Raw genomic sequence first — 129,177 nt, forward strand, 5'->3', positions numbered from 1 at the left:
GAGTCACCTTCGGTAGCGTGGCCAGGTATTTCTGCTCACTTACAAGCTTGGAGCAACTAGGGGAAATTGTACTGTTAGGACTAACTATTTTTTTTTTTTAAATCTTTACCTGTTTTCAGAGTCTTGATACGCTTTTCATTGCATTAATGACACCTCTCAAAGTTGCATCATCAAAAATTTAAAAGCCTGTGCTTATGTCATGATCATTTATGAAAATATTAAAGATTGGTCCCAACACTTAGTTTGAAGAGCTCTCCTAATTGCTTCTCTCCAGCCTTGTAATGCTTTTTTTCAGTGGTGTCTGTATGCTATGAGCCAGATCCTTATACATACAGTTTTTCTGCAGAGCTCCAGCTAACAAATAACGTCGTCTGTGCTACTGTATCAACTGATGTAGTAAAATGCAAATAGACAGTATTTACCTTGTTCTCTCTGTGTGGGATATCACCTTGTCCAAGAAAGCTTAGGAGGACTTTGGTGTGATCTTTCCTGTCACATTTTAGTCCATTCCCTGTTTAGCACCCGGTCTTTCTTTTAAAAGACATAAGCTAATGTACTAGTACCTCTCTTGAAGTGGTTATACAACCAGGCTTTCTCTTTTGCCTGTTAGGCAGATTCCCGGAACTTTTGTTCTCTCAGACCTGTAGAAGCTCCAGGCCTCTTTCACATTTTAATGCCCGGACTCTGCAATCCATCTGACTTTACTAATCAATTCCATGAGTTTACCAAACTTTGCCCTTTTGAAATGCAAAACCTTATTAACAGACTCATTTATCTGTTCCGTTTAATTAGGAAGTGTCAGTCCCTGACTGCTTGAGCCAAGGTCTTTTTTTGCTGCAATCATCAGTTATGAAAACCAAGTCTCAATCAGCATCACTTTTTACTGGTTCTGTGAGAAATTTATTAAGAAATTTGCTGACTACTACATCCAGAAGTATCTGGATTCTATCATCATTAGTGGCATTTGTTCTTTGGTCTGTATTTGGGAAGGTAAAAATTTCCCTGCATGATACAAATCCAACAGAACTTGTCTCTCTAATGGCATTACTTCTGACTTTACCCATAAACAGAACCAAATCAGGGCGCTTGCACTTCCCCAGTACTCTCTTTTACCGGCTTTCCCCAAAGTGATTTTAACTGGAACGGATTCTGCTTTTCGCATGCTATCCCTTCTGCACATCCTTTGCAGTGTTTTGTATCATTAATGCACAGTTCTCTGCCACCACCTTCACCTTTATCTCTGCCTTTCTGAATAATGCATACGCTTTGAGACCAGTGTTCCAGCCGTGATCGCTATTCTGTTGTGTTACCAGTGCATACCTGTCCTGCCTAATGCCCTGCCAGCTTAGTTCACGCTCTTCCCTTTTTTGGTACATATATTGTTGTTAAATATTTCTGTACCCCATACCACAGCTTTGTTAAGACCTGCTCCTGACACTCACTGTATTGCCGACTTGGAAGCGGTTCTCATCACAGTTTGCACTTTCTTCTTATTCCCCGCCATTCTGATCACTGGAATGTCTTTATCCTTTGGCATACCCTCGTGTACGTAGGCTTTCTCCTCTGGTGTTCTACGGGCATGTGGAGATTATTCAAGTCTGTGACTCTGTACCCTTCATTTCTCAGTTCAAAGCTCTGCTTATCAGTTCTGCCAGACTTGCTTCCAGAAGGCTATTTCCACAGTTGCTCAGGCGGAGTCTGTCCTTCAAAAAGGGTCTTCTTTCAGTAAATACATCCCGATGGTCAAACATTGCCAGTCCTTTGGCTATCTGTTGATCTTCCTCAAAGCACCTTATTTTTTTTGGCCTAGTTTTTATTTCCTATAGCATCAGGAAATGCTAGACCTTAGTGCTCTTTTTAAATAAGCAATATTAAAAAAGGAGAATTAAAAAATAATAATGGCATTTGCCCCAAATCTCCAGTAAGACAGTTCTAAAAGCAAACTCCCTCATGCAAGCAGCCAGCCCAGAGACACAACTGAGATGCAGCCAGAACCAGCAGTGAATATTCTGTTCCCCCCCTCAGGATTTCTTGCCTACGCAGAGAGTTTTACCATCCTTGCTGTGTCAGTCAGAAGCATGAAAACAATTGCCTGAGGTAGACAGAACAATATCAGGGGAAAAAAAAAATAGTCTTTTTGCTGGTTTATTATTTTGTTCATCAAAATGGTTCCACTGAGGTGGCTCTGTTGGTATTATATTAGTGTAGCTCTGCTGGCAAGCCCTTTCATGTGTAGTGAACAAGGTCTAACGGAATAGCAGAGAGCAGGGACTACACCGTGTCCGTTCTGCTGTGGAGGGTGATTCAGTGGGGGTGGCTTTAGGACCACACCAGTTTTGGGTAGAAATGAATGTGATGTGAGAAAGGGCAGGAGCAGCCCACACGGAATTAAAGGCGGCTACAGTGGATGCCCTCGTGAATGTCCTCTGCTCACAGAACTTCCTCAGGAGTCAGCGTTTCTGAGCCGTGGGCTCAACACAAGCTCAGCAGCCACTTCTGGCAAACTAATATTTTGATCATGTTAAGCTGTAAAAAACTTCCTAGGATATGAGTGACTTCATAACAATGGCAAATATGTAAGAAAACAACAGGCTTAATTGTAAGTGAACCTGAAGAAGTATGGTAGTGACTTGACTTGGGCAAAGTTCCCTCCCTTCCCTCCCTCTCCTCCCCTCCTTTCCTTCCTTCCATCCTTCCACCCTTCCTTCCACCCTTCCCCCGCTCCCTCTCCTCTCCTCTCCTCTCCTCTCCTCTCCTCTCCTCTCCTCTCCTCTCCTCTCCTCTCCTCTCCTCTCCTCTCCTCTCCTCTCCTCTCCTCTCCTCTCCTCTCCTCTCCTCTCCTCTCCTCTCCTCTCCTCTCCTCTCCTCTCCTCTCCTCTCCTCTCCTCTCCTCTCCTCTCCTCTCTTCTCTTCCTTAAAAGGCTCATACTTCTGTGGAATATGAGATGACATGGCTGATCTACACTCACAGTAAAATTTGATCGGATGAAGTGCAAAAATGTATTGGCACTACAAACAGCTTTGTATTGTAATGAATTCAGAACTGATGTGTGAATTAGGAAAAAAACATGGTATTTTCTAGAAATGCCAGCCCATTTTTTTTAATGCAACAATTCTTGTTAGTTAAAATATCACTTATGGAGTCAAAACAACTTAATTTTGCAGATGATCACCATCATAAGCACGTACTATAAATATTGAATAAGGTTCTGTGAAGAAACAGTTCCCTTGGTGTATATATCTCTGGATTACGCCTCTAGATTTAACAGTAAATTAGGTGAAAGGAAGTGCTGGCTAGCCATTGAAAACAGAGGATTAGGAGCGTGCAGTTTCTACACCTGGTTCAGTTCCCGATTCACTCTGTGGACTTCAGGCAAGTGATTTCGCCTCTTTGTCTCATTTTCAGTATCTTTACAGATACGGAAATACGCTAACATTTATCTGTCCTTCTGGGTCCGCAGAGGGTTCCTTAACAAATCTGCAACACGCTGACGTAGGTGTAAAGCACAGTTGTTGAGTAACTATGATCAGCATAGGAGTGGACCTGGAAAGACTTGAAGAAGGCTGACCATTAACCACATTTTTGCCAACTGTCTATATGTACTCGGAGACCACCCTGCTTAAAGGTGTCTGAGGAGCATGTTTCAACCAGGGCACTGGCTCCCAGGGCTGCAGCTGGTGGGCTGTACGGTCAGCCAGGTGATGTGCTGGTCTTCTCTCCTCCTGCCTGCCTGAAGGGAGGCTCTGGGCAGCTGCAGTCTGCTTCCACCCTGTTTCCCCCCCTGCTTTCTGCTGCCCAACAACTGTATGGTTAGCTGGAGAGTGAACACCAAAAGTTCAAATCAGAGGCTGAGTCTCTCTTTCTTTAACTTAGGGTTAGACATGCCCCTGCAGCTTGATGGAGCCCATTTCCTAGCAGTGACCCCTAAAGTTTCCAGCTGTAGGATTTCCCTCTTCAGCATTTTTCCCTAGATGAAACATAAGCTCTTTGTTATTTCTACCTTTAAAGGCCAAGGGAGAGAATCCCGGAAGACAAAAATCCATCTAGCCATATTAAATACAAAGATACCACCTCTGGCTCAGCTTGTTCTCTAGCTGGTAATCACTAGAAGCTAGGAGGGTGTATCGGAGAACAACGGCTGCATTTTTTGGCTTTGTATTTTTCCCTAAACATCTGCTATTAGTCACCATCAGAGGCCAGAGTCTAGAGGGACGTTGGTATGATCCAGTATGACCATCCTTATATTTTGATACTATGTTCTGATAATTTGGCCTTACACAGCCTCAGGAAGCCAAGACATGGTAATGTCTGGGCAAAAGGGCATGGATCAAACATTGCTGTCAAAGCCCATTCACTCATATTTTGGAATAAGCACATAATAAAAATGATGAAGAATCCACCCTTCAGCTTGGCTGTTTGCAGCAAATATTATAAGGGTATTAAACTAAACAATGGCTTGTACTCATCTGGCTCTCCAGATGTTTTCTATGACTCTTATTTTCTATCAATCAGTTAACCACGGTTTTTGCTTTCCTTAGCAACGTATTTCCAAATCACAATCAAAGAAACTAACGGCAAATAATGAGGGCTAGATTGTATTTGATTGCTGCTAGTTGCTCATGGGAAAGGAAACTGCAAGAAGCACTGCCAATCCTTCACACTGGCAGACCGGCCAGGAACGCTTCCAGCTCCCCTGACTGCCCCCCCAGCGCGCTCCACGCCAAAGGGGCTCTGCAGCGGTCGCGTCTGACGGGGAGACCCTATGGCTAGGGATGGAGGGAGACATGCGGCTGATTGCTATACGGGACAGGAGATACAGAATGATTTCTTTCTCTTTCCACTCAGTCCTTTATTACAGCCTCCCCAGCTCGCTCATAGACACAGCAGGCTGCAGTCATTTAGAGTTTAGCAGTGGGTGTTTTTAGCCCGGCTCCATAAGGAAGCACAGCTCATATAATTGCAGTGTGCGTGTGCGCTTGTGCGCATGGTTGTCGAATAACTTTTGAACCCATTGGCCAGTTGTAGCTGAACCTGGCAGAAAGGTAGAGGTTTCAGAGATAATCGAGTGCGTAAGTTTTTGCGAAAATAGAAAGCTGAAGAGTTTTCCTGCTGACAGGAAGGCTGCAGCCCACGCTCGGTTCTTGTTTGACACGGAGAGAATCCACCTGGGAGAGAGACTGGATGTATGTGAAGGAAAGCTTCAGTCAGAGCTTATACCTTATTAGATATAAGGGAATCCACTCCGCAGCCAAGGCTTCTCTCCCCTATGGATTCTCCAGTGTCTGATAAGGGCAGAATTCACACCGCAGCAATAGTATAATTCATTTAAAATGTCAGTCAGCCATGAAACACTAACTCCATTGGAAACTAGGCTTCCGGAATAATTCTGGTATTCATGGAAATACTTGTTCCCTCACACACTGCAAAGCTCCAGGAGGAATTATGGGTATTTCTCCATTGCTTCCAGTCTCCAAGATAGCGCGCTCTGCTATCTCTGCCCAGCAGTACACTGGGTCTTTCTAGCGCCTGCTGCCTCTAGAGGTTTCAGAGAGGAAAGTTATATTTCACTTCTTTCCTCAGAGCCAGGCTCATCAGGCATAACTTGTCTGAAGAACCTGATTCACAAAAGAGCCCCCCATTCCCTTTTAGGCACTGGAAAAAAAAAAAAAGGCCAGCTTTCTCAATGGCTTACTGGCCAGAAAGAATTGCTGGCTGCCGAGCACTTGTGGAAAAATGCTCTATTGAGAAGTGTAAATGAGAATGGAATCTTTCTGAAAATCTGGATCCAACTGGGGACTATCGGCACTTGAAAATTTGGCCCTCATTGCTTTTGAAATACTTAGCTCTTAAATGAGCAAAATCAGAAGTGACTTTTCAAAAGCCTCCTGCCTTCATTCCCCCTTATTCCCAGGTAGCACTGAAAATACTTGTGGTATTGATGTCAAGCATTATGCTCAAACCAGGAAAAAAAAGAAAAGGACACATTTCAGTTGGCTGAATGCTCAGGTTTCCTCTAGATACTGTTTTACTAACAGACTCATTAGGAAATTCCCCAATTATTTGTATTGTCTTCCCATGTTAAAAGACAGAATGTTATTTCTTAATTTCAATATCATTATTGAATAGGGATAGCTATTCCCTGCAGAATGAACAGATTATTCCGGTCCACTCGGGGATCAGCATTATTTCTGGCTGCTACATTTCCCTGGGAATGAATGCTAATATCATGGCAGGTATTTGACAGCGGTATTAAAAACAAAAAAGAAGAGAGACATATCAAGTCATTCGATTAGTGATAAAGAGGGAGAGGGAGATCAGCACATGGAGACACATGCGAGTTCTCTCGTCAGAGAGAATCCCATGTAAAAGGGAACAATTCTGATGCCTGCTCTTGGCGGAATTTAAGTCGGTTCCGGATTTGCCACAGATCTGAATGGGAGCGGGGCCCCAGTGGCAAAGAAAGCAAAATTTATTTCCCATGTAGCGATGCAGTGTCGTTTGACTTCAATAGGTGTTGCAAATACATCCCGGGGGTTAGACTCTTGCTCTGTTAAAAGTCAGGGTTGCAGGAGATTGCACTGAGATTGTAGGCAGGACAGATCAGATATTACATGAGCAAGAAGGAAATACAAACCTCACAGAATTAACATATATTGTCACATTCTATTAAGGTTTTCTGTAGGGCTAGATCAGATTAAATGCATTGAATCCCAGTCATCTTACAGCATATGAAAATATTGTCATGGATAGAATTTTTCATTAGTGAATAAAATGCAGAATAATGAACAGTAGACAAAAAAGAGAGAAGATGTAAAGCCAATCAAAGGAAGGGCAGATGTTTAAAAAGTCTTTTGCTATTCAGGATTGTGATCCAACAAAAGCAATTATGTTTCTGCTTTCTCAATTTCAAAACAGCAGAAAAGAGCTTTGAGGTTTTTCCAGTGCTTATGGCCTATCTCCACACCGTTAACTGAACAGAAGGTAACATAATACCAAACATAGCCAAAGGCAACTGATTCCATGCAAAGCTTGTAATTTGGGACATCCAGTGAGTTAAAGGGGATCGTAATCAAGAAGGAGGAAAAAAAAATATATATTCAAAAATTGCCAAAGAAATCTATAAGAAGCCTAATTAAATTCTCTTATAAATCTGGAAGAGGACTCATAAAAAGAAAACTAAATCAGTGCCTACAGGTGGAAATTACACTTGTTAACTGCCCTCTGAACCCGTAAAAAAGATAATGTGTGGAATTTTGTCAAGGAACGGCTGGCATGTGGCTGCAGAAAAACAATGGTCTCTCTTGGCAAAGTGCTGAATATTGTTTTTGCTTAAAAATTTATTGTGTTATTTTTGAATGGATAAATATCAGAGATGTAATTATAAATACAGTCCACCACACTCCTCCCCCAGTATCCCTAGCCATGCACCTAAACAAAAGTCAGTGAGGCTGAATATGGGAACATTCAGTGAATGCAGCATATGTATGGCCCAAAATGCGGTAGAATGGAGAGGAACGTGACAGAACAGAGAGGGAAAAGATGCCAGTCATTCCACATTGTGCGAGAAACACTTTCTTAATAATGCAATACTCTTCCTGTACCACCTGACACACAAGGCCTGACGTCAAGAGATGCTGCCTGCTACTCAGAGTGCATGTGCTGCGCCATAATAGAAATGGAGAAGGTCGCATTCTGCCCTTTGTAGTAGTCACACAACTTATTAACACTGTGCCATTGAAAGGGGTCTGTGGTCGGACACAAGGACACGCAGCCATAGAATAGAAAGCTATTGAAGTCGGTGGAATTTTTGCCAGGGAATTCAGTGGGGCTGAGATTTTGCCCACACAGTTTGCCTTCTCTGCCTCTGGCCCTTGTTCTGCTGTGCTATTCAGACAACAGGGAGCAGGAAGCATAAAGTCTCATTTTTGCAGGTAAGCAGGCAGAATTTCTTCAAGGCACTATGAGCTGAACGTAGGCATGATCCCAAACTGTCTTTTATGTGCCTAAAATGCTACTTAGGCAGAATGTAGGTGCATTCTGAGGGTCACACAGAAAATACTGCCAATCTTGATTAGGTGTGTCCCTAACCCATATGTTGCTGAGTGCCCAGTACAGTCCTACTGTATGTGTCCAGCCACTCCTACCCACAGTCAGCTCAAGTAAAAAGGAGTGTAGCTTTCCTACGGGGGGAGGAGCTGGGGCTTGTTTTCCCCTGCAGCAGAGAGTGCTAAGGTACAGCGACATCTAGGACAGAGTGGGGCAGGACAGGAGGGTTCAGGAGAACAAGGCTCTTGGTCCTGCCAGGGAAATAAAGAAGTAGAGGGACCAATTACTGCCCCAAGACTCAGACTTTTGCCTCGTTTTCCTGGGCTCTGGCTGAAGCAAAGTAGTGCTACTGCTTTTTTGTTTGTTTGGTTTGGTTTGGTTTGGTTTTGGGTTTTTTTCTGCAACAGGAGGCAGAAAAAGCAACAGCCTGCTTGTCTTACATCTTGAACTGGCCCTGCTACAGGGCTACATCGCTGAACCATTCCTATTTCCTTTCACAAGCTGGGCCCTCCCTACCTCATACACTATTGGGTCAGAACCAACGAGGTTTGCCCAGAAGGTGCACAGGATCAGAACATAGGACTACTCTGGATTTTTACAGCAATTGAGAGCCCCCCTGCTTGTTTTCTGGGGCACATGGTGCTAACTAGAAGCTTTTGAACCTGAAGCTGTGTAGTGGCATTAGCTCAGGATCAGCTTACAGTAAAGCAGTTGCCAGCTGGCTTGGAAAAAGGACAAAACAGGCTCACCTCCGTCTGCAAAAGACCATGTCAGCATAGTCTCATACGCTATTGGTTTCAGCGTTCTCAGCCACTTCCTTTCAAACGCGACAACTGCTCTCTACCTCTTATGCAATTGCCTGGCAGCTGGAACACTTTGGGAAATAAAAGTTTTCAGTTCTTTTTAGCCTAAGGTATGGGTTTGAATGTCTCTTAAGGAGACTTTCATCGAGAGAGAAGAGGTAGCAGGGGAGAGGACCACATCATACTTCACACTGAAGTGAGCCATGGTGCAGCCGAGAAGTCAGGAGTTATGGAGCTAAACAGAGCAAAGGCAAGGTACTGCCTTTGCATTGCGTGTAGACAGGCACAGACCAAAAACCAGGGTTCAGAGCTTCGCATTCTCAGTGGGAATACTCATTACCTGTGCCACTCGTGGCACTCCTTCCTACTGGCTCTGGCTCTATGAGCTGTGCCTTCTGGGCTGCATAGTGACCCAGCTAATACATAGAAACCAGAAGCACTGTCTCATCACTATTCCCACTCTCACCTAAATAATTCTGATGAGACCTCCTTCCCTACATTATTGTAGAGTCTGCTGAGATAGGTCTGGAGTCCTACTTCTGGGGCACATATTCAACAGGCTACTAGGTAAAAGCAGTATCACCACAAGCCCCATCCCAAAGAAGAACAGAGATGAGCCACTTGTCTCCAAATGTGTGAGTAAGGTAGCTAAACACAGGACAGCCCAGTTCAGAAGCTGACATTCAAAGACACACTGAACTGCAACTCTGACAGGGAGCAAAACTCCCCTCACTGGGATTTCCTATTAGCTTCAGTGGCACGCTTAGCTTGCTGTGCCCATTCTTAGGGTATGTTTACATTAGTGGGTATGCACATCTGGTCCATCCATTATCCAGGCCCAATGGATATATGGCTTTCTGGTCCAGGAGATAAGGCTTGTGAGCTTAGGTCCAGTGCTGTAGTTGCATGGGTACACAGCTATGGAACCGGAGCTGAGTCACCGTGTATGACAGGAGCAGGCATATGTCTCGCTTTACCCATCTACACATGGTTACTTTCTAAGTGTCAGCTTTCCTCAGTCGATGCCTAGGGAATTTAAGCTTTACCTACCTGCATGTTGCCAATACCTTAGCCCAAGCTCGTGAACTAACTCAGGAATTTACTTGCTGTTTATCTCGAAAGCCAGAATGCGCACACTCTCTAGCCTGGATCTTCAAACTGCTGAGTCAGTGGAGAGGCAGTCTGTGTGGACACATTCAAGCTCTATCGAGGGCCAGCTGTTAGCACACGCAAAGTGAGAGTGGTGGCTTAGACTGACCTTTGCCCAGGTTATAATGGACTATTATAATAGCCATTTAACTGGTTTCCTGTGTCCTTGAAAGCCAGGCTGTCTGATGACACGAAGTGAGAGGTCAGAGTATGCGTCAGGGAACCTGCTGCTCCTCCCAGGATCAGCAGTCATTCCCTCAGTTACCCAGTGACAGCAGCGTCCAAGTATGACTCTCCGACACATTTCACTGCTTCCCCCCCCCTCTTACAGCTGGAGTAGCCCTGGGGACCCGCTGTGCTTTCTCTCCCTTGGGGCAACAAAGCTGGATTCTGGGACGCTGTAAGGCACCTCTCAGTCTGTCCCATGCACAGTGTGGTACGCTGTCACACTCTGAATGTGCCAGTCGCACAGAAGCTCGGGCTGAGAGACAGAAGCAAATATCTGAATGGTGGTGTTAAAAAAAAACAATATAAAGAAACAGCATGTCAAGGCTCTCCCTCAGCACGTAGTCGCCACCACATTGCTGAGATAGGTTGACTCTGTGGATTCTCTGTCCCTGCTTCACTCCAGGGGAGCGTGAACCCCACTTCCCTGCCAGCCTGCCTGACCGCACGCTGAGAAGGAGGGGACGTGCTCCTACTGTCAGGTGGCAGTGTAACAAGCGGCACCAGTTGAGAAGTGGTTTAAAAAGCCATCCCTTACTACCTCTCAGCTAATAGTTGGTGCTTTCCAGTGGAGATGATACATGCCTGAGTACGTGCCATTTTGATCACGGCACCAGGGGGGTCACAAAGCTCATCAGGACAAATCCATAGGCAAACATCCAGTGTACACAGAGCTTTACGTGTCTTACTCAGCACTGTGAATTTTGATTCAAGAGCTAAGCACCCCCTTCCAGGTATCACATAGCTGGCGTGACAGCACTGAGGGCTGCTATTAGACGAGCTCTTCTGGCTTCTGCTGATCAGGGTTAAGATGTGGAATGCACGCAGCGCTGTCCAGAAGTTTGTCCTCTTTCTCCCTTTCCCCAGAGGTTACTGCCCGATCAGTTTTGCAGTTTAACTCTTTGTCTGATTGCTCCTTGACAACGGCTTCCATAAAGTGATTCAGGTTAAAAGAGAAGAGCCTTTGGAGCTGGCATCTTCTGCACAGCTTCTTGGACTATCCCAGCCAATTTGCAAAAGGAGCACAAGGTGCAGCTCTGAGGGACATGAAGAGCTGCAAGGGAGCCCGTTGTAGCTTTCTGTTTCTGGGATTCATGCTGCACTTTAACAGGTTAGCTATTGCCCCCATGAGGGTCTTGGAAAGGAAGAGGGAAAATGTAGAAATACCTCAATTGCACCCCTACTCTGCCCCCACTAGGCTCCTCTAAATGGGTTCTGCGGGAACAGATGGCATAGGAATTGGCTCTGTCAGCTTTGTAAGAGCTAGGAACTCCCTCGTGCCAAGGGAATCCTTGAATGGGGAGATTCGGCAGCTCTCCAGCTCTTCCGAAGTGGGTCAAAATGTTTTAAGAATCTGGCCCGTTGCAGTCTCATTTCCTCTGTAAATGGGCTCAAATAGAGGGGATGATGGAGTGGTGAGAAGGCAGAGAATAAAATTTCAAAGAGGATCAAAATATGCCATTTTAGCTTTTGTATGTATAAACATGCATAATATGACATTTTGTTTAGACAGTTATTTAAAAAGAAACTTACAATCTTTTTAATTAAAATGAATGCAAAGGAATAGGCTATAAATATGAACACAGGAAGGTAGGAGTTGACAGCACGCAGCCTTCCAGACAATCTTTTTTCAGTTGTTATGGAGTATAATAAAATTTTGTTTTCCTCTGCAATTTTTCCATAATGTTTATGTTTGTTTTAGGTAACAGATTAACTGTAGGTGACATTTTTTTTTCATATATCGTGTCATGTGTCGGAAGCCCTCATTTTACAGTTAGCGTGGGAACAGTGAATGAGATTATAGGGGGAAAGAGAAAGAGAAAGCGAGATGGCCATGTGGGAAGAACGTACCTGAATTGTGGATGTGATACTGTCTACACTTATACTGCTGTTATTATTAAAACACCACTGGCTCCAAGTCTCATTACCTTACCTTACCTCTTCCATTCCCCCGCTGCCTACTTCACTTTACCTCTGCTGTCTGTCCACCTAACTTGTGAAATGCTAAACAAGTTTTGATATTTACCTGTTTATGATTAAATTGCAAAATGATCTTCTCAGTTCTGTTCTAAATTAAGGTCTGCATTAAATGTCATAGCATTTATCTTTCATAAAATGAGACAGCAAGGACACTAATTTCCCAGGTACTCAATCACTGCCCCGTACCACTGGAGAGCGGCTCAGGGAGGAGCGTGCCCACTGTTCACAGCTCGCTGACAGCGCTGAGGCGGAATCATAAAAGTCAATTAATCATTAAAAGCTGTTACCAGCCCGTATTGAACCGCTCTGGCGCAAAATGTTAATCAGCCCCACATCGATACCATAAATTCCTGCAAATTGGAGCGGTCGATAGCGCTGAGGCCCGGTGGATCGATGGGAGGGCGCGAGGCCTCTCCGCCGGGCCCCGCCAACATGGCTGCCGGGCAGCCACCACGCCCCTCCCAGCAGGCCCCGCGCCCCGCTGTTGCCATGGCGACCGCATGTCGCCCCCGGCCCGGCCTGCTGGGGCCGAGACAGGCGCTGATGCATCACCGCCTTTGATGGGTCTGTCAATAACACTTAGCAGGGGAGGGAGGCCCTCCCTGGCGCATTGGGGCGATTTAGTCGCTCAAGGCACCGTGTGCCGCCGCATACGTGCAGGGCTAAGCAGGGCCAGGGGCAGCTGCTGTCCGGGGACAGTTCGGGGCGGCCGGCGCTGTGTGCCATTAACCCGGGTGTTGCTGTGGGAGGAGTAACTCGGAGCTCCACGGGTTAGGAAACTGTTCTCTGCTGAGTTGTAATACGTTACTCATGAATGGCTGTGGAGTTGTTCATTAAACCCCCCGGGCCCCGGGATGGTGTTTTCCTGCGGCCCATGGTGCGCTGCTGCCAGGCACCCATAAAATGGCGCCGTTGCGCCTGGGGCATGTGGAAGTGTGGGGAGAGGGGAAGGTCGCTTCTACTTTGGCACCTGCCTAACGCTTTTTCCTATGTAACTGTTGCTGCCGTGAGAGTATAAGCAGTACAAGCGAGCTGCCCCTGCAAAAGAGACACTTTTCGGCCTTTCTTTTTCAAAGCATCCATACATGTTTGGGTATTGGTTGTGGCGAGGCACCAGGTTATATCCTTGCCGCCCTCATTCCCGGGGCCAGGGTGCACTCTCAGCCTTCCCACCCAGATGTGCTGGCCAGACTGGGACGAGCGGAACAGCCTCCGGCAGAGAAATGAGTGCAACGGGAAGGACTGCGTCCCCAGCGGGAAGAAGGACTCGGTCCCCTGAGGCCATCCCTGCAGTGCCCCTGCTGCCTTCTGCTGCCGCTTCTCCCAGGAGGGCAGAGATCCCTGCCTCCCATCCACAGGGCTGACGATGGCTCAGCTGAGCCCAATCCATTTATCTCCTGTTACTGTTATTAAATCTGACCTGCAGTGGGGGAAAAATAGCATTTTTAGGATTGCAGGATATTAAGAAGCCTCTTTAGAGATGAAAGAAATGCTGGATACTGTTACTCTAGGGAAAGATTGTGTTCCACCAGTTTCATTGTCATTTAACGTAGAACATAAAGGTTAATGCTGAATAAAATAATACCCATGTTGATTATTTTAATAGTCTCCAAGTATAACTTTTTCCCTGGACTGCAGTTATTTAATCCATGTGCTGTACATGCACCGGCAGTATTTTGTACTTTTCCCCAGCGCTGATATGATGGTTCCATTAAGTTCAGTGCTGAGAAGCTATTGTGTGTATCTCTCGTACAATCGTTCCATACTCTACAGAAAATGGAAAATATACGGATCCACAGACATGCTAATTCCCAAGATTTGTACATTTTTAAAGATTAATAAAAAAGTCCATCGTATTATTATCTGAGTTATAGGAAACATCAAAATAAATTAGGAATCCTACTGCAAAGAAATCCCCTATTCAACATATTGAGACAGGATGATGTTATGAGTGTTCAGACAAAGGTAATACAGTGCCTCTATTTAATTGCCCTGACACCTTGCTCAGTTCCTCCAGCTATACTCTGAGAGCTAAAAAAACTCCTCTCATTGTTATTAATTGTATTCCTTTTTAAATGTAATGTCATATCGCTGCGGGCTGAGCTAATGAAACATACCCATATTACCAAAATAGGCATATTTCTTTTTGTACAACACATTCTATCAAAACTGTCTGCTAAAGACATTGTGTTAAAGACCTTTCATAGAGCAATATAAAGAATATCTCAGCTACTCCAACATTTCTATTACATGATTATTAAAATGCCCAGGAGGACTAAACAATATAGTGTGGATCCAGTTATCATATAAGACTTTAGAAATATTGTTAATTCCTGCCACTGATTTATGTTAATACTAATGCTAGATTACATGCTATGGCTACTAAACAGCCACTGCATACCAATTCACACAAAGACAGTCTCCCTCCTCTCTATGGGAGCTGCACTCTTCTGTTATAATGAGAATCTGAATTATTTATCTCTCTTTATCCTACAGTAGTTCACTTGACCACAATCACTTTTTTTTCTCCTGTTTCTACTGCACATCAATGCATGTAAACATGACACAATAACAACTACTAGCTTTACCTATTTTAGCCACTTTAAATCACATGAGATGAGTCAGAGGATGGAAGCACAAGTATTGCGCAGTGCTGAGCAGGAGAGGGGTATGAGGTTGCCTAAATGCTGAAATGACACCCCTGCCCAAGCTGACTTCAGTATATTTTAACTACAGGTCCAGTGTAAATCACAAACTGAGCAATACAGAAGACTTCCTTGCTGATGGTTTCTGCTGATGGCAGATTGTCTCAGGTGCCCGCTGCCTTTCGCAGCTCTAGCTGGGTGCGAACAGCTCCTCCGCAGTGTGTGCACAGACTCTGCTACCTCTGAATGGGACTCCAGGCAAAAACAGCAGCATGGGTAGGACCAACTACTGGTCCATTTTGGATGTTCATGTAAGAAAGCAGTGTTCAGTTCCATCTTCTTCCTAATGAAGGGCAGGGATGTGGCCAAAGCTCTTCTACGTGAGAGGTGAGTACTGTATACACAAAGTTATAGAGCAGTCTGTGGCATGTCTGTGGAGTATTTTTAACCTGTCTGTCATTAGTGCTGGGTTTATGCATTATTTGTCAGAATGCATTTGGTCCCCTTCATACGTGGCACACATATTTTTCAGTTGAATTCCCCATGTGGTATTTGTACACTGCAGCCCCACTGCCTATCTCACTGTGCACTTTGGCTGGCCTTGGCTCATCAGAAGGGTAGGAATCCAGCCCTGCTGAATTAGTTTTGAGGATCCTTCTGGAGAGCTCCTTGGGGAGGGCTGGTTCTCCTATTTGCAAAATAAAGAAGCTCACACTACATCTAGGACGCTATTTCAGCAGTAGGATACCAGTGTATCTCACCGCTGCTTCCATGCCTTTTGCAAGCAGCAGCAAAAAGTAGGATGCTCTTGGTCATGGCAGTGGTCCTACAAGTGTCAATTTGGAGGCATGCAGGTTCCCACTGCGTACTGCCCTGTGACCTAGCCTCCAGGCAGAGTTAGAATTCGCAACTGTACATGTTGCTTGCCATAAGGAGTTGCAGACTGCCATTTTACCTGGTGGCAGGACTGGTACGGACCTGATCTGGGCTGCTAAGGACCCATGACGGCAACAGAGGAGTATGCTGTAAATGAAGGATGATCAGCTATGGAAAGAAGAAGAAAGATAGCATTTGTGGAAATCTGAGTCACGTCTCAGCTGGTGAGGAAGATGACTACCATGGTTCTCAGGAAGTGCTGAGGAAATGGTTGTAAAGGTTATTTGGAAACTGACAGACCAAATTACATTTGATAGACAATTTGAAGTTCAAATGATGAAAAACAGAAAGACTGCTTACAAGGTGGCATCTGCCGTTTGGAAGACTCTTGTGCTGTGCTACCTGTAGGTATTGGATGCACAAAGCTTGGACTCTGTCAGGGCCATTAGAAGATCTATACCACCATTTTCTGTATTCTTGACCTCTCAGTTACACGTCAGTTGAAAGGCATATATCCATTGTGCTTTTAGCTGTTGCTGTTCACTGCATTGTTTCACTGCCATTGCCACCAGGCAATAGGATATATATGACCCTATTGACCCTAGGATATATAGTGACTCTTCATTGCCAACTTCAGCCACCATCTAGAGCACTTCAGTTTTCACCTGACAAACCGTGGAGTGCAAATAGAAAGGTGTGGGGGGGTGTTCAGGTTTTGTTTTCTTCATTTTTTTCTAAGAGAAAGATGGTGGACTTTCTCTGTCAGGCTTGAGACCGCATTCTCTATAATGCCAGCAAGACCAAGGGGGAGTAGACGGGAGAAGTTTGGAGGAGGAGACCAAGGTGGAGTCACACACTGTGAAATCACATTCATTTACCTATCAGAGCCAAATGAGTCAAATTGTGATGAATGTTCTGCCCACCTGTTCTGTGCAAAGGCCCTGACCACAGCTGGAGGTGCTGTGGTGCTGTATGCTTGTTGCTTTGAAAGTCGTAAACCCTCATTGTATGCAAGTCTTGTCCCAGTGTCTACTTTCTTCAGCTTGTCCTTGCCCTTGCTGGCTCCTCCTCACCTGCACCTGCAATGCGCAGCCATCACTACGCTATTATCCTAGAATGGCAATGGGAGAAGAAATGCTGAAGAGAGAAAAGTGTGGGGCTTTGTTGTGAGAAATGACCAGTGAAAAAAGAGAAAGGGAAGGGAAGGGAAGGGAAGGGAAGGGAAGGGAAGGGAAGGGAAGGCAAGGCAAGGCAAGGCAAGGCAAGGCAAGGCAAGGCAAGGCAAGGCAAGGCAACGCAATGCAACGCAGGGCAACGCAACGCAACACAAGGCAAGGAAGAGCAGGGCAAGGCAGAGCAGGGCAAGGCAAGGCAAGAATCCATTTAAAGGGATTGATTAGGCAGAATGGTTTGTAAGTGCAACTGTGTGGAGGTTTGAAACCACAGAGGTGGGTATATGTATGTCATTAAAAGCAGGGTCATTGTAAGGACTTGAATCTCAACAGGAACTCTCATGGTGACCTCTAAATGCTTCCTTCACTGGAAGGAACAAATGTGTGCAAGGCCTTTGCTGCTGGGCAACAGCAGAGAGGACCTCAGAGTCTAACTGTAGAATCTGAAGCTGGAGACACTGTTGGACTCTGCTGCTCACCTGCACTAACTCTATCTTCACTTCTTCCTGCATCTGGTTTGCTTTGCACACATTTTCTTGGCAAGCTAGGGATGTCTCTGGCTGATGACATGCAGACTTGTGAGGCTGGAAGGGAGGGGAGCGGGACACCTCTGACAGGGGTGGGGAAACGAGCAAGGAGGGAGGAGCAGAAGTGGCCCAGAAACAGTGCAGGTGCCCCAGGGCCTGTGTGCTCGGGGGGACCTTGGAAGTGATGCTGACCATGTGCTCTGACCACCTCTGGTCTGAGGAGGTGATCACATTGAATGGTGTGACACTGATCCATCACACTTGGCCAACAAAAACTCTTTCACTCAACCAAGGAAGCCTAGCCCTGCACTATTCAGTGATGTTATTGATATGGTGCCTCAGAGGTGGACATTCTGAATTCCAATTAGTTGTAATAATTAGTCAAGTTCAGTAAAATACCCCAAAGATGGTATTTTAATTCAGGAAAACAGAAGGTCAGATTTTATGTGGCATAAATTAACCTAACTCCAAGCCCTTCAGTATTGCTGTATTAATTTCTATTATCTGACGTACTGGTTTTGGTTACAGTGGTTACCATGGCAAATCATTTTTCTTTAGGGGAGTAGAAGTCTAGAGACAGACTTTAACCTTCATTATGCCAGTCTAAACCTAGAGCAATTCTACTGAGTTTGAGGGAGTTACACCAGATTTACAGTGTAAGAAATGAGGTCAGAATCGAGTCGTAAAGCAAGATGCCATTTAGCATCTATCAGAGTTGATGAAGGCTAACTTTGTAATATTTAAAACCACTGGTATTTTAGTCAGATAGGGAAATTCACTCTGAGAGTCCAATTTAACGAAGTCTAATTTCCAAAACTGAAGCCCAGTTCTCCTAATCTGAGTGACTTTAGATATATATAGGAATATCGAAACATGATTGCCCTGAAACTCAATCTTCTTCTTTTTAATTAAAGAAAGAATCCTATCTTAGTCACCTGAGAATCTGAAAGATACTCTAAGTATTTAACACTCAGAAGAACTTTTAACAGATAAATGATGAGAACAAGAGACAAAAGCTACCATCGATACTAAAAGCAAATTTAAAATAAAAATAAAGATGCTCTAATAATTCAGAAAAAAAGAGCTAATCAATCCTGATCTGCAAATCCTTCCTTCAAGCCAAAAATAAACCTATTGCAGGAATTAATTTAAGTTATAAAAAGTCATGACTAGATCTTCAACTGACGTAAATCAGCAAAGCTCCACTGATTTCAGTGGAGCTCTACTAAGATAGGTTAGATGAGAATCTGACCCTCAATTGCTTTGTAATTTTTTTCCCTAATCAACAAACAAAATATAATTTTTAAGTTAACATAGAATCATAGAATAGAATCATAGAATGGTTTGGGTTGGAAGGGACCTCTAAAGGTCATCTAGTCCAACCCCCCTGCTATGGGCAGGGACATCTTCAACTAGATCAGGTTGCTCAGAGCCCCGTCCAACCTGGCCTTGAATGTTTCCAGGGATGGGGCATCCACCACCTCTCTGGGCAACCTCTGCCAGTGCTTCACCACCCTCAGCGTAAAAAATTTCTTCCTTATATCTAGTCTGAAGCTACCCTCCTTTAGTTTAAAACCATTACCCCTTGTCCTATTGCTACATGCCCTACTAAAAATTCTGTCCCCATCTTTCTTTTAATCCCCCTTTAAGTATTGAAAGGCCTCAATAAGGTCTCCCTGGAGCCTTCTCTTCAACCTGTCCTCATAGGAGAGGTGTTCCAGCCCTCTGATCATTTTTGTGGCCCTCCTCTGGACCCGCTCCAACAGGCCCATATATTTCTTGTACTGAGGACCCCAGAGCTGGACGCAGTCCTCCAGGTGGGGTCTCACCAGAGCAGAGTAGAGGGGCAGAATCACCTCCCTTGACCTGCTGGCCACACTTCTTTTGATACAGCCCAGGATACGATTGGCCTTCTGGGCTCCGAGTGCACATTGCCGGCTCATGTCCAGCTTTTCATCCACCAAACATCTGTCATTAGCCCTTGCCATTCCTCAGTCATAACCTGATGTTTTGTTTGTAAGAGATCTCCCAATTTCTCCATTTTAACAATTTTCGGAGTAAGACAAATCTTTAAGAAATCACTTTTTTTAATCTAGTTGTGCAACCTTGATAAAGTATATGTCTTACACTATACACAGCACCACCTCCTCCTGACTTTGAAGGAAGAACTGGACAATGCTAAAGGATTAATCTCCTTCTGGCATAATTTCTCTGGTGTCATTCAGACTAACACACATAGGAGTGCATGTGCAGTCACATGCCCTGTATTGCTTGACAGGCTTTTGTTGGAAAAGTTTTACTGGGCACATCCTCCTTTTCCATTTTTAAGGTGTGCTCATCCCCAAGAACGTTGTATTGAAAAAGTAGAAGTGGAATACAGCTGAGCTAAATAGATCACGCTGATAAAACTCCTCCCAATCCCTGCAGGCAAAAGCTGAAAAAGCAGTGCAAACTCTGGGCTGTTGCTGTGAGTGCTCTGCAGAGACTCGCGCTTCCACAGGGCGATGACTGGTGCCGGTCGTGGTTCCTCAAGTGGTCCTTCAGTGCCAGGGCTGGTGTCCTGGGCAGTGCTGGCACAACTGCCTGCACGGCCAAACAGTGAACAAGGTAGGGGAAGCAAGATCTGCTTTTCCCACCAGATCAATTCCCTGAGCTGCTGTACTTCATGGCCACATAAACACCTGGCAATGACGTGGAGCTGGAAATGAGTAGCCGAGGGGCTGGAGGGTCAAGAGCTGCCTAAGGCCATCTAAATAACACCAAATTTGTCACCAAATACGAAGCCACACAATCTGCTACACAAGCTGCCATACCATACCACACTAAACTTTCAAGAGCAGCTCTACAGCCTGAATTACAGACCAGAAGCAAACAGGAAGCGTAGACAAATGGTGGAGCTCTGGTATCCTGTGCCAAACCAATTAAGCAGTCAGGCCCATCGGTAAAATTGTCTGGAAAGAAAACAGCTTTGTGCCCTTCCTGAGTACAGCACAAAGAGAACTGGGAATACTGCGGGGCTGGAAGGAGACCCAAGCCAACCAGCAAATTGCAGTGTGCTGGCTACACTGATTTCTGTCCCCTTGGTCCCCTTGGTTTTACAGCTGTAGAGGTCCCCGAATCACTTCCTAATAACTTTCTACTGAATGCTATGAAAATGAAACCCGTGTATTTTTCTCTTGTTGATAGTGAAGCTTTTAAAACTTGGGCATCCAGCAATACAGTTCTATTTTGTGCTGTATTCTTTTCTGCTTGCAAGTGTGGTTTATGATCGTAGCAATGGTAGGAGAAGGATAGAATGTCCCTTATCTGTTAACCATCAGGCTGCCATTATGAACATTAAATGGCTTCCCGACTGCTTCCAAATAAAAAGTGCCAGCAAATATTTAATGCTATAGAATCATTAGAAAAGTCTAGAATTGTCTCTTATTCGTTAACCTTAATCATATCAACCTGTTTGCATACATTAGTGTATCAAATGCCAAAAGCCTGCTGGGAACCCATCCCTTTGCCAGCGGGTATGTACTGTACTTGACCAGGACTCCTTTTTATATGGGAAGCAATGAAAGATCATCCACAGAAGTTTGACAAAAACCATGGAAACCAGCAAACACATCTGGAAGTTTCTGAGAACAAGCACACACCCTGCGTGTTCATTTATTTTCCCACAAACAGGGAGATGATAGACAAGAGGATGTAGCCTGTGAAAGCCATGCTTATCTAGGACAATATCATTGGGGCATCATATTATATTACTGCAAAGAAAGCACATGTACTTCCAGTTTTCACCAGAGAGAGCAGCTAACTGTTAGTCTGAGTACACGGAGTGAGCCACATAGATTGACAAGGAATTTTGTTACCAAATGTTCACCACCCTTTGAAGAAGTTATGTGCTTTGCTGCACAGTGGTATCATTTTTTTTCCATGGAAAGTGGAAAGAAATTCAGTATAGTGGAGGAGCAGAACAGCAAGCAAGGGGCCCAGAGTTATGCCCACAGATGGCCTCTGCAGCCCCTGAGGGGGGGAGAGGGAAAGGCGGCATGTTATTGCTGCCTGGCTCCGTACACGTGCCCCGAGCCAGACGGGTGCAGTCAGTCACCCTGTTGCGTGCCTTTCCTTCCCTCAGCTAAATCGCTTTGTGACTGAAAATGGAGTAAACTCTACACTAGAAACTTTCTCATAAGACAGAACATTGGCGAAAGACAAGTGGGATGCCGCATAATATTATTAGTGCATTTTAGTCTAAGGTTAAGCTTAAATACATGTGCTTAAATTTTCTTATTCTCACCCTTCTGGTCTTGCCTCTTTTAGCCTTGCCCGCTGGTTTTTGTTTTTGACCAATATGCCAGCAGCTATTTCCCTCCTATTGCTGCTTTTTCCCTGAAGCGAGGTCTCTCTTAGAGCTGAATTCTGCACTAAATAAAACTCTGTCTTTTTAATAATGAATCCTGCACATTGTCTCAGGGGCCACGCACACAATTAAGAACAATATGAAAATTAATTAACACAGGATAATAATAAGGATATGAATTGTCACAGTGAACTCTGAGTGAATACAGACCCCCACAGTAAATGGTTTGGGAACTGGAGTGAAAGCCAGCTGCTAACACTCAGGTCCCAGACACCCAAGTGGCATTTCACCACCTGACCTCAAGCATCAGGGTACTGGAAGGGAAGAAAAGATGACTGCCAAGTAATTAGGACCCAAAGGCTACAGATCTTTATAGGATAATGCTAAAACGGGTAGTTATACCCGTAGGTGGTGATGGAGGGAGTGGAGCCTGGGCGCTGAGCGCTCTGAATGCCTGCAGCCTGCCCGTGGCATCACACACGCTTAAACGAGAGTGCTCTCGTGTGGGGCACCACAGGTCACGTCCAAGGGATGTTGCTCAAAGGGTGCTCCCGTGCTAGTCACTATGACGGTCACAGGCATGTCCTTTAAACCGCAAAATTCACTGCTGGTCACATAAGCTGTTGCCTATCTCGCCAGTCTATCCTATGTATGTCTATGTCCAGAGTGTACCCTGCAGTGTACCCGAAGCACCCGCAGACATTGTTTGGGAACCCCGAAGAGTACACATTAAGTAGCACCACAAGTACAATTTGTATTATCAAAGCAAAAAGGCTACTACAAAATAAAAAACTAGTGGAGCACAGAAAGGAGAGAAACGACTGACTGTAGCCTGTGTTTCCATTAGGGGAAAACACTCACTTGCTAAGATTTAGATAAATCTTCATTACAAAATCCAAGTACAAAGGTAGACGTCTGAAGTGTGGTTAAAGTATTTCCATCCCCTTGCTTCTCCTGCCTTTTCCCCTCTCCCCGAGGAGCCAACACAGCTCTGGCAGTTCACACTGGCTGAGAAATGGGCTTCTATTCCTTAGACTGCAGTCATGTGCGTGCGTCTTCTCATTTAAGCTCTTCCATTCTGTTTCTCTCAGAGGCTGAGAAATCTGCTTTGGGGGAGAAAAAAAAAGAAGTGGGGAAGCTCATTAGCAATTTGTTTAGAATTTGAATGTCAGCGTAGTCACTTACGTCTAAGTGACTGAAAAATGTATGTGAGTCCTCTGACTTTCAGCAAGAGATCCAGTGTTCTAACATCAGAATAAACAATATAATTACTGTGTGTATGAAGACATATTGGTCTCCGTATAATGAGATATTCAAATCTGCTCTACTTGAATCAGATCACAGAGATATATTAAACACACATGGCAAAAGAATTCAGTGTAAGGGTAACCATGTGTTCTGCCAAGTCTTTCTATGCATGAACGGGCTGCCAGGGCACCATAGGCTACAGACAAAGTACAGGAGAGCTGTGTTCAGAGGTAGGGAAATGAGGTCACAAAGGTATTTCCTCTTCATTCCCTCGAACATGCGAGTGTCTCCCATTTCTCTTCCTCTCTCACAGGCTGGTGCACCTCAGAAGCAATTCCACCAGAATTTACTGTAACATTACTGTATCATGGTTTCTTGGTACGGTTTATTACTGTGTATTTATAGCACCCAAGAGTGAGCTGGCTGCCTGAGAGGGGTAGTGATTGCGAAGGCTATTCTCAGTTTCAGTTGCAGAATTGTTTTCACAAGTTCGCAACATTCTGGAAAACATAGCTCCTTTTCCAGCATTGCTGCAGCTATTTTCAAGCGGAGGTGCTTGAACTTGCTGGCTAGCGGCAGCGTGTGTGTGCCTGATAGGTGCTGAGGATTGATTGACACATCAGAAAGCTGAGGCTTGGGCCCCTTGCTGTGACTGAGATCATGTATTACTGTGTACGATCAGGAGCAACCATTGTCAAAGCATGAGATGTCAATTTTTTGGCAGTGTTATTTCAACATCCAGATACTATGAAAAACATGGTAAGATGAAAACAGTAGCTGTTTTGCTTACTCGTAGAATTGTCTGAGCGTGGATACCATAGCAGATTGAGTTACGCCCAGCTGCCAAAACAGACACGGAGAATGTTTCTGTGGGTCATGGCAAAGACTGAGGGCCAAAGCATGCCGTTCCTTGCGTGGCTGAGCTGCTGCAGAGACCTCGGTGTGACACATCAGGAAAAGCAAACGCATCAAGGCCATGATTTCAGTCTTTATCACTCACAGGTGAGCGTGCGGTTATATGGACAAGGTTCTCTGCTGAGAGCGCTGACAGTGATTCTAAAGGAAATTTTGTCTTGCTTTTTGTTCCCAGGGCACGTGTGACACATATGATGTATTGAACATGCTTTTCTGTGGGTACAGCTGCTCATATGCCTGTTGGGTACATGGGCATTTTCAGAGGATACTTCTCTTTTCCATGTGCTGACGGAGCCAGAATTTCAGGGTGGCAGGAGCAAGCTGCGAAGGCAGGAGGAGTCCAGTCCTTGCTCCTCTCTTGGCAGCCACCGCAGCTGCGTTTTGCAGAGCTCGTACCAAGGTGAGGATGGCAATTCACATGGAAGATAGGTTCTGGGGAGGAAAACACCGCTTCATGTGGCTGCCAGTGATACAAAGCTGGGAAGAGATTTATCAGGAGAAGCCTGGCCGTTTTCAGGAAGTGAGAACTCACTATTTCAAAGCAGAAAAGAGAGTGAGACCTAGCTGTCTCTCCAGGGAACCACAGCTGCCAGAGGGAAAGGTGTCAGATAGATGTGGTTACCAAACCCAATTTTTTAGAGGCTTCAGTGGTAACTAGGGAAGGAGAGAAGGGGCGGGAAAGATTTAATGGGAATTGCATACGCACAACATCTCTTAGAATAAAGTTCAGGCTTTGTATTCTATTTCACTTAGAGATGAACTGTAGAGTTTATGTTTGCAGAATCACTGAGGGAAACCTGCAGTTTTATGAAAACCAAACAATGGATGGTTCCTATCCTCTTTTGTTTCATACAACTCTTTTAAGTCTATGTGAGGTTTCAAATACTAAGCCAGGATTCAGATGCCAAGCTCAGTTTTTAATTCATGTTTAAATTAATAGCTCAAACATGTAGAGCTAGACTACTGCAAGAACCTTTTTTACAGCAATATTCTAATATTGAGATCAGCTATAACCCCATACTGCAACTTCAGTGGAAGGAAAACCTACACCGTGTTTTAGTCTGAAAAAAGACATGTTCTGGCTTTTTAAAAGCAAATGTAGTAACATTTAGTTAGCACAATGGTAGATTTCTTCTTTCCAGGGCATGAGGTTGCCTTTCAGTTTCACCAAATCTATCACTGAAGGGTGTGGAAAATCAAAAAGAGACGAATAAGCAGATAGTTAAGCTGGATAGATGTATTGACTTCATCAGACAATGTTTGTCTGGCTAAAAAGTCCCTTTCATCATTATGAGAGTCAGTTCATATCCTCACCCTGTGGAAGTGGTTAGCTTTTAATTCATTCAAGAGATGCCATCAAAAAAGAGGGAGGTATTTTTTACGATCCCAAACCCAAAATAATACTGCTAAACAATACATAATTCGTATCTCTTCAGAATTCTGAATGTGGTCAGAAATAAATAGCAGCACAGGCATTTAAGAGCTATTCTCATTGAAAAATGTAATTAATTGGTGTTATCCACAAAATATTTCTTTGAGGGGGGGAGCAGCGTTGCTTTAATTACAAGTAATTGTTCTCAAAATCACGCAGCTCATAAGTTTTGCAGGCTAGACAGTGATTATGCATCAATACATTAATCTATCACCTTCATTATTTCAGTCATCTGGGTGTGATCATCAAACTTTGGAGTGTAACCCAGACAAGAAACCAGACATATCTCATGCTTCTATTCTTTCCAAATTGGTTTGTTTTAAAAGAAAAAATTTGCACTGGTGATGCAAATGTCAATGCTTTTGTTTCAAATGAAGACAGTAAATTAAATTAAATTCCACTTTGTACGTTATTAGATGATGCCAATGGAAAGGATGTTCTTGTGACTGCACGATGGCCTGGGGGGCTCAGGACCCCCCAATATTTCTGCATCCTGCCATGGACTGTCTTTGTGGACGGGTGTTTTCACTTCTTGCGGTCTGTTCAGACTGCCTAGTGAGCGTACTGGGAACCAGCTGCTGAAGACCAAGCAGGCTGACCAGCTGATTGCTCTCTTCATCTTAGGCACCATAGTGGTGTGATGCTCACACCGGCCATCTTTAGGTGCTCTGCCACCGCAGAAGAACGACCAAACCTCCTCCCAGCTTGGGAATGCAGGGAACCTTAAACCATTAGTGTTTGTACAGATTAATACTTGATCTATTGAAATGAAAGTAGCTACCTAACCACAATTTATTGCCGTTACTATTATTGTTATTATTATTACTAGATGACTGCAGAGCTGATTTTCTTATTAATTGAGGCACTGCTCATCCCAGTCTTTAGTCATCCCTACCCGCGATACCACATAAGCACCCATGTACATCAAAGTTAAGCGGAGGATTAAGTGCTGTCCTGCATAAAGGTGGCTTAAGTACATGTTTCCCAAATCAGGGCATAAGCTGTTATTTTACTACTGTCTCTGCAGTACTGCTTTTTCTACCTCATTAGAATGAGAGGATGCTTGCATAAATTCCTCATATTGACACGCAAAACTATGCCTGTCTCCCTGAGAATTTGGAGATTTCTTTCCTTTTCCCCCAAATTAATAAGTGCTGTCACCTGCATCGCTAAACACCAATTTGCTGCTTACCGCTAACAAGACCTCCACGTAATGTAGCTAACAGTAGTATTTCAAAAATAGAGCTCTCCTGTTCCCAGCATGTCTGACAAGAATACATTAGAGGCACCTGTCCCTGGCACCAATATTTTGTTTTCTCTTCTTTTACGTGGGAGGAAGAAATCTAAAGCACTGAAATTTTCCTCGAAAGCAAAGCAAATACGAATACAGGAATCTCTTTCCCATCCTGCATCCCCTCTTTCAATCCTCTCCAGCCGTAGGGAAATTTTCAAAAGTAAGTAAACATTAGAAACTTATCCATTTGGGTAAAAAACTAAAATTAGCTCTTTCTTAATGATTTTCATTTAAAAACCATCAGGTAGAAGGAAATTTTTTAATTACGTTTGAAACTATGAGACTGGCTCTGTGCTTACCAGGTAAAAGACATAAATACGGCAATATACTGCAAATATACTGCAAATATCAGCAATCTTAAGACAAGTCCATCTGTCCGGGTCAAGACCGGTAACAATGGTACAGTAGAAACTCAGGACTGGTAAGATCTAGGTGTTCCCCACCTCAAAGGATGTGAAGCAGCGCAATATGCTTCTGTATCCCTTGTTTGAATTGCAAGAGTAGTTCCGGAGACTGTGGGATGGGCTCCTTCAGTCCTCAGCTTCAGACGTTTGTCCTGTATACCCTGACACCCGAGGCAGATTCCTTGGGTGCCTTCAGCGTCAATAGAGGGAAATAGGTGTTTTGAAGTCTCAGTTCATCTGGTCAAATGTAGGTGTCAGCCCTAGGAGGTAACGAATAGGTACCTCCTAGAAATGCCTATTTCTCTGTATTGACTTCAAAAGGAGCCTTAAGTGATGTAAACATCTCGGATGGAAACATCTGTGTTTAGTTAGACGAATCCCAGGATGCTGGCTGCTCAGATGCATCCTCAGACTTCACATGTCTGCTCAGCTTCTTCTACTAGGCTCTACCTCCACTGGCACTGGTTTTATTTGGATGTCTCCTATTAGAAAACAACTGATTTGTGCTTTCATGCCTGTGACAATGATAGTGTAAGCTGACAAAGTCCTTTCATGCCACGAACGTCTCTCCTGTTTAGGGCAGTTTGTGTATTCTTTTCAGTTTTCCCTAGCACTTGAGCAGCAGATTTGAATAATCTTAGACATGGATTTAATGCTAGATCAGACTCAGTGCAGTTCCCATTAAAACTGTCTAAAAAATGTCCATTGACCAACAAGGAAACTGGGTTGACTCTCTTAAGTGTGCTATCATGAAGCCAGCCAAGGCAGCACTGTAAATCAGTGATACTAATTTCAGTGAAATCCATTGATGGTAGTTGAGAATATAGATGTAAAATTGTTCTTTTCTTATTCACCTGAGAAATTAAACATGCTATAGGAAAGAAGGGAATACCCAAACAGCACATTTGTGGTTTTTTTTTCCCCTGGAATTTTTTGGTGTTGCTCTCATGTGAAGAAACAGATAATATTGCCTCATTCTCCTTACGATTTATATGGGATTTCAAGTAGGATCTCTTGTCTTGTTCAATGTTCGATCTCAGCCCAACCCTATGTTCAAATAATGACAGACCCGTTTATAAAAAGAAGCAGCAAAATATACCGAATAATCAAACCTTCCAAAAAGATTGTTTAACACTTGCTGCAATTGCCTACCCAGATTTGATTCTATTTCTTTATACATGTCTCTGCTCAGCTTTTTAGTAGGATTTCCATATACCTGGCTTTCAAGCACTCCTAAGACACTGCACAAACCTCACAGAAGTGGCTCAGATAAATCTTTATAAGGTAAATGTGTAACAGAGTGACGTCAGTCTGAAGTTTCTGTCTTGCCTGTTTTCTTAAGAATCTAAATGCTGTTTGAAAAAGCTGCCCCTTTTTAATGAGGAGTTCGCTTTATAAATAATAAGGTTGTATCCATTTTCTTTTACCAAGTTAGTCATCTTTTGACTATTCCATCTGCTTCTAGATCATGTAGTAATAAGGAATAAAGGCACTTTATGGACCTGATTTTCCAAACACTTACCTCACTGTACACCAGAAGTAACTCCCCTGTAGTCGTTAGGTCTGATTTCTCTCATACTTCATTCTTGCCTGGCTTCCAAAAAACGGGAGTGTGGGGAGGGGGGGACCTGGGCTGGGCAGCTCTTCTCTCTTTCTCAGGCTGCTTTAAGCTGTGGCTGTCCCAGGAGCTCTCAGTGGGGCACACTGGCACTGAAGCACGGCTGGGGCGCATGGACCACTGGTGGCCATCCCTCCTTTCTCCCCCAGCCCACCAAGACGTCTTCCAGAAGACAGCTTGGAAAAGGGGCTGGCAGGCGGTGGTGGCACCATTTTTACACGGGGCAGGCACCCAGGTGAGAGGGGTGTTGGGGTCGGTCTGTGCCCCTTGCAATGCCACTTCCCAGCCCCACAGCATTGCCATCTTCTGGGATCACACCGGTGGAAAACAGCACCAAGCGTAAGGAGCCCCAAGCCCTTTTTTAACTCGTGTACACGTTTTATGGTTACATTAAGCCTCATTGTGAAGAAATAAACTGCGCATTGAAATTGGCACTATTTCGGTCCGTGATCTTTTGTGTTCACAGTTGCTAAAGAAAGCAGGTTGAGTCTTCACAAAGATGTTAGTTTGCTGGGGAAAAAAAAGCTGCAGTGAAGTGACACTTTGATTATAATTAAAAACTTTTCAGTTGATTTAACAGTTCACTTTAGGCATTTTTGACTGTGGAAATAGCAGTGCTTTTAAGATAATGAACATTGTATGATTGCTAATGAAATCCACACATGCACACATATATATACACACACACGCGCGCATATACATATATATGTGGTCTTTATGCTATGCATTTATCCATCTACATACGTATATGCTCCTCTTAAGGTTTACTTAAAAAGAAATCAAACGGGAGGGAAAGCACATTTTTCAAATGTGGCTCTAATTGTCTTTTGTGCATGTTCTATAGATCATTACTGACTGTTTACAAACCTTGCTTGGAATGGCTTTGCAGCAATAGAGAGGGTAACATATCTTCATTGTTTATAAAATGACAGCTCCTAATGGACCATATTAGCTTTAACACAAACTATTAAATCCTTTTCATTAAATTATTCTGCGCTCTATTTTGGAATCCTGTTAGCTCTGGGAAGTAGGTGCAAACTCCTAAGGAAACATGAGCACACATTGAGACTATTATAGATAATGTTTATTAAATAAGCCTCTGAGGATGTTTTTCTTGGGTTGCTCTCAAGCATTTTGAAGGAGTCATGTTCCATGTTTGAGGTCCCATGTTTCTTCCTCTTAAACTATGAGCAGCTGTAGCACATGACCTACTTCTGTAGAACCCTGTAATGATTTCCTTCCTTCAGTGGCTTCAGGAGTCCCTCTTCTGCCCTGTGAAAAAAGGGACAAATATTTTAATCCAAGCAAAATGCTAAAGCAGGTTTTGTTGGTTTCAGGGAAGAAACTCAATACAGCTACATCACCGAGCGTAGGCCTCAAAGTGGAACCATCTGGCCCGCAGAAGCACCATGAGATCTTTGGGGAAGGCATGGATAGTTTTGCCTTGGGCTGTAACTCATACACCTGCAGAACGGGTAGACATGTTGGCAGACAAGCTGGACTCGTACAGCAATACAAGCCTCCTCTCACAGCGCCGTAGCAGTGCCGGAGTTTGGAAATTACCCTGACATGTTTAATAAATGCAATCACTGTACTGCATGCTCTCTGGATAGCAAATGTTCAGCTGCACTCGCCGTTAAGTTAATTCAGAAAGGTCTGCGCTCCAAGGCCCGTGTCTTTTTGCCCCTCTCGCATAGACAGCCCCTTTGAAGGCAAAATAAGGACAAGGGAAGGAAGACGATAAGCACAAAAACAGGCGTTACATCTTAAGGCTGCCTCTTGCAGGAGGTAGCCTCATGTGATATTCATGCGAATTGGATTAGATTCAGAAGAGATTCTCGTTGGCAAATATTACAGCTCTTTGGGAACACAGAAAGGTAAAAGAATGCAGGTGTCACTGCGATCTAAAATAATCCGTCCACCTCGGTGGGGAGTTTGTAAAATCTTTAGGCTGGATGCAGAAAGAAAGAGAAGCCACATGCAGATTCTGAAGGTCACGGCTCGAGAAACTGTCAGAAAGAGGCGGTGTCCGAGCCCAGCCAGAAAATCAAAATGCACATCACAGAAGCAGAAGGACATATATCCTTTGACTGGAACGTTATTAAACAATTAGGATCACAGGTTTTCCCGGAGCTCTGCGCAGCGCCCGGCTTTCTGCCTGCAGCCTGGCGGATGGCAGAGCAAAAGACCAGAACGTGACATTTGCACCTTTGTGATCTGTAGTGGCAAATGCTATTTTGCACCTGCAAATTTGTGCCCTGACCCTACGGGCACTCTTCAGACAAAACTCCCAGCGGTCCCTCGGGGCTAAAAGGTTAAGGCCCGCATAGTTGGACATCAATACCGTGTTATTCTCCTTTGAGCGATATAACGTACGCGGCATCCTAGGCAGAATTTCTGATGCCGGCTTAGAAAGCGTCGCTGCTCCCATCATGCAGCAGATACGCTGGAGGGGAACGGGTTTTCCCCAGCCTTCCCCCTCTGCCTAGAAATCGCACTGACTGTATCAGTCTTTCCATTGGGAAAGTTTACACCCTGAATCTCAATCTGTACTTTCCCATACTCCCGAAGAAGTCCAAAGAGAACGTTTTGGCCCAACTCTGCTTTCAGTGTACTCTATATTGCTAGCATCTGGAGTCATGTACGTGGCCTATCCCAGCCCGGAGCCAGGGAATAAAATAGACAGAATGTGCGCAAGATCCCAGTCTAGTCCTGTGAGATGCAGTATCCTGCGCACTGCTGGCTCCTGTTGTCTTCTCTTTAGGAGGCGCTGAAGTGTTTTCAGAGCCAGATCCTCAAGGCGACTTTCTAATTGTTTCACGGAGAGCTAGACTGGGGCAGGGATAAAGGAAGACTACGTACAGTGTGTAAAAAATCAAATGCAAAGTCGCTAGCTCTCCTCTCCTGCACCCCTCTGTAAATGAGAAGCAGCTCTACAGAAGCCGACAGAACAGGGCCAGGGTAAAACGGATGATGGAGGGAGCAAAAGCAAAATATTTTTTTCTGAGATCTACAGAGACATTATGGAGATTTTGTGGACAGTCAATTAAATGTAACAGGAATAAAGGTGGAGCTATCTCAAAGGATAGCGCTCTGAAACGGGCTCCTTAGTTCCCATCTCAGTCCTGTCTGATTTTGGGAAGGAAATCTGATGTTAGGTACACACGTGAGAACGATGGGATATAGTGTGTGTTGCCGGAGACAAACTTCCTTCGGCAATCGTATTTGATTTGCTTTTGCTTTTCACCATCATCTTGGTTCACCTCGCCTCGCAGCAACTCCTCACTGCTGCCCACGCAGCCGAGGTAGCTTTGCCTAATACACAGCTCCAACAGTTTCGAGCGCTGTTTCAGCAACAAGATGAGAGTTAATGAGGCTCAACACACTTCCTACCAAACTTTATGGGGAAAACCCCTTGAGTGAGAGCAGGAAATCCACCTTGTAAGAATTACAATGTGGTCTCAGTTCCTCAACTAGAAACTGAAGAGAATATTGATATTTTTCAAAATATCAAATATTAAATGTGGGGGTTCCCCAGCCAAATTTCCCTTTGGTTCAACGGGGCAATTTTTCATTTCAGTGTCGTTTAGATTTCTGAAATAATTTATTATATACTTCAAGAATATTGAAAATTTCCTGAAGCCAGATTCTGCTACCTCTATTTATGCAGGCTGGGCATAGGCAATCCCACTGCTGCCAGGAAGAAAATGCTATGAGGAAGGGTGGGCAGAATCAGACCCTTCCTAAAAGCCTCCTGAAAGACGGGGAAACGCAAAAGGGCCCAGGTTTCAACAAGTGCGTTTGACAAATAACTAAATTACCTTGTGATCCCAACTGGCAAACCAGGGAGGCTTACCACAGCCTTGCCGAATGCCTTTAAGAAACAGAAATTCCCCCATCACATTCTGGGAATAACAACAACAACAACAACAACAACAACAACAACAAAAAGAAATCTTTATGAGGGGAAAGCAAATGCAGCTGTGAACCTGGGAGGCCAGGTAAAAGGATATGCAAGCACATAAAGAGAAAAGTACTTTCCCTTAGCAAGTTTTTTCAGTCATCTGGCTCTTCCCGCTCTCCCCGCCCCAGTCCCGGGGGTGATGGTCCTCGCAGCACACTTTTCCAGACACACACCAAACCTGACACATGGGCTGCAGCCGCAAGCCAAATGTCTGCTTCCAGATGTGCCTGCCGGCCCCAGCGGAGCTGCTCCCCCGTCCCACAGCCCGCGACCCCAGGTTGGCAGCTAAACTTTCCTGGGGTACCCAGCAAATAAGTGACTGCCCAAATCCTGATCCTTCCTTAGCTCTGCCCCTGCTCTGGTTTCTAACAGACACCGGAGGGACGTTCCCTGCCTACATCACCTTTCACAGCCCTGGCCGTCCCCTCCCTGTCCAGACACAGGTGTTTTCTCCCCGTGGAAACCACGGTATGGGACAGGAGAAGGACATTTTAGACACAGGCCCCATCCCTGCACATGGCCAGGAGGTGGCCGGAATGTGCATCCGAATCCAGAAGCCGGTGAGCACTCTGGGGCCCCATGATTTAGATGTCGTTCAAGTGCCGCTAGAGGAGTCATGCATATGCAGTTTACAGAAACGGAGCTTTTTTATGAGATACTTTTCCCTTTCCATCAGTAAAGGCAAAAGAGAGCTCTTTCTCCTCCAGAGCTTCAGGACATGGAGTTCATTTTGAAATGCGCGCAGTCTTTCGAGATTGACGGAGTTCCAGCTATTGATTTTCTCGACTTGTTCGTAAGTTAATATTTACCATAAACATCTCGATGAGAGAATTAAAAAAAAAAAAGACAGACATTTTCAAAACAGCAGAAGCTGGGGAGATAATGAACCAGACACAACTTTAAACAAGATATTTTAAAAAGCATTAAACCTTCCTTCCCTTTTTTTAATTAGTGGCAAAAAGAAAATATGAAAAAACCCAACACCAAAAACCAGAAGGGTGATAAGCAGCTTTTATTGTTGAGTTCATTACTGTGATTATTTTGGGAGAGAAGACATTTTTCTCTTAATTCATGAGCCAGAAACGAGCTCTTTGGAGGCTGTAGTAAAAAGACGACTGCGAAAAGATGACTTTGCTAGAAAATTCCAGCTGGTTCAGCCATATCCAGATGCCTGAGAAGCCTGATTATGGCTCGACTAACTCTTGGCTGCCCTCATCAAAGCACGGCCAAGACCGGGAGCTCCCAGGAGCTAGCGTCCCACCAGCGGCGGCACGGCAAGCGGAGGATGCAATGGGCTGGGGTGCCATGAGCCAAGGCAGGGGGTTTGGCTGTGACAGAGGGCTGCGTCGCGGCAGCCCGACCGGTTGTTAACACGGGGGGGACCGGCTCGCTCCCCTCCGGCCTGCGGAAACTGGGGCGCAGCTTGCAGCCCCAACGTGGGCTTCGCTAGTCTGCCGGACGGGGGTCCTGCGCTCCTTTGTCACTGCGCTGCCCTGGAAACGGCAGCAAACGTAACTCTCCCCCTTCCCCTCTCCCCAGCACCGTGCCGACAAGTTCACCGACAGTGAGGGCAACGCATGAAAGAAAACACACAGCCGACAGAAAAACGAAATGCATATGGAGGGGAATAATATTTCATTTGTGCGGTAGCGGCCCTGCCCGAGCCGTGTAAATAAAGCAGGTTACTGAGACGTGAATATACCACTGTTTATAAATACTAGCCCTTCTGCCCAGAGGCGTGCGTGAGGAGAGCTGGACACTCGTGAGGTCACCCCGCCACGTTTTATGATTTACATAAATCATGTCAACACCGCTAGCAGGAGCGGCGGGCGAAAGGGGCCGCATGAAGCGAGCCATTCAGCCTCCTGTCACAGGTCTTAAAACAGGTAGAAGCTGTTAACGGGCCCACCAAATCTCTTAAAATGCAGAGGGGATGAGGGATAATCCAGCTGGGGAAGCAAGGCATGCACCCACCCCGCGCGCCTCAGCCGACAGAGGCCTTCCCAGGCTCTGAGGAGCAGAAAGCCAGCCAAAAAGCGGGAGCTGGCGAAGCCAAGGACCTAAAATTGTTATTAATGTTCACCTTCACAGAGGGCAGTGTGTCCCACTAAGCAACGGCTCCTATGAAGAAAATGCCTGAGCCGCCTGGTGAAGGCGAAGAAAACGCCCCATGGTTGCTGCGTGCGGGACCCTTCCTCCCCTTATTTACCAAGCGCACGGAAAAATTTATTTTTTTGCCAGAGGAATCAACATTCCGGGACTAAACGGAAGCCCCTCGGTAGGTTTGCCTTGCATCCGAGTGCCTGTGGTTCGGGGGCCGGAGAGGAAGGCAGGGTGGGGACAGACGCAGGAGAGCGGTGCGCAGCTTCCCACGAATTTCCTTTCGACTCCCTGGGAGTCTAGAGTCTAGATCCCCGTCTAACCGGGATCACGCGATACAAGGCCAAAGCTGCGGCTAAGGATAAAAGTTGCAGAGACAGTTTTCCTTTTCCTTGCCACTTCGCAGCCGTGTATCACTATGGGGTTGTCCTGATTTCGGAGGACAGTAGTCCCTTTTGGTCCAATTCGCCCAGCTCTGGAGACAGATGATGCCATCAGGGTGGGTGCCTGAAACATTGAGGATCTGGCTCGCAGTCTTTAACTCTGCCCAAATTTGAGCTCTAATAACATGTAATTATGTAAAATAATTGTAAAAATTACAATTACACATGAATCGTGTATAATTATGCAAAAGAAATGTAAAAAATATAAAAGCAGTACAAAATCCTCATGATACATTGCTGGTATGCGGACATGTACTATTCACTGCTCTTAAATGCAAGTTGATTTAGAAATACTACTTTGACCATAAATCAGCCGTGTTCTGTGTGATTCCTGTTGATCTACAGCTGTGACACGGTCTCAGAGAAGAACAGATGTAAATATTAGAGAAAATTGGGAAGTGTTCTGGGAAATGTTTTTCACTTGGAAAATGTGGATTTGTCAAAATCGAAGTCTTAGGGAGGAGAGGGGATTTTTTTTTATGAATATCCCATATTCAAATACAATGGGAAAATGTTTTTAAAAATGATCAAGACAACCTCTTCCTATACTTTCAAAAGAAAAGATGTAATTTTTAGACTGAAAGTAAGCTTCTGTTTTGAAATCTAAGTAAATTTACACCAAAACCATCGAAAAAAAATACTTAAGTCTAAACACTTCAAAGCCTACCAAAGACCAACATTTCAGAACTAACTTCTTTTTGATCCGATCTAAATTTTTGTATTTTATTCTTTATATTCTTTTTTTTTTTTCAAGATTTGCACCTTTGGGGCAGGTCTGAGACAGGAAAAGTTCTTGCAGTTATGCAAAATACGATAAGAGCAGAAAACCATTTTCTTTCAGCTCTGCTGATTTGTAAAAATGTGTTTTCAGCAGAGCACAGACAGACCACGCAAGCTCTAGTATCTCCTCCAGAGGAGCTTCACCAAGTCAGAAGCTGGGGGGGGGGGGGGCAGATCTCAGTCCTTCAGCCCCAGCCCCCTCCACCCCTGGGGGCCAGCAGATAATCCCTGCTCTGCTTCCCCAGTCTCATTCTGGACCCCAGGGAAAGCTTTTTACCCAAAGGAGAAATGCAGAGGTGCCCTGCAGCTGGTGCCTTCCCCCTCTACATGGAGGTGGCACCGCGGTGGGGTCCCTCCCTTGCACAGGGTGTGACCTCTGTGTCCTTGTCTGGCCAAGGTCACAGCTTGGAGAAGCAGGTACCTGCTACTTGAAACGAAGCCCTGACTAAAAAACAAAAGATTTGGGTTTTGATACTGCGCCTTCCTGATGGTGACTTCTTTTCAGGGGCAATTAAATGCTAAGCATGGGTCTGTTAAATTTAGTGGCAATTTCAGTTGTAGGCGGCATCAAGTCAAGGACAATTTCAATTTCGGGGCAGCTTTTCTTTCATGTTTTGAAACTGAGTGTGCTTTATATTCAAGAGCAGCTTTTGTTTGAAATAATATAGTCTAGCCCGTTTCTCCGTGGCCCTGATCCTGCATCCCAGAAAGGACCTCGCTCACAGCCAGAATCCTACTGAAAATCGGGTGCTTTCAGCAGGGAGACTGAAGTGCCCTAAGCACAGGCTGGGATTTTCTGTGCGTGCCTCTCTCAATGTGGGGAGGGTTATTAGGATCCAAGGGTTTTCTCCCTGAAAGCCCCACAACCCAGACCCATTGGCAAGACCCTTCGGGAGAAGAGTCATCTGCAGGATTTGACTTTGGATGCAGACCCGGATCAGAGCTCTGGCTGTTTGCAAAGGTATTTTGTTCAGGCATGTCATTCGGTTCCCTGCGGGAGTCGGTGCGCGTACCCACTCGTACGCGCCTGCATAGCTGTACTTCATCTCTCTACAGGCAAGAGCTTCCCTGAGCTGCCTTCCTTAAGACTCAGGTTTTATATTACCAGGTAAATTTCCTTTCAGCTTTATTTGCATGGAGCAAGAGTGACATTCTGTGGCCAGTTAGATTTATGGCAGCGTTCCCTCACTCTCTTTTTTCCCCTCCCATAAATACCTCAGGGTATAAACCATCCTCTGATAGTCTTTTGTTTTGTTTGTTGCTTCTATCACGCTTTGTGAGAAATAAAAATAGAGGCATCCTCAAACATTTCTGTGGCATAAAATCCTTAGGGACTGCTTTACCACAAATTCCTGACAAATTCAGATGTCTATGTACTGATTATTATTTTATGAGAGCAATGCCTGATCGTAATGTAAGTAACCAGAAGCATGAAGAGACTACGACACGTTCCTCGGGCTCCGCTCTAGCTGGCTCAGCCCGTTGTACTTGGAAGGGATGAGGAAGCCATGTTCCAAAACCCCATAAAAAAATAAAGCGGAGCTCTGTTTAAAACAAAGCAGTGGGCTTTTTAGGCACTTATGTGCTCCAGCTAATACACCAATGACACTAAATTGAACTCATTTAGCTGTAAACATGATATTACATTTGACAGTTTCCAGTGGTAAAACACCAGACAGTCCATGCTGAGGAGAAAAGAAACAATACGCAAGGAGCAAAGCTCATCACAAGAGTAGCCACAAAAGGGCCAACGGGGGAAAAAATACCCAACAAAACCCCAGCATTTTTCAGTGGTTTGGAGTCATAAACTCAGCTCAGACACATGTGGTACTAAAAGCAACCTGCCTGGTTTAGACAGCGGAGAGCAGGCGCTGGAGTTTATGTTGTTCCCCTGTTTATTAAAAACGGATGGGAGCACTTGACAGAAAAATCAAACTTCTGGTCATGGCTCATTAATCTCTGTTGTATCTGTCAGATATGTGTGTCTAGAGTTTCAACAAGGCTCTAGAATCGAGATTACTACTGAGCTCTGTTGTTTTCTCTAATTTTGAACGAGGGGAAATGCTGCCAATCACCCTAGGTGAGAGGGGAGCACGGGGCCATTGCCGCAGCCCTTTGCAACGGGCATCTCCCTGCCCCACGGTTTGGATCTGATTTCAGAGGCGGCGACACCTCTCTCCTCTCCTCACCACAACCTGAGTTTTGGCTGGCTGCCTCCCCTTCCTCTCCCCTGAAAATCAGACTCATCGCTCGCCACCAAAGCGCATCCCCGTCGGTGTTAAGGTGATGACGAAGGCAATCTGCGGCGGCGGTGGATGCCTCTTCGTCCCTGGATTCTGCTCTCGCACACAAAAGTGTTAATCGCATTAATCCGCTGAAGACAGTGGAGCTCCTCCAGTGTAAAACCAGGGTAAGTGATGGGCTCAGCAGGCCTAGAGTGGGCTCAGCAGGACTGAGACGAATATGGTATGAAACAATTAGCTGCAGATGGTATAGGAATCTCGTTTTCTGGAAATACAGATTTTGCCTGGAGATCTTTCTATATATATTGGATTTGTCAAACTGATAATGACTTGAACATTTGGAGAGAGAGGATAACCCACCGCAGGGCCAGATGCAGCTGTGATGGGGAGGATGGAGGATGTATATTAGCCCCGAAACGTGTCTGTCTCCCCATCATGTTGCCACGCCAATCCATGGCGGTGGGAGGATGGATGAGGCCCTGAGCAGAGCAGGGCAGGGGAGCTCACCCGCTGCCACCCCTTATGCCATTACTTTCCTTATTTGCTTTGGACATTGCTCATTTCACTCGCTCGTTCTTTTCTTCCCCCTTTTCTTCCTTTTTTAATTATCAGTGATGCCGTTTCCAGAGCTAGCAAAACTGCCAGGCACTTTGAGGATGAGGCACAAGATTTAGCTGCTGCTTCACTTGAGTGCAAAACAGAGGCAGTTGCGACTGGAGGTTTCCAGCTCCGTGAGCTGGAGGACAGGCTGGGGACTCCTTTCAATCCTGATACCGCTAGCAAGGGTTCTTCTTCAGGCACGAACAGTGGATTCACGCGGCACAAATACAGACCAGATTTATAAAAAAGATCTGATGTTTTACAACTGCAGGTACACAGGCAGGCAGTCTGACCCTCACTGCTCACAAACTGTAAATGGCAATAGCGGGACCGTGTAAAAGGCGTGTTTGCCAGCTCCCTTCTCAATGAAACACATGGAGTTTCCCTCGAGGGGATGCCTCTCCTGCCTGCCAGAGTCTGTCCTCAAGATCAGCCTTTCCCGCTGCGCCAACTGCAGGCTTGCAGGCATGGCTGCTGCGTGGCGCTTCAGATCACATGGAAAGCCATATTCCCGGGGATGCCGGGGCGTGCCAGAGAGCCTGCCCGCGCGGCAGTCAGCTGGACTGCGGGCGGGCAGTAGGCAAATGGCAAAAAGCAGAGCTTACCCTCCTCTGTGCTGCAGCTCGCCGTTTCCGCGAAGCGCAGCCATAGCCCTGCCTTTCAACCGCAGCAGAGCTTGCCCACGCAGAACACTTCCCAAGACCATTTTGAAGACCAGATTTATAAAGTTTGACCTCTTAAGAAACAGAATGTCCTATTAGATCTTAATGGACAGGGTGAATCCAGCTGCCCGCTAATCTACCTGCAATGTGGTGGACTCTTCTAATCCCAAGAGTAAATTCCCATTGTCATAATGTTAGCTCCTATCACTTAGAATATTTTTCCAGTGGGGTTTTAGGAATCTGGATTATCGGGCCTCTTGATCTGTTTGTACTTGCAGACATGTGAGCAGCTATACTAGCTGGCATAACCTGCTGTTGCTCAGAGAAGCCTGTGCAGCTATATATATATTTGCAGCATTTCTGAAGCTTCTCTGTATTTAACACTTAATTTTTTTCAATAAAGCGTAAGTGACGTAGGAGCCATTTTCAACAGTCACATCAGCACTTAAGCCCAGATCCTTTAAGCTATTCAAGTACTTAGATATATATATACCTTAGTGGAAGCGTTTCAGACACCTCGGCGGGTTAGATGAGTAGCTTCCACTGAAATCTGCGCTCAGTTCCAGCTTCCCCTCAGTTGCTTAAGTTGTTCCTTTGGGATTTAGATACTGAGGTGACAGGTACCTAAGATACACAATAGCTGGATGACATGCATAAGGTAAAGATGGGTGTTTGAACACTGTGGGATGCAGGATCATCCTCAGCTGAGTGACAGCTCAGCAAAAGGCCATGTGGCCCTCCTAGGCATCTCCTGGCCAACCATAGTAAAATCGTCAGGCGGCAAGGGCTGACAGGGGCCCTTGAGGGTGTGAAATTTCTTATGCTGATACAGAAGGCATGGCACAGGGAAAATCTCCACGCCAGTCAGCTTTCTGGGAGCCGAGTTGTAGCAGTGAGCCCCTCAACTCTCTGGAGCACTGCGGGTCAGCCTGGACATAACTGGGAGCACAGAAAGGACCCACACAGCAACCTGACAGAAATACAGGTTTGTTTCATTGAAATAGAGAGTGGGAGCATTTTTAATGGCAACCTGCGAGGGAGCTGGACTCTATCCTCCAAAAAGCTGATGCAACTGCTGCCAGGCAGGCAATAGCTGAGCATCCTTGTTGGGCTGTATCACTTCCTAACTGTGCATCGGTCAAAGCCACAAACTACAAACCCAGGATTTGGGTTCCATCCTTTTGGGTGCTAGCTTTTTTCCAGGAGACATAGAGAAACCTGAGGTTACAGACCTGCTCCAACTCTACTCCTGTCTCCAGGACACAGAAGATACATGAGACCTTGGTGTCCCTTACTGCATGGTGCGGCAGCAGCACTCCTTTTCTTCTCAAAAAGACTTTATGTCTCCCTGGAGAGAATTACAGAATCATAGAGTAGTTTGGGTTGGAAGGGACCTTTAAAGGTCATCTAGTCCGACCCCCCTGCAATGAGAAGCCAGGAAGTTCCCTTGGGTGATGTCATTTGTGCTGCCGTGTACCATGAATACCATTTTTAAGCAGCCACCATGTCCTTTGCCTTCATGGTTTGTTTTCTGCTCTCTATTGCTGGTAATTTTTTTGCACGCATCTGCTACTTGAACAAAATAAAATGTTGTTTTCAAGTGTGTAAATATACAAAAATAAGTTACTGGTAGTTTGCTGGGCAGGTTAGTGGAAAGCAATTACAAATGTTTTTATGCTTAGCAAAATATGGCTGAAGATGTTATCTGCTTTGAACTGCAAAACCAGAAAGTACTACAAACCCTTTTGTTATATGAGACAATGCGTCACTGAATAAAGAATCTTTTTATGAAGGGAAAGCTAAAAAAACCCAATGATATTATATTCAGTTACACTGAAACTGCAACCTTTCCCTCTGCATCTCTGCTTCTACCATCAGCCATACAAAGCCCTTCTTCTTACCACAGAATATATCAACTGCAGGTCTCCAGTTAACTCATGTGTGAAATGTGCTTGATACCAAATGAATGGATGATCATAAAAACAGCGTTCCTTTTTCATGGAAACAAAAACCAGTGGTGATATGTATTGCTTCTGTTTTCAGCCAGAGACTATAGTACCAGATGGCTAACACAACCACAACAGCTAGCTGCATCTGGATTAAAAAGTTTGGATGGTGTGAGCTAATCTTTAAAAAATGCCAGATAACTTTTATCTCTTTAAATCATGTTACTGCTCAGTGTATTTCCTGCTCACGCCATCCTAGCACTGCTCAAACATGCCTTAGACATGTTCATTAAGCATCATTAAACTGAACGAAAGACTAGTAACTATCTTTGTCAAGTCAGAGGTCAGATTTTGGGATATGATCCAAGATCCACTGAAGGCAAGGGAAAATGTCTCACTGATTTCTGTGGCCTTTGAACTAGGAGCCTAGTGGTTATTTCCCCTTGTCTGCATCTATTACGGCTGCAGATGAAACTTACACTGGTTAAAGAAAAGAACAGAGAAGACAACTTGTCTCTTTTGATAAAATGACCTGGCTTTTCATACTTAAATGTACTTTTTCCCATTAAGCCAAGATGTTTGGGTAACAATGTTTGGCTAGCTATATAACCTGAATACTGAACAGACGGAGAAGAAATACATCTTTTCGCTCTATATGATTATGAGATACCCGAAACAATAATTTTGTGGTGGGTTGACCCTGGCTGGATGCCAGATGCCCACCAAAGCTGCTCTATCACTCCCCTCCTCAGCTGGACAGGGGAGAGAAAATATAACAAAAGGCTTGAGATAAGGACAGGGAGATCACTCACCAATTACCATCACGGGCAAAACAGACTCGACTTGGGGAAATTAGATTGATTTATTGCCAATCAAATCAGAGTAGGGTAATGAGAAATAAAAACTAAATCTTAAAACACCTTCCCCCCACCCCTCCCTTCTTCCGAGGCTTAACTTTACTACCGAATTCTCTACCTCCTCCCCTCGAGTGGCACAGGGGGGCGGGGAATGGGGGTTGCGGTCAGTTCATCACACGTTGTCTCTGCCGCTCCTTCCTCCTCAGGGGGAGGACTCCTCACATTCTTCCCCTGCTCCAGCGTGGGGCCCCTCCTGAGGGAGACAGTTCTCCATGAACTTCTCCAACATGAGTCCTTCCCACAGGCTGCAGTTCTTCTCGAACTGCTCCAGCGTGGGTCCCTTCCATGGGGTGCAGTCCTTCAGGAACGGACTGCTCCAGCGTGGGTCCCCCACGGGGTCACAAGTCCTGACAGCAAACCTGCTCCAGCATGGTCTCCTCTCTCCACGGGTCCACAGGTCCTGCCAAGAGCCTGCTCCAGCACGGGCTCTCCACGGGGTCACAGCCTCCTTTGGACATACACCTGCTCCAGTGTGGGGTCCTCCACGGGCTGCAGGTGGATATCTGCTCCACCGTTAACCTCCATGGGCTGCAGGGGACAGCCTGCCTCACCATGGTCTTCACCACAGGCTGCAGGGGAATCTCTGCTCTGGTGCCTAGAGCACCTCCTCTCCCTCCTTCTTCACTGACCTTGCTGTCTGCAGGGTTGTTGCTCTCACATATTCTCACTCCTCTCTCCGGCTGAAGTTGCTGTTGCGCAGCAACTTTTTCCCCTTCTTAAATATGTTATCCCAGAGGCACTACCACCGTCGCTGATGGGCTTGGCCTTGGACAGCGGAGGGTCCGCTTTGGAGCTGGCTGGCATTGGCTCCATCGGACATAGAGGAAGCTTCTAGCAGCTTCTCACAGAAGCCACCCCTGTAGCCCCCCCCGCTACCAAAACCTTGCCATGCAAACCCAATACAAATTTGTAGGGAGGCCCTGGGCTTAGCTACAGATGCTTGCATTGCAAGAGTCAGATACTGTTTCAAATGACTTTTAATTCAGTATCTTTCAGAATCAGCTAGAAATGAAATTCGTACACTGTTGGATGGAAGAGTTGTTGGCAAGGGCTTAGATGAAGAAAGCATTTTTATTTTGTGAACAGCAAGACCAAAATCTGTGGGTGATGGACTAGGTACAGAGGACACTTATTTCTCTCCAGAGACTGTGCCAGGCTACCAAACAAGATTCTGGGTGCTAGCTCTTGGGTTGGCTTTGCTTTTCTTTCCCCTCCCATTTTCTTTCCTGTAATGGTAGCAGCATAGCTTAAAAAGTCCACAATTTCCCACCCTAATCTTTGCCACAGTGTCTCAGACACTCGATGGGAAGAGTCTCACGATTACTCAGTGTTTCATGCTGTAAAAACGTCACAAGCTTTCAAGTATTTTTGATGCGGGAACATCTACAAAACTGCAGGACTCACTCAACCAGGACAGAAAAGAGAACAGCCTTGCAATGCCTTACGCCGTTTCTTGAACGTTGGCTATCTTAATGGGGTCAGTGGTGACATTTGTCTTGAAAGCCATCCAGTAAGTAGGGAAGTTCTCACACAGCCTTCCTCACAGATGGTGAGACCTGCCAGCAGTTTTACGGCTCGGCAGTGAATGGCTCTGCAGCTGTACGGGCATACCTGCTGGAAGGCTGCCCGAGTGATACAGCCAACACGTGCGTCAAAAAACCCTGGCGCCGCTGGTGTGTTCCTTTGTTTAATCTTCCTCCAGCAAACAAAAAGTGACTTGGCTTCAAAACAATGGGAGGGATGGAGAAAAATAAGGGGAGAGGGTGCTACTGAAAGATTTAGTTAAAGTCTATTCTTCTCTGGTATTTCTCAGAGTAGGGGTCAATGGTTTAAGTACAACAGGCTTGATTCACTGCCTGGATGAAGCAGATGGGGCAGACTGCCAGGCAGCGGCTTCCAAATAAAAGCTGCGGAGCGCAGCTTTAACTTCTCTCGCAAACCAAAGGGCCATTATAATAGCGAGAAAGTGGGACCTGACCCTACTCAGCCTTCACTTCCATCTGCTCCGGAGAATCCTTCGTACAGCAGTATGGGTCAGAAGGGCCACCTGAACCAGCCCTCCCCTCCTCCGCCAGCGGCCTAGAGATCCAGTACAGGCATTGGCAGACAGTCTTCCCGCACAGGGGAGTACAGCGATTGCCTAAGACCATCCAGCCCCGGCGTGTTGTCTTATACTCTCACCTGGAGCCCACATTATACTGCAAGATGAGGTGCTGCACCAGCAAATCACAAAAGATGTTCTTGCTTAAAAGAGGAGACAGTCTAAGCATGAAACTAGAGACATCAGTGGGAACACGGACATTGATAGGGAAACACAAAGAAAGAGTGAGCTGACGTTCAGCGTCGTGGTCAGGAGCCAGTTGCCTGATTGTTATTGCGTGTGTTGCAGGCATCATGATGCTTTCAGAGCAGGGAATGAGGTAAGATTACAGACATCTGCTGGGAGTTCCTCCCAAGAGAAAGCTTGAGTGAAAGGGTGAAAGTGCTTATTTGGAAGTGTGGTAAGTGGGCAGTAACTGTGGTTTCATGGGACAGTTAGATGCAAGAGTCAAAATAATGGCAGTGCTGATAGGTCAAGTAGGAATAGATAGTGAAGATCCAGGAAAATGGAAACAAGCAGTTCATATCGCTTGCAATACAGGAACCAAGATGGGAACCAGAAGAGAGAATCAAAAAGGTACAGTCAAGCTACAGCCTAAAAGAATTATTTTTTCAGTAGAAGTCAAAATGTATTTCAGTGGCACTCAGCTTTCCGTGATTTGACTGTGATGCTTGCACAACTGTTATCCAAGACTCCTTTCCCTTCTCAAACCTGGAACAGACCCTAAGAAATCCCTCAGTGACCTGATAGAGGAGTACCTGGAATTAACACACAAAGACAGCTACTTCTTATTGAAGTTTTTAGCATTAGTGGTCTCTAAGCATGACCGTTAGTCTACAGAGGAGTCTACGTTGTGTACCCTTTCTAGATTTTCAGAGACCCTGACTCTGAGCTACTAGCACCCGTGTTGTTTCCCAAGCTTTTCCACAGCTTGAGTTATGAGTATGCATAGCCATAACAACATGCAGATCTGATGAAAGGGTATTGTACAGATTCCTGTCCCATGTATGAAAAAATGTGAATACATTTTTCCATGTCTCTTTGGGCACATATATTATTAGACAGATAGACTGACAAATAGATAAAAATAAATCATTCCACATATTGTATGTCCAGAATATTCCACTGTTGGTAAGTTATCTGTATTCCCATAATAACATTTGTTTTTTTATTCGCTGACTCATAACTTTTCCAGTTCTTTCACACCACCATCTTTGTTTCTCGAGTCTCTGAACAAGCACAGCGTAACTGCCTTTCCTATGTCCAACACCTACCACTGCCTTTGCTGTCAGCCATGAAGCTTCCTAGACACCAAAACAAAGCATTCTTCTGCACATGCTCGAGAGCTTTGCTCTCATACATCACAAGGTAGGCAGTTAGTTCCCACAAAGTTCAGTGCTTTACTAATCCAGAAGAAAACTACACCTGCCCAAGTCCAAAGGGATTCTAATTTGGGACTCCTTTTTTCCATGGGAGTTATGTATGGACCAGACTATAGACATTCAGCCACAATGTAGAAAAAAGTGCAACCAACATATACAGGGCCAGGAGAAGAGAACAATGATGGAGGAGTCTGATTCTGTGGCCCAGGGACACGAGGGATCCCATGACCGGGTAAAGGCATTGTTTGTCTTCTGCCCTGCCCCTGAACCTTATCATCAGTGTGCAATTCTTCAATTATCCCTGGATGGCTGTGATGAAACCTTGACTATTTGGACTTCAACGGACTTTGAAAAACTGTGTCAGAATGCATGTGTGACAGATAATAAGCCGTAACTATAAAAGCAATAAAAAACACAGAAGGCGCTAGTTGTGCAATATAGTCCCGTTAACATATTACACCAGAAATCTTAATTTTGGAATTTCCTGAGGTAATTTTAACCATACAGTCTTCACATTACATTAAAAGTCCTCTTTGTGTAACACCCAGGGTGGGGTCAGCAAGTGTAGCAGGAATTGAAACGTGGGCTTCTAGGCTTAGTGACTTTAACCTTTGCTGCCTGACCTTACTGATGCCAGTCAGGAGAGACACAGAGTGCCAGCGTGGATTACGATAGCATAGCCTTTCATTGTCTGCTACTCACACCCTTATTTTCACAGCAGAAAAGGAAGATCAACAGGCCTGAAGGAAATTGGATGTAAGTTCCTGGACTCAAAATAAAATAACACGACTTATTTTGAGTATTAAGACGTATATGCATACATGGGGGTTGGGAGCGAGGAAAAGAGAAATACTCAGCATGGGTGTTAAGGAGAGAAAAACAGTGTCTGCTTTGACGGTTAGTATTTGGTGCCCTCTTCTGCACCCATCCATATTTTTAAAGTTCTTTAGAATCAGGAGAAGAGCATCTGTCTGTTGTCCATTTCTACATCGCAGTGCTTTGCTGCTAGGGGCAAGGGGTCATCCTAGCAGATGTCAGCCATCGTGGTGATGGGAAAAGTAGAATCTTTTTTTAGGTGAGAGGAATGAGTTTGTTAATAGAGAATAAAAGGCTGTGAATAGAAATTAAAAAATATTTAACTGAGATTTCATTTATGACATCTAAATTATTATATTAATAAAAGTAGATTGTATTTTGATTGCGACTGAATAAGAAACATACCATGTATATAAGGTATATAATCAGTTTAATCACATGCTGATCCCAGGACAATCTCATCCCAACATTTTATGAAATTACAAATAACATATAGCGCACACAATTCTTCATAGTAATTTAAATGTCACTTTGCTAAATGAACTTGAAGACAGATTTGCACTTCTTGAATGCAGAATCATTCCAATATTAATTTCTATTTTTTCCATTACTGGAAGATAATTTTATGCTAGAATTTCAAATACTTAAATCCAAGAGGTTCACTAATTCTGCTCTCAGCTTTTGAGTTTCAGCAGTACCAAATTAAATTGGAAAGCTTGCTAACTACCTTTATCTTTCTACCTTGAACTTCACTTTATCCGGAGATGCACAAAGCATTGCAAACGTATTACAGCAGTTCTCTACCAGTCTGCCACAGCCTGGGCAGTTCTTGTTTCCTGCAGGATTATTCATTTATTTTGAAGAAGGATGATATAGAGGTTATCATTGTGCCAGCTCACAGCTCCTTCACTGAGAACCAGAGAGCAATATCTAAATCATAGATGTTGTTATGAACATGACAAGCCTCAGGTTCCTGTACAGCAGGCCACCTGAGCCCCTGACCCAGGGCAGGGCTGCTCAGAAACATCATCTGAGCAAGGAGCAGAAGACTGAGGTCTGGTTTTACCCTCCCAGGTATGTCTCTGTTCCTGTTTCTTGCTGGTTGACTTCATGAGAAGAAATCCATCTGACATTTTAAGATTCACTTTCTTGGATACATAGGTTTGAGCAGCTGCTGCTAACCTCCCCTACAGTTTTGAAGCCAGTTTGTTTTCAGTCAAGCTAAACCTTAGAGCCAAAACTGTCAAACTTGGGTGACTACATTCCACATAGAGACATGAAAGCAATTGGCCAGATTTTTGAGGATGAAAAACATTCAGAGATTGCATCAACTCAGCACCTCCAAAACTCAGGCCATGCATTTAAGTGAGCAAATATGCATTTAGATTCCTAAACACAGATTCCTGTTTGGAAAGGCTGGCTAGTATTTTTTATTTCCTTCAGCAATGAACTGCCATGCTTACTAATCTGTCCTGCAAACTGTTACCTTCCTTCCTTGTTTTTAACTTTGGGGGAGGGAAAACACATCTTTAATGTAATTACTAAATTTAATACATATGTCAGAGGATAGGTAGAATGGGGCATGTCATAGAAGGAGGCTCAGGAAAATATGCAGACTGCCACTCTGAGCAGACACCTGACCTCAAAAGCACGCGCAGACACGGTGCACCCAGGCGAGCTCATCCCGAATCTGACATATTATTGTCACTAAGCAGATCTGAGCAGTACAAGGAGTCTTGCTATACTAGAAGATCTGCATCTTATTGTGCAGGAGTGCAAATCCCAACTGCAGGAGCATCTCTGCAAAGCTAATTTTAGCTTAAATGTTGCCCAAGTTTAACTCGTACATAGGATCCTAACTTCAGCGTGGTGAAGCCTGTAGCGCTAACTGGCTGGCCCACTAATGGCTGCAGTTGAACAACTGATCTCCCTGTAGCAGGGACATATGTTTGCTCCATGGGAAAACTTCAAGGATATACAGTCCTTCAGTGCCTTCTGCTCATCTAAAGAGGTCAGCCTTTTCTTATAAACAATTAACTGGGGATGTTTTGTTTTGTTTTGTTTTGTTTTGCAGCTTACTCCAGTAAAGAAATCCATAGGATGCCCACCCGCAACTCATACAAGCATAGCGTGGACAAAACAAACTCAAGTGTTATTTTACAGTGTGGTTGCTTTCATGCAAACAGAGCTAATAGAAACAGAGTAATTCAAGCACGGATAATTCACGTTAACTCTTCACTGAAGACACATCCATCAGTGGTGCACAGGAAGTGATTTTACCCTTGCTTTGTTTTCACTTAGGTCGCTAATTAAGACAAGTTAATCTAAACAAGTTTGAACTGGATTCAAAGTGTCAGCCTCAGAGGTTTTTTTCTAGTTTACATAGATCAAATAAAATTAATTGATGTAAACTTTTGGAACTTTTCTAGTGAGGATAAGATCAAGTGGAGAAGCAAATACGAGCACAGACTGCAAAAACAAGATTCCAGAGCTTACAGCACCTCTTTTTGTGATATCTTATACTTTTATATCATATGACCATCTGTAGCTAAGTGGAGCTGGCCATCCAACAAAAGGACCAGTCAGGTCACTGAAATACGGAGTTGCCCTTTGCTTGTATTTGGATAACTCTGATGGATAAAACATTGCTCAACATTATTCAGGAATGACATCAAGTGTTTTGCCTCCATACACAAAAAATTGCAATGTAGACTGAGAGGAGGGTTTCAGCATCCTTGGTTTTTTCTCAATACTGAAAAAAACCCTCTCTGAATTCATTATTAAATGAAGGCACTTAAAAATACTAAACCAAAGCTGCACTTTAAACTCAAACAAGGATGAAGTACCAGTGGAAAGAGGAAGGACGTTTTCCTCCTTTTACTGCCGTACCTACAGTTTTTGAAGGTGATTAACTGTTGTATGCTCTAATATTAAAAGGATTTTTAAAAGGCATTTTATTGGGAGGATTCCTGATTTAAAGAGGTGCTTCAGGAAGTAATCAGCTGTTTTACTATCCTGTTGAGATAGCTATTTCTCTGCCACTGTAAGCTCAAGTAATATTCATACCCGTATAAGCAATGTTACGGCGTACAATCTCAGAAGAAACTGTGTGGAAAGTGGCTTCTAACATTGCATCATCTACATAGTAAAAACATATGCCGTTAATAGAATGTACTTACAAAGACAACAAACAAATATCATGGGTAGGCTCCCTAGGAGAAACAGGCTTTATCACTATGCCATCATCATATTCCTCTAACCTAATATAACGAAAGTAACTCTGATGAGTCGGTTAAGAACATGATTTCAGAATAAAAACACTTGGGTCTTCTTTTTCAGTGTGACAGTCTATGAACATCGGATCAACTGCCTCAGCCTTTAAACCGCTTGCCTTGTGTCACGCTGCATCAACCGAAATGAGCAGAGAGACTTGCGCTAGAAGTCTCTTCTTTAAAAAGGAGTCGTCTGGCAGGGGATGAATTTCAGAGTCGTCTCCCCGAGTTTGGAAAGCATTCCCTGTACCAATTGTTTTATCCAGGCTTTTTTTGTTTGAGTCTGTCCTTACAGATTTCAGAAGCTAGTTGTTCCACCAGGCCTGACAAGGCTCTGAAAAAGCCCTTTTTAAACTCTAAACATCACCTAATACATCTAGAAGCTAAAAACTCTAGGAATGTCCTCAGTCCAAAGGTCATGAAGAAACCACTCTGACCTGCTACCTAACCTGGCCCAGCATTGATCAAAACACCATTGGTTCCTGATGAGAAACAACTTAATTCATCTCATTCTAAATCTACAGTGTTCTACTTAAATATACCGACGAAAGGATTAAGCCCAAGAGCCAAAGTGTCTAGCAGCCATATCCTGAGAAAATAAGTCAGATCTCATTTGAACAGGATGAGCTCTGGAAGTGTGTGCTGCCACCCAGCTCCCCATGGATCAGGGCAAATGTAACCTCACCTAGCGTTAACTACCTCTGCACCTCAAGGGGGACAGTCATGCCCTTCGAAGCCCAGGCCGCCCAGCCTCCAGCATGAGGAGAACATCCCCCAGCAGAGGCAATACCTGTGCAAAGGGACCCCAGTGTCATCATGAAAGGGAATCTTAAAGACAGTAGAGATTTTCTCCTAAATGTGCCCGAAGCCAGGGCATAGAAGACCACACTCCTTGGCCTATGTCTACTTCAGCAGAGGGCAGCAGATATGCAGGCAGAAGGTAAGGAAGGTCTGGACTGGGATGGAGAAGAAAGGAGAGTGCCCGAGGGAACTAGAGAAGGAAGCACTGCTCTCTGCCATGCAGACCACAGGACCGCACTTGGTGGGTTTGGTTCTGCCAGTACTCATCCTCTAGCAGAACAGCGGGCTTCTTAAACCTCTGCTGCATCTTGGGGCTGAAGCAATGTCAGGTTATGCCGTGGTACCTTGCAACACTGCATGCAGTCCTGACAGAAGGGTTCACCCGAGACCTGCTACGCCATTCTGGAAGCTGCTACTGGCTTCAATGATGCAAGTGATTCTTGGGACACTGTTATTGAGCCAGTTCCTATGAATATATACGAATAAATTAAACAGAGTCAGGGAAAGTTCCTGGGCAGGGGAAGTCCATCAGCTATACTGTAAAACTACACTGTTAGAATAGTTCCTGGCATAGCTTTGGTCTGTGCCAAATAGGACTTTGCCAAGCATTGTTCAAGAATTAGTGCAGCCCTGGCACCGCTTCCAGCAGGTGGTTTGGATGTGGCTGCCCTTTGCTGAAGGGTAAGAGCTTTATTAATATAGTCGCAAGCCACTTTGTGACAGTCAGCCTTAGTGCCAGAACAGGGCCCCTGGATGGTTCACCTATCACGAAACGTAGCCTAAGCGCCTGCCAACTGAAGACATACTCGGCCTCTGCAGAAATTCAGGACCAGATGTGAGATGTAGTTCCCCAAAGGTGTGGAGACACTGAGAGGGTGGATGATGAGCCAGACGACTTCACTCCCGCTCAGAACGCCAGGGCACTCTCTGACATACCTCTGGAGAGCAACACCTTGCCCGCGTGTGCTGCTGTTAGCCTGAGTTACATTTGTTGATGAAAGTGAGGTAAGTATTGCTTTTGGTGGCTACTAGAAATGGAAGCATCACGGAGCATGGGATTGTTGCTGTTACAGGCAATATGAAAATGAAAAGGATTATACATCTTCCCACTTGGGTGTTCATTTCCATAGTTGTAATTTTCAGATGAGAGGTTGTCTGAGAGAGATGTCCTGCTGCAGTCTTAACTTCCAGTAAACACAGATATGGTTGCTAATAAATATATCCTGTAGCCCACAGAAAGTACAAGTCACGTGCCGTACCACTATGTAATAAACCTCCTGGATTCCTTTTATTTAATTAATCAATGCACAGGGAGATTTTTATTTTAACATCAAGTCACTCCTTAACTATTAGAGCTCACTCCCTGGAGAGAAATATCCCCAATTATCATAATTATCATATAGTTCAGCTTCTGCAAATTTTATATTATGCATTTAACTTTTGGCATCATAAAATGTGAAGTGCAAAGTACACAACTTAACAGTAGCATTACCTACTTCATAGCTTTGCACACTTTTTGTACTTCTGACATGGAATTATGCAAACTCTAGCCATTCTTCTCTGTTAGCAAAGTAAGAGAAAGCATTTGTTTGCTTCGAAGACACTTGCTATAAACCATTCCTCCATTATGGTAACCATTCAAAAACTGTATATTCAATTTTTAGAAAAATTCCCAATGAAATTCCTGAAATCATCATAACAGATTAGTTTATGAACTCTTCTTTCAGGGCTGACCTGTATAAAAACTTCTCAAACAAAAGCTTTCTGTCTATAGATACATTCATTCAACTTGTCTGACTTTCTTCTCATTTATTTTTAAGAGGTAGGAGTTATCTCTGTTACAGTGGCACTGACATACCAGGACTGCTCCCAGTGATGATAATGTATTAGATGCTTTCCAAGAAAGAATGGTTCCTCTGCAGCTTCTAAGTGGTAGCCTACTTGGCAAATGAGTTATTCAAGAAATTCACTTTCTGAATATACTTATTCTCCTGGGTTTTCTTCAGAAGTTTTTCTAGATACTTACTTGAGGAAAGATCAGAATAGACCATCGTTGGAAATCTAAAGATAATCTTGCCACTTGAAACATTGGATTGCATTTTTTAGTTAAATATAATTAATCTGTATTTTGTAGTTTTGATACTACATGCTTTGAAGCTCCTGTGCATTTATGAACAAGAGCTTTTATTCTCAGTCTTGTTTATTTAGGTGTTTTGGACACACACTATAGCTTCCTTTCTGCCATATGCTTCTGTCTCACCATCATCTGTTTATTTTTACTCCTAAATGTATATTTGGAATTGTCGCTTAAGAGAAAGCCTATTTTGTCAACGTCCTTCTCTGTTCTACTTCATTCAGATCTGTTTCTTTTATTTCTGTATCTTCACCTTCATTTCTTTAAATATTGACTTAGAAATTCTTTAAATCTTAACTAAGAAAAAAGACAGACATCTTTATTGGTTTGTGTTAGAATTACTCATAACGTACTATATATACCATTGCAATAAAAGAAATTTAAAAAACAGATTTTGATCTAAATCAAGAAAATCTACCATAAATAGGCCATAACAGCTTGTTAGCAGAGAGTGAGAATATTGCTGTGGCACAAAGGTTTCCAGATCTTTCCAAAGACAAGTAAAACAATGAGATAGTGGTATTAAAAGGAAGAATCTTCAGACATGGAATATGGAGGAAGGTTCAAGAATGTGGATTCACTTGGAGCTCCCCAAAATATTATCATATTCCAACAGTAAAGTTTTTATAGATTAAAATCATAAGTATAACTGGCAGTCTAAGGAGAAGCTATTTAGAGAAGATGAACCATCTTCTTATAAAATTGGTTTTGATTCTTTGAAAACATTTAGCTTCCGCCTGCTACAAATTATAAAACAAGCACAGAATAGGTACAAAAGAGAGAATATTAATTACTCATTTTTATTCTTGCCTTTGATTTATGGATATGATCTTATTTGTGTTAACATAAACTAACACTATATATGTTGATGTAAACAGCATATTTTTAAGTAGAAAGAAGATACTTCCCTGCCCACTCCCTTTTATGGCTTCTCTTTCGGGTCAGCTTGTTCAGACATCTTTAGTCTGTTCAGACATCAAAGAGGCTTCAAGTTGCCTATACGTAACTTCAAAGTGTAAATCAACTATTTATTGGCAAGCAGCCACAAAAGGTAGCCAGGACTTAACATTTAAGCATTAGTGTGCTCGCCACCCTGACAAAGCACCTGATGACTCTCTGCTGGCCAGGCAGTCATCAGTCGCAGGGGGAAAGGCTGACCTCCAGGGCTCCTGAGGATGGTCCCTCAGCATGGTAGAACTGCCGTCCTCCATCGCAAGCTGAAAGTCCCTGGCCTGAAAAAATTCCATTAATTGATCCTGGAAATGGATCAATTAGGACTCGGTTTTGAAATCCCTTCTTGGGGTGAATGGCATTTAATAGTGTGCCATTAAGGGTAACAGCTTTGTTCACCAGGTAAGAAGTTCTTTAAATGAATATGGCAGCAGAATCTTGGCTTTGGCTCAGTTCTAAAAAGAATTTCAAGAGAACAGAAACCCTCCATTTTTGCAAATATATGCAATGACTCTCTGCCTTCATTGACGACATCTGTTTTTCCCAGAGGAGATAACTGTTCTTCAGTTTCTGTTTGCAATTCAGACTCTTCAGGTTCAAAAAATGCAGTGCTATTTACGTTCAATTTTGTTATAATCTTCCACTCTACATTTCCGTTAATTTGCTTCATTGACCTTAAACTTGACTTCAGAAGATTCCTACATTTTTCATTTTTCTGAATACCATATTCCCTACCAGTAACTGCAGTGCAATTACTCAGTGATAGTGACAAGCTGTTCTGTGTATTCTAACAGCTAAAACACATACATTACCATCATCTAGAATTAAATCTCAGCTGAGAGATTTACTGAATATTGCAAAGAAGGTTTGAGAATCTGTGAGGGTCCTCTAATATTTGAAAAGAGAAGATTCACTCAGATATGTTGATTCATTTTGCCAGATTTGTTCTACTACTGGAGTAAAGAGCAAAATATTTATCATCTGATTTCCAGCATGAAGATGAGAAGACGAAAATTTGCTCTCACAAATTTCAAAAAATTCCAATTTTGTACATCAAATATTTGCGTTAATCTGAGAAAAAATCTGAAGACCAACGTGGTTTGCAAACATTCTCAAAATAATTAGAAGGTGCTTGACTATCATATGCTGGCAGAGTGTAAAAACCTATTTCAATAAACTTAAATAAACAGTTTAAAGTAACAATTAAACTACACATTTGCAGAAAATTTAAAACAGAAGAAGGCAAAACAAATTTTGTTTCCCCAAGCCTGGTCCTCATTGTGAGGCCAACTGTTTGCAGGCTCCAATAAGGTGTTTAAAAATTGACCTGAGCACTACCCTGAGTGTACTTTACAAATAATTCCATATTTAATTCCCTGTTCTTCAGTGTATTGTCCAGTGGATGAAATGGCACTGGGACAAACCCCTCACCAGAAAGGTTTCTTATTTATAAGTAAAGTACACATCTGTATTTCTTAAAACACTCTATCAGCCTGAGTAAGAGATATCATTATAAGGTCAAGATGAAGGAATAGCCTGACAAGATAGGAGGGAACATGTCCATATCAAGACAAGAATAATAGCCCTATCAAGAAAAGTGGTGGGAAAAGGATAGATCCAGGCATGTAGGGAATATCTCTGCCAGCTATATCTCTCAATCCTTTACTTACTCAGATATCAAGAGAAAGAACTTCTAATACGGGAATGATAACCAAACGCCTAACCATGAAAGAACTCTTTGAATATTATCCACAGGAGTAAAGTTACTCATTTGTTTGAGCATTTTCAGAATCAGACCTTTCATGACAAATGCATCAAAAAGTAACATTTTTCCCTTGAAGAGCGACAACACTGGCAGTTTGTCAGGAAAGCACTTTTAAAAACCAAGTAACCTTTCTTAATTATTCTACTGTTTAGTCCTCACACACACAATGACATTTGACTGTAGTGGGACTGAAATCCTGCTCTTAATGGTTGCTGGTCCCAGAACTGCTAAACACGTGGTCATCTTCTGTCCTCCTATTTTAGCAGAATGAAAATCCAAGGAAAATAAGCATATAAAAGCCATCTAGGCAGGATCTGATCCAGCAGTCATAAGATCAATGTCATACCTTTGGTAGACTCAGGCAAATCAGATCAGTAAGGTCAAGCCTGTACAGGCAGGATCAGTAAGGTATGGAGCTGTCCCTGAAATATGTGAAAGAATGAAATACCAAATGATGTCATCTATTGTGGACAAGTAAGTTAGACTTGCCTTCGAGTTCTGGTTCAGTGCTAGATTTATTGGAACGTAGAGGAAAGAGTGCTGATAGAAGAATCACATAGAAATATAGAAGACAGCCAAAGAGAAAAAATGTCTATCCTATTGATCCCACAAGAGAGTTACATGTAATTGACTCCTCTCCCCTTTTATTTTTAGTGTTTGAAAGTGTAGTTTTTTATTTTGAATAGTATCACATTTTCCCTGACAACTCCACTCTAAAAAAGATTTTTTTCTGAAGGTTCCTTGCATAAAAAAAATGTATATTTCTTTCCATATTTGCTCAGAACCTCTATATTCCAACAGAAACTCTTAATGAAACTCCTGTTTGATTCTCTTTTTTTAATGTATCCAGAAGAGTGGAAAACTAGCAATCACACCCCAGGGGACAGTGAAGTCCACTCCCAAGAGATATTTAGCAAGCTTTTTCATTTTGTTTTGCTTTTATTTAAGTAAACGGAAATAATTTAATGTGATCTGTTTTAATCATATTGTAGATCTAAATACAGATTGACCTTTCCATGTAACTTTATAAATGACTGGGAAGGCTTGGCCAAAGAGACAAACTGTCTGGCATCCTTTAAAATAAGATGGAGCCTACTTACCTCCACAAGGTTCAGGATAATTTGCTGCCAGCCAACCATGTTCAGCTGGATTGTTGCAGCACATTATAAATGACACGACTTGTATCATCAATAAGTAAGTAAATCAGTCAGTTTCTGACTATGCTCACAGAAGCTGGAGATTCCTTCTTTCTTTCCCCTCAAAACCTGCAAACTTTTTCTCCCCTGTTTTGCTCCCATTTTGAAAGAGAACTACCACAATCTGAGAAATACAGTTGCTTGCTGCAGATGTTCAGATTTAGGCTGACATGCAGTATTGGATTCTCACATGTAAGGAGGTGATGATTCAGGCAGTTTCTACTGATACTTATAATAATCTTAATTATGCGTGCTATTTCATGAGTTAGCTTCAGACTGCACCATTTGCCCTTTTAAGTGCTTCTTTGATGGCTGAAGGTGGCAGAGCAAGAGATGTCAAAACAGAGACTGCTTTTCTACCTGCAGGTCACATGGCTGAGAAGAGAAAGCATTCAATAGTGCTTCCTACTCTTCTCCTCACAATTATTTTCTGTAGTCGGAACTTGGCCCAAAGTGGTCAATGACTGACAGGTTCTCAAGGCTAGCATAAAACGCCTGGAGGCAAAACTATTATCCAGGCACCAGGCTAGCTCTCGGAGAGCAGAGTACTACTCTGCATTCAGGTTAGCTCTTGCACAGATGTTTGAATGCTAAAGAAGCTTACCGCGCTTACCTCTCCCTCCGAACATACCCCCACAGGATTATTGTGGACTAAGCTCTTCTTCTGGTGCAGCAGAATGACAGGAAGGGATCTTTTCCAAATGTCGCGCTGAGTGGCTCTTCAGGTACTGGCACCCACAGGGTAGACCGTAGGTAGTGCCTCGTTGCTGCAATAAGAGAGAAGCCAAAAAGAACGATCAGTTCTTTTCTCAGAACGTCTGGGGAAGACATCTGTATTATGTTAGATAATTGGTTTTGCTGGACACTTTATAGCCTTGACATCCTAACATAAAGTACCTAAAGCATTACAGCAGGTACAAAACCATTACTTATTCTCTTAGTTGTCTTAGCATAAAGGAAGGCAAATTCTCCCAAAGTTTTTTAAATAGATTCAATACAGGCACATGAATAGCTTGTTTCTGTAAAAAGTTCTACAGCAGAAAACTGCAGATTATTTTCTTTATTATTTGAATATAATGGTCAGAAAGGAACAGCAGTACTTGGTGGTTTTTTTCTTAATCCAGATCCAATTTGTCATTCTCTTTCCTTGTTATTTCTGTGAAAGATGCATCGTATGTATTTCTTTAGACTTTCTGTGGAAGCCCTGATGACTCAGAAGCTTCTGCTGCTACGGCTGTTTTAAAACCTGAAATCTTTAAGTCATACTTTCTTGTGCTTCGTTACTTCAGAGACTCGTCCAAAGCCCGTTAAAATAAATTTTCAGCTCTGAACTGGCTGGTATTTTGGTCATCGTTTTCATTTTGAGGTGAGAAGAAATTTAATTCTAAATAACCACTTTGTCCTCTGTAGAGCATCTCCAGGAAGCATGGAAGAGTGTTAGGTGGTGGATCTGCCATTTCCTGAGCTCCAAAGACACCGAGAGGACCACTTTTATTCTGTTACTTTTCAGCTCCCATCCAGTTTTCATCAGGTGAATGCAGTCTCCTGCCAGATTAGTTTGTGGCCAAGCTGACCACGTCCTCAACAACCTGGTCTCCTTGTCGGGAGTAACTTAGTGTCCGGGACCACAGCACTCTGTGGGATAGTGCTTGGTCACTGACCGTCATGCACCCTGCATGAATTTTAATCAAGCAGGAAAGACATGAGGCCACAGGAAGGCACATCCCAGCCTTAAAACCAAAATGGAGCTTGCGGTCTGACAAAGATACAGATGGAGTTCACAACCTCCAACAGCATCCATAAACTGTACATTGGCAAATCCCTCACGTTGGCCCAGGGGGGCACGCTCTGAGATGTATTTTCTGGTTATCTGGTGAGGTACACAGTGTCTACTCCCTATCTATAAATGAATCTTGGGAAGCATATACAATTTGAAAAACTACTGTTTTCTTCTATTTATTCTGAATATATGTATGTCTCCAGTACTTAGAAAAATCAATAATGAAAAGTTTATAAATCTGAACAGGTTCAGTAATGGGAATAGCAATAAATTTCCTTCTGTGTGATGAAGAGATAAAACTACTACTGCTCTGTGTCTACGGATGGGGGAGATTATTTGTGTTTCTGGTTCTATTTTGGGCTGTTCCAAGCAGCTCCACTGTACAGGGAAGGTGGCTCTAATCGGCGCTGATGTGACTCAATCAAGTTCACTTCATCTCTAGGCCAGTCCTTAGGCCTCTTTTATTTAGCAGTATAGGCACAGCTTCTGGATCTAATGTCAGCTCTGACTCAAAGTTGCTGCTGGGATCAGTAATGACATTAGTCTAATTATACAGAGACAAAAAACTCTGATGCAAACCCTAGTCTAAAGAACAGCTCCAAATGATTCTATTAATGAAATACTGAATCAGCAATAGCAACAGTGATAAACATATGGAGGCAAAGCATATGGTAGACAAATGACAAAGACACATTACATAGTCTAAAAGCACTTGCCAACTAAAAATAGGCCCAGACACTGCATTTGGATCTCTTTGGGCTGACTCTGGCATCCATGTGGAATAAAACTATCTTCAGATGCCTCCAAATTACATCCATACAAGTTTTCTTTCTTTTTGAGAACTGTTTGTAATTTCAATGGGGGCTACTCAAGCACATAAATTATGGCAGAGCTGGAACATAATACTGCAGAAAAGAATGCTCCCCAAAATGCCTTGCAGTGCTCAGCGATACCCATAAGCTGTGGAAAAAAAACCCCAACGAACAACCCTCGGACTGTGAAAAGACAAAACAGATGCGGGGCTGTGATCCAAAGTGAGGTGAAGATTTGGGTAACACCTTCTTTCATGGAGAAGGAAAGCTGTAGGAAGGAACAAAACAGGGGGCACTGCTTTACAAGCAAAGATCTCTGCCTATTTTTGATTCACCTTTACTGATTCTGTGCTCAAACCAAACCACTTTCACTATAAAATGAAATATGATCCCTCTCTATTTGGTGTTGTCATGTAAATTTGTTTTATTTTTATATTTGACAAATACTGTTGGAATAATGATTCTTCTCACAACAGACTTGATGGACAGCTCCCTAAGTGCTGCGCCTTTTATAGCGTAACATAATTGACAACCCTTAGGTAGCTAACGTATGCAGGCTATGAAATGGAGTGTGCTCGCTCCACATTTGGAGAAAAGTAGGTGCAATGAAATAGTTGTTATTATTAGCTTTTTAAAATAAAATTTATGTGTTTGCATTTAAGAAAGCGTGACTTCTGGATATATCAGCCTCAAGCCTTTCAATAGTGATGAAAAAGATCAATGCAAAACAATTTTGATGTCAAAAAGCACACACATGCCATAAAATATCTAGAAATTACTTAACTGGAACAGAGTTAAAATACTGCTGAATTCTCTGCATTTTTAACACGCATTTTGGTTTTTTCAAACACATACTGATCAGCTTCTGAAACACAAAGCTTTCTGCCAAGCCACCCTTCTCCAGTGCTCTCCCTAGCCAAAAACTCAAGTTTTTTGTTGAACACTGGACCTGGGTGTTCCTAAACTTCCCTGGGTCTAAAGAGAATCCAGAAAATGCCCCTGGCTAGGCTCTGAGGAATATTCTTGGCATGCAGATGATCTGTCTAGCATCCTCAGACTCTGCCACCCAAACGCTCAGTCCCTGGACGAGCCGTGGTGATTGCTGTCCCTTTTGGCATAGGTGCCCCAGAACATCAGCCAAAATACTTACAGCCTAAGGAAGAAAGGCACAGGGGAAATAAAACAGAAAATAGTTTATAAGAAGAATAACTTTAGTTCAGAATTGAAAACCAAATCTACTCTTTTATTTCTGTTTAGGGAAAACCCTAAAAAACTCAGGCATCTCTTCAAAAGTGGATTTAGATTATGGCATCCTGAGAAGTTTTAACTCTCCTACAACTATTTGCTTTGTCTTCTGATTCATGGAGTCTCACCCTCTCTGCTGCAGGTTAGCTTGTTCTGTTGCATGGCAGCAGATCCTGCTACATCCTCCATGAAGTCCTGCTCTCTTCTCCTGCATAAGTTTCTTGTATGTCTAAGCCTAAGATACCGCCTTCAGCTCATTGCAGGTGAGGAGACTTTATCAGGGAAGTATCTCTGCATATTTGCCCTGTCTTTTTACTCTTCTGTAAGCACCTATCATTGGCCACTGCCACAGTGAAGCCATCAGGCTCAATGGATCTTTGGTCTGACCCAGTACTGCCATCCTTGCCATCTTTTTGCCTGCATCTATGAGACAGTGAGCTGGAGATCCATACATCTCCATCACTGCCACTGGGATACCTGTTCCTCAAGCAACTGGTTTTCACACTATCCATACCAATAACCTGAACTCATGCTATCTACAAATCCCATCTCTGATTACAAAAGGACACCCCAAATCTCACTGCAGGACTGTCTGTATGTAGGCTGGTAATGTAGCAATCAGCAAATTTGGACTGAAGCTCAGCCTTAGGTTTGTGCTCAAGAATTTGCATATACTAGAGATGTGCCCCTCAGGCTGTCCCCTGACCCATGCACGTGGCAGGCTCAGCCTGGTTTCCTTACTTTGCATTCAGTGATTTTTCATTTCAGAAACGTCAAGCCCCACACAGAAGCACCAATTTTCTTAATGTCAGGCTGTCCCTGAAAGACAGCACTCCAAAGCTTTTATCATCCCTAATTATATGCTTACCCTCATTACCTAGTCTCAAAACAAAAGCAGGTAAGGCGCTGCAGGCAACAGTCCCCAGTTCTGTGATTGCGCAGAGCATGATTAGCAAGTTACACGAGTATATGGGTAGTCAGGTTCATGATTTGAACAAGTTCCCAGAGTTGAACACCACCCAGCCGGGTTCAAAAAGGACATTCCTGCCACACAAGAGACTAAAGATCTGCCGAGGACTTAGTGAAACATCAGGGTAGTTTGCATGGATTAGGTAAGCATCTACAGTCTGTCAACTACATGCAGAGATAGAAAGAGAAGCCCTTTGGAGTTAATCTTGGGATAAGTAGATTAAACATGGTTTTCTTGCATTTCCCTCCACCTCTGTCTTAATAAACTTTTGACAGAGGGATGGGGATGCTCATTTTTATCTTACCTTGGCTTTTGCTAAAAACTGATTTTGAACTGGCAAACCCAGACTCCTGCCATTCGAGCAGAAGTGGCAATCCTTCCACTAGAAGGAATCCTTCTGGGACACATTAGCCGTGCCCACCACGGAAGTACATTTTCTTCAAAGCATGCCAAGTAATAACTATATGCACTCGCACTTAGCTATACGATCAGTCTAGAAACCGGTCACCCAGGCACCTCTGTAGAAGTGTCTTCCAGGGACAAACAAGCCCAGGTAAACTCCTTGGCAGCAGCAGCATGGTTGGGAAATACACCTGAAATTTGTGCAAAAATCTTCCACCTTGAAGGGGCAGCCATTAATTTCTAAGGGCTGACCGCTCCAAAGATCCAAGAGAGACACAACATGGCCCTTATCATTAAATGCTGGACTCCACATATACCAAGTCTCCATTCAGCAATTTGTGAGAACAATTTTGTAACCTCAGACTAAAACCATGGACTGTACAGACTCTCATGTCGTTGAAAACATGCTCCAGACTGAAAAAGCATTTACCTTTTTTTCACAGTGGGTATAGGAGCCGATAGACTCAGGGAGTTGGATTTACATCAACCAGTTTCCAAGTACAAGTGGCCAATATTGTATAGACGGCCCTGTTCCTCAAATCTAATTGACAATTAATTATACGTAGGGCATGAAAACTGTTCACTCCAGCGGCGCTTTGTTTCTGTAGAGCTGACAGGAGTGCGGGGTAACAATTGCTCAGCGCGGTGAGGACCGATGAGCTCCTCCGCCGCTGAACAAAGCCAAGCCGTGGGGTGACAGATGGCAGATGAGATTCACCACGGGCCTTGGAGAGGCCGTACCATCTCTGGCTTTCTCCACCCCTTCAGCTCTGCTGGCTGCTCCTGGAGGTGGGTCAGTGGGACCGTGACCCTAACCCAACCCTCTTTTTTTTCTCTTTTGGAGAAACAGCTGCTAACCAAGTATCATCCCTACACACCCTGCGAATGAAAGTGCGACTGCAGTTCCCAGTGCTTGGCCAGGTGTGCACAGGAGAAAGACACTTCACTGCTCTCCTCTGGCGCAGCATTCACAGCATTCACTTGCACGTACCCGAGCCAATAGAAGTACCGACGGTTTCATTTTCACAGTTGGTAACTGCAAGAATAAACGCACCTTTCCAGGTGGCTTCTCCTTGACCTCCCTGCACGGGTGACTTCCCTTGCCCACTGCCAGTTTTCTTATACCCTTTTTTATAACCCAGAGAGGAAATCATATTTACGTCTGCACGAGCAGAAGCAAGAGCCACCCATGAAAAAAATGAAAAGAAAAACAAACCTGGAAAAGCAGAGATTCACTTCCAGAATTTCCTCTCAAATAATAACTGCTCCTAAAGAGAAGGCCCCAATAAGTCTAAAGTAGAAGGATTTTTTAATTCCATTTTTAATTCATTTCCACTTCTCCTGTGGTACAAAACACTACCGTCAGAACCCAATCACGTCTAAGGGTATATACTGTGTAACGCGGGGAAACAATGAACACTCTCAAGGTTCGGCATCCAGATTAACGCCACCTTGGGAGGTGACAGTATTGATACCACCCCCCGCCCTCAGCAAGAGACAACGGCTGCATCTCTAAAAAATGGTGGTTTTTCCATGGAAAAACCCCAGGTGCTAGGTTGAAATACGCTTCGTGCTACAACTCTCCAGAGCAGTGGTGTTGCACCAGACATGCTGCAATTTCCAATGCTACCTGCTTAAACAGGAGTCTTGATTTTAGCCTTTTCCTTCAGAGGTGGGGTTCACCGGAGCGGAGTCCACCTCGGGGTCACAGGCACGCGCCTGGGGCCGACTGCTGACCTGGTCCCCAGTGCGACCATGATGCAGGTTATAAACCATCATTTTAAAGGTCAGCCCGAGTTTTAATAACGCTGATGTGTTTTACCGTTCCAACACATTTTGACAACCCGCCCGCGGCCCGCTCACCCGCCCGAAACGCCAACGCCGCCCCGCGGCGCCAGGAGCGACCCGGGCTGGCGGGCCGGGCGGGCCGGCCCGCGCACGGCACGGCGGGTGGCAGCGCGCAGGCGCGGCTTCGGCCCCGCCCCTCTAGCCCCGCCCGCCAATCGGTGGCGCCGGAGCCTGCGGCGGAGAGCGGTCGTGCCGTGCCGTGCCGTGCCGTGCCCTCCCCTCCCCTCCCCTCCCCTCCCCTCCCCTCCCCTCCCCTCCCCCGGCGGGGTGTCGCGGGCATGGCGGCGGCCGTTGGGCGCGTGCTGCGGCTGGGCGGCCGTTGGAGCGCGGCGGTGCCGGGCGGGCCGCGCGCCCAGGTGAGAGCTGGGCCGGGCCGGGCCGGGCCCGTTCTCCGCCGCCCCCCGTGCGGAGGCCGCCTGCTTCGTGCTCTGGTCCCCGGGCTCTGCTTGGGGGCGGCGGGGGGGGGGCTCCGTGCGGTGGCAGGAGGCGAGCACGAAGGCGGCGGCGGCGGCGGCGGTGGGGGGGTGGGGAAGAGGGCGGTGGCGGGGCGGGTTCGCGCCCCCGGCGCGGCTGCGGAGGGGGCGGGGCGGAGTGGGGGTGTCCCTGCCGGGGCGACACCGCGCTCGTTCCGGAGGCCCCGGTTGGGCTGGGGTTTGGGGCCGCTCCTGGCCCTGGGCGGCCCGGCCGGCGGGCCTGCGGCCTACGGGGCGCCGGCGGTGCGTGCGCGGGGCTGGCGCCGAGAGGAGGCAGCGTTGGGGCGGGGAGTGCGAGGGCCGGCGCCGCGTTCAAGTCGGCCCTTCGGTGAGCTGAGCTTATTTTTCTTAATGTAAAGAAAAAGCGTAGTTAAGCGCTGATTTATTATATATATCGCTAGACTTGACAGAGCCGTGTATAGACCAAAGCCATACACAAAAGTGAAGTACTTAAAGATTCGTGAGTAAGTGGTAGTTTTTTAGGTTGGTCATCTTGAATTGTGTTTGGTCAGCAGGTAAGAAGATAACGAAGTCTCCCAATTCCTGCAATGAAGAGAGAAATGTGCTCCACAAGTGCGGTAACTTCTGATTAAACAGAGTTACCCGCTTGTTTTGAGAGATACCGGTGTTCAGCAGGTTGCCATTTCATTAAAAAAGCTTAGCTGCTGTCAGTGTTGAGGACAGCCGCTGTGTCTGTGCAGTGGTATTTGATACACCTTTATGTATATTTAATCAGTGACCAGTAAATGGATAAAAAGGCATGCTGGTAACACTTTCAAGTTACAAAGTAATTTAGGCTAATAAGGGCTGAAGCACTGTTGGGTGGCTGAACTAAACCAAACCATGGGGTAACAGGAGAGAAGGTGCGGTAAGGAAATGAAAGGTAATACTGGAAGGAGCAATTTGAACTTGTTTATATTGGTTACTTCTAGATTAACTTTACCCATTAGGCATAATGGTGTCCATGTAGGTAGTTCTTTACGCAGCAGTCAGAAATACACGCGCTTAAGTTGTGCAAGGACTGAGAAAGAGAATAAGGCTGAAAATATTCTAACACTTGATTTCGTTCTCAGTTAGAATAGTTTGTGTGGCTTTGGTTATCCTATATCAAAGGTGTGATTATGACAGTAACTTAGTTTTTCTGGCCAGGCACCTGCTTGAGTTTGAGCTGAAAATGATTTGTATTGTAAATGAGGAAATGATCTTGAAGGACAAGTCACAGTAGAAGATAGGGCTTGAAGGGGCCTTGAGAGATCACTTGTCTACCCCTCTCGCCCCCAGAGTTGGGATCAGTACCTAAGCTTATAGCTATATACAAATCGTCTAACTGTCTGAACCAAAGGATATGAAGGGAATTAATGGGAGGCAGGGCCCAGGAAACTTAAGAGACTGTTCTTTCCATTAGGTGTAGTTAACCTGTGGAACTGATGAGGATGTTCAGGGTACTAAGCATTTATGTGAACACAAAAAACAAGTTCAGAAACTCAGAAGAAAATTCCACTGAGGACTGTTAAAAACAAGGTATCAGTATGTCTTTGAACCGCAGGTTGCTGGAAACGGGTAAAGCGTCCTGGGAAAATTATTACTACTTGTTTGTCTTCTCCTTGTGCCTCTGATACCGGCTACTGTTGAGGACAGGGTAATAAGTTGATGTACCCTTGTTCTGACCTGCTATAACCATTTCTTACATCAAGCGCTTATCTGTCCTTACTGTTAGGGAACTTTTTTATGATGTCTACCCTAAAAATCCCTTGCTGGAGTTTAGTTCATTATTTCCTGTCTATCTTAGTGGGGGAAACAGTTCAATTTCTTTTTTTTTTTTTAATTTGAAAGTGTCTTGCATTGAGAGAGGAAATGGGAGAGAAACTTTGTAATTCCAGTTCCCTTAGCTTTGACTGAACAACAGGTTTAGTTTCCTGTTCTTCTAATAAGCAAAACGCAGAGATTTAGCACAATTAATTTATAAAGAAAAGAAATTATCTAGCTTAGTTACTGTCAGTCACTTCTGATGTGATTGAATAGCTGTTCTCAACGGAATAGTTCAGAGTACCATGCATGCTATTTAGTTTGATTGGGTCAGGTACCTTATCTAAATCACTGTGGATGATATATGTATCAGAAAGAGATGATAGCACTTTGGTGACAGTCTTTCAGAACTACGTGCTTGGAATGGAGTAGCTTTTTCTGCAGTTGTTAACTAAGTTAGAGTTGAAGAGCCTGTTAGTATTTGATAACTTGTGCCTCAAAACAACCGGATCTAAATTCTGTTTCCCGTTATGCACATCTGACACTTGCCATGTATCTATACATTTACAACTATCTTTTATTTCCATAGTGTACAGTATAAGCAAAACTCAATATGTAAACGTGGTCAAATATGCACAGAAAGTAGATTTTCTGGGTGGGGGAGATGCAGTTTTACAGTTACCTGTCAAGAGACTTCATTCTGAGAAAAAGTTTCTTCTGATGAAATACTTTGAAATCAGGTATAAAAAGTAATATAAAAATACTTATACATATTTGCTGACACCTTGTGATACTTTCTGATGTGTTTTACAAAATACTTCCTAAAACATAAACCTGATACTGCTTCATATAATTAGTTTGTAGGCCGATTGAAATCTGAGATTGTGTAAATATTGTTTAAGTAAATCAACTAAACCACATTTTTGTAAAACAGCACACTAGAAAGCCAGAACTCGCCTATTGAACAAAAAGTAATTCTTTAGAAACTTGGGATGGGTCCGATCATTTACATTCTGTATGATTGCTACATAATATATGTTTTTTCTTGTGCAAGAAGTGACCAGAGGACCACTGTTGATATCTTGTATGTCTACTGGGTTCAGTAGCACTAGCTGTGCCAGAAATCAGAGCAATGGATGCGGGGCAGCTTTAGTCCTGCATACTGATGTGGTTATACAGCTCCAGCTCCGCATCTCCTAGTGAAGTTCTACCCCAAAGACAACTTTTTAGTACAAATTTGTTTGTGCGCTGCATGGTTTTGGAAAAGGAGATGGTTGAAGTCTGCCAGCTTAGTGCATGGAAGCAGCATGAAAACGGTGCAACTGTATGCATGCCACATCATTTGGTGTCATCTTCTAGCTCTGTAACTATGTCATGTTGTAAAATGGACAATGTTTTATCTTGAATTCAAGCCTCCTGTCTCCGATTCCCCCTTCCTCCCATTCCAAAAGTACAGGAAGCTTGATTCCTCTGTTAGTGATGTGTTGATTTTTATATCCATATAACTCCAGTGAAGCAAAATGAACAGGATGACTAAACAGACAGGTCCTAGTTATTTCTCTTCTTGGAAAAAATAGGCCAGAGAAGTTGAAGTTGTCTGAAAATGCTTATTTTTTTCCTAAGGCAAATTTTACGTACGCTGATTTTCTATAAATTTACTGTCTCCCTGGAAAATCAGGATTTGCCAAACTGTTTTAATGCTAGGTTGCTCGGGAAGGAGTCGGGAGGGGAGGGTTAATACCAAGGAGTTGTGTCCAGTTTTGTGACCAAAAGGCTTTCCCTTCTCCCCTGTCCTGGTGGAAGAGTCTGTTATTTCAGGAGTACTGTTAATAACCATTATTATTTAAAAAATGGTGAGGTTGCTGTCTGCACTAATGCTTTATGAAATGTGTAAGAAGTGAATGCAAATCTCTGTGGTTTCCTCTAGAAAGTAGAGGAGCATGCTTTCTTGTTTGACTGAAGTGCCAGAAGCATTTAGCTGTGCCTTGCAGTTCTTGCCTGTACCACCCATGAAATAGTACTCTTATCCCAAAAGAGGTACCCAATACAATAGATATTAATTTGCATAAGAGGGTGTTTTCTAATTATGAACAGTTTGTGTGTCCAGGGACTTTTGATTAGTGACGAATTGAAACTAGGGAAGAATATGGAACAGGCTGCCCAGGGAAGTGGTTGAGTCACCATCCCTGGAAGTATTTAAAAGACGTGTAGATGCAGCGCTTAGGGACATGGTTTAGTGGGCATGGTGGTGTTGGGTTGACGGTTGGACTTGATGATCTTAGAGGTCTTTTCCAACCTTAATGATTCTATGATAATATGAATAGCTTGAGGGAAGGAGGACAAAAATGAGAAAATTACAACAGAAATTGACAGAAATAAGATGAAAGCAATCTTTTTTTAAAGTATTCTGTGTAAAGCATAGCAGAGAGAAAGCAATTTTGGACCAAGTAATAAGGAATCATATGGTCATTAACAAGAATTACAAATAATTAGTTACTATTAAGACAAGTAAGACAGAAGATTAATTGAATTCTTTCCCGAGGAGTGACTAGGAGAGAAGAATAGGAAATATGCAGAGATACCTCTGCTTTCATTACTGCTTTCTAAGGAAATCACCAGAGCCTTGCCTGTGGAAAATCTGTACACTTAAAATTTTGATTATATTTATTTTAATTCTGTATATGTCAATGTAACCTCACAGAAAACACGAATATTAAAAAAAAAAAAAAGGCAAGGGGCAAACCAGGACTAGCATTGCATATGATGCATATAAACTGTGGAGAAAACAAAGCAACAACAGGCTCTTCAGCACCAAATTCTGCCTTGGAGCTGTTTTTACATCTTTTCTGGCAGAGGTATTGGTTACTTTTCTGAGGTACACACCTTGTATCTTTAGGCATATCTTTATCCATGTCAGGTTGTAAAAGCATAGAGGGTCAGTTCTTTCAATCTTATGTGACCTTGTTATTCAAAGATTACTTTACTTCTATATCAAACCTTACTGAATTCATAGGTCCTATCCTGCAGCACAGGCATGTGCTGTACGTGGGTTTAAGGCAGGGTATTGCAGTCTTTATTCCAAACTGACATTTTAAGTGGGGTTGTTAGATTTTGTATATTGAAGCTTGAGACAGTCACGGACAGGTAAATCGATCATGAATAGCTTTACATATGTGCAGCAAATTGGATGCATTGGACCAGTCCATCCTGGGCTGCCAGATGTCCATAATACCACCCAGGCTCTGTGAAAGTACAAGAAAAGCTGTATTTCATTTCCTGTTCATGTAGGACTTGACCATGTAATACAGAATGCCCAAAGCTTCTAGTCACAGGAGAAGTTTGTGTAAGCTAACTCGTGTTACTAACAGAAGGTGGAAGTTCGATCCGCTTTTGTGTTTGTCTTGCAAATATATCCGTGTAATCTTGTTTTGATGAGATGTGTGTGTTTGTATCATTGTGGTTATGACTAGGTTTGAAGATTACTGTTGTATTTGCATTAGTTACAGGAAGATTGCAAGTATTTTATGCTATTCATATTAGCTTAACTCAGAATGGTAAAATCCATCAAAATGGTCAGCATGTCTAAATTGTGATCTGGAGAACACAATTCCCGTGACTCGGAGAACGCTTAATCATTTCAAATACTAGCTTTAGTCTGTTGCTCATAATAAGAACCCTAAGTAGTTCACTTTGTTGTGCATGTTTGGGTTTTAATGTTTGGCTAAAGGTAGACTGAGGCTGCAGCTCCAGGAGCAGCAGAGGCAATTTAATAATTTGTTCAAAGAAATGAAGGTAAAGAAGGGACGGCTTCTTTTCTTCCTTGCTCCCAGTTGCATGGTTCAGCCACCATTTCCTGTCAGCTTTGGCTTTTCTCAGAGCCTTCTCTGAATCACGCGGACTTACCAGCTCAGCAGAGAACTGCCCACTCGTTGGGAGGAAGCAGAAGTTAGTGTTCTGCCACATTTAGGGAGCTGAGCTGGCTTGCAGAAGAGCCTGAGTGCCAGATCTAGCACAGGGCGAGTGAAGGGAGTGGAGGAAAGAATGCTAGCAGAGGTGGACTGTGAGATGGGCTCGCTCTGCCTTGTGAAACTGCACTGTCTGCTCACAAAGCCAAGCCGTGGCATGTTGAAGGGGCTGGAGAGAAGTCTTTCAGGGTACTATCTGGTGAACAGAACTGGGCGTTTTTCTGACTCAGAAGTGGTTCTTTTTCTGTCCTTGCTTTTCTGTCCCACGTACCCTTTTTTTTCTTGTGATTCCCTCCCCCGGCCCACAGAAGACCACACAAATAATCAGTTTTCATTCAGTTTGTGGAATAATTAAGCTGCAGAGGACTTTAATACTAACGTTGGAGAGATAAAATAGTGCATAATATTGGCACTAGGCCAGAATTGGGACATTACAGCTCTGTCAGTGAAGCTCCTGTTTGTCTGGCAGAAAGCTTGATTGAAATTAGTCATCTTAACTACTGATTGTCTTGATAGAAGAAAAACCAAACCTGTATCCCACAAAGATGAAAAGATAACTGTCCCCTGAGTTATGACTTCTGAGCTGGAACAATGCTCAGTAGTAGTTGCTGGTGAGAACTACCCTACTAGTTTCCTAATTGTTCTACCTGAGAAGGTGAAATAGCTTAAGAATCATTCCGGCCCTGTGAGCAAGGAAGGAGCACTCCATAGCCTTTCCAGAGCCTTTAGTAGTGTTTGTGCAGCCACATGCTTCTGGAAGCCACTAGAGAGCTGCCCCACAGATTCTTTTCATGCTTCGTTATGGGATGCCTTTAGGTGAAGGCAAAACCTGCTTATTTGCTGATAGATTTTTATTTTCTTTTAAGACTGCATCTGTTGATCAGTGCTGTGTTTTGCTTTATGTTCTTGACATATGATGCTACATTTCTTTCCATCAGAAAAATCTTCTGAATTAATTGTAATGTGTGAGAATGTTCAACTTTTAGAATGTGTTTATCTGTTTATGGGCATTAAACAATTGGAAGAAAATGGTTTCATGAGTAATACTGCCTTTTCTAATTTATTACAATAATGTCTTGAATCTTGTTATAGGTATGAATGGTTTGTTATACTATTCATTTTATTTAGAGCGCACTGTGCCAAAAATATAAAATAAATCTCTCACTTTTCTTTTTTTCTTTTTTGTTTTTGTTAGATGTTAAGGCTAATGTATACTGCCACAGCAATGCAGAGCAAAAATGTGGGAGCCTCAGGACCTGAAAAGTACACGGAGGCATTTATTAAAAAACAGATTGAAGAGTTCAACCTAGGAAAGAGACATTTAGCCAACATGATGGGAGAAGATCCAGAAACTTTTACCCAAGAGGATATTGATGTAAGTACAGTTGCTCTGTTGGAGAAGTAATTTACTGTTTAGTTTCAGATATTGAAAGCATTTTACTTCAGCATGAGCCCCTCAGCTCTCTGTGAATTTTAATCAAACTGTCAGAATAAGAAAGAGTGCTACTATACATTGCAAACGTTGCAACTGTGACTGTGAATAGAGATTCTACCTCTGCTACCATGTGAGGTCAGACATCACAGTATAGAGCTGTATACCATATCTTGCTAAAGCACAGTAGGTCCTTTTTAAAAGTCCTAATGGATAATCCCCTTGATCTGACGTTGTAAGAGGCACTGTAAAGGTTTATGTAGCACTTCGAAAGGTTTACCCACAATTTGACCTGCTGTGTATATTCAGGTCAGGTTTTCTTCTATGATACTGTGGTTGCTGGTAATGCAAATTAAATTTTATAGGATGTTTTACAACTAACGCTCTGGTTTAGCTTAGGGATTTTAATATAGATGCAAATCTAAGCTCATACCAGTAGCTCCAAACATACTATTTTATTGCAATTCCCTCTGACAACTGACAGATAGGTGGCCTCCTCTTTTTCTGTGTCATTTAGACTCATGTATAGATGTGCTGCCTTTCACTCAGAAAAATGTTTTGTTGCGTGGATTTTTTTTAATGTCCCGCCTCGTCCTCTCTTCTGTCATTTCCGTCTTATTTTATCACACCTCAGAGGTAGGGAGGAGAAATTTCATTTGGTGACATTCACTCTTAGGTGAAGCTGCGTGAAGTCTCATGGCTGAAGCTTTCTCTGTGCAGCAGCAACGCTATTACTATAGCCATGGCAGCACGGTGTATCAGCAGGGCCCTTAGGGTAGACGTAGTAATGTGGTATGTGCCAAAAGAGAGGTGTGCGTGGTTTAGTTTTTTGAAGGGGAGAAGATTGTTTGTTGCGCCTCTCAGTGGCAAAATACTGTCAGCATAGCCGTGTCCACGTAAGAGGTCTTGACGGTGTGCTTGTGCCAAGAAAAAGAACTACATCTGTAGGTGGTGATACAGGCTGATTTCAAACACATTTGACAAGCTTCAAAACTAAGTTCTGAAAACTCTGAAAATAGACAGCAAAGTAGAGAAGAGACCCACAGTTAATGGCCTGCTGAGAAAAAGACTGAAATGAGACTTGAGTCTTATCAGGTATCAGAAAATCCATCAGGGAAGCTTGACTTCAAGTCACAAATCTGTAGGAAATCAAGCTTTATGAGTACAAAGCTATGCACTGATACTGTGACTACTTTCATTCAGAATTGTAGCTATCACTTTGCTTTTCTACAAACAAGTGCCAATGCAGAGACCCTTCCAGTCTCAGTGTAGAGGGGATAAGGTCCTGTCAACAGTAAAAGTATTCTTTGAGGCATCTGGGTCAGCAGTAATAGCAGCCTGTTTCTTTACATTAGCTTTCTAACTGCTGTACAGACTACAGAATTTCCTTTTCCTGTATTTTTCAGATGTTTTTTCTTACCTTTGATGACCTTTATCTTTTTGAGTTACTTTCTTGTAAAGTATTCATGCACAGACCTGCCACCAGAATACCTCCCATGTTAGTACAGTACGATGATGATGCTAATAGTTCAGTTTGTTTGCCCAAAAGGTTAATGGTAGGAGAATGCATTAATCTGCAGTCTGGCTTTCTTCCTTGATAGGGTCTAGGGGGAAGGCTTACAGACAGCAAGACTGTGAGAAATGGAAAATGACCGTACCTAAGTAGTGGTTTTTTTCTTTATGAATCCACAGCACTATGATCGTTTGCACAAAATTAACTGAGCTCTATCATTAGGAAAAGCAGATTCATTCTGGAAATTAGCTTTTACAAATGCAGTGCAGGTGACAAGAACAGGCCTACTTTGCAGACTCTCTTTCTGAAAAGGTGGAGAAGTGGAGCCAAAAGAGTAGTGTTCTGTTTGGTGATATCAAGTATTTTGGTACAGGTTTGATTTCTTCGTATTCCATCAGGTGCTGGAAAATACTTAGTGTGTAATAGTGTCTGCTATGCATAATTAAATTTCTGTTATAAAAACATAAAAGCTGCTTAAACACTGGCAGGAGAATTATCAAGCTTTACATTTCGAACAATAGTAATTCTTTCTGATGAGTGCTTATATACCTCCATGACTTCTACTGTTAATCAGTCTGTGCAGTGTATTTTGAAAGTAGACATCATAGGATTCTGTCCTTCACTGGAGTTTTAGGTACAGTTTAATAAAAGTTAAACCCTGTGAAGTTTTAAACAGGAAAATAAGTTGACTTACTTGCTAATCCTTCTGGATGTTGTGGAAGCAGAATTGCCTCTTACTAATACTTTTATTTAGGAATGAAAAGTTAAGCTGTGCATTACAACTATATTTCTGGAGGAGAAAAAAAAATCCAGCAAATTGATATATAACTCTGCAGAAGTCTACCAATGGCTTTTTAATTGGTATTATAGACCTTACTCTGAAGCAACGATGTTTTATTCTCCTATGTGTGAATATGTGCTATGAAGTTTCTCTAATTGATTTGCTTTGCCCATTCCATTTGATGTATCATTTTTCACAATATTTCATAATTTGTGCTCATTTCTAATGAACAGAGTCGTTAGGACAGGCATGTCTAAGTACAACTGACAGCTAACATTAGGTGCCAGATGCAGTTTATAAAGCTATGTAGAACTGCAGAGAACAGTTTAAATAAATTAGCACCTGTACATTAGTCTCACTTGCTGGTAATTTATAAGCGAATCAGTAGAGATGACATTTAGGTAAGTCATTGATCAAGTTAACAGCTGCATACCCACTGCCCAGCTGGGATACCTAATTAATAGAGATTGCAGTCCTGACCTAGTGCTTTTCCCTGGTTGAGTCTGTAATCCTTTTATTTTGTGATTTAACTTTAACTTATGGTTGCAGTAAACAGCCCACCTTCATTTTCCACTGTCAGTTCTGTGATATTCTACTTTAAAGCCCAGAAATCTAAGTAAGATTAAGTATTAATCTTCATGACCTATTTATATGCCAGTATTTTTATTATACATTTTTATGCAGTCACTAAATGCTCTCCCAGATATGAGATCATCGTAAAACAATACTCTTTCCCCATAGGAGTTAGTAAAACTCAAAAGCTAGAGATCTATGTTTGTTTTCTCTTGTTGTCTGCCTTATGACCTAATAGGTTGTTGTCAGCAGATGGAATAATTTGAATCTAAAATACATGTTTATCTTCACTAGCATACATGTTGTTGCAAAAGTACCAGTAAGGTTGTTAACTATGAAAATGCTAAATGTGGAAAAACTTCATTCCTCATAGGGTATAGTTTCTTCCAATGAATTAAGACTTCTTTAATGAAAAATGGTTTGTATTCAGTCGCTTTTAAAAGTGGCTCAGCACATCTGATTTCTGAAAAACATTCAAATTTTAGCAATGGAATGCTAAAATTTTAGTTGGAAATGAGTGGATATTGGCATATGTGAAATGTCAGAAACATTATTCAGAACAAAATGCATTTCTGAACTTTGTTGTCTGCAAGAAGAGTGTGTTGTCCAGCATTGTCCTTACAAGAAATATTGGATTTTGTATTGTTTCTTAAATAGTTGAAGCTAGAATGCTTTTTTCAACTTTTTTTTTCCAGTGGGGCAGAACTCTGCATCAGTATTTTCTTCTGTATCAAAGTCCATGTGAACTGATGACTGCTGTATTTTTTTTTTTTTACTCTTTTTAATACTGTTCAGTGTTTTGAAACATTGAAATGAAGATACAAATAATGACTTTCTTTCAACGGGTTTTGGGTTTTTTTTTCTGCTCTGCAAGATCTGGACAAGACATTAATTTTTGTTTTGTAAATGATTAGTATAAAAAAAGGTCATATTAAAAGAAGGTGGGTTTTTTCACATAATGCTAGTGGGTTGGGTTTTTTTGGTTTGTGTTTGTTTTTTTTTTTTTTCAAGTGATGGGGTTAAAATATCACTGTGAACTTGAAATGTCTTTCTGTCCAAGCTAGAATTCAGCTTTAGATAAACAGTGACAAATGATTGGGGTGATTTCAATAAATTTTAGTAGTTAGTTGTTAGAAGAGGATTTTGTTTTAGAAGGTAAACTTAGGTGTGTCACCGATTTAATTAATTTTTTTTTTGTTAACCTTTTCTGTCTTGTTAGATAAAAAAGCTATTTCAGGGTTAACGTTTCACATCCCATTTTTATTTCATTCATTCCTGGTTCTACCCCAAATATTCTGGATTTTGGATGCTGAAAGCTTCTGAAGAATACTGCTAGTGTGGTTAGAAGGAAAAACAGCTGTTCCAGCAAACATCTCTGAGAAATTCTGAAGTACTGTGGCTAAATAATGTGATTCAAGAGGCAAGGTTTAAGAAGGGAAGTGGCTCTCGTGATCAAGTTGAGGAGTAGAAGAAGCTGAAACAGCTATTGCTCAGGCATTTCATTAAAACGTTATGGCATAAAGTGTCACTTCTCACCTTAGTGTTTTGATGAGTAAAGTTTCGTGTATATTTGAAAAGGAATGAGCTGGATTCTTGAGCCCTCTGCCAAAAAGGATGCTGCTGCAAGGGAACCCCAGGGTGGAGGGGTTTTTTTCTTTTTTTTTTTTTTCCTTCTTCTTTCCTTGTTTTTTACAAAATACCTTTCCTCACTGGATGTTACTTAGATGACTATCTTTGCACATGATTTGAGCAATGAAAATTAGTGGAATGTTTTGTGTTTGAGCTGTAAATTCAACAAAAGTGTGGGAAGATGCTTGAGCAAAATCAATTTGCCCTGCCAAACCTCTCCTACTTATGGCAGGTTATTTAAGGACTGAACTGTCTCAGTCTCCTTTCCCTATCCCAGTATGACTCAGTCAACTCTGTTTGAATTAAAGTATTGAATTCTTAATTTCTCAAGACACTAAAAAAAAAAAGTAACCCTTACTGACCCAGCTGAACTTGTTTGATTCTGAGTTTGTCTTTGATGTTTGAGAAAGTGAGCGAACAAAACTTCTTGGCTTGTAGATAGATAGGAGGGAAGGCGGATCAGAAGTCAGCATGTGCAACACGCACGATGAAGAGGGAAAATGGGGGTGTGGCAGGTATACTGAATTTGCACAACGTGCCACATGCAGTGCTGGACAGATTATTTAATGAATTGGTTTGCATGTTTGAAGTACTGCCAGATATGATTTTTTTTTTTTAAATAGGGATGGAAGCTTGTTCTTATTATTCCAACTGGCTTGAATTCAAACTTATAGCTGAAAGTGAAAGACATTGTGATCCTGTGGGCAGTATATTGAATCATCCAGTCCCTCAATAAGTGATGATATAACAGGTTTCCTTTTAGTTTGTTACAGGAAAGTTAAGTTTACCAGTGCAGTTTAAGAAATGTCTGATGTAAACCATCTTGTTACTAACATGTATTCATTATGATCTGCTAGTTTTAAAGGTGTGACTACTGGGTTGTTTGTTGTTGTTTTTTTTTTTTTTTTTGCTGCATGGATCAACAGTAGAGTTTAAAAACAAACACTTTCAAATCCTGAAAGGAAATGGTTAAATTTTTTTTTTAGTAACTCATAGCAGAAGCAGGCTGTACCCATTCCACCTTTTTCCAGTAGTTTACGTAATTATTTTTGGAAACACCATTGTGTTACTAGGTACCAGGATTTTTAATCGTGTTTCTGCTGAAAATAATTATGGATGTTTCTTTTTTAGAAAGTTGTGTTTTATTTCCAAATACAGTGGCAACAGTGTGATTTAACAAATAGAATTGTGAAATAGCAGCCCAGAACCTGTGGAGGCTAGAGTGGGGTGGATGAATCTTGTATAGCTGAAATGATGGCCTGAAGAAAGTAGTTCATGGTCATATTCAGCGCAACATTTCCTTTCTCATCTAGAGTTTAAGTCAAATTAAGCACTAGAAGAAGGATATGGGCCATGACCCTTAAGCTGAAAACCACTCCTGGAATGGAAAACTGCAGTTAAATCTAAAAGGTTTCCTGGGAACTTTACTGCTAGCATTTAAACCATGATTATGAAGTTTTAAGAGGGATGTTCACCTGCTTTTTGTATGTTCAGAAAAATGCAGAATGTGCAGTTAATTCTCTACAGAATTTTGACTCGAGACATGGAGATTCCTGAAAAGAAGCCTGTGTTCCAAATCTGAAGACATTGTCAAAAGATTTCAGGAAAATATTTGATGGTTATTTATGTGCCCCAGCTGCAGTTTGGAGAGACTAATTCTGATGTCATTCCTAAGGTTGATCCACTATCTTATTTTATTGCTAGTACACATGGGTGTTAAGAATTACAGTTTTTCCAAAATACCCCTTTTCTACAAAACCGAAACATTTGCATAGACAAAATCAGCTTCTATAAACGAAGTTTCCGAGAGGCAGACTGACTTGCTATGTAGTTGCTAAAAGTACAGTCTGAGGACACAGCTATTTAAAATTAAGAAGAAACTTCTGAATAAAGTTGAACTGGAGTCTGTTGCATCCCAGGATAGTTCCTAATGGGATGTAAAGACAAATACCCCATCCTTGATTACATTTCCATAAAAAGGGAGAAGGCAGGAAGACTATTTCTTTCCATTTTGGAACAACAAAAAAGTGAACTTAAAGTGAACTATTATTTTTTGGCTAGTTGTTGTGTGGGGAGCTGAAAGTAGATGTTAGGATTTCTTAATGCAGGGTTTGTTTATGCTTCAGTGTGAAAGACATGAGTATACACTCAAGCAATATAAAATAAACTTTCTAGAGGTAGAAGGTCTCAGACGGCAGCTACTCTCTTCATTATAAATGTTAAATTGTTATATTTGGCATTTATTAAGGTGTCATAGTTACAGTAACTGTTTTGACTGAGATTCTGGAAATGCTTGTATAAAGACTACGTCTTAAGTACACACACAGTCAGTCTCAGTATCCTGTAATAAATTCTTTTAATATATTATATAAGGTGTTTATTTAACATCATTTGACTCACAGCAGATTTCTCTATTGTCATCATAATTAATCCCCATTTGTTCATAAATAGGTGTTCACCTACTGTGTGTATGCATAAAATGCCCATTGACTAACAAATGGGAATACAGTAGTCACTAAGAGAAACAAAATTACCATTTCATAAAATCAAGTTAAGCCTTTTGTTTGCTTCAGAATTCTCAAAATTTCTGTTCAGAATGCCAGCAGGGGATTAGTGAAAGTAATAGGTTAGGTCTTTTTACACTCCATGCATATTAAATTGGTTGAAGCACTGACAAACCACTCCATGTCCATGGAAAAAATTATCAGCAAGTAATAGCCCTAAGATAGCCTAACCAACAAAGAGTCATTCTTCTTAAACTCTGATTTTATTGTAATTCTACTTTTCCATACTGTCTAATGGAAATATAAATGAGACCACTGCCAGAAGGGTTTATTCGGGTAGTCCATGTTACTGTATGAACACAAGATTTCTGTCTCAAGCACTACTACCCACTGTCTGAAGTCGGCTACACTTGCCAGACCCCTACATCTGGGGGTTTTTGATGGCTAGCTTTTTCTGTTTTGTTTTTAAAACCAAATGTAAATAAACAGCTCTCATAAATGCATATTTTTGCTTTATTAAATTATGTTTTAGTTACATTGAAGAGGGGGAGAGTAGGATGATGTTGAACAGAAATGCATGTCATTGGGCTTAACCTTTTAAGGTGCTTTGCCTTACATTTTGCCAGAATGATTTGGAATATTGGTACCTACTTTATTTGTTGGAGGCAAATAATACTAACTTTATACATCATATGAATAGTGGTAGATATTGGTTAAGTAAAAGCAAATGATGTACCTTGTACTTAGTGAAAACAGTGGTAAACAATGAGTGTGTAATGAATGTCATATGTTTTTCTAAATTGTTTCAGCAAACCCTTAGGTATCTAAGGAGAAGAAAGATGGTATTTAAGAGTCTTTCTTCTCTGAGCAATTAGTTCAAGTTCAGCAAAGATTGTAGTGATTCACAGTTGTTTCCAAATGCAGTGATCAATGAAATGCTTATTTAGGCTATGTAAAATATCTTCTACTGCCACAACAAACATTGCTTTTAGACTTGAGGAAACTACATCTGTAGAAACTGAGATTCTAAATATGTAAAACTTTGCTTTGTCCAGTTGCTTTAAATAAAATTTCCATGCTTGGTCTGTCAGTAGGCACTGTTAACAAGCATTGATATTTTCAGAAAGATAAATTAATGTTGTGATTTCCTCTAGAAGTCACAGCATTTGAAATTTTATGGGAAAATCACTGTGTATAAAGATGGTCTTTGCACTTGAGTAGTTCTGATAAGTTACGATAAATGCATACCATAAAAACTAAACTCTGCAGAAGAAAGTTCACTCATTCTGATATAGTAGAGTACAGCCTTCAGAATGATGTTTTACTTTTCCTGAGGATTCCTGAGAAAATGATCTGCTTTTCTTTTCAGCACAGCACATACACGGCACTCTTTCTTACTGACTTGGTTGCCTACTGTACAAAAGTTATGCTATTTTTCTCTACAAGAAAGTACCTAAGAAATTTTTCAATGATGCTTTTGTGGAAAAAATTACATATATGATCTCTCCTTTTGTTTTCAGAGAGCCATTGCCTATCTCTTTCCTTCTGGCTTATTTGACAAACAAGCCAGGCCCATGATGAAGGTAGGATTTTTTTTGTTGCATTTCTGAGTAACTGTAGCTTCAGATTTTAAGTAACTTTTTCCCTTTGCTGATATTTGTTTGTTTATTTACAGCATCCTACTGAAATTTTTCCAGAGCAGAGGAGTAAGTGTTCATAGATATATTCATAGATTTATTATTATTTCTAAGTATTAGAATTTTTGCATATGTAGAATTCTTTATTTACACAGATATACTTTTTTCCCTGCATTCCTAAAAACTGCTAAGACATGAGCATTAAAAGCCTGATCTGATATTCTGGTTTTTAGGATAAAAAGTACTGCTGGATTCTGGAATACCAGTGGTCTTTTCAGATACCTTGTTAACTGACTATAGATAAATGTTTTTCATTGTTTAAAAATAAACAATAGGTAGGATGACGTGCAGAATCCGTTGAAGTCACGGGAAAACCTTTTGTTGAGTTCAATAGCTTTTTGTCAGAGCTGTCTATCACAGCCATAAAATATTCATTAATACTATTTTAAACCAAAAGTTTTCCTGGTAACTTCATTGCTCTAAAAGCTTAGAAACTACAGCTTTGAAATTGCCAGATGAGAGCACAGGGAGAGTGGAAACTCTCCCAATCATGTCTCAAGTTTTGACCTGAAAGTCCTAACTCTGCGCTTATGTCCATACTGTTTTTGCTCTTGCTTCTGAGACACCGCATGAAGTCCCAGTTGTCAGTGATATGCCAGTGTGTTGGTCAGTGAGAACTTCACTGAAATCGCCAAATTAATTTTACGTAGAATATTTAAAAGATATGTCAAAACTTGTTGTCCCCTTTTGACTCACATTTAGTATGAACTGGTAGCATGGGTGTGAAATTCTACATTTGCTGAGCTATCACGTCCCAGATGGACACTTCTGATTATCAGCAAAATCTTGTAATTTTCCTTCCTTCCTTCCTTTTCCTGTTCCTGGAGTTAATTGATACTTGATGTTTTATACTTGATGTTTTTGGGACTTTGTGTGTCTTTTAGAAAGCGGTCTAAATTATCTGAAATTTTGGAATTTGAGCTTTCAAATGGTATTATGCATTATTTTCTAACTACACGGTATTGTGAAGTAAAAAGTAGAATGCGAAAGGGTAAGAGAGTTAATCATCATGCAATTTTAAAATCCAAGGGCTGTTTTATGGTAGAACTAAGCTACTATTCTATATGCTTTCAGGACTAAAGAATTCTTTGAAATGCTAGCTGTGTCCTGAGGAGTGTAAGAACTAATTAGTAAAAATGTGTATCTCTGTATTTACATCTAAAAATAACACTTTGAATAAGTAACCCTTTTAAGGCAGCTTTGTCTTGTCTATGCATTATGTCTTCGATAACTTTGAAGTACAAAAATGTAAACTTATACTTCAGAATGTTCCCTGAACAGTAATTTCAACAAAACATGCTTTCACAGCTGCATACATGGAAATTCACACATTCCACTAGTAGTATGTGTAGGTAAAAGCCCCCTGTATTCCTTCTGTTCTAGTACGTTTTGCATCTTTCCATTCAACTTCTGCTGTATTATGTCTTAACATTGCAGTGCAATCCATACCATGCTTATCAGGCAGGTTCTTGGAGTCTTACCTTTGTCTATAGCTTGTAGATAGCTTCATTTGAACTTCGCTGGATAAAATGTCTGGGAGTTTCTCTGCAGTTCAATTTGTAAAAAGCTCTCAGGTTTTTATTTTTGTCGCTTTTCTTAATTTGGAAAAGATCCTTGTCATGTTACATTTAAGTTTGATTTTTTTTTTCCTGAAGTTGAAATTTTATTTGTCCTTTAATGACATTTTTTATGAATAAAATAATCTGGATGTGCTGAATGATACGAACGTGTTTTCTTGCTGAACTAATTCTGTAGACTATAGCATAGGTCTTTGTATTTAAATATCCCAAACATATCAACATGAACAAGTCCTAAAATCACCCAAGTTCTGAATACAGTTGTGTTAACCCACAAAAGGCAGTTGTATGAATACTTAGTTTAGTTTAGACATATTATACGAATAAAAAATTTGCTCTGGGTATAAAGCACTGTTTTCAAGAGCTGTTAATCTTTCACCTTTCACAATCATTATGTAGATTTCACTTGTCTCTTAATTTGTACTTCTTCCTATTCTAAAATGGATACTTCTATCTGTAATACCAACTACAGTCTTTGAAAGTTTATTTAGGATGTACATGAGGGATTCCCTCATGTTAAACGATATTTAGAGATGATATATTAAATATTTGGTTATAATTGCAGATGGAGATTGGTTTTTAACAAGGCAGTCTAAATCATTAGATTACCAGACAGGTTGAATATACCCGTAAAATGTCTTTGTTCTCTGATATTTAAAAAGGTAATCAGTATTATGAAAGAGGTTTATAACTGCAATTAAATACAAGGGGTTTTTTTTAGTGAGTGTATATTGCTTTCTTGTCTAATCTTGATTTTTATTAGAAATCCAGTGGGGAGAAGATGGCCGACCATTTCACTTTCTCTTTTATACTGGCAAGCAGTCATATTATTCATTAATGCATGTAAGTATGTTATAATCTGTAATACCTAATGTTAGCTCCCAGTCAAGTACACGTTGTTCTAGAGGTGTGTATCAGGAGCTCCTGAGTTTACTTGTATTTTCATGGTAGGCCATGATATCACCACTGAAGCTAAATGCAATGTATATTTTTATGTCACAATATCCATTATTAGGGGCATTTATATTATTAGGGGCATTTTTACATCACATTTAAGAGAACAGACTACATGATAGTTCTTGCTTTAATTTTTGGTTTACTTTACAGTTTTGGCTATGGACTGGGTTTGTATAGTCTGAACGCTTTCTTGTAGGCTGTTTCTGATTAGTAGCATAAGGTTAGTAGTTGAGAATGCATATAGAACAAAAATGGCTAGTTCTAGGAAAATTCATTGTAGAATACATTTTTTTTTCCCCTTCCTTGAAGGGCAAAGCTATAGGAAATGTTATTTTATTTGTGCTGACATTTAGTGTGAAGAAAATTTGCATTTAAACTGCTTAATTGATTTTTCTAAGACTGTTCCATTCATGCAAACTTAAGGCTTTTTCTGATTAGTACGGTTCCAGGAGTAAAGGATCTGCATCTGTTTACCTTTATGAAAAAAGCTGTATCTAATAGAACATCACTAGACGCTGTGTCTTAACATGGATTATGAACAAACATTTCATATCTATGACCATCAATGGCACAAACATTATCTACCTCTTTAGAAGAGTTTATAGAAAGATGGGCATGTTTCTTAAATGTACTTACAGAAGACAAAAGCATTAATAATGTATGCAGAAATATTTAATTGGACAATCGTGTCAGACTTTGTTTCCTCATTAGCTGTCTTTAAAAGTTAGTTCTGCGGTTAGTTGGTTGTCAAAAAAAATACATTTTATGTTAACAAATTCAGTGCACAGCTTTACTGAGTGTAGTGTTTTTATTAGAATTATCTGATATATATTTGCGTTCTGCGTACCCAAAGGACAAAATCCCCACTTGTCAGGTACATTTATTTCTTTGGGAGAATAACCCCCCCCTCTTTTTTTTTGTTGTTGACCTTGGGCAAATGAGCTTCTTGCCCTGGCAGAAATGAAATGAATGATAAATGTAGAGTGTGTCTTTGCTGAGTAATGGAGCTGCAGCATAGGCTTTCCACAGAGGTTTTCTCCTGCACAGCCGGAGGCAGCCCGAGGACCCCTGCTGTTCATTTAAATAGGTATGTCAAATCTGCCTCGAAACGCCGCTGGTTTGATCTGTGGTAATATTTGTGAAGGTTCCATATGGACTTGAGCCCCCTGCAGTGCTAAGAAATAATGTACAACGCTTCATGGTGCAGACGCAAATTTTCTCTGAAAAGGGATGCAATGCTGCGTTTTAGCTGTCGGAGAGGATGATGGAGCTGACGCGCTAGGCCTGTCAACTTGTTACACGGATGGGTTGCACACAGCGAGGCTGTGGAAAATCTGTGCCTTTTAACTTTTCTACTTAATCACGGTTGTAGCATTGCCTTTAGACTGTATGCTACATTAATTCTCTTCCTGCCTTCTGCCTTTCATCCCAAGTTTCACGGAAAAAAGTAAAGCATGCAGGTCTTGTAGAGGAGCCTATCAAACAGCTGTCATCTGACAAGCCATTTGCATTTGTTTTGGCTGAAACAGAGCAACCCAAGGGCAAGATGTTTTGTTGCATTCCATCATAATGAAGAAATTACAAATTTTACAAGGAGCACAAGTTTATTTTTAGCTCTTCCTAGCAGTTAGAAAGAGTATGCAAGCTTGCCTTGGAAATCCTAAAAGAATAGTGCGCATCTTGTTTCTAACAGTGTGGCAACCACCTTCCAACAAATCTGTTTGACAAATGCATTTTTCATTAGTATAGGATACTTGAGTGTTTGACTCTTTCTGAATATTTTCATTAAATAGGCTCCTATAAACCTAAATCCGTTAAGTGAGGTTTAATCAGGTTTTTTTTAGTCAGCCAAGTGAAACCCGAAATCTGCATGAAATTCCCAACATTGTTTTAACCTCTTATTAGACTAATGTGTATTTAAGAAAATGTATTTTGAAGTCTCAAAGCTAATTAATTTGGCTGGGGAAAAAAAAGGGTTGTATGTTAGTACAGTCTAGTGTAAGTAATCAATCCCATTTGAGGATGTCCTTTAAATTGCTACATTAAGTCTAATAAATCGGATAAACATAATATTTAGCTTAAAACTGTGTGCCGTTAATTACTACATAGACTCATATGGAACTTGAATTTTATTATTTGCTGGTAATATAACTGGTCACAGCATTATTTGTTCAGTTAATGCTAATAAATAATATTATCCACTTAATAAAAATAAACTGTGTATATTCACATGTATTGTAACTGCCAATATATATGTTGTTATGTCTTGAATATTAAATGAACTTTCATAAAGGATATTTGCTTTATACTCCATTGTTGTCTTTGTTCTGCCTGTTGAATAAAGTTTAGCTGTAGGGAAAAGGACAATTTATTTTTCTTCTGATACACAAAAGAATGTTTATTGCATGAAACACCACTTCACAAATGTTTGATAGTATATTTGATCATCATTTAACTTAAAAGTTTTCCAGAGTAATATTTTTTGTAATGTGCAGAACAAGATGAAATGGTCTCTTCATACCGTTCTGTCTAGCAAAATAGTAATTTTATGTAATTGTGCTTCTTGTACTTTTTTAGAAATATCAGAGGTTGTAGATCAGAGGTAAATGCTCTAACAATAGAGCATTTTAGCTCTTAAAAAAAAAAAAAAAACCAACCAAAACCTAAAAAACCCCAAAGTATATGCTGAAGTCAAAACCACGTAAGAAGCAAAGAAAAATGCAAACTGTGATGTAAAATGTGGGCTCTGCAGCATATTTTAACCAAAATGTTAAAATTTTTTCCCCATTAAATCTCTCCTTTTAGGGTTCCATTTGCTAATTTCTTCCCTAATTTTTTTATGCAGGGTAAAATAAGAATATTATTTTTTTATTTTTAAAGAGAGCATCCTTGTAGAGATCTGAAATTTGATCTCTCTATTAGAAACGGAAGCGTTTCAGTATGTAGCCAATCTTGTAGAATCAGCTATTTTGATTGTGTAATAGCTGAGTTTACAAGACACACAGATGTGTACGTTCATGAATTGGACTATTGAATCCTGAAGTGATTAGTAAAATCTTCACCTGCCAGCTTTGAAAAAGCAAGTGTGTCTTCAGAAGCTTTCCTTAGCTGTTGGGGAGTGAAGATTTGTCAGATAAATTATTGGGCATTACATGCGATTCCTGATTTTGCAAAGGCTCATCCACATACTTTACTTCACATGTGAGCGGTTCTTTTAGTCTGTTGACTTCATCTCTATACAGAGATTAAATACATGCATTAAATTTTTTTTAATACTTAAGACCAAATTTTTATTTCATAAGAGATCCAAGTCCACTTTCTTTGCCAGAAATATGCAGGAAATTATATTTAGCATTTCTCTTACACTTGGAAGTATTTCAAAATACTACTTTTTAATGTCGTTCGACTTCATCTCCTGTGTAAAGGGTTCTTTGTATGAATGGGCATGATTAGTGTAATTTAACCAGAACAGTTTAAAGAGATCATTTTAATTCTTAGAAGTGCATGTTCTTGGAACTTAAACAGGCTGTGGAGTGTTGGTGTTCTTTGGGCATACCTAGGGAGGGTCTTCAAGAAAATCTTACTGTTCCAGCTGTTGTAAAGCTTTCTTTGTCATTGTAACAATGCATTTCTGCGGCTAAAAACTAGTGGGTGGCAACCCATATCTCATTTTATTTGCTGTGTTTATCAGTAGTTTCTGAATACGATGACAAAAACCTTAAGTCTTCCTTTAACTTGTGTCATGTTACCTGAAAACACTTCAGTTGCTCTTTAGAGGACAGACTGACTATAGTCAGAATTGCTTAAGGTAACTACTGTGATTCCCTCCCCCTGCCCTTTTCTAAAGAACTATGATATAGTTGTGTTTTTGTTGAGCTCCTGGTTTGTGTATTTTTTGCTGACCATTCCAATACATAAATGTATATGCCAGAGTGTAGTGAAGATGATGGCGATTTGTGAGGAGGCAGACTGGAGACTGCTTTTGCCAGGTAGGAAGGTGACACTCTATGCCTCGTGAAGGCAAGAGGGTAAGCCAAGAGGCTAGCACTAAAGTCAAAAACCTCCGTATACATTTATAAGACCTAGTAACCCGGCACCTCTTCTGATCATCTAACACCAAAATATCTTCTTTATGCCTGGTTTGACTTCTTCCAAATGCAGAAAGTCATGGAGCTCGTGGGAATCTCTAAGCCTGTTCCAACTGAGCTCTCCCCAGATAGCTGAGGGCCAGCCACAGCCCTCCTCCCCCTTCTCTTCTCTTCCTCTACAGTCCAGAGTGGAAGCTTCCATACTGATTCTTTTTCATGTCTGACTACAGAGGCCTAAAAATTGCTTGGTGTCAGGCACACCTAGTGCCCTCTAACCCAAACCATGTCTGTGCTTTTAATGTATAGTCAATAATTTTTGCAGCCTAATAGTCAGCTCTGAATGGAGCTGTTAAGATTATTAGTGATCTGACATGAATCTTGCCCAAAGTAGTGCTACCATATCTTGTTATCTTAGAGATCTATAGATATATCTGTGAGGTTTGGAAATATTTGAAAATATGATTTGTTGTGCTCTTTTATAAGATGTTTCCTGTGTTTGAAGATAAATAGACTTTTTCAAGTTTAAAAATTTTCCTAATTCCTATCTAATACAGATACCTCTATCAAAAATAAAGGATTTCTGAAAGGCATACTACTATTATAATATATGAGTTCTTATGCTGTCTCAAAGAAAAGTGGACAATTTTGTACTTCAGGATTTTATACTGTGGAGTTATTCCAAAAATACTTTTGTTCTACTGTGCTGTTAAAAATGTCACCAATGACCCGCATCAAAGACTTTAGTGAATTGTCCCTATTTAAATGCTTTGAGTGCAGCTCACATAACAATCTGTTCTTAGTTCGTACACTTTAAGTACAAATGTTTTTAGTATATGTGCGGGTGTATTTTTGTATTAGTGGATAAATCAGCTTGAACAGTAGGTGTTTAAGCAAGGGGGTTTTGTTTTGCTTTTTTTAAATGTAAACTTGCAGAAATTTTATTGCATCCTGTTGCAAATCCCAGTATTATGGTAAGAACTAGTATTTCACTGGTTAATTTCTGACAATACAGAGCTGTCTCACGTTTCTTCTTTTACTGTTTTTTTTTGTAAATATTACAAAGAAAAAAACCCAACCATTGTTCCTTGTCCCCACTAATTCTTACACTGTAGTTTCTCTCTAGTATGTGCTAAAACTCATTATATAAATAAGGTATATGAAGGTGATTATAAGCTTTATATTTTCACTTGTTAATGGAAGTAAATTATTTGGCATGTAAGTACTTTGTTGTAGTACAACAATCCTGTTTTGTTTCAATATAATTTATAATTATTTCTCCAGATACTCCTATTTAACTTGTGATTTGAATCACTGTTGTAATTCAGAGTATTAGATGTTACATTTTAGAACCAAATAGTCTCCAAAAGTTTCTCAACTGAAAAAAAACCCTGAAAATACTTTATTAAAAGAGAGTTTCTTCTGTAATATTTTCAGTGTGACTTTTTGGAATATTTTTTCCTTTCGTTTTTCTGAGGTGGTAAATCTCACTGTCACAGCATTGTTTGAAAATAATAGCATAGCTAAGAATTTTGAGAAAACTGTTTAAAAAAATACTGAAAATTCAGTGTAAATATATCTGTAATGTCTGAAAGAACAGAAATTCTGATTATGGTAAACGTACAACTTTGTGTGTCTCTATAGACGTGCCTGGGTAAGAGGGAGTTCTGACCAATACAGACTACCAATAAAGCTGACACTCTAAATGTACAAAAATCTAATGAAATTAAATTATTTACAATCTTAAACCTTGTCAGTATTTTGAGGAAATCAAACTAAAATGTGGATGCACTGATGAAATTATTGTGCAGTATGTTTTGAAGTTACATCCATTATACAAATGTAGTTGCCTTTCTGTATATGGTTGAGATTTTTTTTTTCAAGCATATGCAAGAAGGCAACAAACACTGTTGAGGAAAAATAGCAGAATTCAAAATTAATTACTTTGAACTGCATATGAAAATATTATATATACTGTCTAACTGTTTGTTGGTTTAGATTTAACTTGCTATATATTTTTTTTAATTGTCAGAGCTCTGCTTGTTTTCTGACCTCTGCATTTTAAGTGTTTGGAGAGTAAAACCACATAAACGTGTTTTAAATAACAAAATTTAAATACTTTTTCCATATACATTTTAGGAAACATATGAAAAATTGCTGAATGTTCAGAAATATCAAGACCAACTGACAGCTCAAGACCACCTTCCTCAGAAGGAAAAAAGGTAAGCTTCCAGTTAGAATGAATATTGATACTAGTTTTCTTAAAATGCTTCAATATGTTTTTTTGGCACTTCTTGTAGTTCCCCACCCTACCTGCCTCTTATTCCACATACACCTTTTCAGATTTTTTCCCTATTCCTTGTCTAATATTTGTATGGTAGTTTCAGGTTGAAAAGCCTTACCTGTAGCATGCGCTTGTGGAGCGCTTACTTCTCACTGCTAAAGTAGGGAAACCCCACCTATTTCTCTTGCTCTTCAATCTCTTCCTGCTCTTTTCAAGATTCCCTCCTATATAAAAGTTCTGAAGTGTGATTTGAAAATAAGTAGAGAATATCCAGGATTCTATGTTTCTGTATATGACGTTTTCTAATTACTTCTTTATTAAAGGTTTTTAAAAAAGGGGGTAAACTCTTTATAAGAAAACAAGGCTTTTAAAAATACCAAATAAGTTGTTTATCTGTTGGAAAAATCCTAAGGCCTAAAGCTGAGCTCTTTAATAGTCTTTCGTTAATTACAGTTTTTGAATATTGTTACTTACCAATGTTTAACTTGAAGAGTATCAAAATACTTAATTTCACTATTTTTCTTCTAATGGCTTTGGACAGCTAAATCATCAACAACTATAGTAATTTTAGAAAAGTTTATTTGGTTGGATTTGTTTAAATATCACCATTATTAGTAATTGTATTTAGTTTCTCTTCTTTTTCCTCTTTAACTTCTCTGGTATGCCCAGCAAGCTCTGCAGCTGGTTAGCCACTGGACAGAAAAGATACAGAAGAAGCTATGGGAGATGCTACAGTTGTTCGTTTCTTAGTGCATACAGTCAGGATTGTCTTTGAAATGGGTATATGCTTTAAGAACTGTTTAATTCTCTTAGGCTCTATTCTTGATATTCTATTTTGAGATTTTTTTGCAAGGGTTTTATGATATATTAGAATATTAAATTAAGCAAGTCTTTAAAAGAAATGGATGCAGCTAGGAAGTTTTGATTTTGGCATTTACTGCTTTTCTGTATAGTTACTTTTTCACTGTCCAAGTTGTTTTTATCTTTGTTCTTGCTGTGTGTTTTCTAGCCAGATTTATGTGCTGTTCCAGTTGCACATCATGTTGGTTTGTCATTTCTTAATTTCAGCCATTTGTTATTTATGTTAGGAAGAGAAGGGATTAATTTGCTGAGATTATTTCAATTTCTTAAATAACAGAAGTTCATGTTTCTTCATGATATAAATAGTGTCCTATGACCCACAGAATGTTTTATCATAGATTCATGTTAGCTTCTGAGCAGACAAGGGAACAAATGAATTTAGTTTCTTGGTGTACGCTGCTGAAAAATAACCTGACTCCTTACAGAGCTCAGCCAGTGGATTTACTGATGTGAAAAATGACCTAAAGCTAGTCAGAGTTGAAAGGTTTTTTCCCTGTTAGGTTTGTAAAAGCTCAGAGAATTGAAAGGATTTTTGAGACTTATTTTCCACACTGGATATGGTGCTTCCTCTGAGATTAGCCTGGATAATTTATCTACGAAGTGTAGGTAGAAGGTGGGTGGGAAGGGCTGGGTTTTGGTGTTGTGTGTTTTTTTTTCTTTTCCCCAGAAAATAATCTATTGTGGACGCATTCTGTAATATTAACTGTAGGGTTAGGACCTGATCTTGAACTACTTCAAGTTTATAGCTTTTCACATGTAAAAGATTTCATTGATTTCACTGGGAGTAGCAATATGTAAATGTAGGTATATACTTGAGTCTGTCAGGATTGGAAACTTCTTAAAATTACTGTTAAAACCAGCATTGTTTCTAAATAAACGTTTCTCATGCCCTGACTCAGAAAAGCATTAACATACATACTTAAGAAGAAGTACTACTTAAAATCACCTTCAGAAGGAGTGCTTTTCTGAATCACAGCTCCCTTAATGCTGCTGAAAGCATTCATTAAGATTGTTTCTGAAAAACCTGAAGAGGTAAGAAACTAGTTACAGCTTTGCCTTAAAGTTACCTGATAATGTTGGCTTGTATATTTATGGTGGCATTCTGTTTAGTTGGTCACTTCGTATCATGCATATTTCACAAAGATTTATTTCAAGCATTGGTTTTTCTTTGTGTTAGCATCTCCGTATGAGGCTGTTTTCTTAGAAATTTCTGCTTTTACTATCATCAGTGCAGTTTCTGTGCTGAGCAGGTCAAGATTACGCAGTAGATAGAATACAGCGTGTCATTGCTGCATGAGTACTTTGACTATGCTTGCTGCTAGTGGAGTTTTTTGTATTGATCAGAAAAGTAAAGACCAGAGGCAAAATTCTTTTACTTTAGAATTTGATTTTAACGTTCTGCCTTTGATTTTTGTTCTTTGCTGCTTGTAAAACAAATTTTTCTTAGCAGCAGGCTTTTAAAACTAAGTCCTAAGTTGTGGGGAAGATCGCTTACTATTATGATATTACTCTAGTTCAATCTCGGACTTCAATAATATGAATAATGCATAACTGATACTCATAGTTTTCATGTGGTTAATTCAAAACGTGAAGTCACCATCCCTTTCAAAAGACAGATCTTTTAAAATCAGTGTAGGCCTTCTCATGTTTACTATAGGAATGTGATCTGTATTCATTTGTAATGGAAATTATAATGAAAATGTATTTCTGAACGAAGACTGACTGTATGTGTGGTCCTTTGTGATGTAACTCTAATTGCATGGTTAATTAAAGGGAGAATATATGTGATATTTTAAACAGAAACCTGGCTGGCAGCAGATGGCTGACTAAGATTGAATTGGAAGAAATGTTGTTAGAAAAACTGTCAGATGATGAAGTAAGTAATTAATCTTTCTAATCTTAAGGAGGCTTGTGTCTTAAAAATACGGACTCTGGGTGCATTTTTGGATACTGAAAAGGTACTATGTAGAAGCAGGTGTTCTTGAAAAGAATTTTGTTCCTTCTCATAAAGTCTATACATGCTCACAGCACTGTCACATTCATGTTGTCTTGAAAAGTGACCTGTGTCGCGGTTTTTTTATCTAGCACAGTACAGAACTATTAAGGGTTTTCCATTGTTACTAACGTAGTTTAGTTTTTCTCCTGGTAACACTGTGTGGCCTAGAGTGCTTGTTCCTTGTCATCTAATGATGTAGTCAGCAATGGAGTGTAGTAACACTTTATAATAGAAATAAACAGTCATTTTTTCTAGTTACAGATGAAAAATGGACAGGGCTAGAAACTCTGCTTGCTGTAGAAAAGGGGTAAATGTTCAAGATGGGGAACATGATGGATTTGTGTAATAGTAAACCTGCACAGAGTTTCTGATTATTTAATCTTAAGAAGGACATGATAATGATAGAGAAATCGCAGAGAAGGCTGATCAGAAATAAGGAGTCCTTTTTCTTAGTGATTGGCTACAGAATCAAATATCAGAAACAAGATACAAAGCTACATAGATCTGTGGTCTGATACAGATATCTCTTATTATGTTCTCCTTGATAGGAATATGGTGGGAGAGAGGAGGATTTTGCAGTTTCCCCAGTATCTGCAAACTGTATTACTGTCTGGATTTGGAGTCCTTCTTTACATGTATCTCTGGGAATAAGATTATTCATGCTGATAGTCGTACACTTTTTTTCTCACTCAGAGCTTTTTCCTACAGTCCCCTAAATAGCATTAGATTTTGTAACAGCAGGTTCAGTCTATGCGGCCAGCTTCAGTTTTCTTTTGGAAGTTTAAGCTTAAATGTGATAGTACCAGAGAATATAACACTATTTGTCTGAGCAGCCCAAATATTTTCTCACCTAGAAACAGTGTTCTTCAATTTCTTCTGTCCTGTGGACAGCATCATTGCAAAAATAGCATAGCAGCAGCAAACGTGCCCTTTGCTCACTTGTCATCCAGAACAGTAAGATGTGATGGCTTCCTTGTCTGTGGGTGATGTGAAAAGGTCTCAGGCAGATTGTGGTCTGTAAGCATAAGTTAGAAATCACTGTTGTAAATTCTCCATCCTGGTATATGCAGTAGACTTCCTCTATCTTGCTTGCAATGGAAGCAGTTATGACTTCAGTGTTTTCAGTAGCTCTTCCATTTGGAATGGCTGTTTTTCCTCTCAGAGTGCCAGAAACTGGTTTAGTTGTACAACCAAACAGTTTGGTGTTCTTCACTGCTTGGTTTTTGTACACTCTACATCTGTAAAAGTAGACTGCAGTAAACTAAAAAAAAAAAAAACAAAAAAAAACCCCCAAAAAAACAAACCCCAAAACCTTTTGCATACTGGCCTCTTGCATGTAAAGCCACAAAGCCTCAGCCTATAGGAACAAACATTGTTTAAATGTATTTGAAATGTCTCTGTATGAGCTACCAGTCTTACCTGCTCAAATTCTTATATTTTGCCATTGCAACAAAATTTTCTGTGGCGTGTGCGTTATTAAACAAAATCATAGTTACTGATTTTTTTTCCCTTTGCACTCTGCAAGTGAAAACTGTTGGAAGCTTTCTTCATCTATAACCTCTATAATTTTTAAATTTTTGTATTTTTATATATCTGCTCTTCAAAGGCTTTACCACACATCTGTGTCATATCGTTAGACAGAATTAGCTTTCTAAGTGATGTCAGAGTTCCAGGGGCTATTGCTAGGTTACAAGAAAAGTATTAATTTTGTGCAGAAGACTCTGGTAACAGAGAGAAGAAAAAATACTTCTAATAACAGCTTGTAAGGAAAGAAAACTTCAAAAATAAGGTTATATCATCTATATGAAAAACCCATTTTAGATGATAGCATACCTTTATATCCAGCAACCAGCTGTCTAGTGCTCCTGCCAGTAACACTTCATAACAGGACATCCCAGCTTTTAGCACAAATGGGTTAACAGAGCGGTGTTTACTCTTTAATCACATGTTGAAGAACTTTGGAGGGGGGTGTAAGGGGGAAGGAGAACCACACAGTAGCAAAGGATAATTTATTTCAAGAGGTTGCCCTTTAAGTCAAGTATCTCTTGAATTTTTAAATAGCTTGATTGTTCGGTTTTAAAGGAAATCATAAACATTAAAGTAACTCAGCTTGAACAGCCAAAGATAGGTAGATAGGTATTTCCTGTATATATTATGAAATATAATCATTTAAGAGGTTCAGTTTAGTGAAATAAAATTATTTCCAAGTCAATGAACGTGCTGACTTACTGAAAATGAGGTGAAAATTGTTTCCTTTTGCCATTTTAATAAAACAATAGTAAAAGAATGAAGACCCCCCCTCAATGTTTTCTTTTTAAAAGTGAGATGAACTTCATTCTAATACAGTAATCCTGTATTACAAAGGGGTTGGTTATGCTTTGAATTAAAGTTTCATTGTTGCCTGAAGAAAGAACTAGGTATCTTTAGTCACACAGAAAATGATGCATCTGCATGCTGTTCTTAAATCAGCATGTAGGTGCAAAAGTGTCATCTTGTCAGAAATCATCAATAAAAGTGAAGTAGGAAAGATCAATTATATAAAAATAGAAAGTTTTAACAAATGCAATTACACTTGCATCTTTTAATGAAGTCTTGTTGTCTACAGTATTCAAGATTTATTCAACTCTTACAAAAATTGATGATGTTGCCATGTGGTGACATTGAGGAGAAGTATATACAAAAGTTTTCCAAAGAAGTTCCTGTGCAGTTACAAAAGGTAGTTATTGAGCCCTTGAAGTATGATGAGCGAGGAGTGGCCTTCAGCACCGGTGAAGGTAATAATTTCAAGTTGGTTGGTAACGATGCAGAATTCTTTCCTCTTCACACTACTTTCTTTATAGTATGTACAACACTGCTGAATGTGTCACTACTTCATTTTATATGCTTATTGCATGTATAATTGTTAATCGTGTTATGGCATACTAAGTTATGACATGGTCTGGTTACAAAGTGGAAGTTTCTGGCACGGACTCTATCAACTGTTTGTTTTTATCTGTATTTCTATACAGTAGTACCTCTGTAGAGAGGACCCTGTTCTGCTACATGTTGTAGGATACAAAAGGACTTTCATTGCTGGCAAGAGTTAGAATCGTAGAATAGTTTGGGTTGGAAGGGACCTCTAAAGGTCATCTAGTCCGATCCCCCTGCTGTGGGCAGGGACATCTTCAACTAGATCAGGTTGCTCAGAGTCCCGTCCAACCTGACCTTGAATGTTTCCAGGGATGGGGCATCCACCACCTCTCTGGGCAACCTGTGCCAGTGCTTCACCACCCTCAGCGTAAAAAATTTCTTCCTTATATCTAGTCTGAAGCTACCCTCCTTTAGTTTAAAACCATTACCCCTTGTCCTGTTGCTACAGGCCCTGCTAAAAAGTTTGCAGCCCGCTAAAAAGTTGACTGTTGAACATAAAGGGTGAGGGACTGGGGGAGCACAAACACATATGGAGAATTCCATACATGTAACGGTGTTGTTGCTTAGTATAAAAGTGGCATGCTTAGACCACTAAGTAACCTTTATCATGACTTCTGTAGGCAGTCCAGCAAAGGAGAATTTTGAAGATGCAAAGAGTAAATAGCAAGGCATTTTGATATTTGCAAACAGCCTAGGAAAATGCAAAGAGGGAATTCCTAAATTTTTTAAACAAGTGGACAAACCACAGCTGGCATTATGGAACAGAGACGGGAATCAGTCATTGGTACTGAGACAGAGGGGATGTTAGAGAAAACCCATGAAAATCTCTGTGTTCTAAACACGGGCTGTTTACATTTTCAGTGGAGGGACACATAGTGGAAGGAATGGTATGATATGTGATGTGAGTAATTGCCTAGAAAAAAATAATGTAGCAACAACGTGGATAGGAAAGTCTGACTTTCAGGACAAAGCATATGCACACGCACACACTTTATATCTGCTGTACATTTAAGAGGAATCTTAGAGATGATGTGTGTTCTTCAGCAGCAAGCAACAGATGATAATAAGAACAAGGGTCGCAGAGAATTTGAGGGGCAAAATGGCTAGAGAGCTCTGTTCTAGCTGGGTTGGCTTCAAGATGACGCGACAACAAGGAGATGTGAGAGTGCCAAACTGGGATTTAATCCACACTTGTTTTCAGTAGTGTCTTCAGAACAGTAGTTATTTGAAGTTTGATAAACATGCAACCCATGTTATTTAAGAAAAGCCATCAGATTTTGTAAGTTCAAAACCAGTCTTGTTTGTGCCCCATCACCCCCCTAAATTAAGAAAAAATGTCTAACTTGTTTCATAATTCCTTTATCAGAATGATTGCTTCCTTTGTGCTACAGGAGATTGGTCTTAGGCTTTAGCACAGAGAGTTTGTCACGGTTTAACTTGAAGCTAACGCACTTAGAGAGAACTAACTTGAAGTAGTAATTTCTGAGGAAACTATGCTAAATGATGCATAGGCATTGCTTATACCAGTATAATTAAAGTGTTAACCTTTTCCATGTGAATATTCTTAAACTTCTGTACCTTTGTATGATTTTATAAAGTATTTTAATATTACTAGAAATTGTACTTAGGGTGAACGTAGGTGTTCAACAAACTTTATTTTCATATGCTGTGACATCATGTGCTGGTTTTGTCTGGGATAGAGTTAATTTTCTTCATAGTAGCTAGTATGGGGCTATGTTTTGGATTCTTGGGCACTTGAAGTTGTGTAGAATATTGAAGGCTCATAACAGATTGGTTTAAATTCCTTTAAGGTACAAGAAAAACTGCAAGAGCTACAGCAGTAGTTTATGACAATGGGACTGGAAAAATTACAGTGAATGGAATAGATGTTTTGCATTACTTCCCAGTGCTGCAGGACAGGTGAGAGCACTATGAAATGCTGTATTCTTACTGTACTTAAATTATTCCACTGAAAGTCATGCCGTGCAATTATATTTTGGTGCTGTGTTCCGCAGAGTTGATGCTATGTTCTTGTTTCTGTATAACTGTCTGTTTTATGAAAATTGGTCTTGCTTTCCCCCCTTGTTTTCAGGAGTCAGTAGTATAAGAACTGATAGGTAAGCCTTGCTCTCTTTCTTGTCTCTCCCTTTCTGAAGGGATGCAAAAACTAAGAGCACAGACTATTTGGATAGTTCAAATTTTGGTCCACTTAGAAAGGGCTTGCAGTTTATTTTAAAAATAAATAAACAGTGTCTGTAAGTGTTTCCTGAGAGATTTGCAAATTGTATGCATGTGTCATTACTCTGGCATACAGTAACATAGTGGAAGCAAACAAGGTGAGACACTTCATGTAAAGCTTCAGATTTTGGAGGATGTGCACAGTCTGATACAGAGAAGACTTCTCATAAGGCTGACATAGGAAGGTTTCTATCCCTTATGTGATTCTTATTTTATATTATGGTTTCTGAGCTCAGGAATAGAATGAGAGATTGCTCAGTTTGAATATCCAGAGCTGACGGATCTTGGCATCTATAGATAATCAGTGAAACAAAAGTAATTGTAAAACTGAACTTAAAATACTTACCATTGGCAGTTTGAATATGCTCCTAGCTGCTAATTTCCCATTTATTTAGTTGATATCAGTAGGAAATTAGAGAGGTGAATGCCCTTCTGGATCTCTGCCTGAAAGTTAACTGTGATTTTGTATATGCTATGATAAGAAATGTACATAGCATGTAACTATATAAATGTATGTATTTAATTTTTATTATGATGATTATTTTTTATTTTTAGAGAACAGTTGTTGTTCCCTTTCCAGTTTCTTGACAGAGTTGGAAAACATGATATGGTTTGCACAGTCTCTGGTGGAGGAAGATCTGCACAGGCTGGAGCAATACGTTTAGCGTCTGCAAAAGCCTTAAGGAGTTTCGTGACAGAAAAGGAGGTGGAATTCATGAGGCAAGGTAAGAATTGAAATTATTTCAACGTTTCTTAATGTGTTTCTGGTAATTAACGGAATTAATACAGGGATCATTAAGGATCAGATAGTGCAAATTTGAGTAAATAATCCCAGTGAAACCTTGTATATTGTATGAAAGGGAGCTGCATTTATTTATAAATTTGTTTTCACTTGTTTCCTAGCATCCTTTGTGTACATTTTGAATGACTTCTTGAGCATTTTTCCATCTGTTCATGACCTCTCTTAGGTCTGTTAACCAGCTTATGTTGCCTCAACACAGAATCACAAAACATGAATGTATATTCACTAACAAATAAATCTGGATCAGGCATTAGTGAGCTGTAAGGTACTAAGATTTGTTTTGTTTTGTTTTACTTGGTTAGTCACATCTTGTTCGTTTTTGAAAAAGTTTCATTCTCAAACTTAAACACTGGAAGGTTAGCTTTGAAGGGATAGTAATGAGCACAAACATACTACGTGCAACTAGCCAGACTGAAGGAGCTTCTTTCCTCTCTTGCTTTGTATAGAGTTTACAAGTTACCTAGGTAAGATAGAGCTTATTTGGATAACTGCAGTATTTGATGCTTCTCAGTGATTAGATGCCATACTGTTTCAGCAAATACAGAATTACCAACAGTGAGCTTTTAACTATGTTCTTTCTGGACTAGTAGGGAGGATACCCGCGTGTATTACTGGCACAACAGCTGTGATTTTTTCACTCTATTGCCATCCGTGGCAGTAAAGCTGTCTTCATGCTAGTATCTTTGCAACAAGTTTCTTTGATTATAGTTTTTCAGTACTGACAAGTATGACTTGCTAGGAATACCCCTGTAAACTGACGTTGTAATGAGTTGGGTATCTTGTAATGAGATCAGCATAATTCTGAACATGTTTTGGACGTTGCCAAATATACTTTGGAAACACTAGGTGTACTTTAAAGCAGTGGTCTCCGAAGTGGGGTGTGTGCACCCTGGTGTTGTGCAAGATAGTCCACTGGGGTGCAGGAAGAAAATCTTAGAATTTCAGTAGTGTATATAATTTATAAATGAATAAATACACGTATATTGGGGGTGCATGCTCAAAAATATTTTACTGATAGGAGTGCACAATCAAAAAAAGTTTGGAGGCCACTGCTCTAAAGGCTTAAGCAATATAGGTACAAAACAATGTGGGATTTTTTTAGTGGTTCATAAAGTAAAACATGAAGAAAGTTCAGTTACTAAAGAAAAGTTAAAATTTTAGAGGATCTGATGAAATTCCTTTCAGTGTGTTTTATACTGAACCCACATCCTTCTAGACGTTACAATTCATATGCAAAGTTATTGGCTGCCTTGAACCCCCCACATGTAGTATATCTGTAATATTAACTAATAACAGTAAACAAATGGGTGCTTCTCTGTGTTTTGTAGCTGGACTACTAACAGTTGACCCACGTGTGAAGGAACGAAAAAAGCCTGGTCAAGAGGGAGCCAGACGGAAGTTCACCTGGAAAAAGCGTTAAGTCTGAGTATTTAAAGAACAACAGAATGCTACCAGAATTTCAAAACATACTGAATTATGATTTAAAACTATTGTATAAATATATTTAGTAATAAAGACTTTTTCCATTATAACTACTATGTTTTCTCTGTTTAAAAAGCAACAAACAACTTTCTTTAATTTTATTTAAAATTGTGGAAAATTGTGGTGTGATTTGCCAGAACGCTAATAGTAGCTTGAGTGCCAGCTTTGCATCTTAGCTCCACTGAAGTCAATAACGATTTATGAAACTGTTGGTGGATTATAACTTTTAAAAATCAGTCTGTTAAGTGACTTGACTGTCTAAATTCTGGAACTAGGTAGCTCCTAAACAGGTATTTGGACAACTTTGACATGCCTCCCTATCTGCCTCACAGGTATTGGAGGATAAGTGACAATTTATCACCACCTAAACCGTGGTGGAGTCAAGAAACTAGCGAGAATGGTACTGACAGTTGAGGGGATGTTGAGAGAGGAACAGTCACAGAGGATAACCTTTGTCTATGGAATCTCGTCTCCAGGATGCCGCCGGAGGTTAAGTAGGGAGTGATTCAGAGCACCTAAATTTAGGTACTTGCTCTGAATCACCCGCTGGAGGAGTCAGTTTTTCTCTTCTTCCCCCAAATGCAGAAAGAGCTGGAGGCATTAGGCTGAAGCTAATCTTTTAGAATACTCTTCTCCACCCCTTAAATCTCAAGGGGCCTGATCAAGGAGGCGTGTTCCGAATATGGCTAATGCACAAAGATAGCATTGGACTCTTTGCCAAATACAGTCATAACTTTTCTTTTTTAAAATCAGAAGCAGGAGGTGATGACAGTGCTGCCCACCTCCTGTCTATAATTATAGCCTTCCAAAATAGATTAGTGGTTACAGCACTCACCCAAAAGCGCAAGGCTTTGGTTTATTGCCAACTTCCTTCCTGGGACAGAGGTCAAATACACAGAGCTTCCAAGGAAGAGCATATCCTTCATCTTTCACCTAGGAAATGGGCTACAGCAAAAAAGAGTATAAGGTTCATCTCAGCAGGAGAAAGCAGAAAAAAAAATTCAACTCAGTAGTTTTAACAACAAGGCACCTTCCAACTTTCTTTTAATTTAGAAGATTTCAGTACTTGGAATTCTTCCTCCCCAGCCAGATTTTCTAAGTGCCTGCCCTGCTTCTTATTTGCTGTAGATTATACCAAAAATATTACACCTCAGAGGTAACAAAAGGTGCTAGCAGGTCACCACAGGTGATAAACAGCTATGAGTGATCTGTATGGGTCATTATTTTCCCGAGCACCATTCAAGAGGGGGCAGCAAGTAGATAGCCCTCTTGAACGGAGTAAAACATAGAAGGTCAGAAACTGGGTATGTATCCTTGACTGATGTGTTTCTGATTCCTTACTCCCCAAAGCCACTCCGTCCTTCTTTTTAACTCTGTTCATGAGAGTACTCAGTAAACTTGGGCAAGATTTCTCATTGCTAAGGTAGTTCATCGCAATCAAAATACGTGACTCTACAACTACCTGAAAGGAGGTTGTAGCGAGGTGGGTGTCGGTCTCTTCTCCCAAGTAACTAGTGATAGGACGAGAGGAAATGGCCTCCAGTTGCGGCAGGGGAGGTTTAGATTGGACGTGAGGAAAAATTTCTTTACTGAAAGAGTGGTTAAACATTGGAACAGGCTGCCCAGGGAAGCGGTTGAGTCCCCATCCCTGGAGGTATTTAAAAGACGTGTAGATGTGGTGCTTAGGGACACAGTTTAGTGGTGGACTTGGCGGTGCTAGGTTAACGGTTGGACTCGATAATCTTAAAGGTCTTTTCCGACCTAAATGATTCTATGACTTGTGAAGTTGAATTCAACAGCCGAGGCAATTCACCTAACTCTTTGAAAAACAAATGGGGGTTACATGAGACATGTTTTACAGTAAGGCAAATATAAAATGGCTTAATTAGCATCTCTGCTAATTTAACTCTGAATTGTTTGTGTGTAGCAAAATAACTCTATCGTTTCAGTAAAAGCTGTGACTTGTAATAAAAGCATTCAGTAAATATCCATGCTGGCACAGGTACCTAAGGATTCTTTTGACGTGCTTGCATAACAAAACGTACATGATCACATGGACTTAAATGAAGGTGCTCGCTGAAGAAGATATAGGAGGAGATTAAATAGTAGAATTTTTACCTTAAGACCAATGAAAATTGATCCGTTTGACCATATTCATTTGCCTACCTCATTATTGGGCAATAAAGCTATAAGAGTGCGACAGCATATCAGCACTTACAACATACAAAGTCTTTTATCATGTTTTAAAGGATTTCTTAGTGTTTTACCTTCCAAAAAAGTATGGGCATGGCCTTTGATGTTTAGACCCAGCAAAAATTTTAGATAGGGTAAAGCTTTAGAGTTTATCACCACTTCTTAGGGAAGTCCCTAGAAATACTAGTTAATGCTGTGCAACCAGGTCACTTGCTTCATAGCTACTTGCTCAGGCTTCCAACTATAATTCTGAAACTGAGCCAAAAGAGAGAAGCATTTTGAAAAGAAAAAAATGAAATTTTACATATTTTTTACTTTTTTCACTTGTATGAAGTTCTTCTCAATCATCTGCAATACATGTCAACATTTGGGAGTTTGGACACTATTAAGTCCTATTAAGAAGGACTATTTCTGTAGTGTTAAAGCTGATCAAAAGGTGAGACTATCATTTTTTCACTCATTTTTACAGATTCATCAGGACTGAAGTATCTTACGGGAGAATCAAATAAGGAAATTTCATTGGGGTTGTTAGTTTTGGTTTGTGACAACAGCACAGTAGTAGAATCAGATTATCAATTTGAATAATCTGTTTTAACTTCCCGTTCCTCTCATTCCCTTGCATTCCCAAGGTTATTGAAAGAAGCAGTCCTGAACACCTACCTACTAACTGTGTCCGAGCCAGGCTTCTCAGGTCCCAATTTTGAACCGCTTGCAATGTGGACCAACTTATCTTGCCAACAAGATTTCAGAAGAGTGTCCTGAATGTGACAGGTGCTTATACTTTAAGCATTAAAATGTTTTCTGAATGTGGGCAAAAAGGAAATAAGCCTTCTGTGCTTTCTGGTCAATGTATGTAGTGATTCATCCAGGCTCTTTTTTTTTTTTTTTTTTTTTTCCTCCACCACATTGATGTTTTGCTTTGAGTTAAGATACCAAAATTGTCTCTAAGACAAATGGAATATATCTGTGCCATCGATTTCTGGTAATTGTCACATTTCTTTTAGTGTGGAAACCAGCCAGTGAGAAGGTAAAGCTGTAAGGATGTTTCTGTTCTGTATTAATGCTGCTATGTTACCACAAGATGGAGCAGTTTGCAATCTAATGAAACGAGCTGTTTTCAGAAGTGGTATGTGGATACTTGGGAAAGAAATTATTATGAATCTTCGTTATAAATAGTGATTTTTATAACAGCGGATTAATATGAAAATAAATTTATTGGACTTCAAAAGGGTAGATTCAGATTGTCTTTCCAGGATTTTTTTTCTCCTGACAAGAGAAACAAATTTTAGTGAGAAATAATAAATGTCAGTTAATGCTAGTTTTCAGCAATCTAATTTCAATGTATAAATAATACCTTCAAATTAATATTAGAATGTTATGCTACAAAATGCCAGCTGATGTGTGAAGCTTGGAAATGGTACAGTAACATTGTGCCAGTCATCACAGAATGATGGGTCGGAGGGGACCTTCAAAGGTCATCTAGTCCAGCCCCCCTGCCGTGGGCAGGGACACCTTCAACTAGATCAGGTTGCTCAGAGCCCCGTCCAACCTGACCTGGAATGTTTCCAGGGATGGGGCATCCACCACCTCTCTGGGCAACCTGTTCCTGTGTCTCACCACCCTCAGCGTAAAAAATTCTGCCTTATGTCCAATCTAAACCTACCCTTAGCAATCTCACACTAATCATATACGTAACTAATAAATATAATTTAGATAAAATACTAGAAATTGGTTTTGGTTAAGGGGAGTGGGTTGTGTTACTCAAACTCGTTTTATCTGTACAGTTTCATAAAATCGTGTATAGAAATTAATTTTCACAGTATTCTGTGATATTTTATATAGGTAAGAATTCTTGGGCTGGAATTGGAAGCAAATGTATTATTTATGCTCTGCTAGTAGCCCACTATAGTTGTAGTAGCTTACTAAATGTCCTGCAAACACATGTGAACACAAGTCACTGCCCGTGTACCTGCCCATATAAACAGAACAGTGTGGGAGAAGAACAAAACATGGAAAAAAAATGGGCAATAATGGTTTTAGACCTCTTACTGCTTAGCATCCACCCTCAACCACTGTCAGCAATCACCTTCACTGTTAGTTTTCAGTATTAAATAACTGAATATTGAAGTTTTTCTGGTGAGTAATTCCAATCCCACCTGCCACTTCTCTCCTAGTTACCAGCCATGTCAGCAGTAATGGGTGCTCCTCTGCTCGGCTGGGAAGTTGCTCATTTTGAAAGAAAGCCTTGGGTGCTCCACAGAGGAGGTCTGTATTTCAACATGCTAAATCTTTAAGGCATTCAAAATGTGTGCTGACCATTTCTTCATCATTTGAAGAGATGTCATATTCAGATGCTGACAACACTGACATAATAAATAATGTAACCAGAGTGGTGTGTGTTTGCCACAGGCCCTGAGCAGACTAGTACATCATGGAAGCCGTTTCAGACTAACGGGTGATTAGCAGGAGATACACGATGAAGCACTAACACTTCCAAAAGTGCCATTTTGCTTCCGAGACCAACAAAAGCAGATCCCCCTCTGTTCCAGGACTGGTCCCCAATACCTTCCTGCTTGCCCAGTTACGCTTTCCTTTAGCGGCTGCTGTTTCTCATAAGACACAATGATGCCAAGATAAAGATGATTGCACCAGTGGTACCGGGGCAGAAATGATTCAAAGAACTCCAGCATGTCTTGGTACAGTCCTTATTTCAAGTCCCAGAGCAGCCCTGCAGGATTTGGGTTGGTGGTGCCTCTAACACTTCGACTTTATCTACCTTATACCTTGAGTGCTGGATCGCACATAGGCAGTAGCAGCTGTAATGCTTTTTGGCTGGTGGAGGTATCAACAGGATTTTATTTTGTTTAAACTTGTGTTCATATAATGTAACAGAGGTTTTAGAGGAAAATATTGTGCCAAGCAAGAGCGGTATAGATTATTCATTGTCAACAATAAAACGATAAGAATATTGTTATACACTGCATACCAGAGGAAGAAGAGGTCAGTGCTTTGTAAAGGACCTTGTGACTTTACCTTATATACCGCTTTTCACACTTGGGCTGAGCACCACATACCCATCTCTGCAAGTGTGGGGTTAGCCAGCAAAATCCCCACTGAGGGCTCTTATGCAGGCACACGAATGCCTGAGAAGGCTGTGACGCACATACTGAACTTATTGTGTGTGACAAAACATCTGCTTCATTCAACTCCATTGCGAAAAGGAGAACGCAGGCACACAGTTACACAATATCGTCCCTGCTCAGCTCACGTACAAATTCATAGGGCAGCTGGGTTGTCAGGATCTTGCAAGTTTCTGCTGCATGCCACCTTTCACGCTCAACCTGAGTGGGACATCCCCACCTCAGTAACTTTGGGGACAGCTGAGGAAACCCCTGTTGCGGTGGTGCGTTGCAGTGCCAGGTTTGGTGCTGGCATGTGGGCTGTCTGTGGTTACTGCAAGAGGCAAATGAGACTCGGGGAGATCTTGCTGAGGCTGTAAAGCTCTTGGGGGGATGGACCCCAGCAGTGCTAAAGCCAGGGCTGCCCCTTGTTATTTGCCCTTGTTTAGTGTAAGTTCACCCACGGATTATATCACCTGCAAGGTAGAGAGGAATTTGTTTTTCTCCTCACAGCTGCAGTTAAATTCCTAAGAATTAAAAACTTGTTCTTTAGTGAGACCTTGACATGAGCATTGACATCTCTTGGATGTTTACGAGCCAAGGCCACAGGGGTCCCTCCTGTATCTTTCACCTGAGACAGCTCTCCGGTAGCTATTGCTTCTGCTAGGAGAACTGATGAGACATACAGGCTGTAACAGTCAGCTTCCCTCATAGAGATTCTCTCCCTGTGAGAAAGTCACTTTGAGACCTATTCTAAATCCCCCACCCCCAACATTACCTCTGAACTCCGTTTGATTTCAAAGGTTAAGCAAACAGGCAGATTATTTTCTCCTCGAAGTGCGTTCTTCCAAGGCTGGAGAACTCATTTATACTCAAGTTGCAAAGAACGCTTAAAGATTTTATTTGACTAAGGCAAAATGAGAAAGGAAAATTATATTTAGAAAATTTCATTAGAAAAACATTTGCTGCTTTGTTTCTATAACAGAAAGATTACTGGGTAATCTCTGCCTTAACTCGTCGGGGATAGCTGATCGCATCAGGTATGCTGATGGAGCTAATACTGATGGGCTGAGCGTGCAAAGCATACACATGCCCCTCTGGAAGACTCATAAGATGCCTCAGACCAGGAACTTGCAAAACAGCTGCCCCATAAGGATATCCCAAGGTACAAAACAAAAACTAGGCAGGAGGCAGAACAGCTCAGAGCAATAGCAGAGAGACAAGGGCAACTGAACTTGCTAGAGCACCAAGCCAACCCTGCGGGCTGCTGAAGGCTGGGGAGGTCCTAGGAGAGGAGCCAGCCCGGGCAGCTAATCACTGCTCAGTGTGGAAGCTGCGGCATCGACTGATGCAGTGATGGTGTCTAGCGCTTCAACCATTTGGGATGCCACCCTTCATTCATGAGGGATGGGGTCCCGGATACCCCCTACTGACACCCCTGCCAGCAGGCGAGTAGGAGGCAGGCAGCTGGGCTGCCCTCAGGTAGGCAGGACAGAGGTGGGGAAGGGCTTCACCGAGGGAAGGAGGAACCACTGGCCGGAGCTCTCACACTTTGCGTGGGCAGAGGATGTGCCCCTTCCCTACAGCAGCGCGGCTGATTCAAATTCTGTCATTTACCAGTAAAAAGGGGACTCTGGCTGTGTTTCATAATCCACTGTGAATTTGTTTTTACCTTAAGGAGCTTATCATTTACAAATATAATGCTTTACTTTAGCATAAAGTTTATCAAATGTTTATCACCAAAAGCCAAGACTTCATCCACTGCCTGAATTTGGCATAAATCTGATTGGTTTCTTTTGTAGAAAGCCAATTTAGGAATCAATTATACATTTTAATGGGCGTAAAAACAGCTCGTCTTTGGTCATTGTAGTAGATTACAGCTTGTAGTCTGACATCACTTAACTGCGTAGCAAATTGCCTGAAAATGAAAACTCCTATTAGGACACTTAAAAAATTTCTGTTTCAAAATGACTACTTAAAAACCATTAAAGCGTCTTTATAGAAATGTCGCTACCCTCGTTACATCTGTACCTTTGGTTAGTTTCTTTCCCCCTTTCCAATTTTCTCCCAGCATCTTGCAGCTTGCCTGTTATTTGGATGTATAATTAGAAATCCATTATTATGTTTTATGGAGATGTAAAGAGTAGGAAGAAAGCTGCGTAACTACTTTTTACATGCAGCATGCAAATTATCCACCTTGTGTATTTTGGCTCTGAATGTTCCGCAGATGTAGTTTCATTTCCCTTGGATCTCTGTTTACCCATTTTTATTGCTAGTCATCAAGTATAGCAGCAGGAAAATCAAAATAGGAGGGGGGGAGGGACCTTCCCATAGAAGCAGCTTAGCATGCCCCCATCGCGGAGTGGTATTGACATTAATGTGTTTCACCTACACAGCGCTGTGCACGGCCATTATTTATAATAGATGGTCATGGAAATGGTAGGGGTAATCAACGTCGCATGAGAAAGTGGTCACTGCCAAAGCTGAATAGTTGGGAAAGTGCTTTGAAGGATAGAATTTAAAATGTTCTATCCAGATACTATGTGTACTGAGAAAGGATGCAGGATGGGGCTTCGACTGTACCTCACAGCTCAGACCGAGCGAACGCTTCTTTCCTCAGCCTGACTCTTCCAGCTGACATTTGTTCTGGTCTTGCCTAAGGATAATATCCCGCTGTGTGATACACTCATGACCTGATCTGAAGTCAGTGGAAATCTTATGGACTTCATGGCCCTTTACATCAGGCCCTTATGTTTTTAAGGATTTAAGATCTGGCCTTTATCCTCTGTGAAATCCATCAACGCATATGGCACGGTGCGGTTTATGGATTGCACTCCTGCCATGGCTTCTTCAGGTTTGCCAGTCCAGGGGAGAGTGAACGGGGTGGAGGTTCGTCCCTTCTCCCTCTCCCTCATAGAATCATAGATCATTAAGATCATCGAGTCCAACCATCGACCCAACACTACCACCCACTAAACCATGTCCCTAAGCACCTCATCTACTCGTCTTTTAAATACCTCCAGGGATGGGGACTCAACCACTTCCCTGGGCAGCCTCTTCCAATGTTTCACCACTCTTTCAGTAAAGACATTTTTCCTCACGTCCAATCTAAACCTCCCCTGGTGCAACTTGAGGCCATTTCCTCTCGTCCTATCGCTTGTTACTTGGGAGAAGAGACCGACACCCACCTTGCAACTCCTTTCAGGTAGTTGTAGAGAGCGATGAGGTCTCCCCTCAGCCTCCTTTTCTCCAGGCTAAACACCCCAGTTCCCTCAGCCGCTCCTCATCAGACTTGTGCTCCAGACCCCTGACCCCTGACCAGCCTCCCACCGGATAGAAATGTCCCGAGTCGAGAAGTTCCTCCGCTCTCTGAGGTTTGTGATCAGAAAGGTCTGGTGAGGCTCCTAAAGCTGGCAAAGCCTCTGGAGCTGCGACTACCCCTTTCAGCGCAGCGTTAAACACCAAACGCCTTGAGAGAGCTGCAAGCTTTGCCAGGCCTTTTGGAGGTCCCTCGTGGGATCCGTACCGGTGTTTCCTCAGGTGACAGGACGCCTCTAAGAGGGGAGAGGCCTCAGTGCAATGGCCTTAAAGCAAACATTACTTTAAACTGGCATTGGACGTTGGGTCTGATAGAAGTGTATGGAAGTGGCTCTTGGAGAGATTATAAAGGCACATAATCCTTCTTTTTTTGGGGGTAGGAGGAGGGTGCCAGTGCCTGAGGAGGAGCTGGCTTCACAGAAAAGAAGGAGCCTCCTTAATGGGGGTCTGGCAGAGCTGTGATATGGGACTTATGGTTGCACATAGCGCATGGTGGTGGTCTGTGGTTTAGTGGCTCACTGTAACTTTCCAAATATTAAATTTTAAAAAGAAAAAAGGGCAAAGTGCACCTAGTAGGTATGCATTTAAAAAAATATTTTTTTTCCTGAACACTATTTTATCTAATTCCTTTAGCCACTGACTGGACAAAAACAGATATAACATCTCTACAATATACAGATTTTTCCGCATTCTGAATTGCTGCTGTTTTTACTTAGCTTTTAATTTCATATAACTGGCAAAATAATACATTGCCCAAGAGTATAACTCTCTTTTAGTCATGGTAAAAGTAGGAAACAGATTCTGGTCAACCAAACATTGCCACTTAATGATAAAGTAGTATTTGATCAGTGTATTATATGCTTATATACACACACACACATATACATCCAGGTATTACACATATATATTATACGTATTAGAACTAGGGAAGGTAGTTTATTCTTTTTGATAAGAAAAGAAGAAATTTATTTCTTGAGCTAATTTGATACCTGTGCTATAGTTATGATTTAGGGAAGTCATATAGCTATAAAGACTGGAACAATTCAGAATAATATTGCAATTAAGAAGAAGTTCTTATGGTGCTGGTCTAGGACATGGGAAATAGTTCAGCTCCTGCTCCTTTCCAGAGCCCGTGTGTGACTACAGAGAAATTGCTTACCGCCTGACCATGAGCTGCAGGAACTTGGTAGCTCTTGAACGGTGGGAATGGCACTGGATGTCTATTCAGCTCTTGGTCTTTCTGACAGTGTCCAAGCTTTCCGTAGAGAATCCAAATAAGAGTGCGCTAGTGCCTGGCACCCTGACCTTGTCTGTCCATCCTTACGGCTGCTCGCAGGGCAGCCTGCAGCTCGTGCTGCTGCTCTCGTGCTGTGTCCCGAGCCAAGTCCTCATGTCCGATAGCACCAGAGAAGCTGCTCTCAGAGAAGAACAGTGCTGCCTCCTTATCTGCTCGGAGTTGGCCACCAGCCCTCTGAGGGCTCAGTTCAACAGGCTTTTGGGACTTTTTGAACTTAATATGGCTACACAAATTTTAGCTGGTGGTCAAAACTGGCCTATGGCTTTTTGGAATTGTAGATGAAACAGAATTGTGTTTCTAGAATGAGAGGCTGGGCTGGGCCACGGAAAGGAGAAAACGTGGGGCAGGACAGCAGGTCAGACCTTTTGTTTCTGCTGAAATTAGCAATGCTGGAGAGGTATGACGAGCAACCACTGCTTTGGGGTGGCAGCAGACCTTCCTCAAAAATAAGTGATATTCTTTCTCTGTGTCTTCACCTCCTCCTTGATGGCAGCAGTGGCAGCCACGCTGGCTCTTCAGGAGCCTCGTGTGCGTGAAAGAGGCAGTAATGCCTCAGCCAGTTTGTTGCACCCAGAAGTTTGCTCCCACAGGCGATGCACTTAGGCAATAAGCCTAAATTGTCCTGCTCACCAGGCGGGAGAGGGAGGTTTTGTCCAAACTGAACGTCTGCCATGGTCATACCCAGGCACGACCAAAGAGCGACTAGGCTGCATTTGTGCAAACCTACATATATTTTTCATTTTAGACAAGGAGGGCTGCCATAACATTTTAGCCTTACTTGAAGAAGAGAGTGGGATTTGAAGACATGGGGGTTGTTGCTTGCGTATCGCCATGGCTGACAACAGCTTTATCCGAACCTGTGGCTGGGGACTTAGGTCAGTGCAGTGATGCAGTTTGGCCAGGCATGGACCGGAAAGACTCCAGCTCAATTCTGTGCCGTTTATGGGTTGTGTCTTGCAGGTCCAACAGCTGTAGAAACTTTTTTTAATCACTAGTTTAAGAAGATATATCTCTGGATACATCCAAGGAGTGGATCTGTTGAGGAAGCAGGTGCCAGTTTTCCATAGTTACTTTTAAGAGCCAAATTGTGCTTTAGTGCTGATTTTTAGTTTTAAGGCAATATTGAGGATTTAAAAACCCTTCTTTTTTATTTTTTTTATTTATTTTTTATTTGATCCAGCTGGAGCTTGTACTTCCTCTTTAACTTTTTCTTTTATTATTTAAAATCCTTAATTATCCGAGACAAAATTGGTAAGGAAATCTGCAGAATCTAGGGATTCCACAGAGCTCTCTCTATAAACACTCAGGCTATTCACTGTTGCCAAATAGACATGTGCCAACTCTGAAACACCCACCCACTCCCTCCTTCTGCTGCAGCAAACTAATAAGCGCATTGATTACATTCATTTAAAGAAAAACACTGCTCTTTTAATCTTTACATTCCGCATGCTTTAGATTTCTGATTACGAGAGATATCCTGTTTATCACACATCATGTGGTGAAAAAGCTACTTGACACACCTCAACACATTAGATATTTTAAAAGAATATTTTATAGGGTACCAGCAAGTGGTAGTAGGAGATAATTATCATTTCCTGCAAGCTGTTGTTGTACTATTTGCAAGATGAACGAGAGGTCTCTTAAATGTGATTTTTGTAAAGGTCCCTTAAATGCCTTCAATCCCCCCAACCAAAAATGTTCACATGCAGTTTCTCTCTTCCTTCCCTCTCCTCTCCTCCCCGCCCCCAAATCTGCAAGAACTTTGTAATAATAATATGGGACAACCACGTGATGCCTGTTTCACTGCTCTATAGAAATCAGTCATTAAGAATGACAATTATATAGTTATATATAGGTTTATATGTATACATATATACAAAAAAGCAAATACAAAATCATATGCATGTATTGTATATGACTGATAAAATATATAGTGCATATATAAGCCAAACTTGAAACCCACTGCTTTAAAGCATTGAACAACTTTTTTGATTTGAAGACTGGCAGGAGTGTCCTGAGTTAGGTGCGAAAGCCTTTCCAAATGTCCCATGCAGGTATATGTACGTATATATATAGACAAGCTTGCTTTCCTCCAGCGGACCATTGTGGAAGGCGCCCACCAAACCCCACGGCCATGGAGCAGGCCATCGGTGCTCCTCGGGGTCTCACCCCAGCCAGGTCTCCCAGAGGGGGAGGCGGGCAGGTCCCTGGCAGGGCAGCTGGTGCTGGATGCCACCTCCGAGCAGCTCAGAAATGAGCAACAAACTCATACCAAAGCTGTGGAAAAACTTGCTCAAAATCCTCCTCTGGGCCCGTTTGAGTTTACCGCAGTGAATTTTGGATCCTGGCATTCAGCACGCCTGAGCTGCAGTAATGTACTGGCCATGGCACTGCCTGTACCCCTAAAGGCAACCGGCAACGCCATTCCCGATTTCTAAAGGCGCTGAGGCTCCCAACCATGTGGAGAGGCTTCTACAGCCTCTTGAAAAACAACTCAAATCCAGTATCTTAGACCAGGTTTTTAAGTTATTTACTGTTTAGTGAGTAGAGGCATCCAAGCATGACCCCTGTTTGGGATATAAGGTTTCACTTGTCCTTGCTTAGGGCCACTGTCCCTCTCAGGCTCAGTGGGAGCAGTGCCCCACGTTGTCAGCATTCCCATCAGCCCCCAACGGAGACCACGCTGAGGAAAGAAGAGCCGCAGGAGCTGGTTCTTGCCCTCTGCTCAAGTTTGCTGATAATGAGTACACAGCCTGTGTTCTTTACTTCTGAAGAGAAAGGCTGGCCTTGCTCTCCCAGCCCAGCTCTCCTGGTTTCTTTGAAGTGTGCCATTCCCCGCTGCAATGGTGATGTAATTATAACAGCAACATTTAAAGCATCTGTCGGTAATGATTGCCATAATCTAATGTCAGCCTGCAGTTTTTAACAGGAATTTCAGAAAGGAGCCGGGAAGTGTTGGACAGAGAGTCCCTGTGGAAATTCAGCTCAGTGCCCAAACTGGTTCTGAGGAACAATATGTAGCGCAGTCCGCGTGACAAGTACAGTGGGACGGGGAAACAGCACTGAGCTGTGGATTAAGTAACAGCAGGTAGAGGGGGGCCCTTCTGCAAGTATTATACAGGAATATGAATTAATAACAGAAGTTATGCTCTGCAAGTCGGTGAGAAAAGTAACTAACTATGCAGCTGCCAGTGGGCCTTAAAAACTTGATTTTGAAGCCTCTAAGGGGTACTTGGAGGGAGGGTGTTGTAGAGTAAGGCAGAGTGTGAAGGGAAGCACCCCAGAGTTACAGTCTGCTTCTTGGTCTTGCATTAAACCGGCAGACGGGGCGGGAGGAGGGTGTTTATTTGTTAAATGGGGAAAATACCCAGAACCTAAGTAATGAACGAGAATCCTGATTAACTCCCCTCACTTGAAATAACGTACTTCTGAAGAGGGTCAATGGTAGGACGCCAGCCGCGTTTGCTAACCAGCGATGTCCCACAGCAGTGTGGGTAACAGCGCTCTGCCGTGATAGTGCTGTGTTTACTTTCCAAGTCTCAGTATTTTGCACTCCTGAAGCTCCCTGACCAGACCTTAACCTTTAGACTGGCGGTGCCCCCTGAGAGCTTGCCGAGGGATTAAATCGTTGGTAACGATGCAGAGGGATGCTGCCTGTAGACTCCCTGGCATCAGTCTCTGCAGCACGCCCGCGTGCAAGAACCATCCTGCACAGCTTTGCTTTTCTTTTTTTGCAGAAAGGAGAGGATATCTGCAGGTAGCAGAGAAATCTGTTGGGCCCTGAGCTGTCTTTGCTACTGAACTTCAATATTTGGGTTTCTGAACTCGATGCTGTGAGCTATTGTCATAGAGTGTGGAGACTCGTTGTTCTGGTTTCGGCTGGGACAGAGTTAATTTTCTTCCTAGTAGCATCTGTAAAACCAGTTACCGTAACCCAAATAACTTGTGGGTACGAGGCAGTGTGAGTTCTTAAAACCCGCTCTGCTCATTCCTCACCTGGAGTGCAACTTTTAGGATTAAAATTTGTTTGAGGTCAGAAGTCCTGTCTCCACACTACGCAACTGTACTGCTACGGCTGAAGTAGGATTGATGTTTCCACAGCTTCTCATTCCTCAGGCTAGTGCCTGTTCATATTTCTCAGTATAAGCATGTATCCTCAGTTACCGATTAATTTTGCTAGTTACCTTTAACACAACTACTTATTGTTGGCCAAAACCATGAATATTTCTAAAAAATGTACCTTTTTCTCCCTTTGCTCTGTTGGCCTATAAATCCCTAAGGTAGATTGAATTTTTCAATTAAACCTAGCTAAAGATAGATATTAGAATAAAACTGTTTGGGTTTTTTTATTCCATATATGTGAATCTCCATAGCTATTCTGGCAGATTTTTAAAGGCGGCATTTACTAAGAATTCTTCCTAATATTTTGACTGCTAACCAGTTTTTTTTTCCCCTAAGAATAGCTTTTCTAATGGAACAATTCAGAAGAAGCACTATCATCATATCATAATGTACTGTGACAAGGACTGTTCAGCTTTACGTTTTGGCATTTAATGTATTCTCAGCTCTTCACTGTGGCTGCCAAGGGTGACTTTAAGCAGCCAATATTGTAGTGAAGTAGTTGAAAAATTTTTTTGTAGTAAGAGATTCAGGACAAATTTGCTACAATTGTAGCAAATCTTCTCTTGCTTGTTTTTTCAATTGTTTTTAACATGCACGTGATTCTGTCTGATATCTTCCAGCAGAAGTAGAAGACACCAGCTGAAGACTCCTACGATTCACCTCTGCAAAGTTTACGTAGACTTTCCAAGATTTAGTAGAGATCTTCCCCGTCCTTGGAAAGAAGGAAGCAACTAGCTCACATAGAAACCCAAAATATACAGAAATCACGGCTCTCAGTAGAGGGATTTTGTTGGTAAAACCTAGTTTGCTTCCAGAAACTTAATTGCGTTGTTGTCCGAATATGAACTACTTTGTTATGGGCTTGGATTGTAAGTCACAAATAAGGAACTTGTAAAGCTAAAGAACACCCTGAATTTTCAAGTGCTGATGAGACGCCCTCTATAGGGCTCAGTAGAGGTTGTAAAAGCATTTCTCTGAGTCTAAAGGACTTGAAAACAGCTGAAAATAAAGATTTATGCTGGAGGAGCTTGTTCCTCTCGCCACGTGTTTTCCTTGCTGTCCCTGTTGAGACTTTCTGCTGCAGTGATCCTTACAGGGAGCATTCCAATAAGGCCTGAAACCTTTCAGATCTTATTGCTTATACGTTTTCTTTTCTTGACAGAACACTGTGAAATAGTTGACCTTGCCCAGAGCAATATCATAAAAGCTTAACAAGATGACACTTGCACTGTCTTGGTCTGGAGCTGTCTAAAGCACTTGCTGAATTCTTGTGGAACAAGAAGAAGAATTTCAGGCAATTGAAATACATGCGATGCTAGCCAAATAATGTTTCTTCTTTTAACATAAATCTATGGGTATATTTCTATGCATGTTTAAAATGAAGAAATGGAGTGGTTTACAGCTCAGAAGCTCATCTTGAAATATTTATTTATCATACAGTAAATTCATACTTAAATTATATAAAATTTAATTTATACAATTTAATTTATATGTTATATAAAATTTACGTATTATCTTAAATTCATACCTAGATTAGCTATTTTGAAGAACCTTTGTTTGAGGATCTACTAACGTGCTCTGGGCTAACATCTGTGCTTGTCAGGTGACCGGCAGAGGTCTGTCAGGATGTTTTATCCCTCATACCAAAAGTTGGAGAGTAGACGGAGCCCCACTGACGTTAGCTACTGTCACCTGCACTTCAGTCACGGTGAATGGGGCGCCAGAGAGGGCTAACAGAGGCCAGCGGGGAAGGGGAGTACACAGCAATTTTCTGGATTGAGCACAAGAAGACAAAAACGGATTTTTGGCAGACAATAAACCTAGTCTTCCTTTTATTTCCTTTACTCGGGAAGGAACTCGGCACACTTTACATACAGGTCCCATTCATGCAGCCTTTCTGTCCACATGCTTAATTGGGCAAATCTTTTAAAGTCATAGTTCTCTTCACCTCCTTCTCCCCAGCGCCCCCGAGTCAATGCTTCAGGGGCTTATGCAAGCTCTGCTTCTGTTACGATGCTTGCGCCATCCAGTGACCTAGGTGGCCAGCGCGGGGCTGGCCAGGGAATTGTAACTGTCGATTTAAGGAGCAAGATGTTGCAACCCATTCATGAAAACATGCAGAGGGCATGGGCAATACCCTACTTCAGGCAGAGTTTTCCTTGTCTTCCCACTAGCTAGGTGGAGCTCTTTTACTTCGGTTCTCCTCTGTGCTTGCACCGGATGGATAACACTGGGGAGGGGGAATCATAGAATCATAGAATCGTTTAGGTTGGAAAAGACCTTTAAGGTCATCGAGTCCAACCGTTAACCTAGTACTGCCAAGTCCACCACTAAACCATGTCCATAAGTGCGATGTCTACACGTCTTTCAAATACCTCCAGGGATGGGGACTCAACCACTTTCCTGGGCAGCCTGTTCCAATGCCTGACAACCCTTTCAGTGAAGAAATAACCTCATAAACAGGATTATTCTGCTTTCCGGATCACCTTTCCCCGTGATGTACTGGCTGTTGCGTATTTTTCCCCGTACACCAGAGCCTTACTAGGTGTGCTGCCATTCACAGCACACTTCCCGTCCTGCAGACTGTAGTCAACACAGATGGCTCTTTGTCGCTAAGTATACGTGAGTGCTAAATTGAACGTGCGCTCTTGTCTAATATTTAACAAAGCACATTGAGTTAATGACTAATGTTTCATTATTGCAGGAAGCTTTTAGTACCAAAAGGTTAAGTGGTTCATTTGAATATTGCCCGAGCATCTTTGCCCTGTCAGTGGTTTTTTTTTTTCTTTCTAAAGTTAATTTGCTATTGTTGTGATCAAGTCTGACAAGTGGTGGGTAAAAGCAAAGGCAGGTTACGGGGGTCTGTTTCCATGACACAATTTCACTGGTATTTAGCAAGTTGGATTTTACTCAGCTGAACATGTAATTTGCATGGACTCTTATTCAGGGATGAAAAGCCAGTTTTGAGCGTAGGCCATCTTCCGCCGGGAATTGTTTGCATCAGAGGCAAAGGACTTGGGGGGAAGTGATAGAAAAGTGGGCAAAGTTAATGGAGCTGGAAGAGGTTACCAGAGGTACCAGAAGAGTCTTGCTATGCATTCACACAGATAGGGGAGTAGGCTTAGGAATTATCGTTAAATATAAAATTACAGTGGCTGAGTACTAGTAAAGCACCATGGAAACAAGTTTCTGCTACAACAACATTAATGATATAAGCTGCTTGTGACATGTGGTGATAAAAATGGAGAAAAAAAAATCTAAGAAAAAAAGCCTCCATGTTACTTTGCTTATGCTGAACTCTTAGTCCTTTGAATGAATTTTTTCAGTGAAAAGCAGATTTCTAGTGAACTAGTTCACCACATATTTTCTGTTTAGTTTGTTGAGAAGGGGAACACACATCAAACCCACACAGTCCTGCTTTGCTGCTTTCCTGCACAGGAGCAGTTTGTAAAGTTGGCTTCTGAACCTCGCAGGAAAAACATGGCTGTTGCAACAAATCAGCCTTTTTTTTTCCATCGTGTTCTGGTTTTGTCTGGGATAGAGTTAATTTTCTTCATAGTAGCTAGTGTGAGGCTATGTTTTGGATTTGTGCTGGAAACAGCGTTGATAACACAGGGATGTTTTCGTTGCTGCTAAGCAGTGCTTACACAGAGTCAAGGCCTCTTCTGCTCCTCACACCACCCCACCAGCGAGGAGGCTGGGGGTGCACAAGGAGTTGGGAGGGGACACAGCCGGGACAGCTGACCCCAACTGACCAAAGGGATATTCCACACCATGTGACGTCATGCTCAGCATATAAAGCTGGGGGAAGAAGAAGGAAGGGGGGATGTGTGGAGCGATGGCGTTTGTCTTCCCAAGTAACCGTTAGGCGTGATGGAGCCCTGCTGTCCTGGAGATGGCTGAACACCTGCCTGCCGATGGGAAGCAGTGAATGAATTCCTGGTTTTGCTTTGCTTGTGTGCGCAGCTTTTGCTTTACCTGTTAAACTGTCTTTATCTCAACCCACGAGTTTTCTCACTTTTCCTCTTCCGATTCTCTCCCCCATCCCACCCGGGGGGAGTGAGCGAGCGGCTGTGCGGGGCTGAGCTGCCGGCTGGGGTTAAACCACGACACATAGTCACTGTAGTGACTTTGCCACCCTCGGCAGAGTGTAACGCTAAATGTTCACCTGTGGCTTTGTGGCACTGGCATTTTTAGCGTAACTGCTTCTCAGGTCTGTGTGCTCCAGTTGTCTTTTGAATAGATTTGGATACTTTTTATTCAGAATCTTCAGTTCAAAAATCTTTTTTGCTTCTGATTCAGAAGCTCCTATTAACCCCCTATAACTTCACCTCTTTGGAAAAGAGATCTAGCTTAGTACACCAGTGCTAATACCAAGAAAAAAGCAATTGGAGAGGCTTTGCTTTTGAGATAGTGTGCGTGGGGTTTTTTTTAACTAGTTCATTATTACAGTTTCTACATCAACTCTTTAAATTGGGCAAGCTTCTTTCTTCTAAATCATCTAAATGATTTTTTTCCAAATCATTTTTCTAAAGCCATGTAAAATAAGATGGCTGTTTAAGTAAGACTTGCTTGCAGCTGAACCTGAAATGTCCATAAATTCAGGTACCTCCTGGTTACATATTCCTGTTTAGTATGTAAGATAGAAATGAAGCTTCTTTACAGCTTTCAATTTGAACAATCTGATCTCCCTTAAGCATTGGTAGGGAGAGCATCCAGGAGTCAGGCTGAGAACAGCTACGTCTGTGCACTAGTATGGGGGATCTAAATCAACCGTCATCAGTTAATTTGACACACTTGCAAACTTCTTAGTCCTAGCACAAAAAAAGTTTAAAGTTCTTTTGAAGATACTTTTGTGGGCCTTCAAGTAGCCCGTTAGGTGTTCCTGCAGTGGAGTGATGCTTCTGCCCAGGAACGCATCCCTGCGGTGTTAGAGTTAAGGGAGAATTACTAAAATCCTTCTTTCCCCAGAAACAAACCCAATTTTCTTTTTGTTTACTTTGCAGTCCAAAGCTGGAAATATTCCTTTAAATGGTTCTCAATGGCTCCCTATGTGTCTTTCAAGCACAGTAACTAGCTTAAAAAACAGCCTCACATTTTTCATGTTTCAGGAGACCAGAGAATTTTGAGATAAAAAATGTTTTATTTTGCATTGCTCAAAGTACTTGAAGGGACTACTCTCTGCAGGAAAACACACTGACTGCTCTTATGCCAAACACCTTCCCAAGTCCAGGTCTTTGCCTCTCTTTGAGCAAAATCTCCATGACCGTTATCAGAGCACTGCAATATCATACTGCTTTTCTGTGTAGGTAAGTGCTTTGCTAAATCAGGGTTCTCTGTGCATCTCAGCATCGAGATCCTACAAAGAGATCAGCCCTCTTATTATGAGTTGAGATCAAAAATAGGCATGAGGAAGTATTTTAGTAAATGTCATACGGGCTTGGCCTGATTTCACTCCTTGTTCGATATAATTTTTTTTTTTTTTTTGGGTAACTTTTTTTCTGCCTTACTACATCAGTAGATCCCTGCTTTTGGTGGTATCTTGTCACTTCTGACATCAAAAAGCAAAACACATGATTCAGCAAACCTCAGAACTGGGTATTTTGCAGTGGGTTGGGCTGCCAGGCAAAGCACATGAACACAAATCGAACTGAGCATCACGGTGAGTGCATACCTTGAGCCAAGACACCGTGTCCTATTTAAATGATCAGGGAACAACCATTCTTTCACACCCTCAGGACCACTTCAGAAGAGACACCAAGGAAGGGGTGACCAAAAGGTATGCCTACAGTGGAGCACACACCTCCTCTGCTACAGAGTAACATAAAATAAAACGTCTTATTTCAGTAGACACCTCACATTTCAATGCCTGCCGCCCCGGCGGTTATCGCTCAGGGATGCAGCGATGCCCGCACCAGGGCAGCAGCTGTTCCCAGATACAGGCAGCGAGGCGCGAGAGAGCTTCCCTTAACATGCCCGTCGCTCCCTGTGCCGGGTGAGGCCAGACGGCGCTGCGCTGGAGCCTGAAGCAGCGCTGGAGTCTGTTTGCTCCACGGATCTGAAAGTGTTTGCCCATCGGCACTTTTCAGTACAAGTTGACAGGGGAGGAGTTGCTAAGTTTGTGTCAAAAGCCAACGCTTTCCTGCCTCCGCAGGTCCTTGCAATGCTCAACTCCATGTACCCCGTAGAAAAAAAGTTTCTGTGTTGTGTCTCATCCTCTCAAACGGGTGTCCTCAGAAGATTAGTAATTTTTTTTATCCTTTTAATGTCTTTTAAACTGTGAAAAGCCAAAAAGGTTGAAGGAGACCTCGGAAGGCACTAACGCTTCCCTTGTGTGGAAGTAGACTCTCTGAGCCTTGCCATGTGATCCACTCCTTGACCTTACACTCGCTGGAAATAGGGAACTTTGCAGTCCTGAGTAGCTATGTATAGTTACTTGCTACAGCGTATTTCCGTAAGTTTGCCTCTCTGGGATCTGACCAAATGTAATGCTCTTCCCGGAGTCCTTCTGGTTTGGAAGTTCCCTACTTATGTCTTGTTGTAGATGTTGTTTTCTGCCATTCCTGCATGTATTTGAAGCTTGCTAAATCTCTTTTAATTTTGGCTGTTTCCACACCTAGGATGTTGATATACTAAACTCAAAATTTTTAAAAGAAAATTAAAAGGACTAATGTGCCAGTGCAATTAGCTTTTAAAAATGAACTAAATAGACTACTTTTTGGCTGAATAATTGTAACAGCAGAGGTTTCTAACGAAGAGTGTGAAAGGTGTGAATGTCCGGGACAGACACAGCTTGTTTAATCCAGGCTAGAGACATGTATATCACCTGTTCCAAGATAGACAAAACGTGCTCATCAGGAGACCCTTCAGTTTGTAAGTAACCATCAAAGAAGAGCGGGGAAAGTGTCCTAATGTGAGTTATTATCAGGGAAAAAGTGGTCTAAAGACAATACTGGGAAACATACCTTCTCTGTGAATCAGGGTAGGCTTCAGTGGTAGCCTGGGATGGATTTTGGCTTCTCCAGTGCTAAAATTGTGTGGCCTCAACTCTTCTGCCAGCAAAGTGCTACAGCTCCAGGTCCACTCATTTTCTTTCTCAGCTTCAGTTACTGCAGAGATGCAGTAGCCATTTTATGTGGTGGGTACTGTGCATTTTCAAGGTATTAAAACTGTCCTGCAAGGACTGCTGCCCCAGTTTTGTTTTGCTGTGGCGTGTGTTGGGTTCATAAGGTTTTAATGCTATAAATACAGAAGCCTTGTCCTTACCCGTGTAGAAGCTCATAGGAACTGCCAGTGTCCCCACCCCATTCCCTAAAACAAACGCAGCACTAGCTGCCTGGCAGCATCTCACAAAGCCAAGGGGCTTGCACGTGGTGAGCCCCCATCTCGCAGAGAGTCAGGATGATGCATTGGCTGGATAAACCCACATACCCACAGCGGGTCAAGGCTCAGTCGCATTCTGAAGAACTAAAAGCATTTTGGTCATTAATTGGCTGTACAGACCTAAACCCCAAACTTATCCAAATGCAGCAAGCTGCCTTAAACTGCTAACCTCAATGTAAAGACAATATCCTTCTTTTTCATGCACGTCAGGGCCTGGTCAATTGTTTTTATAAGAAGGAAACTGGAAAAGGTCGGTGGTGAAGTGAAGCTGCCGTGTCAGTGGCTACAAGGCCGGCTAACACTCCTTTGCCTACAGTTTTCACCATTGCAGTCGTGCTTGATTTTCCACACGCATATGTGTGGTCGTAACCTGCTGAGTTTTGTCTCCTGCCATATGCTTCTCCCCTTTAAGCACAGGGTCTAGTGCCTATTTCTAATTACTCTGTTTCAGTGCTCTTTTCTGGTAGCAGGCGATGGACCAGGCTGCTGTAGGCAAAGGTGCTACCTGGCGCCCACGGGGCAGGGTTGGCTGTGCTGGCTGCTGCTGGGTATCGCCTTCGCTGCTCTGGAGCCAGAAGAGCATCCTGCTCATTCAGTCGCTTCAGCAGGTGTGCACGATTAATGGATTATTTACCTTTTGCTGCCTGATTATTATTTTTTTCTGCTCTAACCTTTTCACTTTTACAAATTTATTTTGACTTTGAAATTCTGGGGATTCCATTTATAACCTTTATGTTTATTGGTGAAGTAGCTATTATTAGACTGTTTTCCCCCCTCTTTCTAATTCTGGAGTTTAATTATATTTTTCCTCTTGCCTTTTGGTACAGGTGCAGTAATTAAATGGCATTAAGTCTGTTTCACGATCATTAAGTAGGCTTGTTATTGTCCTTTTTGTATATATTTGAAGCTGTAAATAAGTCACCTTTCTAATGAATCCACCTGGTAAAACTTTGACATATCACCGAGATATTACTGCTGTGGTTGTACGAAGAAATGTCTTGGGTTAGGTATAGTCCCTGGCCCTTTCCAGCAACCAGCACAGAGGGGTCGGGGTGAAAAGAGAACCGCTCCATTTGAGAGCGCAGTGTGAGACTGGCAGGCGAGATGAGCCAAGGGGAGGAGGGGAGGCAAGGAGGAGAGCAGCAGGACAGAGATTTCATTTGCCTCTTAGGGGCAACATTTTCAAAGCCCCAGGGGCACGCGTGGGTGTCTCCAGCCAGAAAGGTAGTCCTAAGAGCTGAGCGGGCACTGGAGGATGCTTGCATAATCTTATTTTTCCTCTGTCTTTCCTTTTCTTTCGCCTTGGCTTTTGTTCTTTTCCCCATTCTGCCAGCCTCGTCCAGCCTTATCTCTGGGTTTTTCGTGCCATTTCTATAATTTATCTGCTAAGGCATATTGTACTGATTCCTTCCTTAGTGTTCCTTTGGAGTGTTTCTCCCTCTCCCTGCCTTTCTGATTGCTTGTGCACACTGACCAGGCACAGACACTCCCGGGACTCTTGCTCTGTTGTAGCTGTTCTCTTTTATTCTCTCTGTAAAAGCCAATCATCTGACTTGTGCTGAACCTTAAATAATAAAAATAAATAATTAAAGCACTGAAATTATTCAGGCATGAGTCTGTTTTTAAATTCAGGCTTGTGAGCTCAGGCCACTTGAATGAGATCCCTGACATTTTCTGTAGGCGTGGGTTTTTTCAGTGTTTCTGAAGTACTATTAATGGAAGAATATAATGTAACTGTTTTAAAAACACTATTTAAGTGGTGAAACACTAGATGTCATATTGATGCAGCGTGCATAATTTCGGAAAGGGTGAATTAATCAGCTTTATATGATGGGTGTGCAGGAATGGAGCTTGCATGAATACAGACCACATACTTCAAAATACTGTAATGGGAGAGAGCAAACATATTATGTTGGGACATGAAATGTCCCAAAGGTGAACTAGGGTGAGGAGCAGGGAGGAAGAAGAGGGGCTTCTTAGTAGCAAAACTCCACAGTGTTAGTGCTCTTTTCAGCACTAGCTAAGGTTGGAAATTTATTCTCCATGATTACACTAGAGGAAAAATGTACCCATCTTTTGGAAGGCACATACACAGGTTTTAAAATTTTCTTGTAAGAAAGCACGTCGAGTGAAAAGCATGGACCTGGATAAACGTAGCCTCCCTGTGGTATGCACTTCTCTATGCCGCAAAAGATAAAGCTGCCAGTCTTTTTCGGATTGTGTGGATTTGTTCGGTGACCTTCACCGGTGCCATCAGAACAAGCAGAAACGTGTTGCTTCTGAGGCCAGGCTGGATAATTCGATGGAGCAAACAGGTCAAGCGCAAGAGCAGTTGTCTGGGGGCATCACCTAGGGGCTGGATGCTGCGAGTCAATCTTTTTTGTTTTTATACTATTGTTATTGTTCTGCTGTAGGGCGCACGGGACTCTAAAGTTTGTATTGGTCTTCAGTGCATCTCTCTCAGTGTGCTTTAAGAAGAGCAGCGTGTTTGTTGTATGGGTCTCCTCTCGGGTGCCCTGCCTTCCACCAGCTGTTGGACTTGGCTGAAAGAAAACCTCCGTCAGAAAAGGCCACGTGAAGGACAGCCTTGTAAACAGCATGTTTTGCTGCGCAGCTGAGGACACGGTATGGTTGCCTCCAACGTGCCCACTGCAGTGCCGGAGCTGGATCTCTCTCCCCACAGCACCGGGGACCTGCAGTGGGCAAAGTTATACTGGCGAGGACTTACACTTGTACTGATGCCACCTGCTTTCATTACAGCGTGGTTATATTGCCTACTGGAAAGTACAGTCAGCATGAGCACAGTTTTAGCGCCGCCACCATCACTTTGCCAGTAGAGCATGCTGGTATTCAAGGAGAAATGAGGTCCTCTTCTACTTCGGTTACAGTCGTCTTCCCCTCAAATGTTACAAAGAACAGGAAAAAAAGCTCTTTGTATGCCAGAGCGTTCCCGGCGCTCCGACAGCAGGAGGACAGTTGTGTAAAGCAACGGCAGGTAATGATGCATAAAATGAGCATATCAAAGTTGCTGGGGTTTTTTATGATTTCCGTTGCTGGCACTACCTGAACAAGACATTTTATAAGTTTTCTGTGATGGGTCTGACCCCACACTGCAGGGAGCACACAACACTTAGGTGCCATGTTATACCAGAACTAAAGTATCTAGATAAGACATGATGACATGATGGAAAAATATGGATAGCGCTTAGCTTTTCCTCCACCTCCCTCAGCTTACCTCCACCAGAGATGGGGGTCAGCCCAAATGGGCTGAGAAACCCACAGCCCACAAAATTTCTTGCCCAAAACTGGCATGAACTTCACCCTCAAAATATTAGGCCAAAAAAACCCAAAAAGGTTTTCTTCTTTAGGAAAATGCTATGAAATGAAGAGAACCAGCCAAACAGGCTGGGTAGCTTTAGTGTTTCGATGTTATGTTGGTGGTGTGAAAGAAACGAGAAAGTTCAGATGTAGTTGTTAGCCGCAGTTACCCGCCTAGTGGATGAGGGAAAGGCTGTGGATGTGGTCTACCTGGACTTCAGCAAGGCCTTTGACACCGTCTCCCACAGCATTCTCCTAGAGAAGCTGGCGGCTCACGGCTTAGACAGGTGTACTCTGCGCTGGGTCAAAAACTGGCTGGGCGGCCGGGCCCAGAGAGTTGTGGTGAATGGAGTTACATCCAGTTGGCGGCCGGTCACGAGCGGTGTTCCCCAGGGCTCAGTTTTGGGGCCGGTCTTGTTCAATATCTTTATCAATGATCTGGATGAGGGGATCGAGTGCTCCCTCAGTAAGTTTGCAGATGACACCAAGTTGGGCGGGGTGTTGATCTGCTCGAGGGTAGGAAGGCTCTGCAGAGGGACCTGGACAGGCTGGATCGATGGGCCGAGGCCAACTGTATGAGGTTCAACAAGGCCAGGTGCCGGGTCCTGCCCTTCGGCCACAACAACCCCATGCAGCGCTACAGGCTTGGGGAAGAGTGGCTGGAAAGCTGCCTGGCAGAAAAGGACCCGGGGGTGTTGGTTGACAGCCAGCTGAACATGAGCCGGCAGTGTGCCCAGGCGGCCAAGAAGGCCAATGGCATCCTGGCCTGTATCAGAAATAGTGTGGCCAGCAGGAGTAGGGAAGTGATCGTGCCCCTGTACTCGGCCCTGGTGAGGCCGCACCTCGAATACTGTGTTCAGTTTTGGGCCCCTCACTACAAGAAGGACGTCGAGGTGCTGGAGCGTGTCCAGAGAAGGGCAACGAGGCTGGTGAGGGGTCTGGAGAACAAGTCCTGTGAGGAGCGGCTGAGGGAACTGGGGTTGTTCAGCCTGGAGAAAAGGAGGCTGAGGGGAGACCTCATCGCTCTCTACAACTACCTGAAAGGAGGTTGTAGCGAGGTGGGTGTCGGTCTCTTCTCCCAAGTAACACGCGATAGGACGAGAGGAAATGGCCTCCAGTTGCGCCAGGGGAGGTTTAGATTGGATGTGAGGAAAAATTTCTTTGCTGAAAGAGTGGTGAAACATTGGAACAGGCTGCCCAGGGAAGTGGTTAAGTCACCATCCCTGGAAGTATTTAAAAGACGAGTAGATGAGGCGCTTAGGGACATGGTTTAGTGGGCATGGTGGTGTTGGGTTGACGGTTGGACTCGATGATCCTAGAGGTCTTTTCCAACCTTAATGATTCTATGATTCTATGATTCCAGTTGTCACCTCTGTTACCAATTGTTACTGGCTACTCTGTCTCCCCACTGCCAGGGTCTCAGGCTAGATCCAGAGGGGCTTGGACATAAGAAATGAGGAACAGCCCAGCTCCCTGCGCATTTGCCAAATATCCATCATGCTCTGGTGGGGAGGGGTCATTGGTTTGGGGTTTTGGAGATGAAGAAGAATGAAAATTAAGTTGAAGGTATCTCAGAAATATTATTCCTGTAAAAATTGTTCAGCAATTAAGCACTGCCAGTCCTCACCCCATTCCTCTCAGCCCAAATCTTGCTACTAGAGAGTAAAATGAAGCAAAACTTATAGCAGGTTCAACTCCATTTCCTTCTGTTCAGAAGACAAGGATATCTTCAGGATTCCTGTCTTCAGGATTCACAATTTTTGATTTAGGAGATCTTGTCCAAGACTTTTTATTTTGCATGAAATCAGCACTTGCTGTTTATTGTATGATATAAGTCCACATGCAGCAGGGCTGTCCCCTTGGCTTCCTCAGACCTCTGCAGACACGGCTGGACAGAATTTGGCAGGACTGCTTACAAATGCCTTCAGACTCCTTTTGGTATTGAAACAGTAAGGTGACTTAATGGCCATTATTTCCCTAGAAAAACCATTAAAGACGACATTTCACCATAGATACTTTATTAAAATAGTGGGTGTATGAAAACGTTTCAACACAAAAAGAAAAAGATATTGCTGCCAAGTTGAGACCTTAAATTCTTGTGCTGGAGCGCAGCTTTGCTCTTTATTTAATGCAACACTGTTTAATAAAGTCAGGAACCTCTGTTTATTTTTACTTTATTTTCTAGCATTTTACTAAAGCTTAATATCACACTGCACAAAGTTTTGATACAAGTCTGGAGGGGAAAGTGGTCAAATCCGGGCGGAGGGAGCCCCCCCCGGGCATGGCACAGCCTGCACTGCCCCGGGAGCCACGCAACCCTTCAGTCAGGGAAGACGCCCGGAGAACAAGGTGCAGCCGAGCAAGGGAAGCAAGCGAGCAAGCTGACCAGGGACTGACGGGAGCCTGTGGGCACAGTGGAGACTGGCAGCCCCTGAGAGCAGGAGCAGTGGGGCTTATCCCCAGGGGAGCAAGAAGGGGCTGGGTGGAGGGGGCTTTGCAATTTAGGAAGCCATCGAAGTCTGTTCTGAAGCCTAACACAAAGTTAAAACCTGATCTGGCAAGACACAAGGCAGGCCGGTGGGGAGGAAATTTGCTTGCAAAAAACCTTCCTCCCTTCCCAACTCATGAGCTTTTTCCATTTTAAAATTGTTCTAGTTCATGACTGCCTGAAGCCTGGCTTTTGCATTCAGAGCCCTCTTGGTGCTTTTGGGGGTATTCACTTTGAAAAAAAGCCCTGGCAGATCTTTTTGGCTGCCTTCGAATCCTGTCATGGCATGGCTTCAATCAAGAAAGTCTTTCCATTTTTGCTCCCACAGGGAGATAAGTTGTCAGAACAAATGATTATTTGCACAAAACACTACGCACATTTGTAAGTGACTTGGTATCAGGCAGGTGGGAAAACCAAAAGTGTAGGATATCAAGGTATCAATAATTAATTGCAGCTTAACAAGAGAATTCCTTCCTCCTCCAGGACTGAGATTCCTTTAGTTTGTAGTTTTTAGTTTTGACCATCATATTTCTATGGCCGTTCAGCATTACAGAATGAGCAACCGCTGTCACAAATATTTCTACTCCTGGCATGATCACTGGAATATCTAGGGGTGATGCACTGAGCTGCTGCTATCCAGAGCAAGAGCTTTCAGGAAGGTTTTGAAGGAGGAACACTAAACCTTCTGCTTGACAAATGAGCGTGTCACACAGGCCACAGAGATGCTTTGAAATAAGATATGACAAGTTAAAACCTAAAGATGGATCAAACGAGTACAGAAATGAAAACCTCCTTTCCTCTTTGCAAATATAAATCCCCAACGCATAACATTTTTTAAAAAAGCAGATACAAATCCATCCTGTGCTCCTCCCTCCCCATCTTCAACTGTTTGTGGTTCAAGTAGAAAAAAACCCATACTTCTGTCAAACTCCGGCAGCTTTCTGGCATGTCACTGCAGCGTAACCTTGTACATTACAGGGACTAAAGGGATTGAATCATCTTTGCATGCAGTCTGTGACTTTCAAACAGATATAAAGAACTTGCATTTTATTTGAATATACTTCTCCAGGTCAGAGAAGCACCAAGCAGACACTCTTGAAGCTGTCATCAGTAACTTGTTATTTTCTAGAAATTCCCTGTTTGTTCAGTCCTTCTGTAATATCTGGAAAAAAACCTCCAACAACTCCTGCAAGGCAGATGCACCTTTTTGCCATTTATCCACCACGGAGTCTTGCAGATGCTTAAGCAATACATTCCTCTGGTGAAAAGCTGACCAGAAGACATTTGGACCCTTCCCAGTCTGGTTTCAAGCTTGTCAGCACCATTCTAAAACAACCTGACACAGGTTGACCCTGTTTCGAGTTGGGCTTGGACAACACAGTCTCTGGAGAACCCAGCCAGCCTAAATTTTTCTAGGATTTTAACACGCATTGGGATGGTCGGGTCCCACTCAATGCAAGTACCACGTTGACAAGGCACTACCTCCAGGGGGTTATTGGCAATTAGAGGCAATGGTAATGTTGTTCATGACTGCTGTTGGATTTTTAGGCACTATTATTATCAGCCTCGTTACCTACTGAAAACCTGCTGCGTGTTCAGCCATCAGCTATCTGTTGGCAACCCTGGCCTCTTTGACCCTATGCTGTCCTGCAGCTATGGTTGTTGCAGTGAACGGGACCTTTGGGGCTCATTGCCGCCAAAACTCAGCTATGCTCTATTGATTATTTGCCTTGGAAGGAGTTGCCATCTGGATGATTAGCGTGGACCATTTTCTAACCACTGTCTAGAGGCAAAACTAGCTGACATCCCACCGTGGCCATAACTGCTTTTCTTTGATGCTTTCTGCGTTGCCTTTCCTCTACTGACTGGATGGGTGGTTGGGGAAATGCAAACCAGGGCTCTCCAGGGTGTATTTCCTGCTGGCTGAGCTAATGAAGCGATGCTTGTTGTGGTAACGTTTTTAATTTCTTATAGCATCATGCTGCACTCCAACCTTTGCATCCCAAACACCCTCTGTGAGAGCGTCCTGAGCACCCACCAACACGCCCACAGCCTTTGCTTCAGCCAAAGGGTCAAACTTGTCCTGGTGTAGAAAGGCTGTAGAAACCTCGCCAGGTGAACGTAGACCTGAACTTCAAAACAAGAGCCCTTCACTACAGTTCCCACTCTGTTGGATTTTGACCCTGCCGGCTCCCCAGCTACGCAGTGCACAACCTGCCTTCGGCATCCAGTAGATGCCTGCAGCGTTACGAGTGCCTACGTTGCCTGGCTGAGGGCTTACCCTGTCCTCTAACTGCCTGAGCACCAAGATGCTTCAAGAGGTTTGAGCTGAGCTTAGGCATATGACAGCCAGGATTCTCCCCAAAGTGCCTGAATGAGGAAAAACAATACAACCTATGCTTCTGATGAGAGCCACTCAACCGTCTAAGCAGTGGTTTCAGAGAAGTAGCTGAAAATCAGGGAAGAACTAGCCAAACTGCACAAATTTTGCTTCTGCATCTTTCTTTCTGACCACCCCATGAGTTTTTAATGCACAAACCAAACTGGAGAATGAGCACGTTCCCATTTGTTATTTGGCTTTGAGACATCAAATAGAACCACAAAAGTGCAATACTGTCAAG

General features: G+C 42.2%; 1 protein-coding gene and 1 long non-coding RNA gene across 4 annotated transcripts; one reads left to right on the forward strand and one right to left on the reverse strand.

The window, feature by feature from the left end:
- Nucleotides 1-29,755: 29,755 nt before the first annotated feature.
- LOC143155949 (uncharacterized) lies at nucleotides 29,756-63,789 on the reverse strand. Of its 2 annotated transcripts, none has more exons than XR_012994517.1 (3): nucleotides 63,596-63,789; nucleotides 57,370-57,523; nucleotides 29,756-29,955 (listed from the first exon to the last, which is right to left on the reverse strand). It is a non-coding gene; the product is annotated as an uncharacterized LOC143155949 (long non-coding RNA). The 2 variants fall into 2 exon arrangements; XR_012994518.1 differs by having other exon boundaries at nucleotides 57,361-57,523.
- A 275-nt stretch (nucleotides 63,790-64,064) lies between these two features.
- On the forward strand, nucleotides 64,065-99,368 carry MRPS9 (mitochondrial ribosomal protein S9). Of its 2 annotated transcripts, none has more exons than XR_012997155.1 (11): nucleotides 64,065-64,169; nucleotides 71,193-71,372; nucleotides 79,950-80,012; nucleotides 80,105-80,135; nucleotides 82,467-82,546; nucleotides 88,885-88,967; nucleotides 91,691-91,766; nucleotides 94,492-94,660; nucleotides 96,608-96,716; nucleotides 97,615-97,759; nucleotides 99,165-99,249. XR_012997155.1 is itself a non-coding variant. In XM_076359967.1 (11 exons), exons 1-11 carry the CDS (start codon nucleotides 64,092-64,094, stop codon nucleotides 99,254-99,256), a joined length of 1,131 nt encoding a protein of 376 aa, XP_076216082.1. In that variant the 5' UTR covers nucleotides 64,065-64,091; the 3' UTR covers nucleotides 99,257-99,368. The 2 variants fall into 2 exon arrangements, 1 of the variants encoding a protein (XP_076216082.1); XM_076359967.1 differs by having other exon boundaries at nucleotides 97,590-97,759; nucleotides 99,165-99,368.
- Nucleotides 99,369-129,177: the final 29,809 nt, after the last annotated feature.

The sequence above is a fragment of the Aptenodytes patagonicus genome, chromosome 1 (assembly GCF_965638725.1).
Source record: "Aptenodytes patagonicus chromosome 1, bAptPat1.pri.cur, whole genome shotgun sequence".
Lineage (NCBI taxonomy): Eukaryota > Metazoa > Chordata > Aves > Sphenisciformes > Spheniscidae > Aptenodytes > Aptenodytes patagonicus.

What these genes read in the sequence shown, in the direction of transcription:
- MRPS9 (XM_076359967.1), top strand. Translation starts at nt 64,092, where the DNA reads ATGGCGGCGGCCGTTGGGCGCGTGCTGCGGCTGGGCGGCCGTTGGAGC. An exon ending in AAGCCAGGCCCATGATGAAG is followed by an intron (nt 80,013 to 80,104) that starts GTAGGATTTTTT and finishes GTTTATTTACAG; the next exon opens with CATCCTACTGAAATTTTTCC. An exon ending in AAAAACTGTCAGATGATGAA is followed by an intron (nt 91,767 to 94,491) that starts GTAAGTAATTAA and finishes TGTTGTCTACAG; the next exon opens with TATTCAAGATTTATTCAACT.